A 144,179-nucleotide genomic window follows, 5' to 3' on the forward strand; every position below is an offset into this window, starting at 1 on the left:
AATAAGAGAGGTAAATAGGGAGCCTACACCCTGGGAACATATCTTTACTCCTCACACTTCAGATAGAGCCCTAATATCCAGAGTATACAAAGAACTCAAAAAATTAGACAATAAGAGAACAAACAATCCAATCAACAAATGGGCCAAGGACCTGAACAGACACTTCTCAGAGGAGGACATACAATCAATCAACAAGTACATGAAAAAATGCTCACCATCTCTAGCTGTCAGAGAAATGCAAATCAAAACCACCCTAAGATACCATCTCACTCCAGTAAGATTGGCAGCCATTATGAAGTCAAACAACAACAAGTGCTGGCGAGGATGTGGGGAAAAGGGTACACTTGTACATTGCTGGTGGGACTGCAGATTGGTGCAGCCAATTTGGAAAGCAGTATGGAGATTTCTTGGAAAGCTGGGAATGGAGCCACCATTTGACCCAGCTATTCCCCTTCTTGGTCTATTCCCTAAAGACCTAAAAAGAGCATGCTACAGGGACACTGCTACATCGATGTTCATAGCAGCACAGTTCACAATAGCAAGACTGTGGAACCAACCTAGATGCCCTTCAATAGACGAATGGATAAAAAAAAAATGTGGCATTTATACACAATGGAGTATTACTCTGCATTAAAAAATGACAAAATCATAGAATTTACAGGGAAATGGATGGCATTAGAGCAGATTATGCTAAGTGAAGCTAGCCAATCCCTAAAAAACAAATGCCAAATGTCTTCTTTGATATAAGGAGAGTAACTAAGAACAGAGTAGGGACCAAGAGCAGGAGAAGAAGATTAACATTTAACAGGGATGAGAGGTGGGAGGGAAAGGGAGACAGAAGGGAAATTGCATGATAATGGAAGGAGACCCTCAGGGTTATACAGTGGAGGAGGTAGAGAGAGAGGAGGGGAGGGGAGGGGAGAGGTGGGGAGGGGGGAGGGTGGAGGATGGGAAAGGCAGCGGAGCACAACAGACACTAGTATGGCAATTTGTAAATCAATGGATGTGTAACTGATGTGATTCTGCAATCTGTGTATGGGGTGAAGGTGGGAGTTCATAACCCACTTGAATCAAAGTGTGGAATATGATACATCAAGAAATTTGTAATGTTTTGAACAACCCACAATAAAAAATTTAAAAAAAAAATTTAAAAAAAAATTAAAAAAAAAATAAAACGTAGCTTCCTCAGGCCCCAGGAGGCATGGTTCTGTAGGCTTAGGCTGGGGCTCAGGAATGCACCTACGTTTGACAAGCATAAGCTTCTGATGCAGGGGCCAGCTACTTACAAATTACTTGAAAGGCTCAATTACACCAAGGGGCAGAGATTGAATTATTTTTTAATACCGTCTTTATAGAGGAAAGGAAAATCTAGGTCAGCCCATGAGCTAGAGAGTACCTAATGGCCTGCAGAGAATTTTGTGTGTGCAAAGCTCCTCAGGCTCTTTACCTGCTTCTAACGTTAAATATTTAAGTTACCTTTGTTTAAAAGCTAAATTTTTTAAGGAGCTGTAAATATGATATAGCAAGTCAATACTTACACATTTGTAAAGCTCTCACCTGGCCTTATGCCTAAATGCCCCATTGTGACGTGGTTGTTCCCAGATTCTCAGGAAAGGAAATCCCTTTGTAGTGTTGTCATTTTTGGTTCATTCTGTGCACCTGCTGAAAAAAAGTCAAATAGGCCTCAGCTCCTCCTTTTGGAAGGCAATGCTGTGGGTAAGGAGACAAATCTCAATTTCAAAGTAATTGCAGGAACAATCCTGTTGGTGAAGAATATATAAGATCTTTGAGCAGAAATGCTGCTAAATGTCCCCAGATAACAAGGGGCATCGTCTGATGCAAAGCAATTGGCTAAATCTGCCTCTATATTCCCCTGTAATATGATAAATGTAAGGAGAAGCAAATTTGTCTTGGTATTTCACAACGTGATAAATGATGGGAAATGTAATTGTGTAATGCCAATAGCACCAGAAAATTGCAAATCTCCAAATGAAATGTTCCTTTCAATCTCATAATCAAGTGACTGGCAGGGCATTTGAAATATTACGTAAATTGCAGCTAATTTTCTGTAGTGACTTGCTGCACCTTGTTCTGCTGTACCAGCAAAAGGTAGACAGAAACAAAAGTCATTAATTGCATGAAAAGGAGCCTCAGTAGCCTTGTTTCCTTTCCTGACACTTCCCCACACCATTAATTCAGCATACCACACATGTCTGTGGGCATGGATATTTTGTGGCCCTTGCCAGGCTGATACTATAGGGGAATCTTGATCACCATGGAGACAGCATTTGGGGTTTGGGATGCTTGTTACCTTGAGAGAGAATAAGAGGAGACAGTGGCATAGCTTAGAAATTCTGGGCTTTGGATCAAAACCGTCCAAAAAGGACCTCTACTCCTTATTAATTTTAAAATACAGAGATCTTCTGTGAGGTAAGAAGCTCCCGGGCTATACTTAAACCTATGGGGAAATTATTATATTAGAAGACGCATCACAAAAAAAATCTTTAATGCTTTGATTTAAAGAAGCAAAAATCAACTTGATTTGGCGTAGGCATGAGTGGGAATTTATTATAAGGATACAAGAATGTCTTAGAGCCCCCAAGAGCAAAGATGCAGCAGGGACTCAGGAACCCACAGAGCACTTTTTCATCACTTTTACTCTCTGATTCTTTTTACACATGTGTTTCTCATTTCTCGGAAGTCCTGTATTTTCAGCCACTCAGTGAGTAATGAGGCTGGGAGAGGATGCTGTCCTCAATTCCAAGTTAAAATTTCAGACAATAGAAACTCTCTCTCTCAGGACACCTCCAAATTCCCAAGGGAGGGTTCTAAGTGGTTCCGTTGGGTCCAGTGCTCATCACCAATCTGATCCGTTATTTTCAAGTAAGTGTTGGGTCACATTATATGAATGTTTGACCATGAGATCCTATTCCCAAGGATGGGGAGTTGGGACCAATAGTCAAAGTTGTCATTTTGAGCTGCGGACGCATGCTCCTAAGGCAATTTCTACACAGTTATTATGCTGTTTGGATCTTCCAATCATCCTCTGAGGGAAAAAACTCAGTTGATATGTTCGTTTGACAAATAAGGAAATTCAGGCTCAAAGGGGGCACATAGCTAGTAAATATTATTGCCATAGCTTGAATCTAGGTTGTCTGCCAGCAAATGCTGTGTGGGAAGAGACAAACAAAGCCAACTTTCTCCTCTCTTTTGCCTTTACATTTTATTTATTGTGCCTTTCCTGCTCAAAGAAGATCCAAATTCATTCACTTAACCAAAAGATAATAATCAACACATGCTTTGTGCAAACCATTATCCTAAGCCTATGGGGAATACGGTGCCTACCCTAGAAATGCTCAGATAGGAAATTGAACAATTTTACCTGCCAAAACTCCTAGGGTTGCCGTACAACTCCAGGCAGAACAGCACTGTTGAGTCTTGAGAACAGGACCTTCTAGAGTAGGATAGTGCCTACTGCATGCTACAGCTAAACTTACTTGTTCCTCCACACACCCCTTTGCAGATGGTTACTTTCTATAAGTCAGAACCTAACTGAAATGGGAATTCTAACTTTAGTATTTGCCAGAACCTAGGGCAAGGGGTGAGGATGTCTCTAACATTCAGAACTCCTTGTTGATAAAGCTGCATTTCAGGGAGGAAAAATAAAATGACTTGTAATTAATAGAGACAAGTCACAGCTGTGGTCTCTAAACTGCGACCTGGAAAGTCCCAAGGCTTGCCGGACATGTCCAGTCTTCCATAGATGCCTGGTCAATAATTACCCTATGGGGAGGAAATCATCCATGATATTGGAAGAGCTATCTAGGATTGTGGGAAAGGTGAGCTTGCATTGTCAGAGGATCATGTGCAGATGTGGGAGCCAAAGGAGCTAAATGCATGTTAGAGAAAGGGCTAGAGAGCAACCAAAGGGATGACGGCAGCAGAGGACTGCTCTGAGGACAGGCCTGGATGAGGGTGGGGCCTGCTCTCTGGGATGGTGAGAAAGAAAGCAGAAAAGGAGCTCTAACTTTTACTACTTCTCTGTGTTTCAGTCTAATATAAAACAAGTGGACCTTTGTGTTAACCCTGCTTTCTCCAATGCCTTTTCCTTCTTTTCTTAATAACCGTCATATCAATAAGCTACCTTAATAAAAATTGTCAAAAAAAAAGCATTGCTTTTGGATAATAAGCTTTGGAACCATTTGTTGCCATACCACACACACACACACACACACACACACACACAGATTTTCCAAAAAGACACTAATCAAATGTAACTATGTTCAAGGTTGCCAGGGATTAACTAGTCTTTTCCAACACATGTTAAAAACAAGACCACAGTTTTCACTTGCTTCAGGTATAGCCCCTACTACCAAGACCCTCACTGATAGATCAGCAAGGAAGAGTCTACTTTGGATAACATTTGAATTTGAAATCAAATGTGCCTATAGATCCTCACTTCATGAAGCATGACCCAACAACACATCTCTCATTTTATAGTTTTCCCATGAAAAAAGGAAAACTGCAGGCACTTAACTCAGACCCCAAAGTGCACAGCTAAGGAACACCTGGCACCATGAATAAGTTGCAAGTGTATCTGTTTTCTTAAAAAAAAAAAATATCCATTAGAGAGTGCACTTCTGAATGTACTGCTGGTAGTGACTGTCTTACTAAAGACCAACAGTGCTCATTACCAAGCAGTGCAAGAGCCCAAGGGAAGACAGGAATTGGTTTTATAAACCGTTGACAGTCTAGAAAGTCTGCAGTGTTTACTATTTTAAAATTAAACATCTGGTTGAAAGATCTGTTATTTTATGATTTTTATAACAATACAAAAGTCACGTTTAATTTCAGTCTTTCTCCATCAGAGTTTCAAGTAACTTTGCTTTTGGTCGTGATAGCTCCATAAGCCTTGGGCTCCGAGAGAAAGAAAAAAAAAATTCCCCTCGGATTAGTCCTGGTCAGTTCCACCCCTACCTTATAAAACTCCTTCTGGGAGGCAAAACAAACTAGTTATATGGTTTTCCTTCCAACAGTCTGTAGCAGTTGAGCGTGACTGTGGGTTTATAGTGCCTCCAAAGATTAAAAACAATCCCACTTAAAATGCTCAAATCAAATTCACAAGCAACCTAATGAGCTGTGAATGTAAATGTAAATGCTTTACTAAGTGAGCACCCATAAAAGAATTATGTGCCCTAAGTAATTACGTGCAGATGCCGACTCTCAGGAGTTCAGTTTGGGACATTTCTCAGCAATGGGGTGTCTTATGTTTATCCTTTAGTGTCACTTCAATATTAAGGAAAGGCACCTATTTTCTAGAGTAGAACACAAGCTGCAATTTGCCCCATGTGTGAACCCCTTCACACCCTGGGTTCCTGATGACACCTCTATCTTCACTTCTCCTCCTTAAGGACACTTCTATAGATAAAGCAGTTCGATTGCAAAATCTAACCTCAGAGCACAGTTCCCACAGATTTGGATAGAACTGAAAACAGAGAACACCCACTGTTTGATTACCACATGAAAAGATGGGAAATAGAGTCCACAATAGGAAAATTGTGATGCTCTCTGAGCTGGCACCTCCAGGCTTGTCAGTTCCCACAGATCCTCACTGGTGTCCCCTCTGCTCAACTGCCAGATATTTAGACCATTGCTTGCTTGCCAAACAGGCACAGATCTTCTATTTAAATTTCCAGGAAAACTCATACTCCTTAGTCATATCTCCTAGACACCTGTCATTGTCAAGTCTCTTAACTTTAATAAAATAATTAACGCTTATCTCAATCCAAGTAATTTGCATTCTGAAGGGAGATACCTTAGGGTAAAATGAAAGCAGGGCTTCTCTTATTCTTTGAGTCAGGCTATTCCTCACCTTGGTCCTAAGGTTCACCAGCTTTGGATCATTTAGGGACTGGATCAGAAAGTTATTGGTTTGCCATTTTTCAGGGAATCTTCTACTCTTCAAGTTTAATTGACTCTCAGCTACAACTGCAGATTATCTATTGCTTAGCTACTAAGTTGATCTGACTTGTCCACAAGTCACTGGTTTTATGGCATGGGTCTTATCAATGGACCTCCCAAATTCTGGTCATTACCTCTAATTTCTACTCACCAATCTCTTTGCTCCAAGCATTTCAGATCAGAATCACAGACATTCATTAGGCCAATCATCATCAAATTACTCAACTTAGCCGATTCCTTTTTGAAAAGAGTTTATACCTGTTCCTTGGATCCTGCTGCTCTGAAATCTTCAGATAATTTCTTCTCTCAGGAAACACACACACACACACGCACGCACGCACGCACGCACGCACACCTCGCATGACCACATGTCTTCCCTTTCAGCATCCCCCACCAGAACTGTGATTATAATGAGAGTGAAGAAATTCCCATCACACATCAGTACTAGCTTATTTCCTAAAAGGAAATCAGATTACTGATATTCTTCCTCCCTCGAGAAGTAAAAAGTATGCCAGTGAGCCTCCTAACTATCAGAATGGTAAGTTAACTCTACACACTAAAAATTGCTATTAAAATTTTTGAAGCATCTCTCTCTCTCTTTAAAAAATTGTTTTGATTACTGATATGAAGCTCCCCTCAAAAACCCCCAGAATCCCCTTTCTATGGCATTCCAAATTAAATCCAAATCCTTACATCTGTAGCATGCAATAAAATCTAACTCCTATCTAATCTACCTCTTCAAATTCCCTTCTTCCTTTTCTCCCCATCACGAATCCATTGATCCAATGATTGATTCACCTCCCACGGGGACATCTTTTTTATTCCTTCCTTCGTTGAACAAAAATTTATTCCTGCATCTGCACCATTGCTTATGTCCTTTTACCAAAATGCCTTCCCTGAGCCATTCTACTTTCATTCAAACTCAAATCTCACTTCCTTGGAGCTTTCTCAAATATACCAGTCTCTGATGTTCATTCTACTAGTGAAATCAGTGTACAATATTATACCAAGAGTTAGGGGGAAAAAAATGGGGTTAAGAGCCAAGGTCTGGCATTTGCCAGCTCTACAACCCGGACAACATGATCTCCTCCAAACCCAACTTCTCTTATCTGAGATAAGGAGTCTGTAATAATCTCAATGATTCATTTCAGTTCTTATCTCAATAAAATCATCGATCCTTATCATAAACTTCCAGTTACTCATTCATAATTAAAGCTGCCATATTTATCAAATAAATATAACAAGACCTCCATGCTATAGTTAAGAAATGCTTATACTGAAAAATTAGTCACGTTCATCTGAAATCCAAGCTTAACTGGGTATCTGCCTTTTATCTGGCAACCCTGTCCAAAGGCCCATGTTCTCTAGTCACTAATAAATTTAGCTAAATGGAGAAGGGGGCTTTGTTTTACCCATCCCCCTTCCAAAGATTCTGGCACAGTGCAAAATTTATATTATGCTCTGAAGTGTATGGGGATAAATTGGCACCAACTCCCTCAAACTAACTGACTCAGTAAGGAAAAAAAAAAGCTCATTTTTTTTTAAAAAAAGTAAGCAAGCTCTTTATGCAAACGAATTTTTAAAAGAGCCCAAACTAAACTGGATTTTTCCCCAACTTCCTCAGTCCCACCTGCTGCTACCTTACCTTCCACAGATGCCCCATAAAGGAACCTATAAAGAAGCTCAGTAACCAGTCCACATAAATCCCTTACTGGTTACCCTTCCCTCTGGCCATATATACAAGGGGAGCAAAAGCAGTTTCTTTATTACTTGTGCTCAGTTTGTTTATGAGACTCCATATATCTGGCTACTGTAAAAGACACCCCATCCCCACTCCCACACTCTTCCCTCCACTTAGTCAAATGGCATGTCCTATTTCTGCTTGCCATAAAAATGAGCACCGCTCTCTCTATATATGGAGGGAAGGATATCATCGTTTTATTCTCTTTGGAAGTAGACCCTCTTATATATTGAGACTAGGTCTTATAAGGTCATTGTCTACATTAAATTGGAAGATGAAATCAATACTCTGCCAGAGAATTGCAGGTACCGAAGTAGCAAACAGAATCAGGACCAGAAAGAATCCCAAAGTAGGAGTCAGGAGACAGGAGTTAGCTTTGAAGCAGCCACTACCTCAGTACCTCAGTTTCCTCTTGTGAAAATGAGAAAACCCATCCTGAGAATCTGTAAGATCTCTTCAGCTTTAAGGTTCTATGGTTTTAAGCAAGATTTACATGGAGGTCAACTGAGGATTTAAACTCAATAGAGGAAGTGAGATAAATGCACCATTTACAGCAAATGGGTCTGATGTATAATGAACACTGCTTCCTCTACAAGTGTAATGGAAAAATACCACAGAGGAATCCAAATCATCTATTTACCTCAGCAACAGCACTGCACAGAAGAGCAGAGACTGTGATTGTATATTTACTACTTTCTTGTTTTGATCCAAGGCTGAGGTGTTGCAATTAAAAAGAGACACATAGACATAAGAGAAACAGATTGAGTCAGAAATAAGAGTAAATTCAGTTGCCTGGTGGTAGCCATAGATAGTTTCCTCTTCACAGTATGTCAATTGGCTTCCTAGACAAGTCTTATCCCAAGACTTATTCCAACTTGCCCCACATCCAATGTGTATCTGCCACAGAAGAACAATCCCAGACCACACCAAAAACATCATTTGAAAGCTGTTCATTAAAAAAGTGCTCCTCAAAATTTTCTTTGGTCATAGTAACGGAGAGGTTTTAAAAGAAATAAATGGAGAATGATGTCCTGCATTCAAAGAGCAACAATGATTCATGTACATGCTTAGGGTGAGAACACATATAGACAAAGGGTGGAAGATTCAACCTATACCCACACCTCTAATCCAATTCACTCAAAACTTGGAAATATTGGGGGACATACAAATGTAAGACAAAATATTTTCTACTTTTTATTTGGGTTTCTCTGGGAGAAACCACATTAATAGAGCAGCACTTGGCAAAACTCTCACAGATATTAGAGTTCTCCAATAAGCATTTTATGAACTGAGAATCAATAGGTTCTCACAGCTCTCCAGAGGAGCTGTATGTCATCATCAGCTAAATATCTACTGTTATTGTTTTCCCCACTGAGCATTTGGTAAAATACATTCAATTCTCTTGCAACTATAATGGCATCAGTAAATGGCAGACAGGGACCTCTGGGAGACATACAATCTGTCCCCTTGCCCCCAGGCAAGTCCACACTTAAACTGTTGCAAAAACAGTGGCGTCAAATCCTAGTCTAAAAAAATCCCTTGGTAAACAACCACATGCTCTCAAAAATACCCACAGAAAACTACTACATGGACTCTAGGGTCATTTGCATGGCTAAATTTCTTAGTTAAAAGTGTTAAGTATATTATGGAGTTCCTGTATAGCCTCATATCCCTTAGACTTGCATTTTCAAAACTGTGTTCCCCATATGCAGGTAAACATCCAGCCTAAGAATGGTTTTATGGACAAATAGGTTAGGGAACGCTGGTTTAAGCCAAATCAGAAAGATTTCTTTTAATACAGGAACTTCTCCAAATCTATGTCACTGTAGATTCTTTTATTTGTAACACTATGAACATATTGGCATGATTCTTGCCCAGTAGGCTCTACCCTCATTATCCTCACCAACACTACTCCGCCCATACCCAGTTATCCTACTCAGATTCAGATCTCATGTCACACATCTCCCTTCCAGGAAAGCCCTTTGTTCACAGCCTAGAGCAAGGGCTAGCAAACTATAGTCCATGGGCCAAATTCATTCCACTGCCTGATTTGTATAGCCCTCAAGCTAAGAATGGATTTTACATTTTTAAGGATTTTTTTAAAAATATCAAATATAGAATGATTTCCTGCCATAAAGGTATACATGATTCACATCCCAGCATCCATGAGTAAAGTTTTATTGGAATGAAGCCATGATTGCTGTTTACACGTTGTCAATGAACTGCTTTCACATAATAGCAGAGTCACATAGGTGTAGCAAAGACCATTTAACCTGAAAAGCCAAAACTGCTTACTGTCTGGCCCCTAATGGAAAAAATTTGCCAACCCCTGTCCTTGACTATATGCTCTTATAGCATTTTACAAAACTTATCTCACATGTACATTTAATTGTCTGATTACCTTATTAATAGCTGTCCCCTCAGTAGACAATGTATTCATCAGGACAGAGTGCATGTCTGGTTTTTCTTACCTTTTTATCTCCAAATAGCACAGTACCTGACACAGAGTAGATATTAACTAAATTTGTATTGATGAGTAAATAAGTAAATACCTCTCGAAATCAGGGTTCCACAAAACATGCCTAGGGAAACGCCACTCTGTATACATGTCCTCCAGTTGGTAGGCGGAGGAAAAAGACAGTTAGTTGGCTTACAGAGTTGTTCACCAAAATTATGTTATGAAAGGAGTCCAAATCAGCAGAAGAGAGGTTTTTTGGTCTTGAGACTGCTTCACCCTGAGGAATCTGAAGGAACTACAGCCTCACTCATTAGAGGTCTACAAAGGTCCTCCAGAATCAAGAAAGGAAACATCCAGAATGTCAAGGGGGTTTTGCAAGCTATGCAGGAAAGCTATGTCTCTGTGGGGAAGCTGAGGAGTAGGAAGAATATATGAAGAGGAAAGAAAGATGAGTTATATGAAATTCCCAGAATGTGGAAGAACTAAAGGGACTCAGTGAGAAAGAGAGAGGCCTGCTTCTACTGGAGAGAGTAGGTAAATATTAGTGATTGTCCAACAGTGAGATTGTTCTCCTTGGTAATGGCTACCATGAAGGCCCATCTAGATGCAGCAGTCTTAAAGGAAGAACTACATGATTTTCTTCACGTTCTGGAACTGCCCTCTGACTCCTTTCCTGTTTTGATCTAAATCTCTGCTTTTCTCATCAGAAGCTGTTTATGAGGCTTGACGCATGGACTCAAGCATTACTGAATACTTGTGGACACGTGTCAGCAAGAAGTTGTTTCCCTGAGTTTTAGACCAGCTGTGACCAGGAGTTTCTGCCAGTCTGTCTTCCTGATTATCAATGAGAAGACAAGCTTTCCAAGGAAGCACAGAGTAAAACCAGCAGGCCTCTGCTGGTTTAAAAGGAAACAGGTTCTTTTCTGCTTCTTCACCAATAAAGAACATTTCTTTTCATTTATTTGCTATTGAACAAAACTTTCTTGAGTTGCTATGGACCATACACTGTTTTACAAAATCCTCCCTGACCTAAAGGAGTTCTCTGTTTTGTGGGGGAAATAGACATTAAAATGGATCATCACATAATCAATAACTATGTCCAAACTCCAATAAGAACTTTAAAGGAAAACCACGGGACACTGTGAGTGTGTATAACAAGGGAAATAACTTAATTGGGAGGCTAGGGAGGCCCATCAAAAGATGTGACGTTTTAGTAGAGATCTAATGAAATCATTTTCAAGAACCAGGTCAAAAAATAAAAAATAAAATAAGTATTTTTCCCTGAACCTCTTTGGGATTTCCACCTAGAAATCTCCAATCATTGATGTACTTCAAACTAACTATAAACCAGGCATGAAGAATTAAGCTCTCCCATATGTGATGCCACCACCAGAAAGGATTATTGGAAATTTTCCTACAAATTTACTAGGGATATTTATGATTTTGATTTTATGGATGGAAAAATCAAGTAAGAAAGATCCAGGTTTGAGGTAAGGTTGTAATAACATCCCCCCTTCTACAAAGATTGCAGAAATGAGCTGTTTACTCCAGAGCCACCTAGCAGGGTCCAGAATCTAGGAAGTCAATTGGTGGGTTAGGTACTTCCTCACGTAAGGTATCAGCAAGCAAAGAGACATTCATTTGGCTCATGTGGAGTCCCATCTGTGCACAGAGCCCATCTCTAAAGGTTGAGGGGAGAACAGGAGTGTGCTTTAAGAGTGATTCTTTTCTTAAAATGAACAAAGTAGAACAGAAAATAATAAGGGCTCAGGGAGAACAGGACTCCTAATTCCAATTACTCACTAAACAATAAGGGGACTCTGCAACTGGTGCTGGGCTGTGCCCTCAGAAGGTCAAAAGTAAATACCAGTTATCAAGGAACTTAATCAAGTTGATGAAATATCACACACAGATATAGATACACAGAAAAAGATAGATTAATACAACTAAAGTATGGATCAGATACAAATCATAAGTACCATATGAGATCACAGAAGGATACCAGAGTGGTCAGAAAAGAATTTAAATTTGTATTGAGAATTTATACCTATAGGCCAATAGCTGGTAACATTTATTAAACACTCATTCATGCTCTAGACCTTGTGCTAAGTGCTTAAACACATTATTTCACCAAGATAATAAAAGAGGCGCTGCTTGAAAGACGAAGAGACCAAGGCAAGAGAAGTCAAATAATTTAGCCAAAGTTTCCCAGCTTGCATGTGACAGAGCTGACAGCAGAATCCAAGGTCTGTTCTTAACCCTCAAGAGTCCCTTTTTATCTTTAGAATCTGGTGTTTGCACAGCTGTCAAAGTAAGTAAACCTTCTTCATCTCATCTATCATTGTAACTGTTATATCTCAATAAAGATATATTCAAGGCAAATCTGGGATTCAATCCACGCTATCGACACCAGAGCCTGCGCTTTTAATTTTCATACTATGCCATCTTTATAAGAACAAAGAGCAACCAGTACCTAAATAGATGAAAGAACACGGGAAAGACATTCTTTTATTCATTCATTCAACACATGCATGACTGGAGCTGTCCTCGGTGCTGGAGAGACAACAGGAACAAATCTACCATGTAGCTCCTTTTGTCATGGCCCTTCCAATTTGTGAAGGGAGATAGGATGCGAATATAAATAGATATCACTAAATTATATAAATAAATAGGTGATGTCTTGGTGCATAACATGTACTAAAATATGAATAAAGCTAGATAAGGGAATAATACCACATTTCAGGGGTGGGGACATGATTGTGCTATTTTAAATATTACAGTGACAAAAGGCCCTGATAACGATGAGGGACAACTACGCAGAGCACTACAGGAAGAGAAAGTCATGTGAGTACAGGGAGTTGTTCCAGGCAGAATGACTGCCAACTACAGGTGCTTTAACCCCATTATCCACCCAAATGAAATCTAAGGATGATATTTCTTCACCTCTTGAAACTGCCAGAGGGCCTTGGTTGAATGCTCTGGGAGTTTCCTTTTGCAGACACCATATCTTCATGATTCTTAGGTAACCGGGTGGTCACTATTCTCCTGACTTGCTAGAGGAAATTCCCTCTATGTTCTTGATTATCAAAGACAGACTTGAAGATTCTTTTTGCATGCCATGGACCTTAAGTCAGGAATTCCTATTACAGAACACCTTTTGATGGAGACTTAGTGATTCTCACTCCCAGGAAGAGACCCCTGAACTATTTTCAGTCATTTATTAGAAGCTCATAAGCCAAGGGAATTTTAAGTGGCATGGAACAAAGCAAAATGACTTCTAACTGATATTCCTTGTGGCCACATACTCAAAAACAGGTAACTCTGAAACTGTCACAAACTAGAAGATCAGAGTCCAGAAGAGGGAGAGAAGTTAAAACAGGGGCTTATTTGATAAACGCTCTCACTATTGGTTGTTTTCCTACTTTTCAACTTTCCTTTCTTAGGTCTGTCCCTGTGATATAAAAATATGGCCACAGAGAGGTTTGGCCTTATGTCCTTACAACCCTATATCCAGAGAGCTTTGCTTCTAGCTCCTGTTTGAAAAATGCTAAGGAAGGATTTTTCTTTGTCAAGTTTAAGCCAAATGTCCTTCTCTGGGCCGAGTTATATGGCTGAGGTGGTGGGGCTCTATGATTGGCTAGGTCCCCAAAAAAACACATAATTGGAAAAGGGAATATGTTTCCTTAAGATAGGGACATCATGATCAGAAGAGGAAAGATACTGGATGGATGCTCAGCAAACAAAAGGAATAGCTTTTGCAAAAAAGAATATGGATGAAACTTAATTCTTTTCTTTCATGTGCCAGATATAATACTTTAGCCTGTTTCACGGATTCTCTCTTGAATCAATCATTGTACAAGTAGCTGTTGATGAAGTAACATGAGGCCAGATTGGGAGCAGTCTTGAAACTCAGGATAAGGAATTTAAAAATATATGGTATAGGTGATATATAATACCAATAATGTATTGGTATTAGAGGGCCATTAGAGATTTTTGAGGGAGAGGGTTATCTTAAAAGTCTGCTTGTAGGTGGTTTGTCCCACAGTTTTCTGTCTCTGTCACTAGTTTCTGGTGGATTGAATGGCATGCAAAGACCTGAGTCTTCAGATTCCAGATGGGATCTGAGAGTTTTCTTATCAAACCTTTCTCTATCTCTTTATAATATATCAAGAGTCTTTTTTTCTCCTGGTCATTAATCCCTAGTAATGAAAAGGAATAATGATAGTGTTGAACTGAGCAGTATTTGGAGACACATCACCTGTTAATTCCAGGCCTCACCTACCAGCTCAGGGGGAAGCAAACATTTCCTTCTGGCAGCTAAATGCAGGCTTCAAAATAAATTTGAAAGCAGTGAGCACATTCTGTTATTTTCCCTCTTAACAAGGCTTGATGAAAGCAATCTCCACAGAGGCTGCCTAATTGGGCAGGGAGCTCATCTCTGAGCAGCCCTGGCAGAAGGAACTGAGAGCCGGTTAGCACATTTTGTCTGAAGGCTAACCCCTTCTCCAAGGGAAAGGGAGAGTTGTTTCACCTGCAGTGCCTCCATTCCACACATCACCAAGGTCCTCTGAGGGAGCCTCATCAAGTGGCTGTTTTGAGTGAATTCTGAACAACTGGCTCCCTACTTTATTTCCCAGTACAAACTCTTCGGTTTCCTAATTATCCTGCAGGGGAATGTACACTGTTTACTTACTGCTCCTGAAAATATGGAAGGTTTTGCTTCCTGCTGCTGAGATACCTTGAGAAACCAATATCGGTCATTGTACCCTCTCTGAGCCATGTGAGGAAGGGTCAGAGGACAGATACAGCTCCCTCTTCCCACCCACCCCAAACTCGGAAGAGCCTTTGAGGGTAGGGACATTGAGGAGTGTGGACCAAATGAATTGTCCTCAGTAACCGAGTTCTGGATTCAACCTCGGCCAGTCGACTGGCCCCCACCCATACCACTGCAACAACTTCACTTCACTCTCAGGTAACTGGGTGGTCACTATTCTCCTGACTTGCTAGAGGAAATTCCCTCTATGTTCTTGATTATCAAAGACAGACTTGAAAATTCTTTTTGCATTCTGTGGATCTTAAGTCAGGAATTCCTATTACAGAACACCTTTTGAGGGAGACTTAGTGCCCCTTTCCAAACTGCCTTGAGATACCCCAGTTCCTCCCCAAACTGACTGGCCACTACAGTCATCAACTAGGGCCTGCACTAGGGGAACAAACAATAATAATACTGGCTAATGTGTGTGTGTGACTTTTTTTTGTGTGCCAGATGCCTTATGTAAGTGTCTAATTTTAGATACAAAACAACTCTATAATTTTCTCCATTTAGAGATGAGAACCTGAGGTTTATAGAGTTTATATAACTTCACCCAATGTTAGATAATGAAGAAGGAGCAAAACCATTGCCACTTAGATGGATGGGGTGGGGAGTCAGTATACACTCTGAACCCTCCACTGCACTGCTTCCCAGGTTGGGCAACACCCCCTGTTCTTTCAGTCAATCAGTCAATCAATGTTTGCTGAGAGCTCTCATGGTACACACACTATGCCTCTACATTTGATATGTTCAAAGAAATTCCATTCCAGCTAGGAAACAAGATGCATGCCCTGACCATTTAATTAAAAATATGCCATTATGGTTTAGATACGGTGTCCTCCAAAAGTACATGTGTGAGAAAATGTAAGAATTTTCAGAGGTGAAATGATCAGATTATGAAACTAAGAATTTAGTCAATGGATTAATCCACTGATATGGATTAACTAAGTGTTTAAAAAAATGTAACTTTAGGCAGCAAGGGTATGGCTAGAAGAAGGAGAATGTATCTTTGGGGTTTATAGTTTGTCCTTGGTGATCAGAGTCCTCTTTCTGCTTCCCAGTTGCCATGTCCTTATTTGCTTTTCCCTGCCACCCCCTTCTGCCATGATATTCTGCCTCATGTTGGGCCCAGAGCTACAGAGTCAGCCATCTAAGGACTGAGACCTCTGAAACCATGAGTTTCCAAATAAGCTTTCCTCCTCTGTGTTGTTCTTGTCAGGTCTTTTGATCACAGTGCCACAAAGCTGACTAAAACATATACAAAGAACAATATAGAAAAGATCAAATACTAGAACAAGCACAGATTCTTATTCCGGCATCTATGAAGATGGTTTCAGAGAGGATTAAGAACAACCTTAAATCATACATAGATTTGTATGCTTTTTCTGGACTTCCTCAGATCTGTTTTTAAATAAGTGCTATTTTGCCCTCAGGAGGATTTGACAACGTCTGAATACATCTTTAGTTGTCCCATATGAGGGTATGCTACCAGTCTCTAGTAGCCAGAAGAGGCCAGGATGCTACTGAACATTCTGTAACACACAGGACAACCCCTCACAATAAAGTATTGTATCAAAATGTCAATGGGGTCAAGGTTGAGAAAATCTACATTAGATTCTTCAAGACATCTCAATCTACTCCAAAAACATAAAGAACTACTGTTTCTTATTTGTCCAATGAAGGGCCTAGACAAAAAGTGTCTTCACAGCCCTACAAACACTTTCCAGAATCTTCTGGCATACCCATGATGCCAGGATTTCCCTTCAAAGACTCCAGTATACCTTGACATCTTGTTAAATGGCTTTCTAGAAAATCTAAGCAATTGATTTTATTGCTTAGGCTCCAAGGATTGTAATTCTCCTGATATTATATTTGCATTTCCACCAGGTCATGCATCACTTTGCACAGAAGCCATTGACAATGGTGAACGTTATCTACCAAGCCATAACGAACATATTTGGAGACATGGAGCAAGGAGGCAGGAATTCTTCATGTTTTTAAATCTATGCTTTCATGTTCATATTGAGGACTGGATACTAGGCAATAGGAATGTGGTAATGTGAATAGTTTACAGGACTGGGAATTAGAGAACCTGACTCTCCCATTAATTAACTCTGCAGACCAAACCCTAGTTCTTTCTCTGTAGAATGCAGGGCTTAGTTCTGCATCACCAAGGTTCTATTAGAGAAGTAAAACTAGGAGCAGACAAGATATAAAGGAATATATTGCAAGGCATTAGCTTGTTCAATTGTAAGGCCTGGCTAGGCAATTCTGAAATCCTTAGGACAAGTGATCAGGGAGGGCAGTCTGGAATTCTTAGCAGCCACATGGAATTTCTTCTGTTTCTAGAAAATTTCAAATCGGCTGTTAAAGCTTTTCAACTGATTGAACCAGGCCCACTCACATTTTCCAGAATAATTTCCTTTACTTAAAGGCAACTTACTATGTACTTAATCACATCTACAAAACACCCGCATAGCAACACCTTGGTTAGTGTTTGAGTGACTGAGGACTGTAGACTAATCCAGCTGACACATAAAACTGCCTATCACAGACTTCATGATGCTTTGGTTTGCTTTCTAGTTTTAAGAACAGTGATTTTAATATTAATCATACTGAGCAAACGTGTTATTTTTAAGGTTGATATCCAGGCACAGCTATGACCAAAGAAGCACCCCTAAGCCAAGTCTATGTCACAAGGGCTCTGGCTTAAGAAATAAGTTGCAAAGAAGTGGATCTGGCCACAGGCAAAGCCTGTCTTGCTGCTAATCAAGGAAGATTTAGAGGAAATACTGCTAAATAGGTGCTTTTCTTCCAAAATACTACTGGCAAATTGTTCATTCACCATAATAAAAATTAGACAATGACTTTTAAGGAATCAGTGTCTTGCTGGATATTTTTTTAAATGAAGGAAAAACGTTAACATTAGTGCACAGACCACTGTGATTTGTAGCATTTATTCAGAAATTAGAATCATGGAATTCTCAAGCAAGAAAGAATTTTAGAGCTAATCTTGCCCAACTCATTCATGTTACAGATGAAGGGACTTGAAGACCACAGAGATTTGTGAATGGCAGTGTCAAGAAGCTCCTCAGCATTGCAGCCAGGATAAACGAATCACCGTGATTCCCAGGCCAAAGCTCTTTGGACCACATCTGCCTCCAGCAAGCCAAGGAAATGTTCACAGGCCTAAAATGCAAGAATTCTACTCCTCAGCTGAGCCTGCAGGCAAGCTCTTTACTGTTGGCATTTACTCTGACAGATATCAGTAACTACAAAAGGGTACACTGTTAACGCAAGATGACAAATTCTAAAATTGGCTTGTTTTCACAACTGTCACTTCTTATGAGGTGAAGGACCTTTCTCTGTTTTTTTTTTTTTTAAACCTCTGGGTTTCAGCCACTCAACATCCACACACTTCCTCCCACCATCACTTGCTATAAAAATGTCATTATTCTATTTTGAAGAAGCTGGAGCAATTGTGCTTCTTTTCTAATAATCATGTTTTCAGAAGGGTGGGGGGGATCACAAAAGCCAAGAGTGGAAAAACTTTCATGGATCACTCACACTCCCAATGCGCATAGAGGAATAAAAAGTGGAAATGCCATGCCGAACTCCATATGAAAGATGAAATCTCACTGCCCTCTGGAAAAAAATTTTCTATGGTTTTGTTTTGATTCAGAACTGAGAGAAATGTCTTGTGGCCCATTTTCAAGGACTGCTTCTGTACCCCACAGGCCCTTAACTGATAAGCCACCTGATCCGAGGCACAAAAATGCTTCCCCAGTACCCAGCTCCAAATTCTCTCTCCTGAATTCTATCAACTAGGAATCTCTGCTTAGCAAGATATGAACAAATAAAAAATGGCAGAAATATTAAGCAAACAAGGAGATAATATGTGAGTTTAAGTTTCAAAAATCCTAAATAAGGTATTTTTTATGTAAATTTTAACAAGGCCTACCCTCTAGGAGTAAGTTGGTTGCCTGAAAATTAACATGCTGAGGGAGTGAAGCCACTGACACAGGACACTAGTGTCCTGTGCCCCCGGTGTGGAGTCTCTTCTCTTGCTGGACTGTGGAGTCTCCCAGCAAATCTCTCTTAGAAGGAGAGGTCTGTAGAGCACTGGCTAAAATCATAGCATCCGGTAGCCACCGCCACACTACCTGAGTTTATGTCCAACTCTACAATGCTACCAGGTATGTGGCTTGTACAGATTACTTAACCACAGCCTCCTTTATTTTCTTATCTGTTAAATGAAAATGATAAGGTAATCTATCTCACAGAGCTCCTGTGAAATTTAATTAAGATAATGAACACAAAACACATAATAAGCACTCACTAAATATTAACCATTACTCTAGATCAGGGTTCCCTAATCTTCTTCATATCATAACATGCATTTTGGAAAACAGTCAATGTTTTCATGGGGAACTGAGACAGACTTGGCTGCTTCTAGAAAAAAAAATAGGGAACCTACCAGGAATGAAGGGGATCAACTTTTTACCACAACTGCACCCTACTCATTACTCCCAGATGAAAATCTCTCCTCTCCCCACACTGGATTTTACTTCATTTTGTGGACAACATCATTATTAGAACATGTTTTTAGACCCCAATTTTTATCCAACACAGTTCTCTCTCTTTCTCATAGGCAGTGATAAGCCATTATATTTCTAACCAATATAAACAGAATTAATTATTTCAAATATTTGCCCTCCCAGTATTTCCAGACAGAAAGACATTACCAGGTCTTATGATTGAAAATAGGAGGGTGAGGGGCAATTGTGAAGTCAAGGACTGCCATGACCCAAACCACTCCTCGCCATTTTCAAGTATATCTCAGTAGCCTGAGGGGAAGGCCAGACCCAGGAAGGCCTGAAGACCAGCTAAACCCACCAGGCCTCCATTGCTGTCTTCATTCTGCCCCTCTCTGCCCAGCCATTGTATCATCTCTTCTGACTAGATTTCTCAGCTCTTCAATCGCTAGGCAAACAACTGTCCCTCCACTTTCAAGGTCACACGATAAAGTTGCAAGTCTCTTTGAATTCCAAATCCAGATTGCTGGAGAGAAAATCTGATTGAACCAGACTTGGTTACTGTTATGGTTTGGCTATGAGGCGTACCCCAAAGCTCACATGTGAGACAATGCAAGAAGATCCAGAGGAGAAATGATTGGATTGTGAGAGTCTTAACCCAATCAGTGAATTAATCCATAATGGGATTAACTGAGTGGTCACTAGAGACAGGTGGGGTGTGGCTGGAGGAAGTGATTAATTGGGGGTGTGGCTATGGGGTATATATTTTGTATCTGGAGCCAAATCTGTCTCTCTGCTTCCTGATATAAGCTGCTTCCCTCTGCCATACTCTCCTGCCATGATGTTCAGCCTCACCTTGAGCCCTGAGGAATGGAGCTGGCCTTCTATGGACTAAGACCTCTGAAACTGTGAGCCCTCAAAAAGCTTTTCCTCCTTATGGTTGTTCTGGCCAGATCCTTTAGTCACAGCAGCAAAAAAAGCTGACTAAAACAGATTCCCACTCTGGTGTAAGCAACAAAACCATGGCAGCTGGTGAGCTCATTACAGACACCAGGGCACATCCCTAGGATTTAGTGCAGATATTTGGAAGAAAGATCAGCTCACAAAGGAAGAGGTCATAGGATAGACCTAAGACTGAGTTCACTATATTGACCATCCTATAATAAATCAGCCTGAAATTTCCTTGAGTCACTTCTTTAATTAACATTCTAAAGATCCTTGTTAAACCAGGTGTCAGGAATCATGCCCATAATCCCAGCTACTCAAAGGCTGAGGCAGGAAGATGGCGAATTCCAGGCCAACCAGTATAATTCAGTGGGATCTGTCAGAAAATAAAATTTCTAAAGCGACTGGAGGCATAGCTTATTGGTAGAGCCCTTGACTGGCATTCATGAGGCCCTGAGTTCAATCTCCAGTTCTGCAAAAGAAATCCTTTGTCAAAATACATAGGTTTTCTAGCACCATAATGTTCTAAGATATTTCAGTCACTAATATCTAAAAGTGAATGTGTGTATTTACCATGGAGCAAAAATGTTTTGATAGAGTCGGGGGCCTGTATGTTTGTGAAGTAAAAGGCTATGTGTAGGGTATAGATGTATCCTGGGGAGAAGGAAAGCTCTCTCCATGCATGTAGGAAGCCAATATTGAATAAATCAGAGAGGGAAGTGGCAAGGAGAACACTTTAAAAATGACAAGTAAACCTCCCTAACAATTTTGTGCACAGCTATGGCTCTTCAAGGGCCATGGCAGGAAAAGTTGGTTTAAACCAGCATTAACCAGTGACCCCAGTCCTCTTCAGAAAATGGGATGAAATGAAAAATCAGTACTCCGTAGAGGATAAAATTGTTCTGTCCTGCACAAAGAAGAATTTAGCTACAGGACTATAATTTTCAAATGAAAAACTAGAATACATAGTTTGACAAAGAACTCTCTGCTATTTCAGAGTGAATGGAGACAGACTGAAGGATGTACTTTAGATATGCAAATATAAAAAGTTACTAGATATTTCAGTGGCATATGGAAAAGGAGTAAATTAGAGCTACATAGAAGACGGCATCAATTTGAGACCTGTACAGGGAATATCGAACTTGTTTTCAATTTTAAGGAATAATATTACAAAAAGCAATACATTAAGCCAGAGAGATTTTCCCAGAGATTGATTGAGGTTATGGTCCTATGGAACTGGATTTCACCTCAGACTATTAGTCAATGAGCAGATATTAATTAAGAGGTCACAGAGTACTTTCCGGCAGGTTTTTTTCTTTACTCTGTAATCAGACAACATTAATTTGACTTATAACCGGTTAAATGAATTGTTCCCAAGGTTGCCTTAGTTTTTAACATCTCTCAACCCAACATCAAAAAAGGGATAATGCCCTCCAACTCCTACAACCCTTAAAAATAAACAAAGAGAATGGGAAAAAAAAGTTTGTTAAACTGTCATTGCTCATCTACCTTCTTGAAAGAGTCTCAATTAACCTTTGCTTAGAATTTATTATGCTCACCATATTGGTTAAGATTTGAATGCAAGTAACAGATACCAACTTCTGCTAATTTAAGTTTGAGACAGGAATGTGATAATAGCCCACTGAGCTGCTTCGAGGAAGCCATTGGAAGTTCCCTCCATTCATTCCCACAGGCCAGAGATCTATAAGAATAAGTTTCTTTTGTCATGTTTTTTGTGGTTTTCTTTCTGCAAATACTCCTCCCCCACTATATGTGGAAGAGAGCTACTTGATAGAACTTTTTTACATTCAAAAGAACTCCTATTAAATGAAAATATCTTAGTCTTACTTCAAAATTTCTAACCCACCTCACGTCAACTCCAGTTCAATCACATGTGTCCATCTCCCATTTTTCCTACCTCCATATCTCCATAGCAATCCTAGGTTCCCCTCATATTGGGGTTGGTGGTTCCTCTTATTTCCTTTTCCCATCTAGTTGAGCTTTTCTTTTTTTTTTAATTTGTTGTATATGACCGAAGAATGAATTACAATTCATATTACACATATAGAGCACAATTTTTCATTTTTCATATTTCTGGTTGTACACAAAGTAGAGTCAACCATACATGTACTTAGGGTAATAATGTCCATCTCATTCCACCATCTTTCCTACACCCATGCCCCTCCCTTCCCCTCCCGATCTTTTCTTTTTTTAATCTTTCAGAAATACCTCAAAAAGTTTGCTCCCTGAAAGTACACCTCTCTGTTTTCCAAGGAAATTACTTATGTGACAGTATCCCCTTTATATCATTTCAAATGAATTACCTTAGGAGGAAGTGGATGTGGGTAATCTGCCTACCTTCTCAACACAAACACCCTGATTTTTCTAGGTACCTCTTGTTCCTCTTCTTGGTAACCCTTCCTTTAGTCTACTGCTACATCAATTTGCAACCTCAGTGATGTTGCTCCCCAGATCAAAAGTCTTCAAAGATCACAATGGCTGAGAGTACAAATCCCTTATCCATTAAAATCTAGCTCAAGATCCATTATGATCTTCCTGGAAAACTCTGACCATTTGCCTTCTTGAATGTAATTCTTCACTTCATTTCCCTTTCTTCCCCAAGTAGTTACCACATCCAAACTTTTCTTCTTCTGTAGCTTTGCTATCTCTTCCCACTGCCTTCTTGCTCATACCAATTCCAAGCCCTACAAACATCATCCTGCTGACTCTGTAAGACTCGGAACAAAGTTGACTCCCTCTTCAAGCCTTGTTACCCATTCAGGTCACTGTCATACCTACTTTCTGCAAAACCCACATAACTCTGAATATGCTGGGAGCCATTAGCCAAGTAGGTATGACAATTTCCTTGCCAGCGTACCCCATGTTGCTGACATGTTGCAGTGACATTGAATGTAGGTGACCTTGCTCAAGGACCAAGGCAGATTAGGGTGTTCCCGGTTTTAAGATAATCGTGTTTAGGGCGTTCCCAGTTTAGGTTCCAGGTTTAAGGTTTAAGATTATTCCTGCTGACTGATGTGAATCTGCAATCTGTGTATGGGGTGAAGGTGGGAGTTCATAACCCACTTGAATCAAAGTGTGGAATATGATATGTCAAGAAATTTGTAATGTTTTGAACAACCCACAATAAAAAATTTAAAAAAAAAAAAAAAAAAAGATTATTCCTGCTGGGAATAGGGCGTATCCTGCTGCCTGAGTTCCCCTTGAGTTCTCACGGGATTCAGACAGTATATTTTGGGAGACAGAAGCCCAGTGGGAGTGGATTTGGGAAGAGAACGTGGATTTCCCCAGAACGTGATTGTAGACGGCTGGTGTGAGTTCGGGAATAAAGAGTTGCTGTTTGAATCTACAAGCTGTGTGGTGGCTCGTGATTGTGTGCCCAGCCAGACTGCGGCATTTGTGCCCAGCCAGACTGCGGCATGAATAAATATTTTTTTTAAAATTTATCTCTCATTCCTTGTTATTTTTTGTTGTTTAACACATTATCTCTCCTTTAAATAATAAGCAAAGTGACAGGAAAATTCTTATTATTCTTGCTGACCCTGTAGTGTTTATACATTACATTGTACACAGTATTTATTTTTTAAAAAAATTAAAGGTGGAAGAAAGAAATCAATTCTTTATTTTTACTTCATTCCTTCATTTCTTAATTCCTTCCTTACTTCTCTCATATTGCATTTCCAAAATAATTTTAATGTATACTATAGTTCACTAAATTATTTTTACATATTTGACACCCCTATTATAGCCCTAATAAAGCCAAGTTTCAAGTGTTTTGTTCTTAATATAGTTTCCTATCGAAAGAAACAATCCAGCAACCAAAACCAATTGCAATCCCAAATCCTTGGTTGCATTTCTCATAAGACACAAAGGGAATTCACATCACGCATACAGCACCATTTGTGAAAATTTCCTCTCTCTTCATTCCTTTTCCACCATACCTTGCACAACTCCAGAGCACCTCACTTTATAATCTGCACACTCTACCCAAGTTCTTTCACTGCCAAGTTCAACAAGGCTTTGCTTCCCTTTGCTGGACCAGAGTTGGGTCAAGATGAGTTAAGAAGATTCCCTCTCCTAAAAATTTAGAAATATGACCAAGACATTTTGGTTCAATATTAACAGATTATTTTAATGTGAACACATTCTGCTTGTCTTGGGGAAAGCCTCATTGACAAAAAGGAACTTTCCTCCAACAAGAAAGAATATCAGAAGAAAGGGGCAAAAGAATGAATTTTCAATTACAAAATTCTCTTAGCCAAGGTAGGCTAAAATCTGATAATGGCATGAATCTGACATTTAAATTAAGACAATGGTCTAAAAGGATTCTTCCTCTTTACCCTTTCATCTTTGAGAAAGAAGCTGAAATTACAGAAATAAAATAATCAGAGAATACCAAAACATAGAGTTGCCCCAATTTCCACAGCTCTTGGGGTGTGTCTATGCAAGCTGAAGGAGACGGAAAAGGCATCCTAGATGACATGCAACTTCTGATGGGTTTTTGCTATTTAAAAATTAATTGTTTAATATTCAAAAATATTTAAAACATTAAGAACTTTCAGAGGGTTTTAAGTATTTAAAAAATTTACGTGAAAGACAAGGATGTGTTTCAGGTACATTCAGAGGACTTACCTGAGGCATTCCCTTGATCCTCCATGGATGCTCCATTGCCTTGGTCCAAAAGCTCCTACACTAGGGACAATGGCTTGAGAGGCTGGTGACTGGGAAGAGGATGAAGTAGCTACACTGCTCTCATCCCCAAGCCAGAGCTGCCTCTGGACTTTCCACTGTAGGAGGCCAAATTCTCAGCCCTTTTCAGCTTTTGCACAAGTAGCTCCTTTTAGCTCATCAGGTTATCCCGTATTCATGTTTTAAATTTGGTATTGAGTTACTTTCCCCAAATCCTTTTCATCCTTATACTTTTTCACTTTTAGCATGCTAGTTATTTCCTGTGCTTAATTTTTAATTTCATCTACTTTTATACTTTTTTTCGTCCTATCCCATATATCTTCATATTTCATCTCTTCCACTTTCATGGCTTTAACCTTTTATCTCATTGGCCTCTAGCATTTTCTCATTTATTTTAAATCTCATCCATTTTAGATTTTTATTATTTTTTAATGTTTAGTCATTAACCTTTATTTGGAGTTTAATTCTCTTATTTTTAACTTCTGTTTCTTCTATATTCATTTTTTTCTCTGATTTTACTCTCAATGTCATAAGTTATACCTTCTTCTAAATATCTACTTTCTTCACACACACTCACACAAAAAAAAGTGTTCTCTTTTTTTCCCTCTTCCCTTGTATTTCTAGACTTAAACTTTTTATTTTACAGTTTGACTGGTAAGAAATAAGTCCAAAGGGGTACTGCCCTCACAGGCAGGAAGACTGTGGCATTCCTCGGCTAGATCTAGAGGCTGTCCTCCAGATCCTAGAGGTTTCCCACACTTCTGTCCTGGACCACCTGGTCCCTAGAGTCTCATCTCACCTGGAGAAATAAAAAAGAAAAAAGAAAAAGAAAAACCTATGATAAACCCTTCCTAGGGCTCTGATTTTCCACACAGTGGACTCAATTTTATGGAACTTTGCAGACTCCTGTTACTTTGATCAATTAAATTATATATGAAGCTCTACAACTATTGTTATGGAGAAGGGGACGTTCTTATTGTTTTCAAATTCATGGAGATGTAAGAAAGCTAAAAATAGAGATCTATAAAGAAAATGATAGGCAGGAAGGGTTAATGGGGCCAGAAAGTGGGAAACAAAGCCCAGCCTGGTGGCATATGCCTATAATCCCAGGTACTCCAGTGGCTAAGGCAGGAAAATCACAGGTTCAAGGCCAGCTTAGGTACCTTAGGGAGACCCTGTCTCAAAATAAAACTTTTTTTTTAAAAGGACTGGGAAAGCCCACAGGAAGAGAGCTTGCCTAGCAAGCACAAGGTCTTGGGTTCACTCCTCAGTACCAAAAAAAAAGAAAAAAGAAAAAAGGTGGAGAAGACATCTTCACTGGATTTATCAGAAGAATCCTATAAGTGAGCATGTAATGACCCACTATGATTATACACATCTCCTTAAGCCACATTGAATTTCCAAATAAACACAATAACAACATTATAATTCTACCTAACATAAAACAAATGTCCTGTGTACAACAGAAAAAATGCACTAATCCCTTTCCTAGAAGAGGAGATAAAGTCCTTGAGTGACATTACTCTTCTTGGTGTCCTTAACTTAAATATTTTAGGATAAAATTAGCAATACCTAAATATCATGATAAGTCATCATATCTTGTGTCACATGCTAAGGGAATAAGGAGAAAAACAAAAATATTTTATGTGGGTGTGGTGATATCAGTAACAAAATTGGATAGTTGTTCTGGGGAAGAGAAAATTAGTATAATACTGAGTTAGAGTTAGTATTTTCTCTGATGCTAAAGACATAAACTATAAAAGAAAATAGCAGAAACACACTAAATATTATCTCCTGCGTCCTACCCATTTCTCCCAGCATCTCCACCCATTTCATTTAGACCTAACCCTTGGACATGTTTCTCGTTTGCCTTGATTTAAAAGCTGCATAAAGTTCATTTCCACTGCTTTCTCTTTCAATTGAACCAGCCCACTTAGGTGCATCTGCCTGCTTTATTTACATACTGTTTTCTTTCTCTCTCTGATTATTAATGGAAATGTTAACTAAACCCATCCCCTGTGGCTATCCACCAGACACCTTTTCCCAAAAGGGGGTATGCCATAATTTGTCATGAACCTTTTATTTTTCTCCTCTCCAATCAGTTTCCAGACTCACAATTGGCTTTTTAAACAAAGCAATTGGAACTAATTCACAGAGTACATTATAATCACATCTGCCACATCTACAAATGGCAATTGATATGCAGTGGCTGTAAATCCCCAAATCAGAAAAACCAAGAGGGAATAAGATGGACTAAAAGGAATTTATAGATAAAAGTCTAGGATATTCTGTTCCTTTCAAGAGGTGGAATAAAATATATAGGGTCCAATTTATAAGTTCACATTTTATTAGATCATACCTGCCCTAAGGGATATTAGTGGCTTCAGATTTGCAAAGAAAGCTGAATAACTAAAAGTGAATCATGTGCCTAATCCCCAAGCCATGATGCAACTCTAAATCTTTATTTTAACATGTTGGATATGTATTTTTTTGTCTTTAGTTTAATTTTAAATTATTCAGGACTTTCTTAAGAAATTTTTATTTTTCTTACTTCCAATATTCCATGATAGTTAAAAGATGTTTGCTTAAATTAGAAATCATCAAGTAACACCCAGGATTTGTGGATCGGGGTATGTTCTCCTCTAAAGATAATATGTACAATCCCAGAGAGCTTCCCCAGCTTAGGAAGGAGGAAATGTAGAACCCATGTAGAATAGTACAAAGAGAAAGAGATCTTTAGGAAGAAAATATATGGAGTCCAATTACAAGCTCATATTTTACTAATTCTTAACTTCCTGTAAGAATAGCTGTGGCCCCAAAATTGCAGAGTTAGTTGAATAGTCAAGGTGAGAATAAATGCTCATTTTATTCCTCCATTAGAAATGGGGATCTGTGAACGTCTAGAGCGTTCGGGTCCCTGGGTAAGGGTCACGAAATAACCAGGACACAGGGGATGCAGAGCCAAGGCAGCAATCGCAACTGCATGCTGAAGTTTATTTGCAAGTTCCTTTTATACACTTCTTCTAACAAAGCAAGCAATTCTTCAATAACACTTTACCCACATTGTCCAAATATCATGCCTCAGCGGATACATAGAGCTAGATTCAAATTGTTCCTGTTTGTTTGATAAGTACCCTCCTAAAGTTCTTTGTAGACATTATCTACTCCTCTGAGGATGCATTTGTTTCTTCAGAATGTACTGTTCCCAGGATAAGTATGCAGGAAGCTTCTTCCTCTTGGCCAAACCATGCAGAACTTGTGCCTTGCGATAAGGGGAAGAGAACTTTTCCTCCTCCTAGCTGAGGTTTGCCTCAGCTGACCTAAATCACAGCCACAGCTCTTGCAAAAAGTCAGGCCTGAGGGAGCTAAACTCTGCACACTTAAACCCCAACAGGGATCCTTGATGGAAACCCCTTGTGGACACATGGGGTAAGCAAGCCTCACCTATTCTCAGGTTCACAGGGTCCATGGCTTTAACTTGATCATGTTCATCATTGGGCAATATAGGCTGGTGTCGAGAATAGGCTTCCATATATTGGGCTCCATTGCTTATTGGTGTCGAGCCTCAGCCTCCTCACATGTAAGATGGAATGCCTACTAGGCAAGACTATTAAAAGGATTTAGTAAGGCAACTGGGATAAAGCATATCCCATAAAGCATATAGAGAACATCAGATAGAGAAGAGGTTGGTTAGCTGCTGATACCAAAGATTATCTAATGAGGGGAGAATATCCTAGATTTTTATCTAAAATCTCTATCTAAAATTTTTAAGTCATGAATTTGGAGATCTAATATTCCAGAGTTTCAGGCTACCCCACCACATGAAAGACAGGAACTTAGGCAGAGAGCTAAAGAGAACTGGAAAATTTTAAAATGAGTTATGGATTCTATAACTGGTGTTATCTGCCTTCAGGATCATCTAATGATCACCTAATAATGCCCTTTAATTCAGCCAGGGGAGAAAGAAGGAGGATCATCAAACCTAGATTTTTAAGGTTGATATGAAAACTTCCAATGAAACAAATACATCTTCCCAGGACCAACGAGTAATCACTTGGTTCCATGTCCTTTCAGAGAAAGGAAGTTGAGTTGAACTTCCTTTAGGACTTTCTACTGCAGAAAAAAGACATCTTTGAAACTTCATGCAATGGGCTCTATCAGCTGACTTGAAAAGGGCTGGAGTTAGTAAATGCAGCTGCAAGAAACCAACCTCATTCAGAAATCAAGCTCTGTTTCTATGTATATTCACCTAAATCTTGGTCCTTCTCTCACTGTAGCCCCTGCTCTGGTTCCTGGGCAGCAGTCATTTGGAAGAGTCAGAAAACCAAACTGAGTTTATAAATCTTTCTACTTCAGATGAAGCTCATTGAAGTTTCTGAATCCCATCTGTTACATATTCAACACTTCCCTTAACTTCCCTTTTAGCATTTTGATGCTGTTGTATTGCAAAAGTGACCTTCCAGAAACAGGAAAATAGTGCTTCTGAGTTGGTAATCGCCTGTTACATTGCCTCTAAAATGGCCATGCAGGCTCCACAGATTTAGAAGAGATGTGCTCCCCAACTCCATTCAAATTGCTAATAGTCCCCTAAAAGTGGTTGTGCTCCCAGGGAAAGAGGTATTACAAAGACTTGACCCTTTCCTGACCACCCCATGGTAAGAAATTATGACTATTTCACAGAGGAGGTGAGAGGGGTATTTAAAATTGTCCCTTTTTTCCTCTTCTTTGTTCATGGACTATCCTGAAAGAAAAATATATCTGGGGAGGGGCCGTTCCTGCTGACAGCAAAGATTTCTGACATTCAAAGGAAGAATTCTCTTTACCCGATGGAGCTACAAAGTCGATCAAAAGCGTAGTCTCAATATAGCGCCAACAACATAAAACCATTACAATAAATCATTTCTCCATGGAAGATTCTCCCATATATATGAAGCTGTCAGAGTCTCCCTTCTACACATAAAGGGTACTACATTACATACCAAAAAGGACTACTATAAAACTGACCTGAGAATGGGAAAGATAAATGAACACCTACAACAGAGGTTGGGCAATTCCTAAATTAGCAAAGATCAGGAAAAATTCCTGGAGTAGGACTTTGATGCATCTCTACTCTTTTCCTGACTGACTGTGTCCTCATAACACCCATCAATAAATGTCCATCCATGTTTTATAACCAGCTCACCTTTGCTGATTCTAGACCCCATCAGTTTTTCAGATAGAATATCAACTTGTCACAGCTCCGTACAATGGAACCATGAAGCTCTTCTTGTTTCGGGGCTGGTAGCTTTTTATCTATTTATTTCCAGTGTTCCATGCTTGCCATGAGCGTCTGCTTCCTGATTGGTATATTCAATTTCTGTTCTGCTTGGGATGGTCTCACTTCATAAATCTGTAATTAAAGAAACCACTGGAGAATGTGGCAACCCCAAGGTTGAGGTGTTTTTTTGACATGGGTCATATTTCTGTTCCTTTTGCCAAATGATATTGAAATATTCATGGCAAATTAGCATAAGGCACATCCTGTTTTATGAGGAAATGTTGCAGAACAATATCTATAACTGATGCATAAAATATAAGTTTTCTATTTTCATACGCAAAAGCAGATTCACATATATCAAGAGTTTATTACTTGAGGTTCCTCAGTCCCTGAAATCTTCCCTATGGAATCCAGAACGTAACAAACTTAATTAAGTGTTCCATAGTCTAAATAATTTAGGTCTTTAAATTTGTATAGCATATTTTTTAAAGTTTCTTTTTCATTATGTAATTTTGAGAGATAGGATGTTCAAAAGGAGATGCTGAAGCAATGTTCATCTGTGAGTGGCTTCTCTTCCCTGGGTGTTGACCAGGGAAAGAGGATCACAGGTACCAGAGTTGTGCACTGCTTAAGGTTTAGTTTATTTTGGCTCAGCATATAATTTGAACATAAGTGGTGAGTAATGGTCAGAAAATGAAACCCAGGAATATATTTTTTTCATTAAACTTTCTTCCTAAGATATAGTCATTGAGCTAAAGAGAGTTAAACCCACACAGGTCCTTGACTGAGTATCCTGAGAGATAAATCAATGGGAGGGGATAGAAATCCCTATTTCTGGTGTAACTGTTTTGGGAAAGAGAGAGACCCATGAGAAGGGTATTCAGCTTTGTTGCAAGGGAATTTGGGGAGAAGTTAGATAGTGGTTCGTTGAGCACCTCTCTTTCCAATTCGAGTCTGATGATCATCTCATTGAGAACTTGTAATCAGCCTTGGCCAGAATATTTACACCATAGAAACCTGTAAATGCTGTAACTCAGGTCTTCCCTCCACCCCACTAGTTGTTAGACATTCTCCAACCTGCTATGGTTGGGGATAACTATGAAACGTCTCATCTCAGGTTCCAGGCTGGGGCTCCTGTGTAGGATAACTATCCTCCTAGTAGGATGTGCTGAGCAGAACTCTACCACCAGGTCCCAGGTCCATACTAAGGGACTTGCACAGCTCTATTAGGAGTCCATGACATTTTTGACTATATCTAGAGCAATCTTATACCTATTTTCCTGAGACATTTCCCAGTTTAAGTCTGTTTCTAGTCTGGTTTAGCCTTTGTCTCAGAGTTATCATTTATCACAAAAATATTTTCTTAATAGTTGCCTTTTTTTGAAAGGTAGAATACATCCCATAAATTTCTACTTGGTACTTCCCAGCTTACATCATAGCCTAGTGAGACACATGTTCAGTGAGCAGAGTTCTCGTGCTAATGCATGTGAAAATCTCAATAACAATTTAAAGCACAGATAAAACCAAACTTTATAACCACTTTCAGATTTGGTTAAATCTGAAAGATGACCAGTGATAACTTACCTCATTTTCTGACCCTTTGCAGACACATCATTTTCAGAGCACAAGAGAGGACCTACTGATAACAACAAGTGTGATCTGCTGCTAGTAACCAGGAACTGGTACCTCATTTCAGCCACAAATGTGAGGAAAGAGCATCCAGTGCTGCTGCTGGCACCTGTCTGCCAGTGGGTGGATAAGTTCTATGACCTATGTTGAAGTCTGCAAGCTACACAGAACTGCCAGACCTTGGGAGGGAAGGCTCAATGACAAATATGCAAAATTATAGCTTAGATGTATGAGAAATATGTATATGAAAAATTGAGCTTAAGCAGTCCTGCTGCAGAATATATAAAGTCTTTTCAAAAATTAGTAGTACTCTTAAGAGGACTGTACCCAAAGTCAATTTAACAAATGCAGCTGCAGAAGGTACATTTACATAACACTATGTAAAGCATGCCTTTCTAAAGTCAAAAGTCATTTAAATTAGGTTTTTTTCATTTTCTATTTTCTTGTGCATATATAGAAAAGGTAATGACTGTCAATGTGTGGCTCTTTTAGCAGTGAGGTCATGAACATTTTTGTTATCCATTCATCTAGCCCTGGACCCTTAGGTTGACTTCCTTAACTTGGCTTTTGTGAATAACACTACAACAAATGAAATAATAGTTTTCATTTCCTTTGACTATATAACCACAAGTGGGGTTGCTGTATCATGAAATAGTTCTGCTTTTTATTTTTTTTAGGAAGGTCCATACTGTTTTTCATAATGCTGGGCTAATTCACATTTCCACAAACAGTGTACAAGGGTCACATTTTCTCCACACTCTTATCAATGCTTATATTTGTCTCTTGTCTTTTAAACAGCAGCCATTGTTACAAGTATGAGATAACATGTTATTGGGGTTTTAATCTGAACTTCCCTGATAATTGAGCACTTTTTCATGTATCTGTTGTTCATTTGTATATCTTCTTTTGAAAAAATGTCTTACTCAGATTTACTATAGTTTCAATGTTGAATGTCCCCCAGAGGTCCATGTGTTGGAGGCTTCGTCCCACAAGTGTGCTAAATTGGAAGGTGGTGGACATATAACAGGTAGAGCCTAGTGGGAGGTCTTTAGGTCATTGGGGGTGTACCCTTGAAGGGACCCCAGGACCTCTTCTTGTTCTCTGCCTCCTGGCCACTAGGTGAGTGGTTTTGCTTTATGATGCCTCACCGCAGGTCCAAAACAATGAGGCCCATTGATCATGGATTCAAACCTTCAAAACCATAAGGCAGTTTAGGTATTTCATTATAATAATGTGAACCAACATGAGATTCTTTGCCCATTTTAAAAATCAAGTTGTTGTTCTTATCAAGTTGAGTTCCTTATATATTTTAGACATAGGTCACTTATCAGATGTGAGGCTTTAAAATATTTTTCTTTCATTCCATACGTTGTCTCTTCACTCTGTTGATCTATCCTTTGCTGTGCAAAAGCTATTAGTTTGATGTGATCCATTCTGTCCACTTTCACTTTTGTTGCCTGTATATTTGTGGTCATATAAAAATAAAATCACTGCCTAGATCAATATCATGAAGATTTTACCCTATATTTTCTTCTAGTCATTTTAAAGTTTTAAGAATTAAGTATTTAATCTATTTTTAATTCATGTTTTAGATATTGTGAGATAAGGGTCCAATTTCATTATTCTGCATGTGGATGTCCCACTATTCCAATACCATTTATTGAAAAACTGTCCTTCCCTCATTGTGTATTCATGGCACCGTTGTTGAAGATGACTTACTGTAAAGTTGTGGATTACTTCTGAGATGTCTGTACTTGTCCATTCGTCTGTATGTCTGTTTTTATGCCAGTACTATGCTGTTTTGATTTAAATAGCTTTGGAATGTGATTTGAGATCAGATAGAGTGATGCCTCTGGGGTTATTCGTTTTGCTCAAGATTACTGTAGGACCCTTTGTCATTCCATACAAATTTTAGGATTCTTTTTTTCTATTTTTGTGAAAAATTCCACAGGGATTTTGAAAGGGATTTCATTGAATTTGAGATCACTGTGAGTAGCATGAACATTTTAACAACATTCTTCCAGTCTTCTTCAAAGATGAACATGGTCTATCTTTCCATTTTTTTGTGGATTCTTTTATTAATTTTATAGTTTTCTGTGTAGATCTTTTACCACTTTGGTTAAATTTATTCCTGAGTGATTTTTATGCTATTTTCAGTAGGATTTTTAAAATATTTTTTTCAGATAGTTCATTTTTAGTGTATAGAAATATACTCCTGATTTTTGTATGTTCATTTTCTTATCTTTAAATGTACTAAAATTGTGTTTATTTCTAAAAAGATGTTTTTGTTACTTTGTTTGGTGAAGTCTTTAGAGTTGGGTTTTTTTTTTTTTTATTTAGAATTATGTCATCTGGGAATAGGGACGATTTAACTTTTCCTTTCTAACTTGGATATCTTTTTTTTGGTGTGTGTGGGGGGGGTACAGTTTACCAGGAATTGAACTCAGGGACACTCAACCACTGAGCCACATCTCCAGCCCTATTTTGCATTTTATTTATAGACAGGGTCTTACTGAGTTGCTTAGCAAAGCACCTCACTTTTGCTGAGGCTGGCTTTGAATTCACAATCCTCCTGCCTCAGCCTCCCGAATCACTGTGATTACAGGCATGCACCACTGCGCCCAGGCTTGGATATCTTTTTTATGTTATTTTTTGCTTAATTACCATAGCTAGGACTTTCAGTACTATGTTGAGAAGAAGTAACAAGAGTGGGAACTCTTGTTCCTAATCTCAGAGGAAAATATTTCAACCTCTCATCTTTCTGTTAACTGTGGGCTTGTCATATACGCCCTTTATTAGGTTGAGATACATTCTTGCTAAATCAAATTTTTTAGAGTTTTAGTATATAAAGATGATTTTTGTCAGATGCGCTTTTTGCTCTATTGAGATAATGATATGATTTTTTCTGTCCTTCATTCTTTTGATGTGACGTATCACATTTATTGATTCACGTCAACCATCCTTGCATCCCAGGTGTAAAACTCACTTCATCATGGTGTATTATCCTTCTAGTGCCCTGTTGAATTAGGTTTACTAATATTTTGTTTAGAGTTTTTGCTTTACGTTCATGAGGGATATTGGACCATAATTTTCTTTTCTTATACTGTCCTTTATAGTACCAATGTAATACTAGCCTTATAAAATGAGTTTGAAAGTATTCTCCCTCTTCAAATGTTTGGAAGAGTTTGGAAAGGATTAGTACTAGTTTTTTTAAAATTCTGTGTAGTAGAAATTATCTGTGAAGTCATAATTCTGGCTTTTCTCTGATGGAAGGTATTTTTCATTACTGATTCAGTCTCCTTTATTTGTATTGGACTATTTAGATTTTCTATTTCTTCATTATTCAGAATTAGCAGGTTGTATGTTTCTAGGAAATTATCCATTTCTTCTAGGTTATCCAATTTATCAGTATATGTTCATAGTAGCAGTCTCTCATGCTTTGTATTTCTGTGCTTTCTGTTGTAATCTTATGCCTTCTCTTTTATTTTTGATTTTGAGTCTTCTCTGTTTCTTAATCTACTTAAAGCTTTGTCAATCTTGTTTATCTTTTCAAAAGACCAAATCAGCTTTAGAGATCTTTTTTTTCTAGTTTCTCTTTCACTTATTTCTGCTCTGATCGTTAATATTTCCTTTATTCAACTAATACTTGGCCTATTTGATTTTCTTCTACTTCCTTGAGGCATAACATAAGGTTGTTTAAGATCTTTTTTTCTTTTTTAATGTATATGTTTATTGCTATAAACTTCCCTTTTCTATATTCCTTAAGTTTTAGTACTGTGTTTTCATATTTATTTGTCTCAAGATACTTTTTTATTTCCCTTTTGATTTCTTGTTTCACCCATTGATTTTTCTGGATTCTGTAATTTAATTTCCACACATTTGTGAATTTCCAATTTTCTTCCTAATATTGATATCTAGTTTCATATCATTGTCATCAGAAAAGTTACTTGGTATTATTTCAATCCTAATAATATTTGTTTTGTGTTTTAACATATGATCTATCCTGGAGATTGTCCCATGCATGCTTAAGAAAAAAAAAATTATTCTGTTGATGTCCTGAATGTGTCCTTTAGGTCCATTTGGCCTATAATTTTATTCAAGTCCATTATTTCCTTTTTGAATTCTGTCTCGATGATCTCTCTATTATTGAAAATAGAATTTGAAGTTCCCTTTATTGTGTTCGTATTTCTCTTCAGTTCTGCTAATATTTGTTTTGTATATGTAGGTGCTCAAAAGTTGGGTGGATATAGCCAGGCATGGTGGTGCACACCTATAATCCCAGCAGCTTGGGAAGCTGAGGCAGGAGGATTGCAACCTTGAAACCAACCTCAGCAATTTAGTGAGGCCCTAAGCAACTTAGCAAGACCCTGTCTCCAAATAAAATATAAAAAGGGTTGGGGATGTGGCCTAGTGGTAAATGTCCCTGAGTTCAATTCCTGGTACCAAAAAAAAAAAAAAGTTGGGTGGATATAATTTCACGGTCGCTGTTGAGCACTCTTTGGTAACAAGGGTTGTTGGAGTCCTCCTGATCTTTCTCTCTCCCACTAGGGAAGTCATAGCCAAGGGGCTCCCTCTTAGTGCCAGGTCTGGCTTTCAGTCATGCTTTCAGTGGCAGTGATACCAGTGTCTGATGCTTGGCACTGTGCAGCAACCACAGAGCCAAGGTCTGAAACACAGGCACATAGCAACGGACCAAGGCTCTGAGATCCAGGGCAGCAGTGGCACCAATAAGTGGGGAATAGATGTCCTCACTGTCACAATGGTAATGGTGTGTGAGATATAAGTGCTTGTGCAACAAGGAATAACTAAGGTCCAAAGCATGAATGTGTGCTAGAGCTATAGCAGTTCTTGTGTCCTAAGTACAGCCAAAAAATAAAAGACTGTGGCTTCAGAGACTGTGGTGTGCATCACCCTATGGCAGCAGTTGCATGCAAAATCAGGTTTGGAATAAGAGCACCAGAGGAGCTACCATGGCTCCAAAGTCCAGAGTGTAGGCTAGTTTACTGTGATGGTGGTTCTGCTGTCTGAGCTATAAGAACTCACATAGCAAGAATGCACAGTATGAGTGTATGGAGTGACAGAGGCATTCCAAGACTACCTGCTAGCAATAGTAGTTTTGGTATATGAGGCATAGATGCACACAATGCATCCCTAGAGCTAGGATCTAGAACATGGGCACACAGGGAGAAGCAATGACTCCAGGATCAGGGCAAGCACAGGGTTGGGAGGAGTGACTGCCCTGGACCCAAAGCTGTACTAGTGTGCCTACTTCTCATCAGAGAGATGTGGTACAACCATCTCTTCCTTTCTGAAGAGCCCAAAGTGAAGGTGGCTGTTGGTTTTCTCAGTGGTGAAATATGCTGATGTCCTCTGTAGAGCAGGCCACTGGACATCATGATGCCACCTGCCCCGGGGCAGAGACTAATGGTCCCCACACTTTTTCTCTGTTGCCAGCTGTCTTCTGACATCAGGAATGCCAATTTTCCCAGAAGTCCTTTCTGTGCAGTTATTCTCTTTTGGACTTGTTTTATTTTGGTTTGTTTTGGTGGTGGTATTGCTTCTCTCCATAGTATGCTGCAGGTTCTTAATGCATCTTTGAATCTTCCCAAGATTATTTTCATTCATGGATAACTGTCTGTTATTTTTGTAGGAAGAAGGAGGCTTGTATTCCCTTTCTGCTTTCTTACTGACACCCCTATGGAATATTCCATCTCATAGGAAGAATAGTTTGATGGTACTTTAATTTCTAGTTGGACAAATTTTAATTCTTTTTGTTTTTGTTTGTTTGTTTTGGTGCTGGGAATCGAACCCAGGGCCTTATGCATGCAAGGCAAGCACACTACCAACTGAGCTATATCCCCAGCCCAAATTTTTATTCTTAATATATTGAAGATAAATCGATGAGGCATACAGTTCTGTCACCTTTAAATTCAGTAAAACAATCAAAAGGGTTATTGAAATAAAGCTTATCCATAAGATTTTTTCTTTGTAAAACTAGTTGTTGAGAAAATTAGAAAAAATTAAAAAAAAAAAACATTCAGGCTGAACTTCTTATACATTTTTTTTAAAGGAGAGAGAGAGGGAGAGAGGGAGAGAGAGAGAGAGAGAGAGAGAATCTTTTTTGTAGATGGACACAACACAATGCCTTTATTTCTTTTTTTATTTTTTTAATTTTTTATGTGGTGCTGAGTATCGAACCTGGGTCCCGCCCATGCTAGGCAAGTGCTCTACTGCTGAGCCACAATCCCAGCCCAGAACTTCTTATACATTTTGATACCAAAAATTTAAAAGTAAAATATTTACCATCTTCCTGAGCTTTCTCTTGTTTTATCAAGTACTTCAGCATCTAAAGAGAAATTATTTTATTTTATGGATGAAATATACAGTATGCCAAAACATTAATTGAAAGTGGTAATAATTTCAAATTTATTAATCATAAAATACAATTTTGAAGAGGACTGCAGGTAATTTATAGAACAATTATAAATAATAATAAGACCACATTGAAAAAAGCCACATTCTTCAGAACAATTCCAGGGACACAGTACTAGAAGCAGATAAAGAAACTTTATCCAGATATGTTAACGTGTACAACCAGAGAAATGAAAAGTTGTGCTCCATTTGTGTATAATGAATTGAAATGCATTCTGCTGTCATGTATAACTAAATAGAACAAATAAAAAAATAATAAAAGGATATGTTAATATATACCAGGAATGATTAGACTGATTGTGTTATTTTTATATATTCAGATATTTGGCTTAAAGAATTTATTTTTATTTTATTATGTTATTTTATTTTTAAATTGATTTTTAATCAGCATTTGAATAGATCTATAGATTCACAAATAGAACAATAAAATTTATGTTCAGTAAATTTTTTTTTAATATAAACTTAATGATTTCAGCAACTTTTTCACTCTGCAGAGATTCTTTTTCATCTTAGAATAAAATGAATAAAATTTCCTAATCCAGGACCCAGGGTGGGAGAATAGAGAACTTAGCAACTGGTGTCATTTCCTTCTTTCTTTTTTATTTATTTATTTATTTTTCTGTTCATGCTCACAATCAGAGGATTTATTTCCCTTTTAAGTCCTCAGTGTTTTGAATGCTCATTGTTGTTGAGCCTGTGGGTGGGCTGGAGAACACTGAAATTAAACTCAAAGTAAATTATCAAGATACTCCATAGAAATCATTCAGCAATAGCATTTGGCATATTTACCATGTCAGTCCTCCTGAAAATGTTTACTTTTACTTTTATACTTGTATTTTTCTTAACGAGAGACAGAATGAACTATTTGGCCACCATTTTTCCCTTTGCAAACTCCTACCCTCACATCTTGTATAATTAAACATGATGAGTGACAAAGTAGCCAGCAGTTTTTGCACATTCCATTGCATAATTGCTTGATTCAATGACAAAGATAAAATTATCCACAATAGCTTTCTGCTTTAATATTAACAGAACAAACCAGTGAAAGAATGATTTCCATCCACAAGTCAGAAGTCTTGAGATTGAGTTCAAACTCTAGGCATGCTATCTGTTATGGGTAGGATTGTGCCCCCTAGGAAGTGTTGAAGTCCTAATCCCTAGTCCCTCAGATTGTGATCTCATTTGGAAATAGGACCTTTGTATCTAAGTTGTGAGGTCTTACTTGAGCAGGGTGGGCCCTTAATACAATACGACTGATGACCTTATAAGAAGAGAGAAATTTTGATACAGATGTACCAAGGAATAATGTCAGCCATGTGAAGATGGAGGCAGAGGATGAAGAGATGCAGCTGCAAGCCAAGGAGTATCAAGGACTGTCAGCTATCACCAGAAGCTGGGGAAAAGGCACATTGTCTCTCAGAGCTCTTAGAAGGAATCAACCCTACTGACACTCTAGTTCCAGGCTTCTAGCCTCCAGAACTGTGAGATCACTTCTGTTGTTTTAAGCCTCCCACTTTATGACACTTTGTTACACAGCCCTTGCAAACTAATCCACTGTCTAATCCCTCTGAACCTCAATTCTCTCCTATGTATAATGAAGGCACTAGTGATATCTACTCTCAGGCATGTTGCAAAAATGAAACTAATGTTGGGGGAAAGAGACAGCACTCTACTTACTGTAGAGCACTATAGCCAGGACTGAGACACCTTCAAAGTGAGAGACCAGCCCTAAATCCCACTTCTCTGAGACTTCACAGGAACATCTATAGCCACATGATCCCCCCAAACCAATCAGATTTTCTCTCCTGGGAATGCAGAGGTGATGTAGAAGTTCTCGCAGTTCTCTGCAGAACACCTGACCTGAGAGGCTTCCACCTTTTCCCCTGTGCACTAAAGGCAGGGAAAGAACATCTGCAGAAAGACAAGAATAGAGCAGAAGCCCGAGAGAAGCAGAGTTATAAGGCCATGAACCCCTGGAGGGAGAAACTGAGAAGACACCTGAGTGGTTCCTTAGGCTTTCTTATTTTTGCTTTACACCTGTTCCTCTGGGCTGTGAGCATCTCATCCTGCTGTTTGCTCTGCCCCTTCTTTGTTGCTGAGAAATCATATCAAGGTAAAATATGAACACACACATTGAAACTAAAATGACAGCTCAATGTAAATCAAATCTTGGGATTCACCACAACTGAAATGCTCCCAGAGTTATAATCACTACATATGAACGGCATCACTCTTGTTGGTTTTAAGAAGACATATATGACCTTTGATAACATCATTTAATATTTTTGAGGTCTCAGTGTTTGAATAATCTATAGCATTGGTTCATAAAACCAGGGACTCTGAAGACATAGGGTTCTTTAATATTTTCTGAATTTTGAGTAATTAATAAAACTTCCAAATTTATTTGTCACCAAATCTTACAAGCCAACTAGAACATATAGTTGTTTAATGTTGAGATATTCTTCATCTTACTAACAAGTTAAATAGGAAATTCTGCCTGCTTTTGTTAATTCTTATGACTTTTTAATAAAGTTTTTGAACCATAGAGTCTTAGGTAGCAATGGGAATCTCTGGTAAGGAAGAAACTGAAGGCCAAAGAAAGTTTTTTCTAAGCTTCCTTTATGTCTTTAATATCCTAAGAACTCTATATCATGTACAACTACAAGAATGGAGTCCTAATTAGAATAAGTTGTACTCTGTGTATGTATAATATGTCAAAATATATAATATAAATATAAAATATAAATATAAAAAGGACAAATTTAAAAATAAAGAAGAAGTCATTTTTATTTTTAAGAAGTCACTTTTAAAGAGAGAGAATAGAATTCAATCCTTCAACACTCAAAGATGGCAAAGGAAATGTCCTTTTACCTTCTAATTTCCTCTCATGTAGAAAGGTGACTATTTCAAGAACAAATAGGAAAAGAAAAAAGAACAAAGAAGGAAAGTCCTGTCTTCTTCAATCAAGAGTGTCTGGATGAATTCCAGTGTTCCAAACATAAAGCAACTTCATTTGATCAGTCAGTTCCAGATAACTAAAGCTCCTCTCAAGTCAGTCTTTCTTTACCAGTTTTCTTTTGTTTTTACCCTACAGTAACTAGTCAGTGAAACTCCATCCTTGTTGCCAAGGATGAACACCTGGATCTCAAGAAACCACTTTTCTGTGAACTCGTCATCAATCATCTTGCTCATCAGAGATGAGGAGGTGATGTTGTAAACACTGAGAAGTAAATTGTGGAAGGACACCATTTTCCCTTACTCAAGGACATCTACTACTTAGGCGATGCTGCTGGAGCAGCAGGAAGGGTCAATGGCAGGCATTACTGAAAGGAAGGTGGCCACCACAAAATGACAAATTGAGGAAGAATTCTAGGATCTCACAGCCAGTTCTGAAGGCAGAACATGTTCTTATGTCCAAAGCCTCCTTCTGCGAAAAGCAGTCATGGGAGATGAGTTTTGTCTAAGGGTCTGTGCTGTGCCCTAGGAGACTCACTATCATGGCCAAGGCTAGTTAGTCAAGAGGTCAGCGCCTAGTCAAGTCATTTGCCAAAGGCCAGCAGGACTGTAGAGCAGCCTGACAGAAGAACCTTGCCAGTAGGGATTCTCTAGTCTAGACAGTGAGTAACTAAAACAGTGAGAGTCCCAGGGAGTTTCAAAACTTCCCAAAGAGACAGAAAGCAAGAGAGTTAACATGGACCCCAAATACACACAGAGAGAAGTCAGTAAGTAGAGGCCATGAAACAGCAGAAACCACAAGTCATGGAGTAGAAAGAGAAATCTCTCTAAAACTGAGGGAGAAACTCAGGAACATGGCTGAGTCTGAGGGAATAAGAATGAGAGCACTATTGGACATGGACATGTCACCCAAATATTCATGTTAAAGTCCTAACCCTAGTACATTAGAATTTTTCAGAGACATAATCAAGTTAAAATGTGGGGGGCACTAACCCACCTATGTGACTGGTGATCATAGGAAAAGGGGGAATTCAGAGACAGATATGCACACAGAGAACATCCACTGGAGATGGAGGCAGTAGTCAGGGTGATACCTCTATAAGCTAAGGAACACCAAAGACAGCAGCAAACCACAGAAGCTGGTTGGGAGGCACACAAGGAATTCTCTCACAGGCCCAGAAGGAAAAGTCCCTGCCAACACCTTGATCTCAGTTTTCTAGGCTGCAAAACTGTGAGGCACGGAATTTCTGTTTTTAAGCGGCCCCCTCCCACCTACCCCCGTGGCCTTTATGGTGCTTGGTTAAGGCAATCCTTGCAAATCAGCTCAGATGCCAAGAGATACTGTTGAATGACACATTCACTCTTCCCTGAGGTTGTGTGGCTACTTGGGCTTTCTGTCTTCTCTTGTTCCTGTAATCCCCACAATAACCCCATCACCTTAGGTAACCTGGGCTTCTCTGTTCCCTGGAACCTGGAAGAACTTAGCTAACTCCGTGGGAGTTCAGCAATGTTTAGGAATGAGTCAATGAAGCAGTTGGAAGCAAAGAAACTGCTGCTTTGGGATCCTCAAATCAGAGGATCAGGAAATTTGAAACAACTTTCCTGACAGCTTCAGGGCGTGGCATCCAGCCAGCAGCTCAGCTGCTTGGCAGAGCAGAGGAGAATAGCAGGTGGTGCTGGGAAACCTGCATCCTCCGCAGGTTTGGGTCTCCCAGCCACTGGTTGTTCCCATCCAAGCCATTCTCTCTAGTAGAACCGTTCCTGAAGGAACTAATAGAGATCAATTATCTCTGATATCTGGGGTCTGCGATGCAGTCAATATTTAAGAAGCCAGCACACTCTCTTAAACAAAGTTCTTTGATTACCCCCAAACAGCTGCTTTTAATGGTGGACTAGAGACCATATCATGTAATTACTTTCTGGGTTCCCTTAGCCTTCTCTTCCCCTGAAGCTCATTTTCCCACAGCCTGGATTCACTGGAAACCTGGTGTGAAGAAAGAACTGGCACTTGTCCTGATTCAGCCATCTGTGCCTCCTCTCCTCACCAAAGTGAGAATGCATTCCAAATAAATTATTTTGAAAGCACATTCTCTCCATTCAAGTTCTACTTCAAAACCTCACAATAGAGGCACCTCCAGGATTCTCATTCCTCTCAGCATCTGAATGGGGGCTGATGAACAATACTCTCAAAACTTGTTCAGAAAGAAAGGAAGACTTTGGGCAAAAACAGGTGAAAACCCTTCTGAGCTTCAGAGAGAGAGGACCCTGTGCCGAAGTGTCTGCCAGGTGGTCAGACTGCACTGCTCATTACTTGGAGTGAATGGGCAATTCAACTAGACCTGGACAGGGCAGCAAGTGAACACCTGATGCTAATTGCTGCTGATTCAATGCTTAAATTACATGTTTTATAGTTAAGTCAATTTTCATTTAGTTTACCCTTTTTACACCTTTATATTAAATAAGCTTTCCAGAGGCATAAAGGGAAACAAATATTTTTGAGTATTTTCTTTCTGTCAGACATAGCTTGTTAAATTTTATCTTCAAAACATTCCTTTGAGATATATACTTTTATCTTCATTTTAAAAAGGCATAATCTAGCTTAGAAAGTTTAGCTAATTTATATAGGCATATACAGCTAATAGGCAGAAGGAGCAATATTTAAATGTGTGTCTTTATCATTGCATCCTCCTAGAAAAAGATAGAGGTGATTTTCAGTATCAGAGAACAGAGATTATTTGGATATAGTATAAAAAATAATCATCTACTGTTGACTCTTTATAGTTCTGAGATAAATCAATTAGCACCACTGTCAGAGTATAAGACTCAATCATTTCTTAGAATAATTCTCTGATTTTGATTCGTAATTGACCTATTATACCAAGGGGAATTGGAATGATCCTTTGGGAACTTCTAGTCTCTTGGAAATCACACTTCAGACTAAAACTTAAGCTAAAAGGACTCTTTTATAAAGTCTAAATAGTATGAACAATTTTTGTATTACTCAACTGACAATATAATTAATTATAATATAAATTAGCAGTGCTTTTAAATGAAGTAATCATATTGAACATAATAGCATCTATAAACATTTTAAAAACTTGTAATACTCGTGTAAAGACATTTATTGCACCCAAAGAAATAACTGGTTCATACACAGATTCAAGATGCCTTAGAAAAATTCCTCGGCTCATCTGAGGGACTTTGGTTAGGAAAGCCCCATCCAGACCAGCTCCACAGATGAAGACAGAGAAACTCAGAGGAAAAAATTACATGCCCAAGGTCAAATTGTAACAAAGCCAAGACTAAATCTCCCAACTTGCATTTTGATATTCTTTTTCCAGATGGTAAAAAGCCCAATCAATTATTTACCATTAGTGCCTTTTCCTAAAGCTTTACCAGTGGGAAGAACAAACACAGGTGTGCAAAAATATAACTTTACTTTTTCTAACCTGAATGTAATGCCTATCTTGGATCCTTCCTTTGTCAGGGATAAAGATGTTCATCTAGGCAAACCTGAGAAAACTTTCCTTCTTCAGTCAGTTGTATATGGTTCAGGGTAGGGGTGGAAGAAATTATAGAGGGTCCAGGCTGTTGAGGCATGTGGGTTTGAAGTGTCATCCATACACACAGGCATCCCTGACCTGTCATTCATGGCCTGAGTCCAGGACATCATCCTTCCAGGCTACATCCCCTGAGGCTGACATCTGTGTTTCTACCAGGTTCCTGGTCACATTTTCCTCGGTGAATTCCTCTCCTTCTCCCCTTTCTCACCCTTGAAGACTTCTATGTCTACTGGCTTTCCAACAGCTCTCCTATGCCCCTCTCAAGGGCAGCACAAATATTTGTAATGCCCTTTTTCTCTCTATTGCTTCTTCCCTGCATTCCAAAACTGTATTTTGAGACACAAGAGTAAAAAAAGGACTTTTCTTTGGTCTTTTTCTTCTATTCGTGTTTTTTCTGTAGCCTCCCTTCCCTAAAATGTAAGGAAGATGTGCAACTGTGAATGTACACTGAGTCATACTTCAAGACATCGGCATGCCACATTTTTCATTTGTGGTGGCTAAAGAGATTACAACTGGGTTGGTATCACTATTAAAATCTTTCATTAAAGTCATTAACATTTTTTATATGAATCACTCCCCATGACTTAACTGACATAAAATCTGACAAAAAAAAAAAAAAAAAAAAAAAAAACAATCATAGAAGATCTCCAAGAGAAATGTTCAAGCTCTGGAGTAAAAGATGGATGGAGAAATATGTATCCAGGTTCTCTCACAATAGAAGACAGTGACACTTATATAGCTATGAATCGAGGCTGCTATTCATCAGTTAAGGTGTGGAAATGCACAGAATAGCAAGTGCTCTCGGACTCATTTAAGTTGCAGCTTAAACTGCCTGGTTTAATTGCTCTCTAAAGTTCCATTTGCTGATACCCTTCCTTCTTTTGTCCAGCACAGCCTAAAATAGTCGCCATCAGTGACCTGGGAAATAAGGTTCAATTATTGCCTCCAGAAGACCCCCAATGAAATGAGATCAAATCCAAATGTCAGCAGACTTTTCTGGTCTAAGAATAAAAGCAGAATCAAACAACCTTAGCAACCTAAATTTCCTGTCCTAGCCCCACTGCACTCAATGAATTTCTAATATCTCTGGCCCAGCCTTCACCCCTACCCAAAAAGAACCTCTTGAGTGCCAAAATGTCTGTCTATTTCATCCACCACAATCCCCAGGCTCCCCCTAAGGATGGGGCACTGGTGAAAGATGTCTTTCTCTGCATCAGTTTAGAAGATTTTTACCATCATGCTGCTTTGGGCCAGACCACTGAATGCCACTATATTTTGAGCAGATACATTTTTCTCTTTCCACATTTTTTTTAACTGGTGCATTATACTTGTACATAATTTGGGGATTTTTTGTTACATATTTACACATGCACACAAAATAGCAATATAATTTGGACAATAGCTCTTCCCAACACTTCCCCTCCCTCCCCAGCTTACACCCCCTGGTTCCTTTCATCTACTGATCTTCCTTTGATTTTCATAAGATTCTTTTCTTTCTTCTTCTCTAGCCTCTACATATGAGAGAAAACATACAAGCCTTGACCTTCTGATTTTGCCTTATTTCCCTTTACATAATTCTCAAGTTCCATCCATTTTCCTGCAAATGACATAATTTCATTCTTTGTGGCTGAATAAAACTCCATTATTTTCTTTATGCATTCATCTGTTGATGAACACCTAGGCTATTTCCATAGTTTGGCTATTGTGAATCATGCTACTATAAATATGGGTATGCATATATCACTATAGTATGATGACTTTAATTCTTTTTTTAAAAAATTATTTTTTTATTCTAATTTGTTATATATGACAGCAGGATGCATTAAATTTCATATTACATATATAGAACACAATTTTTCATATTTCTGGTTGTACACAAAGTATAATCACACCATTTATATCTTTCATGTCTTCATACATATACTTAGGGAAATGTTGTCTATCTCATTCCACTGTATTTTATACCCTCATGCCCTTCCCTTCCCCTCCCACTCCTTTGCCCTATCTGGAGTTCATCTAATCCTCCAATGCTCCCCTACAACCCCATTAGAAATCAGAATTCAGCATTTGGTTTTTTGAGGAACCTCCATTCTGATTTCTGATTACTTAGCATTATATTCTCTAACTTTATCCATTTACCTACAAATGCCATGATTTTATTCTCTTTTATTGCTAAATAATATTCCATTGTGTATATTTACCACATTTTCTTTATCCATTCATCTACAGAAGGGCATCTAGGTTGGTTCCACAGTTTAGCTAGTGTGAATTGTGCTGCTATAAGTACTGATGTGGCTGTGTCCCTGTAGTATGCTCTTTTTAAGTCCTTTGAGTATAGACCAAGGAGAGGGATAGCTGGGTCAAATGGTGGTTCCATTTCCGGATTTCCAGGAATCTCCACACTGCTTTCCATATTGGCTGCACCAATTTGCAGTCCCACCAGCAATGTATGAGTGTGCCTTTTCTCCACATCTGCGCCAACACTTATTGTTGTTTGTCTTCATGATAGCTGCCATTCTGACTGGAGTGAGATAAAATTTTAGAGTAATTTTGATTTGCATTTCTCTAATTGCTAGAGATGTTGAACATTTATTTCATATATTTGTTGATTGATTGTATATCCTCTTCTTAGAAGTGTCTGTTCAGTTCCTTGGCCCATTTATGGATTGGGTTATTTATTTATTTTTTTGGTGTTAAGATAATTTAATGCTTTATGTAATCCTAGAGATCAATGCTCTATCTGATGTGCATGTGGTAAAAATTTGCTCCCAAAATATAGGCTGTCTATCACCTCACTGATTGTTTCTTTTGCCGAGAAGGTTTTTAGTTTGAATTCATCCTGTTTATTGATTCTTGATTTTAATTCTTGCACTATTGGAGTCTTATTAAGGAAGTCGGTGCCTAATCCAACATGATGGAGATTGGGGCCTACTTTTTCTTCTAATATGTGCAGTGTCTCTGTTTTAATTCCTAGGTCCTTGATCCACTTCTATTTAACAAAGTCCTTAAAACACTGGCCAGAGCAATTAGACAGACAAAAGAAATTAAAGGGATATGGATAGGAAAAGAAGAGCTCAAATTAGCACTATTTGCCAGTGATATGATTCTATACCTAGAAGACTCAAAGAATTCCACCAGAAAGCTTCTAGAACTAGTAAATGAATTCAGTAAAGTAGCAGTTTATAAATTCAATACCCATAAATCAAAGCCATTTCTGTAAATCAGTGACAAAGGGAAACAAGGAAAACTACCCCATTTACAATAGCCTCAAAAAAATAATAAAATTCTTGGGAAATCAACTTAACAAAAGAGGTGAAAGACCTCTACAATGAAAACTACAGAATGCTAGAGAAATAAATTAAAGAAGACCTTAGAAAGATGGAAAGATCTACCTTGTTCTTGGATAGGCAGAATTAATATTGTCAAAATGATCATACTACCAAAAGCACTATACAGATTTAATGCAATTTTGATCAAAATTCCAATGACATTCCTCACAGAAATAGAAAAAGCAGTCATGAAATTCATCAGGAAAAATAAGAGACCCAGAATAGCTAAAGCAATCCTTAGCAGGAAGAGTGAAGCAGGTGGCATCACTACACCAGACCTTAAACTATACTACAGAGTAATAGTAACAAAACAGCATGGTATTGGCACCAAAATAGACCTGTAGATCAATAGTACAGAATAGAGGACACAGAGACTAATCCACATCATTACAGTTATATTACATAAAGGCACCAAAAACAGGCATTGGTGAAAAGATATTCTCTTCAACAAATGGTGCTGAGAAAACTGGAAATCCATATGCAACAAAATGAGATTATACCCCTATCTCTCACCATGATGACTTAATTCTTCAGGATAAATACTGAGGAGTGGTATAGCTGAGTCATGTGGTGGTTCCATGCCTCATCTTTTGAGGAACCTCCATTCTGATTTCTGTAGTAGTTGCACCACTACAATTTACAATCCCACTTTTACACCAACAGTGTAAAAGTGTCCCCCTTCCTCCACATCCTCTCCAGAATTTATTATTGTTTGTATTCTTGATGACTGCCATCTGACTGGTGTGAGAGGAAATCTTAGTGTAGTTTTGATTAACATTTCCCTAATTGCTAATGATGCTGAGCATTTTTTTTCATATATTTGTTGGCCATTTATATTTCTTCTTCATAGAAGTATCTGTTTAATTCATTTTCCCATTTATTAATTGGGCTATTTGGTTTTTAGTGTTCAATTTTTTTAGTTGTTTATAGTCTAGATATTAATCTTCTGCCAGAAGAGTGGATCACAAAGATTCTCTCCCATTCTGTGGGTTCTGTCTTCACATTTCTAATTGTTTCTTTTGCTGTGCAGAAGCTTTTTCATTTGATTCTGTCCCATTTATTAACTCTTGGCACTATTTCCCAAGCATTAGGGAGTCTATTAAGAAAGTTGTTGTCTGTGCCTAAAAGCTGGAGTGTGAACCCTATGTTTTCTTCAAAGGGGTTGCCTGGTTTCTGGTCTATTTCAAGGTCTTTTATCCATTTTGAGTTGATTTTTGTGTGGGGTGAGAGATAAGGATCTAGTCTTGCTCTACATATAGATAACAGTTTTCCCAGCACGATTTGTTTAAAAGACTGTCTTTTCTTAATGTATGTTTTGGCACCTTTGTCAAGGATCAGACGACTGCAGAGGTGTGGGTTTGTCTCTGGATCTTCTATTCTTTACCATTGGTCTACATTGAACAGGTACATTTTGAAAGGTATTCTGGGTATTATACCAAGCCATTATGAAGCTATGAAAATCCCAGATGAAGTGGCTATCTAATTAGTTTCAGTAAATAAAAAATACCCAAGTAGGTGGGGTAGAGAAGATGGGGATCCCAAAGGCATCAAATTAAGAGCTACAGCAGGAAGCACAGTGGGGGGCATATAACAAGAGGAAGCACCAAAGAGAGAGAGAGGCAGTATTGACAGTGGAACAAGAAGGAGGGAGGGAGCCAAGGTAAGATCTCTCCTGAGAAAGGAATAAAGATGTTCCTCCTCAACTGCGATTTATCACCAGAGTCATCAGCTATAAAAGGACGGGCTGGGTTGAATGCTTTAACAGATTTCTTTTATCTATAGCTAAGAATGAATGTCAAACCTGTAATAAATGATAAAAAATATAAGTTCAAAGTATCTTTACCTAAACATGATATTTCCAGTGAGTTCATACCAGCAGAATAGACAGTAGGACAGTTACTTCCCTTTAAGTGACACTGTGCTCTGATTAAAGTGGCCTAAGATAGAATCTGCTAGGTAAAGCCTCATGCCAGCATCTCCAACAGCCTCTGTCAACAAAATCTTCAGGGCCTTTTTGTCACCTTCTATCCAGCCCTGTCTCTCCAGTGCTGTGGTGGTACAATTTCATTTTTGTCTGATCGACCTTTCTTTCTTTATTTTATTTTTATTTTTTATTATTATTATTATTATTATTATTATTATTATTATTTTGCAGTTCCAGATGGACCCATACCTTTATTTTATTTATTTATTTTTATGTGGTGCTGAGGATTGAACCCAGTACCTCACATGTTTTAGGCAAGTGCTCTGCCACTGAGCCACAACCCCAGCCCTATCTGATTGACATTTCTTAAAATTTATTTTAATTAGGTATATATGACAGCAGAATGCATTTTGATTCATTGTCCACAATTGCAGCACAACTTTTCATTTCTCTGATTGGCTTTTAATTTGAACACAGTGCTATACATTTGACTCTGCAAAATGCAACCTTACAGTTTAGCCCATCATTTCAAACTATAATTCTATCTGCTCTAGATATAGTGATCCTCCTACATCAGTGTCATCCTCAACTGGCTAATGTTGGCTTCTAAGTGTATCTAAACAGAATAAACCCAAGGACAGAGCCTTGTGACACAATGTTGAGAACTTCTTTCCCAGCCGAATATAATCAAAATAATTAATAAACTACAGATGTACCTAAATGCATGATTAACCACCCCCAAGGTTGAGGACAATGAAGATGATAAAATGATGAAGGTAAAACCGATTATACCTGGGGCCATTGTGCACACCTGTAATCCCAGTGGCTTGGGAGGCTGAGGCAGGATGATCGTGAGTTCAAAGCCAGTCTCAGCAACACAGTGAGGCCCTAAGTAACTCAACCAGACCCTAAATAAAATACAAAAAAGGGACTTGGGTTAAGTACCCCTGGGTTCAATTCCTTCTACCAAAAAAAAATAAAACTGATTATAATGATCCACCAATACTTATTGATCATCACATGCCAAGCCCTGTGGCAAATACTTTAAGTGCAATTTCTGCTTTAATTCCACAACCACCATATTGGGTAGTTTCGAATATCATCCCTATTTTACAATTGAGGAAACAGAAACTGGCTTCAAGTACTAATATAGCTTTGTCATGAATATGCAGATGGTAAGCAATGGAGACAAAATTTTTAAATTTTGTCTAAAGGCCATCTTCCTCTAGAATCAGATTCTTAACCACTCCATTCATCTGTTTCCATGCAAGGCAAGGTTCTATTCACGCCCTTCTAAAATAAAGATAGAAAGTGTGGAGGGGCCAGACATGGTATGTGGAAAACAAATGAACTAGAAGAAAGGTCCTTGCCCTCTCATAACTTAAAATCCTGCTGTAAGGATAAGACTTAGAAAATAGAGATAGTTGAAAACAGAAGTTTATCTTAGTGCTAAAAAATATGAACCAGACCTAAGCCTTCTTTTCCAGCTCAGTTCTCTAACTTTAAGGTCACAAACTGGAAATTTATAAACCTACACAGAAAAGGATAAAGGGAAAAAGTGCATAGACCTCCCCTGCAAGGAGTCTGAAGGAGGCTTCTTCCCTTTAGGATCTTAGCCACGGGCTGCTGCTGTGCTCTGGGGAATAATGGGAATAAATTGAAGTCCATTGAATTACTGCCCATACACTTAATGCTTAGGGATGGAGCTTCTCAAAAAACATCCTGCAGAGCCACAGTTACATCAGAGGTGCTAGGGAGTACAATGACTAGGCAATGAACCACCAAAGCTCCGGACAACCAGAAAAACATTTGCACTAAAGTTGGTGGCCTGAATTCTTCAAATCAGATGCAGTAATCCTAGAGTTAAATTTCATCAAGTTCAAAAGTCTCATTACCAACCAGATTATCAATTATAATCTCAATGCCCAAAGATAACATGTAATTCATGGTCCGTCACCCCAATTGTTTCCAGCAAGTAAATTAAAAAAAAAAATGTCTTCAGAGAGATCCATCCCAGTCTCTTGCTGTGTGACCAAGAACAGCCACTAGTTCACCTGGAAGCACTGTGATAATAGTGGGAGATATGAATGGGAAAATGCCTTGCACACTGAAAGGCACATCACAAAGTTATCACTCTCAGTAGGTGTTCAGGCACAAATTAATGCCCATGTGGGTTGGGGGGGGTCCCCTATAATATGCAAAGCACTCTGCAATCCAATCCATCTGTTTCATTGGACTCAGCTGTTCCATTCCACCTTCTCACCCCAACCTCACTTACACTCCCCCAACTCCACAGGACACATCACCCCAGCTTACTCAGAACTTTTTCATGCTCCTAACCCTTTGGGATGGCAAATACATAACACTAAAGAGGTCAAATATGACTCCTAAAAGAATTTAATATTAAAACATACAGGAAACTTGATTCTCATTCATTTCCCATTATCTGACATTATCCCCTCCAGGCAGTATATCTTAATAACCAAATATTTGCATAATGCCTTTCTTTTTATGTCCTTGAATCCAACCAATTGCTTTAGACTATTTCCCCATCCCTCTAATGGTATCAAATCCAATTAACTGATATGTTAATTTTAGGTAACTTGGGGTATTCAGAGCACTTTGATGAACGATTATAAATCATCAACTAGCAAAGAAGACAAGACCTGTGGGCAAGAAAATGTGAGAAACTTCTCCTCCTGTTCCTTTCATTAGAAGAGTTATTATAGTAATGGGAGGAGGCTGGATTGAGAAGATAATCTTATGAAGCTTTGGGAAGTGTTTGTGAAGGTTTTCTATTCTGAGTTGGTTTAGCAGTTCTATCTAAGCTCCTTGTTCTGGTGGATGTCTCATAATGAATTAAAACTCCCAGTTTTTTTTTTGTTTGATTTGGTTAGGTGTGTTTTGTTTTGTTTTGTTTTTGAGGCAAAGTTTCCTGATCTCTTTTAAGATGCCCCAGGACTACTAAAAAGTTGTGACAATTAAAAATGTACTTGTGCCATCACATTATGTCTCCACGCCATGCAAAGACTGCAATCCCCTTCTCCACCTGGGGACTCTCATTCTCCCTCGACAAAGAAGCTGAGCCATCCCAGAGCATCTCACCTGACACGAAGATGGGGCCAAGACTCAGGATGTCTTGGCAACATGACAACTAGAATATTTGTCTATTATGACAGTTATAAAATTACAAATATTTGCATAAATGAAGTTTTTATAAAACTTTGCATCCTTTTCACCCATCTTTGAGTCCATGGTTCCTACCACAGCGTCTGGCAACTAATAGCTAAGAAAATAATTGTTTATACACTGGGAAAAAATGTCTACTAACCTCTTAGATACAGATTATCCTTGGGGACATCACTTTAATTTCAAAGCTCAAACAAACTCAAAAATGTTCAAGTGGAAGTCTAATTAGTGTTTCATTGTGCCGTGCCCTTTTCATAGTAAAAAAATTCTTAGTAAAACTACCAGATGCCCAAGAGGCATGGGTAAACGCCCAAACTCTCCATTTTATCATCTCTCTGCATTTTCCTCTGCAAATTGTGATGACTGGGTGGAGATGAAATTGACAAAAAGAAAAAGAGGTAATTGACTTGAGTAAAATTACCACTAAAAAGTTAGCCTTGAGGATACACGGCAGCACCGCTCTCTCGTACACTGTTAGAGAAAATTAATCATCTGAAGCTGTTTACAAGACTCCAAATATTGCCCTTACATGATAAAACCTCCACTTTTAGCACTCATTGGTGCAAAGGCCAATTGACTTCCAGCAAAGTAGCCTGATTTATAAGCTTATCTGTTAGTTCACAGACTAAATAAATAAATAAATAAAAATAAAAATTAGAACTGTTTTTAAATTTAAAAATTAAAAAAAAACCACATGTATTTGTGTGTGTGCATGTGTGTGTGTGTGTATTCCAAGAAGATCCTTTTTATACCTCTATCTACTGATGCATATCTTTAGCATAGGAATATTTAATATGGTATAGTCATCAGATTTTAAAGCTGAGAGATTCACATACTGTAATTACTGATTTTTCCCCCAATCATCTTTCTAAACCAGGGGCTCTTTGAAGACGGAAATGGGTCCTGCTAATCATTATATCCTTCCCTAACTCCTTGTTCTGACATATTAAGCACTTAGACTATGGGCTTGAATAAATTAGAATGGATCCATGGTCATTTCTATAATAATAGCTCTCTTTATTAAGGTATTATCTGTCCTGAGATTTGATTTCATTCAATTCTCACAACAGTCCTTTGAGGTGGTATTACAGTTCAGATATGAGGTGTCCCCTGAAAGCTCATGTGTGAACCAATGCAGAACTGTTCACAGGTGAAGTGATGACATTACCACAGCTGTAACCGAATCAGTGGATTAATAATTTGGCTGGGTTACTGGGTGAGAACTGTGGGCAGGTAGACAATGGTTGGAGGAAGTTGGTCACTGGGTGTGTCCTTGGGGATTGTATTATCCCTGGCTCCTTGCACTCAAGTTCTCTCTGCTTCCTAGCTGTCAAGAACTGAGCAACTTTCCTCCTCCATGTCCCTCTGCCATGATGTTCTGCCTCACCTTGGGTCCAGAGCTATAGAGTTGACTGACCATGGACTAAACCTCTGAAACCATGATCCAAAATTAACATTTCCTCCCCTAAGTTGCTCTTGTCAGGTAGATTGGCCAATGACAAGAAGCTGACTAACCCAGCTGGGCACTATGATTAACTTCATTTTAGAGAAGAAAAAAAACTGAGCCCTGAGAAAGTTAAGTAACTGACCAAAAGCCATACCGCTACATAACAGTGATCATACCAGACTTTAGTAAATTCTTTGTTTTCAAAACTCATGCATGTGTTAAAACACTCTCCCAAGACCCACCTTTATTATTTCTCTCCATGTATTTGGAAACTATGTAAGCCAGGCTAAGATAAGTATTGGGACAAACAGCAGCAATGTTTTAGTGGTTTTTACATAAGAGCACAATCTATCATAAAATGTCTGAGGTTCTAGAAGATGGCAGGACCATAACATGGAAGAAGTCTTGGAGTCCCTTGATTAATCCTCTGCATCTAGCCTGCAGACTGAAGGAAAAAATGAGAGCTGTGTATGAGAAGTTATAATGGGTCAGGCCAAAGAGTAATGCACATCACTTCACTCACATCCTAATGGCCAGAACTCAGTCGGACGACCATGTCTTATGTCATGGCATGAAAGTGCAACATCTGAGAGGTCAGGTAGAAAAGGAGAAGGCAGGTGTTGGTAAGCACTAACAGCTTCTATACCAGAAAGCTAGCAGACTTGAGGCTGAAGCCCAGCATCAGATGACTTTATAAGCACAGTAACAGATCTTCCTCTTAATGACCTTGTAAGCATTATGTTTTTCATCCTTCACTCTAAACTACCCTGACCTATTAGCAACTGTAGGCTCTTCTACTGCCCTAGCCTGATGCTACCTGAAGAGTAGGTATTTACATTCCTAAAATACAAATACATATCCTTTAACTTTTAAGGGGAAAAAACAATATTCAAAATTTATTTCTTGTCGTACTGATATTTTAGGAAATGTCATTTCTATTCCATAAACCTGCTTACCTTTAGGAAAAATTTACTGCCAAGTAACTCAACAGTAAGTTCTCTGAACACAATTAAAATTTTAAATGATTTGCAAACATTGTATTTACAAAAACTGTATTTGTGATTATTAGGATCATAGGTTTGATAAAGCAGAGTTAACCTATGGTATACTGAATTTAAATACAAGTTATATTTAATTTATTCATTCAACAAATATGTATTAAATACTGTGCTTTGTTTTATCCCAAATTCAGGGCAAAAGGCCCAGCCTCAATAGATTCAATATAGCAATGAATTATGAAAAAAATAAATTGAGATTCCATAAAATAATCTTGGGTCAAAAATCTGGGCCTATATCCCTTTCTGGATACTGTTCTCAGACCTCAGCAAATGTGGAAAAACATGTTTAAGTTGTATTTAGTTTTGTCTACCAAATGTACCATTTTCTACAGTTACAGAGCCTCAGAACAATGTAACAAATTCATAGAAACTGACCTGTTGTCTGAGTTTCCTGAAGTTTACCATTGCCTCCCAGAGTTAAAAACCAGTTTTTACTTCCTAAAATTGTCAAGACTATCAAGATTCAAGGTCCTCAAGATTACCCACACAACTCCATTCTTAAAATTTCACTCTGAAAATGACATTCAGTTCATTCCAATGGCTTCTAAACATAGCTAACCATCAAACTCATCTGGAAATTCATGCTTATATAAATTCTATAAACTCCTGGTCCATACTCCAGATCTGTTGAATCAGAAATCTCTGAGACTGAGGTCTGAGAATTTATGGTCTTAATAAATCCCCCAGTTAATCCTGATACTGTGCCCAGAAAGAAGCCCAGCATCTTTTGCGCTTGCCCAATATTGTTGGGTTCTGCATTAGGTCTCCCTGTCCAAACTCTCTCCATCTTTGACAGTCACCCAGTTTCTACAGGTTGGACTGGGAGCCACGCTCTTTCCTCTGGGGATTGATCCTATGCTTCTTAGAAACAGTTTTATCTCACTGCAGTTCCCTAGTAATTCCAACCCAGAGGCAAGTGTTCTTGTTATCCCAATCGCCTTGTCAGCCTACATTTTAATGAAGGCATATTCTCAAACCCTCTCCAAAATCCAAATCAGAAAGTGGATTTTAAAACAAACAAGTTAACACTACTTTAAAACCCATTTCCAGTCATTCTCACATCCTTAGTACAAATCCTTTAAAACTCCAGAAGTCATTAAGGGGTGGCCCCAAAGGTTTTTGATTGTCGGGAAGTGTTATTGAGATGGATCTGTTGAAGAGCTGCATTATGCCATTTCACACTTCTGTCAAAGTTTTATTAGATTTCTAAACCGAAGATAAATACTTTATTTTTAACCATAACAGTCTGAAGCTCTAAGAGGGAAAACGAGAAAGTCAAATGATCCTAAACTCTAGTATTGAAGATGGAACTGCACACTTTCAAGTGGAACTGCTGTAATTCAAAGAAGGACCTCTGCAGTAATGAGAAACAACCACAACGAGAATCATGACAATTATATGTAGGAAGAGCTAACCTTCCCCACCGATGGCTTCATTTAATTTCCTTATTTAGTACAGCTCCATTGCATTCACACTGTCAAGAAAAAAAAAGAAAGAAAGAAAGAAAAAAACCTTCCCTTATTACTCCTTTAATATGATCAGAAACCTTGACAGGCAGGCTACTTGAGAAACAGCTCATAGACTCTCCAAGACAGAAAAGAGCCACAGGGATTATCTACCCCTACCTTCTTTTCAATACAAGAATCCTTTTCCTGATGTCATTGACAAAGAGAAACAACCAGACACTGCTTCAAAGCTTTCAAGGAAATAAGGAGGACTGACATTTATAGGGCACTTTGCAGATAACAAAGCACCTTCAATCATATTGTCTCACCTAAATTATATTGTAGATGATGACATGGAGATTTTGAGAGATTAAATGACTCGCTAGCATGACACAGCTAACAAATGGCTGAGGCAAGACTCGTATTAAGTCTTTGGACTACAAATCTGTGTTGTTTTCCTTGCTGCCTCCCTAGCCAGAATCAAGGTAGGTTCTGTTCTTGGCAAAACATTCTACTACTTTGTTGGATAATGCAATGATTTTAAAATTCTCAAAGAAGAAAATAATCTACCTTTCTGTAAGTTTTTTTTAAAAAAAATTAAAAATAAACTTAAATAGTGCTTACTCCATTAAAGGCACCAGTTGAAGTATTTTCCCAGTATGAACCCATGTAACTCCCATAGCAATAATATGAAATAAATGCTGTTATTATCCTCATTTTACAGATGTGAAAACCAAAGCTCAAATAAATGGCAGAACTGCAATTATAAACCCAACTAGTCTGACTCCAGAATCCAAATACCATCCTGCCTCTCACCTTTACCATGGGGACTTCATTCTAATCTTTGAATCAATACAGAAGAAAACTCCTTCTTTGGTCACTTAATACTCATGCAAATATTTGAAGGTCACTCTCAAACTACACCCCCCACTCCCCGCGCAAACTTATATCTCTCAAGGTCCTATCAGAGAAACTGAACCAGAAATGAAATATAGAACAATGGATTAATTATAAGGATTTGACTTTCCACAATTATGGGAATTAACATCTATAATTCTCATTTATGTATGTCTGATACTAAAAGTCCTATATTCAAGGTTGAAATTTGAACAAATTAAATTTTTTAATGTTTTATCAAGGATGTTCTTAAGTGAAACTAGTTTTTCTGAAAAAATGCAAGATCATGGCAGTGAAAACAATAAATACAGGAACTAGTATAGTTTGGTGCCCCTGCTTGGATTCCTGTAAAAAATTTGCCCACCACTATTTGTGAGTTATTGTGCAAATAACAACACAGGGAAAGGAAAATAACCTTTTCCTTTCCCATGAACATGGCATTGAAAATGCTGATCCCTGAAATGGAATCAGGGATGCCCAGGGGTTTTTTTAAGGATCAATGCACTCTTGTGTATCAAGGAAGTTCTGGCATTTTAACTCAGTTTAGGGTAGTTCACCTGTGAATTTACATTTAAGTCAGTTGACCAAAAATCATACACATTCTCTCTCTCTCTCTCTCTCTCTCTCTCTCTCTCTCTCTCTCTCTCTCTCTCTCCCTCATGCACACACATTGCATACTCAATCTTTCTTAAGGTTAATATTCCCTATGGCTTGCGTTTAATTCAATGAGGCTAGCCTGCAAAATCCCAATTCCAAAACAAAAGGAGCTTCAAGCACGGCACCTTATGAGTTACCTATCTTTCCTTAGTGTAGCTGTAAAGAAATGTTTTAGTGAACATCTTGTAAAGGAACAGTTATTATAAGATTAATTGCCTCAATTTCCACTAAGAGGTCTAATCATTCCATGCGTCCATTTGGTTTCCAATAGCACCCTGCCTTCTTGTTGACTTCATCCATCATTCCAGTTTTAAAGACCAGTCTTAATTTTGATTCGACTATTCATGCTTTGTGCCAAGACATTCTTGGAAATCCTGAGCTACAGACTGGGTACGGTTCTTAACCCTCTTCCACATGACATTCCTTTCTTTTTCTGAAGAGAAATGGATTCATTTTATCCACAAAATTAAACAAAACATTGGGAAACTGTGCCTAGTTGCTACTCTTAGTATTTTCTATTAGTTATTCTAGGAAGTTTGTCTCCCATTACCCACAATTAAGAGCAAAAAGTTGGTGTCCCCATAGTGAACCAGTTATAAAAGGGGATCTCTGATAATCTCATTCTTGAATGCAGTGACCATGCTGTGACCATGGATACTGGCTGTTGACAGACCTCTTCTACCATCTTCTAAGGTCGGGGAAAGGAGAGCCATGCATTCTCCACTGTACAAACTGAAAACACAAAGAAAAACCTCATCAATAGAGGATTAATAACCGGAATAAGTAATAGTTTATTGTTACTGAAAAGTATGTTGAGAGGCTGGGGATGTGGCTCAAGCGGTATCGCGCTCGCCTGGCATGCGTGTGGTCCGGGTTAGATCCTCGGCACCACATACAAACAAAAATGTTGTGTCCGCCGAAAACTAAAAAATAAATATTAAAACTCTCTCTATGTTGAGAAAAAATAAAGCAGATTTATATAAAAAAGACATTTAGTTGATTTTTCTTTTACAGATCTGAAAAAAAATCTCTACTCAGTACCTTATAAAGGATTGGTTATGTTATAGGGTTCTGACTCCATTCTATTGATGTTTGACAGACAGCTTTTAAGGGTGGCTCCTCCCTCACCCCCTTCTGACCACATCTGGCTCAATGGACTAAATGTTTGTCCAAACAAAAGCTATGTGTTGAACCCCAGTTTCTATGGTATGGCATTTGGAGTTGAGATCATTGTCTCTGGGAGACAATTAGATGAGAAGGATGAACCACTCATATGTGGAATTACTGCCCTTATTTTTTAAAAGAGGTTGCTAGCTGTCTTCCCAACCATGAAAAGATCCAACTAGAAGTCAGTTGTTTGCAACCCAGAAGAGAGCCCTCACCAGATCTGACACCTGGCACCCTGACCTCAGATTTCCACCTTTCAGAACTATGAAAAACATTTCTGTTGTTTATAAGCCATGTCACATACAGTATTTTGTTACATGGCAGCCCAAACAGCCTAGGACAAAGAAAGACCAGCTAGCCTGGAAAAGACTGAAGCCTCATAGGTTCCTCCTCCTGCACAGGAACCCTCCCACTGGCCTCACCCCAAGCTGTTAAAAAAAAAAAAAAACCTCTGGGCCAATCTCCTTCTCTTGCTTTCTCAAGCCATTTTAGACCTGCTTTGGAGACATTGGGATAATGTCTCCCAATGGACATTGGGCAACATTTGGGGACATTTTCTGTTGTCACACCTGTGGAGATACTGCTAGCATCCAGCACATACAGGCAAGAAATGCTGCTGAACATCATACAAGGTGCAAGACACTCCCCACCCCCGCAGAAAGAATTATATGGTGCAAACAATCAACAGTGCCAAGGTTGAAAAACTCTGCTCCCGGGCTGGGGATGTGGCTCAAGCGGTAGCGCGCTCGCCTGGCATGCCTTCGGCCCAGGTTCTATCCTCAGCACCACATACAAACAAAGATGTTGTGTCCGCCGAAAACTAAAAAATAAATATTAAAAAATTCTCTCTCTCTCTCTCTCTCTCTCTCTCTCTCTCTCTCTCTCAAAAAAAAAAAAAAAACTCTGCTCCCAGAATAAAGAGGAGAAAATTAATTTCAACTGAGATATTTGGGTCAGCTTCTTAGAGGTAGGGATATTTGAACTGGACCATGAAGGATAAGCAGCCTCTTGACAAATGAGGGTGCAAAGAGTAAGAACTACTCCTGGCATCCCTGTTTGGACTCCGCAGAAGAGCACATGCAGGCAGAACAGACCATTTTACGGGGTTAACACGTAGTAAATAACCACTGTCCCTACCCCCAACCCCAGTCCCACATCCTAACACGGTTTTCCTATGAGTAGTACCAACTCATAGTGGGAAGTGTCATAACTTCCCATTGTGTCATTTAGCAAAGATAAAATTAATTTAGTAAGGTGCATGACATGATGTTAGAAATGTATGAACAATACAGAAAATAATGAACCAGGATTCATATTTTCAACCTATGGGCAATCTAATAGAAGAGATAGATCTATGGGCAAAGAAGTCCAACAAACTTAATTTTATTGATACTGTAAAGCTAGAGTAACTGAAACAACATGGCATTGACATTAAAATATACACATAGTCCTCTAGAACAGAACAGAGAGTGTAGGAGCAAACCCATTCACCTACAGCCAGTTGACCTTTAACAAAGATGCTAAGAACACAAATTGGAGAAGGGACAGTCTTTCCAATAAATGATGCTGGGGAAATTGGATATTCACATGCAGAAAAATGAAACTAGAACCCTATCTCTTACCAGTTACAATCAACTTAAAATGGATAAAAGACCTAAATATGAGACCTGATAATATGACTTGATTACACCACAACTTAGGAGAAACTCTTCAAGCCACTTGAATGGGCAAGAATCTTATGGACAAGACCCCAAAACACAAGAAATAAAATAAACAAATTGGATTTCATGAGTAATAAGCTATTACTCATTCCAGTTATCAGTCCTCTATTGATGAGGTTTTTCTTTTTGTTTTCAGTTTGTACAGTGGAGAATGCACGGCTCTCCTTTCCCCCACCTTAGAAGATGGTAGAAGAGATCTGTCAACAGTCAGTATCCATGGTCACAGCATGGTCACTGCATCCAAGAATGAGATTATCAGAGATCCCCTTTTATAATGGTTCACTATGGGGGCACCAACTTTTTGCTCTTTCTTCTTTCTCAGCAGAGGAAGCAATCAACCTAGAGAAGAGACAACTGACAGAATGGGAGAAAGTGTTTACAAATTACACATTGACAAGGAATTAGCATCCAAAATACATAAAGAACTCCAAAAAGTCAATTGCAAAAGAAATGATCCAACTACTATGGGCAGTGGATCTAAATAGACTTTTTTTATATTGGTGCCAAGGATTGAACTCAGGGGTGCTTAACCACAGAGCCACATCCCCAACCCTTTTGTTATGTGTTATTTAGAGACAGGGTTGCTGAGTTGCTTAGGGCCTCACTAAATTGTTGAGGCTGGCTTTGAACTCGAGATCCTCCTGCCTCCTGAAATACAGGCATGCACCACGGTACCAGGCAAAATAGACATTTCTTGAAGGAAGACATACAAATAGACAAGAAAAGGAAAAAATATTCCATATCTCTATTCATCAGGGAGTACAAATCAAAACCACAACGAGCTATTACCTCACTTTGTAGTAAAAATGATTTCATAAAAATGATTACTATCAAAGTGACAAAATATAACAAGTACCAACAAGGATATGCAGAAAAATAATTCCTTGCACAGTGTTGTTGGGAATGTAAATCAGAAGAGCCATTGTGGAAAACAGTATGCAGGTTCCTCAAAAACTTAAAACTACCATATGATCCAGCAATCTCATCACTGGGTATTTGTAAAAGAAATTAAACCAGTCTATCAAAAAGACATCTGCACTCTTGTTTGTTATATAGCACTATTCACAATAGCCAAGAAATGGAAACAACTTAAATGCCCATCAACAGAAAAATCAATAAAGAAAATGTGGTGTCTATAGAAAATGGAATACTATCCAGCCATAAAAAAGGACAAAATCTTGTCATTTGCAGAAACATGGATGAAACTGGAGGTCATTTTGTCAAGTGAAATAAGACTAGCACAGCAAGACAAGTACCGCATGCTCTCCTCATATGTGAAATCTAAAACAGTTCATCTCACAGAAGCTGAGAGCAGGATGGTCTTTAACAGAGTCTAGGAGGAGTAAATGGAGAGGAGAAGTTATGGAAAGATCAATAATGGGTATAAGTTATAGTTAGATAGGGGAAATAATTTCTGGTGAGCTATGGCACAGCTGGGTAACTATAAATGACATTAATGTCCTTTACACTTAAAAAAACTAAAAGAAAGGATTTTGAATGTTTTTATCAAAAGAAGTGATAATTGATTGAAGAGAATTTGAACATTATAAAGTTTATACATGTATCAAAGTATCATCCTATTAATAGGTAAGATTTTATATATCAACTAAAAATAAAATGATACAGCTGGGTGTGGTGGTGCATGCCTGTAATCCCAGCAGCTCAGGAAGCTAAGGCAAGAGGATCACAAGTTCAAAGCCAGCCTTAGCAATTCAGCAAGTCCATGAGCAACTCAGTGAGACCGTCTCTAAATGAAATACAAAAACGGGCTGAGGATGTGGCTCAGTGGTTAAATGTCCCTGACTTCAATCCCTGGTACCAAAATATAAAATAATAAAATAAAATTTAAAAATACAAATAAGTTTTTTTAAATTTTATTGAAAGTAATTTTCAACTGCTCCTTACATTAGTGAGTGATATAAGGGAAATTCTCCAAGAGATCCCCAACATATATGAAATGCACAAATTTGTGTGTGAATTTTAATGTAATGAGTTAATTTGGCGTATACCCATGTCCGTAGTTCTCCAGTGGTGTCTGTCTTACATGGCAGTCACAGCAACTCAGCCCTCTGCAAATTGGGACCCTCTGTGTGCTCAATGCCAGTGTTCTCCAAGATTCCCCTCTCTGACTTCAAGTTTATCAGTCAAGAATGCAGGACTATTGAAAGATACAAGCAACTCATTCTCGTATGTGGCATTGAAAGTTTGTCAGAACCACTGGAGGGGGAGAAATGAATCTGTCGCTAACCACCGCGTTTTCATTCTGGATAGCCCTAAACACGAGCAGCTGGGCTGAGATTGCCTTCGCAGAGTTCGCAAGGGATTTTTACAGCTGTCACATCTAAGCAAGTCTTAAAAATCATTTCTCAAAGCCAGACTTATTGGAGACAGGCATCTGGTGACAAATGTTGAAAGAATAACAAAACCCTCTGTACTCTGGGTTTCTTGACCTTCTTGTTTATTAATGTTCAGCTTCCTCCCCCATCCCTAATTTCAAAACCACACCACTGGTCTCTACTTAATGCAAGCTGTTGGAGACAAGTGAAATAGAACAGATTTCTATGCTTCTCTGCTTGACAAAAATCAACCCATTAAAAAGTTAGCACATCAATTGACACAAGACTGCAGAGAGCAGATTTGCTCAACTCTCAGTTGGACAGTGAATACTTTTTAATTGAACCAAAACTCAAGTACTCTTCACTAAATCCCCTTATGATTAATTCTGTCAGCCAAGTAGATTATTTTCATAAATTTTTTAAAGTACAGAATTCCTTCATAGACAAGGAAGATTCCTTCTTTAATCCTAATTTGCTCACCAGAGTTGTCTGGAGAGAAAGCCAAAAGATTCCCAGAGTCTATGAAAATTTTCCTTTAGGGACCTGGATTAAACTGGACAGTGGATTCTACACCATTGCAATTATTGAATTCAACTTTGTTGGATAGGAGAAGGAAAACTGGCCTTGTGCTGAGAGAAGGAGGCAAAGAGAGCAGGAATAGAGGGGATACTCTGAAATTTGCCTTACTGAAAGAGAATTTTTTTTTAACTGGGGTTTGAACCCAGGGGACACTCTACTACTGAGCTACATCCCCAGCCCTTTTTGTTTTGTGTTTGGTTGGTTTTTGAGGTTGTTTGTTGTTGTTGTTGTTGTTGTTGTTGTTATTGTGTTTTTGAGACAAGGTCTCGCCTAAGTTGCTGAGGCTGGCCTCAAACTTGCAATCCTTCTGCCTTAGCCTCCCAAATCACTGGGATTACAGGCATGTGCCACTGGGCCCAGCTTGAAGCAGAATTCTAAGATCTCTAATTATTAAGTAGAATCTCATTATTCCAGGAACAATCCTTAATGTTTCCTGGATTAGGCAACAAAGGAGGGCAGGGTGAGATAGTTAATCCCTACCCTTCTTAAATATCCAAAAGGAAACAATCAATCAAACCCTGAAGGTAAGGCATATGCAGAGGAAAGGAAAGAAGTCATGGCACTAGTGCTGTCAACCCACTGGATAACCCTTCTTCCCAGGTCAATATCTGCTTTTGGACTATCTTGAGATAAATGTAACTAGCAATCAATGCCAGTGACTTTCTTTTGACCTCTGACTGCACTCCAGCTGGACTCCCTAGTAGCCTCTGCCAAAGAGAAGCCAAGGACTTGGACTGAGCCTCAAAGAAGTATCCAAAAGAGCAGAAGGCATGATTCTGCCATGTACCTCAGAATGTACTCCTCTGCCCTTGACTCACCCATTCTCTGTGTGCAGCCACGTCCTTCTCTTTCTTCCACTACACACACACACACACACACACACACACACACACACACACCACTGCTACTCATTGCTATTCATTTTCAGTGAAGGGAGTAGTGGGAGGTGGGAGGGTGAGGGGAACATAAGGTTTTTGGTATGTGTCACATTTGAAATGCCCATTGGACAGTGGAGTGAAGGATGCCCAGCCACATTGGTAGGACAATCATCTTACTCAGTGTAGCCATTTAAATGAGAATTTCTTCTGGTTATAAATAACCTGCCAGGCACACCCATAAATGAGGTTTTCCCAGCTACCTGGGCATCTCTTAACTCATACCCATAACACTTAATATTAAAATAAGTAACTTTTTAAGTAGGTGGGGGAAGGAAAGTGGAGAGGAAAGAGGAAGAAGAAAATAAAGAAGGCTGGGTGTGGTGGCCCACACAGGAAGCTGATGCCAGAGGATCATGAGTTCGAAGCCAGCCTCAGAAACTTAGCCGAGGCCCTAAGCAACTCAGCAAGACCCTGTCTCTAAATAAAATACAAAAAGGGCTGGGGATATGGCTCAGAAGTTAAGCACCCCTGGGTTCAACTCCCTGTACAAAAAAAAGAAAAGAAAAGAAAGAAGAACAAGGGGAAGAGGAAGAGGGGGATGAAAAAAAGGAGCAGAAAGAAGAGGAGGAGAAAAGAAAGAAGGAAGCCTTGCTGATAAGTACATTTTTTTCTGTTTTACTCAGTCTACCATTTTACTTTATTTTATTTTTATTTGTTCTTTTTAATTATACATGACAGTAGTTTCTATTTTGATATATGTACACGAACATGGAATATGTCTTATTCTAACTAGAATGAGATAAGTCCATTTTGTCTAATTCTATTATACATTGCTTTATTCACTCAACAATGAATAAAAAGCTCTTTCTATGTCAAGGCACCATGCAAGGCGCTGGAGATGGAGCTGACAAAATTTCATCCTTCATGGAGCTTTTACTCTAACAGGAGAAAGTGGCTAATATGTTTTTAACCAGTATACTATCAGAAAGGAAAAAATGTCTATAAGCAATACAAATGAGGTTAAGGATGGTGTCATTTACCCAGGATGAGGAAGAAGGGTTTCTCTAAAGAAAGAAAATTTCAGAAAAGACATAACTGAGGTTCAGGAACCAGCCAGGAAGCCACAGAGGAGAGGAAAGTTCTGGCCCAGCACCTGAGGCAGGCACCTTCTTGGGATGATGATAGAGATCAGCAGACTAAAGGGCAGTGATGGAGAGAGGCTGGAGAATGAGGCTGGAGAGGTGAGAGGGGCTGGATTATATTATATTATTATCATGTGCAGCACATGATAGATATATATTCCAAATTTTGTAAGAAGCCATCTGTGTAGCAGGAGCAGAGAGAAAGGTGAAATTTGATGTGATACAAGGATCATTCTGATTGCTGTATGAAGAAGTTCTATGGAGTAGCATGTTGGAATCAGAAAGATTAATTAGAAGGTCATTGCAATAGTCCTGGAATGGATGAGGAGTAAGATAGGCAAAGGTGGGTACATTAGTAATAATAAAATGTAGTCAAGTCTATATGGCACTTGGCCTCGTAAATGGCCCTGCCCTCTACAGTGGAGGAAGGAGACTGGGGAGAGAGTGAGGGAAACATAAGGAGGTTTTTGGTATGTGTCGGGTTTGAAATGCCCCTTGGACTTCCAAGAAGACATGCAAAGGTGGCTGTTGGGTACACCAGTATAGACTTGAAGAGAGACGTTGAGGGACTTAAAATACAAAATTTAAGCCATCTAATAAGAAACAGGATTTGGAACCATAGGTCTAAGATGGGAGGAAAGAAAAAAGGACAAAATCTCCAAGGATCCCATTCTGTATGTTCCACCATTAATAGCAAACAGGAGGGAGCCCAGAAAAGTAGACTGTAACGTGGCAGATAGTAACATGATGTTCTGGAAGCCAAGTGAAGAAGAGATTTCCTCAAGGAACATGAGGTGGGCTTGATCAAATGCTGTTAAAAAATGAAGTGTGGGTCTGGAATTGACCATTGAATTCAGCCATGTAGTACTCTTGTGTTGGACCTTGACTTGTGTTTTCTCAGTAGAGTGGTCATGTACAAGAAAGAATGAAAGAAAAGTGCAGGCAATTCCTAAAGACAACTCTTCTGAAATTTACTGTAAATGAGAGCAACGGAATTGGGTGATGGTTGGAGAGGAATGTAGAGTCAAGGAAGTGTGGGTTTTGTGGGGGTTTTTCGTTGTTGTTGTTTATTTGTTTGTGTGTTCCTTATAGAAGAGATTATACTATGTTTATGTGCTCACAGGAACGATCCAGTGAAGAGGGGGAAAGTGGTAATACAAAAGAGATGGGAATGTTTTTAGAATAAAGTCTTCAGGACTCCCAGTGAGACTTGCATTCAGGGTCTAAATAGTAGAGTTGACTTTAGCCAAAAGCCAAACTGGGCATCTAAGACATAGAGGGGAGGCCAGGTGCACAGGTGCAAATACAGGTTCACTCTGTGGGGGAAGATGTGGAACTTCTTATCAGATTGTTTTGCTTGTTTCTCTTGCTTGCTGTTTTTTCTCTTGCTTGCTTGCTTTTCTCAATGAAATAAAATGGGCCAGCTGAGGGAGGAGGGTTGGTCCTCTGAGGAAAGAGACCTGTGAAATGGAGAGTGAGTTCACTAGAAAATGGAGTGGGATTGCTGGGCAGCCTTCCAGACATTTGTGATCATAAAGGTGCCCAAGTAGTAAGTATTTTAACTCTGTTATCTCATGACCTTCATAGATCCTTTCTAAGTTGAAATACTATTTTTAAAGAAATCCTATTAAGAAAAAAAAATCCTGAAGTTTCTTTTTCTTGAACTTTCTGTAGATTTCTAAAGCATGTACTGATAATGATTAAAACCCAAACATGAAATAAACTGTTAGAAGAATGTGTATAGAAAAGGGATTTTCTTAAAAAAAGAAAATTTGTTCACCGTCTAAAACAATATCTGGCACAGAGCTAGTAAATGTCCAATAAATATTAAAAATATGTGCATTGAATGAATGTGCCCATTGTAGTCTGGGTACTATGTGAACACTACACATCTATCTAATGCTCTGTAATACCAGGGTGTCCTAACAGTCTTAGTGGAGTTTTAAGTTTTAATAACATTACAAGTATAAATGCTGCAAGCCAACAAGAAAAACATCCTTTGACAGTTAAATTATTTAAATTTCTTATATGTATATATAGTTTTGTGAATTTGAGAAATAAATTTTTAATTTTAATGTTTTATTTCAATGTTTGTTACCTTGAATCAAGCCTGAAAAATAAAATTAATAATTTATTATTTAAAACACAAATATCAATAAGAATATAAGAAATGTAAATAATTCAACATTCAAATTATGTTTTTATAATTTCTCAGCATTCACACTTTTGAAATTCTTAAAACTACATTAAGATTTTGTGGGACACCCTGAGCCACAGAGAGTGGGTTATCAGTCCCTGATTCTTCCCAGCAAATATGAGAGAAGAGCTTTTCTGGTCCAATCTGTACTTCCTTCCATGAGTCCTGTGCAGGACTTACCTCCTTTTACCTGTCAATACTTGGACTTGCAAGCAAAATATTTAAGACCTTTGTGGGCTGGGCTCCACTGGAGGCTCCACCCAGCTTCTCTGCAGAATGAATGTGAGGCTATTTGGTGACATCAATTTCCTTCTGTGACCTTAGAGATATGGGGCCCATCTGGTGACTGCATTCTTCCTTGCAGGATTAGAGTAGGCAAAAAAAAAAAAAAAGAGAGAGAGTTTCTCCCCACCACCACTTACCCCCCCCCCCACAATGGAGGGACCTCTCACTTGGTCAATGACACTTTGTTTTTAACAGCCAAAGCAACAGCAAATCAGGAGAGAAGTGCAAAGAAGTGTGTTTGCCCAGTGCCAGCATAGGTTTTGAAGGGAAGTCCAATTCTATAATTAAGTTACTCTGTTGTTAACAGTTTTGCCCATGGCTAGTTAGGAACAAAAGCTTGTAACTTAACATTTTCACTGGAGGACTTTATTGCTCCTTCTTCCACTTCCCACAATGAAAACCCAGAGAACAGAAGAGAGCAGAGCAAAGAGCAAGGAAAGATAAATGCCTAGACGCAGGAGACCATCCCAATCGGCTGAGTGTGCAGCTGGCTCTGAATCAGCAGCGAGGACAGCTCAGTGCTCGGCAGTCCTTCACTCGTGGGAGACTTGGCAGACCCAGTCAGACCTGGAGACCTCTCCTACTGCTCTTTTCCTGCATTCTAAGCCTCTTCTATATGTGGATGATTCTCACCTAATTCTACAGAGTTAATACACTCAAAACGCTTAGAACAATGGTCATCGCATAGGAAATACCAAAGGCAGACCTCTTTTGTTGTTCTGCAGTTTTATTAATCTCTACATGTGTCTCTTTTAAAATCAAGGATTTCATATGAAATCAGACCTCTCTAAAAAAATAGCAATTCAATAATACATGTCAGCTTAAAAGCAGCAGCCTGTTTGCCTGGTCGGGGCAGATTGCATATAGAACAGAAGACAGAAGAATCATTTTAAATTATATGTCTTGCCTTTGAAATAAACAATGACAACTGCAATGCAAATAAAAGTTTTTAAAACATTATCAGAAAATGAAAGTGTATTAGAAAATTCTGAGTAAATTGTCCAGAAATACACCAAACACATACACACACACATACACATACACACACACACACATACACATACACACACACGGTAAAAGAAAAAACTTACTATTTAAATAACTTACATAAAATCATGTTTTTAACATTTTATAATTGAAATTTTGAAGCATTTGAAACCAAAGAGAAAAATACCATGAAGAAATAAGAATCTATCATCAATTTTCAACACATAATTATCAAACGTGGACATCCTAGTTTCCTTTATTTCTCCACTCTTTTTAAACTTACTGATTGTTTTACATTTTTAAAAAATTTTAGAAATCTATTATTTCATCCAAAAATGCTTCATAATGTATTATTAAAGATTTAAATTATTTTGTAAAAACAATCAAAATATCTGTATCTTTTAACACACATAAAAATACCAATTATTAAGCACAAGCATACAGTCAGGCAAATGTTTCCAAATTGCCTCAGAAATAGTAGACTTTTCCCTAGCTTTTAGTCTAAATATGTCATACTTTTTTCAATTGTATTTTAATCATAACTTCTTCTTTACTCTTTTATTATTATTATTATTTATTTGTTGAAGAAACTAATTTATTCATTTATCCATAGAATTCCCCACATCCTATATGTGATGTCTTGCAATCAGTTGACATCGCTTAGCACATTCCTCTTTCCCCAAACTTATAAAAGCAAAATAAATTAAGAATATTTACAAGAATCAGGTTCAGATTTGGCAAGGATAATTCACAGGTTGCTATGTAACTTGTTTTATCGCTTTAAGGAAGCACATAAGGCCTTGCCCCCCTGTGCTCTTAAGATTGATCCTTGAATTCAAATACTGCAGCCTTATCCATCCATTAAACCTTTCTCACCAGTATTTCACCAGATCATCTTACTAGCTTTTGATTATCATTAAATAGATATAACATTTTCTCAAAGGTAGTAAAAAAAATATTCATTTCTAACTGCAGTGTTCTTTCTGCACTTATTAGCTGGAATTCAATAAAAACATTTTTCCCTTGTTAATCCTTTGGTTTCTCTAAAGTCTATTCTATTTAGGAAGGACCAGAGAAATATTTGATACTTGCTCTTTATATGACTGTTTTTCAATACCATATTTGATGCTGCTAATACACTGTGATTATTAATATTTTGAGGCTTTCATTTATACCATATGAGAAATGAAAGCATCTTCAAGTTAACTCCTTTGCCCTTTGGATATGACACAAACATCATAATAGGTTTTTTTAAGTTATAACAAGATTTTTCAATCTTATCTTATTTATTTCCTGCCCCAGACCTAACTCAGCCATTCTCCAAGAATTCCTAGTTACTTTTAGTGAGATATTGTTATAGTTTAGATATGAGGTGTCCCCCAAAAGCTCATATGTGAGACAATGCAAGAATTTTTAGAGGTGAAATAATTAGATGATGAGAGGTATAACCTAATCAGTGGATTAATCCACCAATATGGATTAGCTGGGTGGTAACTGTAGATCAGTTATGGTGTGGCTGGAGGAAGTAGGTCACTGGGAATGGGCCTTTGAGGTTTATGTTTTGTCCTTGTGCGCGCTCTCGCTCTCTCTCTCTCTCTCTCTCTCTCTCTCTCTCTCTCTCTTCCTCCTTCCTCTTTCTCCCTCTCTCCCTCCCTCCCTCTCTCTCTGCTTCCTGGCTGACATGTTCTAAGCTGCTTTCCTCTGCCACACCCTTCCACCACGATATCCTGCCTCATCTCAGGTCTATGAATTGATACCTCTGAAAACATGAGTCAAAATAAACTTTTCCTCTTCCAATTGTTCTTGTCAGATCTTTTGATCACAGCAATGAAAAAAACTGACTAAAATGGACATTATACTTGGAATTCACCATCTGAGTGAAAGGCACACTTGTTTTTGATGTATTGAGCAATGTATCTTTATCAGAGCTATACAATATGATCTTCTGCAATGATGGAAATATTCCAAAGCTGTGCTGTCCAGTATGGTAGCCATGAGCCACGTGTAGCTATTGAGCTCTGAAAATATTGCTACTGAGACTGAAGATCTGAATTTTTTATTTTATTTCATTTTAACTATTTTAATGTAAATAGCTATATGTGGTTAGTGGATACCTTATTAGACAGTTCAGATCTATACCATGATAATGGGTTTTTTTTATTTAAAAAAATGCTATGAACTAAATTTCTCTCATACTTTTCCCATGGGGAGTTGAGGTCTTCTCTTCCTCTCCCATTAGTCTGGGTAGGTTTGTGATGGCTTATACAATTGCAGAAAGGCAAAAGGGATGCTATGCAATTTCCAAGTTTAGGTCATAAAAGTCCTTTCATGTTCGGGATCGTGAGTGAATTCTGGGTTTGTTTGAGCCATCTCAAGGCAGGAGCATTGCTCTTCTGAAAACCCTTGGTGAAATCCCATGGATTCAATTTGAGACTGTTTAGTTTATGCTGACACCCAGCCCATTGGCTCAGACAGTCCTAGATTCAAACACAGCAGCCTGGAAATGGAGGAGGTGGGCGTAACCTGCTAAACCCCAGCCAAGTTGTTTTGGCCATCTTCATCCTGCTCCTCAGGAAGTTCTTCACACTGAATCCCATGGGTGTTCCTACCCATATAAATAAAGCCCACGGGCTCCATTTTGTTGTTAGACCCAGTCTCCAATCAGAACTGGATCGTCCCACTGTGCCTCAGCTTTTCACTTATTTCCATGTCTTGTCTTTGTTTCTTAAATTTCTCATACCTTTAATATGTCTACTCTGACTCACCTTCCTTGTTCAGAGAAACTGAGTAAACGCACACAGGTCGTGATACTTTCATCTGTAAGACTGGAACCTGCATTCTCCAGGTACCCTCTGAGGATGCTCACTCTGGGGAAATCTAATTGCCAAATTGGAATTCCAGACACACAGAGCATGCCATGCAGGGAAGCCACATGATGACACTTCAGTCGATACTTCTACTTCATCGTCAACATGTCACTAGATTTATGAATAAAGCCTGCTGTGATCCTCCAGACTAGCCCTTCATCCAGATGAGTGCACCCGCATATGACAGGAGGAAAAAAAGATTCCCCAAGCCATGTTCTGTCCAGATTTCTGATGAAGAGAATTCATGAGCATAACAAAATGGCCTTTCTTTGACACCACTGAATCTTGGTATGGTTGGATACACACCACTGACAGGGCAGATTTTGATACCTGGAAATTAGATGCTATAATATTGCAAAAAACATAAAATGTGACTTTGATCTTAAAAATGAGTTTTGGGGGGAAGCTGGGAGAACCTTAAAGATCTTGGAAAAAGGCTGATAAACCCTTTCCATACCTACCTGGTTACGTAAATATCCTGGTGGTACTTGTTAAAAACACACTTTCATTCCTGAAGATTTAAATTCAAAAAATCTGAGGTGAGGCCTGGGAGTAAAATAAACTGCCAAAATTAGGGAAGGTTGGCAAACATTGCACTAAATCCGAGTCAGCTGTAAACCTTTAATGAAATAATTAAAATGCAATATTAAATGCAGAAAAATATTACATGCACAAAAATATTCAAAACAACATAAGTTATAATGAAAATAATAGTAAAAGATCTAAATGCTCAATAACAGACACTTGGTTAAATATATTATGGTGTAAACTTGTTAGAAGGGCAGACAACGAATAAAATAATCTTTATAAAAAGTAATTACATAGAAAAATATTGTTAATAGAGACGGAACTGTAACTACCAACAGAACAGGCCCAGCGGCCTGCTGAGGAGCAGAGCCGCCCCCCACCCCCCGCGCCTGCCAGGTAGGCGGAACTGTGACCACCGACAGAACAGGCCCAGCGGCCTGCTGAGGGGCAGAGCCACCCCCTACCCCACCCCACCCCCGCGCCTGCCAGGTAGGCGGAACTGTGACCACCGACAGAAAAGGCCCAATGGCCCGTGGAGGGGCAGAGCTGCCAACCACTCCTGCAAGGTAGGCGGGCCTGCGACCCACCGGCAGAACAGGAGCAGCGGCCTGCTGAGAGGCAGAGCCGCCCCCCCCCCCCGCGCCTGCAAGGTAGGCGGAAATGTGACCACCAACAGAACAGGCCAGACCTGCAACCGACAGACAGAACAGGCCCAGTGGCCTGCGGAAGGGTAGAGCCCCCCCCCCCACGCTTGCAAGGTAGGCGGACCTGCGACCCACCGGCAGAGCAGCCCCAGAGGCCTGCAGAGGGGCAGTGCCACTGCCTGTGCCTGCAAAGTAGGCAGAACTGCGACCACCGACAGAACAAGCCCAGCGGCCCGCAGAGGGACAGAGCCGCCGCCCACAACTGCAAGGTAGGCGGACCTGCTACCGACCAGCAGAACAGGCCCAGCGGCCTGCCGGCGTGGTAGGCACATTGCCCCAATTGGAGGAGGGGCAGAGCCGCCGCCCGCGCCTACGAGGGAGACTTTGCAACTATACAAGACCAATATAAATATATAGGGGGAAAATTCAATAGCACAAAGTTTCACCAAGCAGAAAGAAACGCGAACAGTATGAAGAGACAAGGAAAGAAAGGACCACAAGCAATGCAGGTCAACTCAACGTTAGAAGAGGTAATAGCTGCAGCAGATGGAATGTCAGATAAAGAATTCAGGATATACATGCTTCAGATGATCTGGAGACTCAAGGAAGACATCAGACAGCAAAATCAGACAATGAAAGATCACTTCAACAATGAATTACATAAACAAATCCAAGAAGCAAAAGATCAACTATACAGGGAGATAGAGGTTATAAAAAAAAACAAACAGAAATCCTAGAAATGCAGGAAGCAATAAACCAACTTAAAAACTCAATTGAGAATACTACCAGCAGAGTAGAACACTTAGAAGATAGAACATCAGACAATGAAGATAAAGTATTTCAACTGGAAAAGAACATAGACAGCTCAGCAAGACTGTTAAGAAACCATGAGCAGAACATCCAAGAAATATGGGAAAACATCAAGAGACCAAATTTAAGAGTCATTGGGATACAGGAAGGGACAGAGTTTCAAACGAAAGGAATGAGCAATCTATTCAATGAAATAATACGAGAAAACTTCCCAGACTTGAAGAATGAGACAGAATCCCAAATCCTAGACGCCTACAGAACGCCGAATGTGCAAAATCATAAGAGATCCACACCTAGACACATTATAATGAAGATGCCCAACATACAGAATAAGGAGAGAATTTTAAAAGCTACAAGAGAAAGGAAGCAGATTACATTTAGGGGTAAGCCAATCAGGATAACAGCTGATCTTTCAACACAGACTCTGAAAGCTAGAAGATCCTGGAATAACATATTTCAAACACTGAAAGAAAATGGGTTCCAACCAAGAATTGTGTTTCCAGCGAAATTAAGCTTCAGGATGGAAGATGAAATTAAAACCTTGCACGATAAACAAAAGTTAAAAGAATTTGCAGCTAGAAAACCATCTCTTCAAAACATCCTCGGCAAAACATTACAGGAAGAGGAAATGGAAAATAACAATGAAAACCAACAGTGGGAGGTAGGACAGTAAAGGGGGGAAAAATAATCAAAGAGGAAAACAAACCATGTTTAGTAACAGAAATAAACAAATATGGCTGGAAGAACAACCCATATCTCAATAATAACCCTAAATGTTAATGGCTTAAACTCACCAATTAAGAGACACAGGCTAGTAGAATGGATCACAAAACAAGACCCAACAATATGCTGCCTACAGGAGACGCATTTGATAGGAAAAGACATACATAGGCTGAAGGTGAAAGGTTGGGAAAAATCATATCACTCATATGGACTTCGGAAACAAGCAGGTGTGTCCATACTCATATCAAATAAAATAGATTTCAAGCTGAAGTTAATCAAAAGGGATAAAGAGGGACACTACATACTGCTCAAGGGAACCATACACCAACAAGACATAACAATCATAAATATATATGCCCCAAACAATGGTGCAGCTATGTTCATCAAACAAACTCTTCTCAAGTTCAAGAGTCTAATAGACCACCATACAATAATCATGGGAGACTTCAACACACCTCTCTCACCAATAGACAGATCTTCCAAACAAAAGTTGAATAAGGAAACTATAGAACTCAATAACACAATTAATAACCTAGACTTAATTGACATATATAGAATATACTACCCAACATCAAGCAGTTACACTTTTTTCTCAGCAGCACATGGATCCTTCTCAAAAATAGATCACATATTATGTCACAGGGCAACTCTTAGACAATATAAAGGAGTAGAGATAATACCATGCATTTTATCTGATCATAATGGAATGAAACTGAAAATCAACGATAAAAGAAGGAAGGAAAAAGCATACATCAATTGGAGAATGAACAATAGGTTACTGAATGATCAATGGGTTATAGAAGACATCAAGGAGGAAATTAAAAATTCTTAGAGATAAATGAAAACACAGACACAACATATCGGAATCTATGGGACACATTGAAAGCAGTTCTAAGAGGAAAATTCATTGCTTGGAGTTCATTCCTTAAAAAAAGAAAAAACCAACAAATAAATGATCTCATACTTCATCTCAAAATCCTAGAAAAAGAAGAGCAAAACAACAGCAAAAGAAGTAGAAGGCAAGAAATAATTAAAATCAGAGCTGAAATTAATGAAATTGAAACAAAAGAAACAATTGAAAAAATTGACAAAACTAAAAGTTGGTTCTTTGAAAAAATAAACAAAATCGACAGACCCTTAGCCATGCTAGCAAAGAGAAGAAGAGAGAGAACTCAAATTACTAGCATATGGGATGAAAAAGGCAATATCACAACAGACACTTCAGAAATACAGAAGATAATCAAAAATTATTTTGAATCCTTATACTCCAATACATTAGAAGATAGTGAAGGCATCGATAAATTTCTTAAGTCATATGATCTGCCCAGATTGAGTCAGGAAGATATAGACAACCTAAACAGACCAATATCAATTGAGGAAATAGAAGAAACCATCAAAAGACTACCAACTAAGAAAAGCCCAGGACCGGATGGGTATACAGCAGAGTTTTACAAAACCTTTAAAGAGGAACTAATACCAATACTTTTCAAGCTACTTCAGGAAATAGAAAAAGAGGGAGAACTTCCAAATTCATTCTACGAGGCCAACATCACCCTGATACCTAAACCAGACAAAGACACTTCAAAGAAAGAAAACTACAGACCAATATCTCTAATGAACCTAGATGCAAAAATCCTCAATAAAATTCTGGCGAATCGGATACAAAAGCATATCAAAAAAATTGTGCACCATGATCAAGTAAGATTCATCCCTGGGATGCAAGGTTGGTTCAATATACGGAAATCAATAAATGTTATTCACCACATCAATAGACTTAAAAATAAGAACCATATGATCATCTCGATAGATGTGGAAAAAGCATTTGACAAAGTACAGCATCCCTTTATGTTCAAAACTCTAGAAAAACTAGGGATAACAGGAACATACCTCAATATTGTAAAAGCAATCTATGCTAAGCCTCAGGCTAGCATCATTCTGAATGGAGAAAACCTGAAGGCATTCCCTCTAAAATCTGGAACAAGACAGGGATGCCCTCTCTCACCACTTCTGTTCAACATAGTTCTCGAAACACTGGCCAGAGCAATTAGACAGACGAAAGAAATTAAAGGCATCAAAATAGGAAAAGAAGAACTTAAATTATCACTGTTTGCAGATGACATGATTCTATACCTAGCAGACCCAAAAGGGTCTACAAAGAAACTATTAGAGCTAATAAATGAATTCAGCAAAGTGGCAGGATATAAAATCAACACGCATAAATCAAAGGCATTCCTGTATATCATCGACAAATCCTCTGAAATGGAAATGAGGACAACCACTCCATTCACAATATCTTCAAAAAAAATAAAATACTTGGGAATCAACCTAACAAAATTTGTGAAAGACTTATACAATGAAAACTACAGAACCCTAAAGAGAGAAATAGAAGAAGATCTTAGAAGATGGAAAAATATACCCTGTTCATGGATAGGCAGAACTAACATCATCAAAATGGCGATATTACCAAAAGTTCTCTATAGGTTTAATACAATGCCAATCAAAATCCCAAGGGCATTTCTTGTAGAAATAGAGAAAGCAATCATGAAATTCATATGGAAAAATAAAGGACCCAGAATAGCAAAAAGAATGCTAAACAGGAAGTGTGAATCAGGCGGTATAGTGATACCAGACTTCAAACTATAATACAGAGCAATAGTAACAAAAACAGCATGGTACTGGTACCAAAACAGGCGGGTGGACCAATGGTACAGAATAGAGGACACAGAAACCAATCCACAAAACTACAACTACCTTATATTTGATAAAGGGGCTAAAAGCATGCAATGGAGGAAGGATAGCATCTTCAACAAATGGTGCTGGGAAAACTGGAAATCCATATGCAACAAAATGAAACTGAATCCCTTTCTCTCGCCATGCACAAAAGTGAATTCAAAATGGATCAAGGAGCTTGATATCAAATCAGAGACACGCCGTCTGATAGAAGAAAAAGTTGGCTACGATCTACATACTGTGGGGTCGGGCTCCAAATTCCTCAATAGGACACCCATAGCACAAAAGTTAATAACTAGAATCAACAAATGGGACTTACTCAAACTAAAAAGTTTTTTCTCAGCTAAAGAAACAATAAGAGAGGTAAATAGAGAGCCTACATCCTGGGAACAAATCTTTACTCCTCACACTTCAGATAGAGCCCTAATATCCAGAGTATACAAAGAACTCCAAAAATTAGACAATAAGAGAACAAACAACCCAATCAACAGATGGGCCAAGGACCTGAACAGACACTTCTCAGAGGAGGACATACAATCAATCAACAAGTACATGAAAAAATGCTCACCATCTCTAGCAGTCAGAGAAATGCAAATCAAAACCACCCTAAGATACCATCTCACTCCAGTTAGATTGGCAGCCATTATGAAGTCAAACAACAACAAGTGCTGGCGAGGATGTGGGGAAAAGGGTACACTTGTACATTGCTGGTGGGACTGCAAATTGGTGCAGCCAATTTGGAAAGCAGTATGGAGATTTCTTGGAAAGCTGGGAATGGAGCCACCATTTGACCCAGCTATTCCCCTTCTCGGTCTATTCCCTAAAGACCTAAAAAGAGCATGCTACAGGGACACTGCTACATCGATGTTCATAGCAGCACAATTCACAATAGCAAGACTGTAGAACCAACCTAGATGCCCTTCAATAGATGAATGGATAAAAAAAATGTGGCATTGATACACAATGGAGTATTACTCTGCATTAAAAAATGACAAAATCATAGAATTTACAGGGAAATGGATGGCATTAGAGCAGATTATGCTAAGTGAAGCTAGCCAATCCCTAAAAAACAAATGCCAAATGTCTTCTTTGATATAAGGAGAGTAACTAAGAACAGAGTAGGGTCGAAGAGCATGAGAAGAAGATTAACATTAAACAGGGATGAGAGGTGGGAGGGAAAGGGAGAGAGAAGGGAAATTGCATGGAAATGGAAGGAGACCCTCAGAGTTATACAAAAGTACATACAAGAGGAAGTGAGGGGAAAGGGAAAAATAATACAAGGGGGACAAATGAATGTCAGTAGAGGGGGCAGAGAGAGAAGAGGGGAGGGGAGGGGAGGGGAGGGGGGATAGTAGAGGATAGGAAAGGCAGCAGAACACAACAGACACTAGAATGGCAATATGTAAATCAATGGATGTGTAACTGATGTGATTCTGCAATCTGTATATGGGGTAAAAATGGGAGCTCATAACCCACTTGAATCAAAGTGTGAAATATGATATATCAAGAACTATGTAATGTTTTGAACAACCAACAATAAAAAATTTTTTTAAAAAAAGAAAAATATTGTTAATAATAATATTAAGTATTGAGAAACTTATGTGAATTGAGGATAATATTAAAAGCATACAGAAGAAAAGACAACTGAAGAAAATGCAAAAATATTAATATATATTATGTGCAAGTGTAAGAGTAATATTTTTTTCTTTCATTATTTTCCAATTTTCTAAACTTGGCACATGCTTTACAATTAAAAAATAAATAGATTATCGTACAACTTCTTTACTCAGGAGAAAGGAAACCCCTTGGTTGCCAGCTGCCTGAGGAACTTCCTACCCCCTCCTCCATCAGGAGGGAAGGTGGTGGTCCAAGCTTTACTGGTCCATCTTTCACCATCTCCTGTCTGGCCCTAGAGACTCCACCTCCCTCTGGTTCTCTACCCTCCCTAATGTTCGATAAAAAGAGTTCCAGGCTCCCTTGAAAGGTAGATGCAGGGATTTCTAAAGGGCAACTTCTTATCTGACCCTATTTCTCTCTCCTGGGATTTCAGGCAGCCCCAGAATTCCCACAGTAGTACTAATTACCCAGAAAATCTAACCTATACAACCAGTAACCAAAAACCAGGGTGACTGTGGGTTTCACAGGACCTGAAGCTGTTAGAATTTGTAAAGGAGCCTCTTTCATAAATTAGAAGAATATGTTTACCCACTGACACCCAAAAGGCATCGACTCCTGGGAAGTGGAGACAGAAGTATTCTAACCTCCCAGCACAGCTGGGCTCCTTGCATGTTCCAGAACAGATGCCAGGTCCGGGGTGGCCTTGTTTCCCTCAATTCCTCTCAATATGGCCTCACCCCACTAGACTCTCCAAGGGGAGGCCTGGGGAAAGACTGCAGAGCCCCAGGCAGAGAAAGTGGATGTGAGAGCAGTGCTGTGGAGTCCACTGGGCCACACTCTCCTGTTTGCAGGGAGCACAGGGCTGAGGGCTCTGAGACCTCAGGGAAAGACTCTGCTGGCTCCATGCATATACTTTGCTTTAGATCATCTGATGAAAATTGCATTTCTGCTCATTAGCAAGAACATGTTAGGGCTAAACTCACAATAATAAATATTAAACCACATTCCAAAAAGAAGGTGAAAATACAGTTTTTTGTTCAAGCATGCTGTTTGTGTCTCTCCCCAAATCCGTGTGCCTCATCACTTAATCACCATGAAGGCAAAGCCTTTTGTGCCTTATAAAAGAGGCCCTAGGGAGCTGTCATGTCCCTTCCAACCATGTGAGGACACAATGCAGAGATGCCATGGATGAACCAGGAAATGGGTCTCCACAGATGCAGAATCTGATACCGTGGTCTGTGACTTCCCAGCTTCCAGAACTATAAGAAATAAATCTCTGTTGTTTATCAGCTGTCCAGCCTGGGTTTTGTTATAGCCTCCCAGCAGATTAAGACACATACATCTTCCTGTTTCATTTGATCATTGGTCTACAAATTAGTTTTTCTTAATCAACAGACCAAGAGAAGAAACTTCCAAAAGACTGCAAGGGAATTCTATCCCATCATTCTACAAGAGAGTGTTTTCCTTTAATTTGGGTCTTCTCCAGCATATTTACAAAGAAACAGTGTCAGGAATACAACCTACCAAGGTCCCCGCCTTAGCAGCTAGCACTGTGGTGGCCAGAGGGAGGGGGCCTCCACGAAGCCCCCCCAGAAAGAAGCCTTCCATTTGGTATAAGTGAAGAAAAGAAGGAGTACAAATCGCATAGTACTTGGAATTCCCTGGAAGCTATTAATTCATACTTAATGCATAATCACATGTCCTTTTATTAATCGTTTGAATGCCATTTCTCCAACTGAATTTTAAGCCCTGATGGTGAGGGAATAGAGTCTTGCCATTTATTTTTATACTCCCGAATCCTTGCAAAGTTCCAATGTATAACAGAGAGCTCACGTAAAGCTAACCACGGTGGTGCATGCCTGTAATCCCAGCAGCTCAGGAGACCAAGGCAGGTGGATCAAGAGTTCAAAGCCAGCCTCAGCAAAAGCAAGGTGCTAAGCAACTCAGTGAGACTCTGTCTCTAAATAAAATACAAAATAGGGCTGGGTATGTGGCTCAGTGGTCAAGGGCCACTGAGTTCAATCCCTGGTACCAAAAAAAAAAAAAAAAAAAAAAATCTCACTAAAGTTTTTAAGACTATTTGAATTAACTAATTTAGCTGATTTAATAATTCACCCCAAAACCATACTAATCAACTAAATGAGGAGAAGTGGCACTGAGCCACATTGAGGGCTAGTTTACACGGAGCACATGCTGTATGATGTGGTTTCTGTGATGTTCCAAGGAGGCAGCTGGGAGCATGAAACTGGTTTCAGAGGCAGAATAATTGAAGGAGGGAAATAATTCACTTGTGCGAAGTATCCTGTCTGAAAAGCTCTGTTCTCAACCACTTAGGCTGCTGGGGAGTGGAAGGAGAGCCTCACAAAGCCAGGGCTGCCCCTTTGGGAAGGAGGCTATGCTGGAGGTGTCCTGAGTCCCGAGGAGCATCTTCTAAGGATGTGTCCAAGTGGCCTGCCATTCAAGGCAGACGAGCTCAGCATGCTCTCCCCTCATCTTCTCCTCCGAATAAACACTGATCAGGCCACAAAGAAAGTATGCAGGACAGTGTCAAGTGTGAATTGTGCTTATCTTGATACAACCACTCTCACCAGGGACAGAACAGCTTCTGTCCTCCGGTAAGATTTCTTTTACTTCACTAAGAACATGGATCACCGCGGCGTTGAGGACGTGTGGTCCATGACTCTTTCACACACACCAGCTCACTCCTAAGAACAAGCCCCACCTCCCACTTAGCCCAGGGAATGTTCCTCCCAGGCTCCTTCCTGCTGTCCACCCGCCTGGCTGGAGCACTGCCCTCCCCCCCCCCACCAGCTAGCTTCCAGCCTCACTTCTAGTAACACTCCCTGAATTGAAAAGCTCCCCCCATGTCTACCCAAGGCACTGGGTATGTAAATAGATTTTCAATTTTCAATTGCCGCATAACAAACTAAATGGCTTAAAATATGTATTTATTATCTGTTTCCTGGGGTCAGAAGGTCAAGCAAATAGATCTGAGCTCTCTGCTCAGAGTTCCACAAAGCTGAAATCTGTGGTCAGCTGGGGCTTCCATCTCTTCTGGTCCTCCCAGGGGTCATTCAGCTTAAAGACCACATTCTATTCCTTGTGGTTGTAGGACTGAAGTCTTGTTTGCTGACTGGGTATTGGCTGAGGGCTGCTTTCAGCCTCAGGCCACACGGCCCCTCCACAGGCAGTTCACAAGGTGGCCATTTGCTGGTTCCAGGCCAGCAGGAGAATGGAAGCTGCTGCCTCCTTTCCCTTTAAAGGACTCACCTGATTGGGCCAGGCCCACCCAGGATGGTAGGATAATCTCCTTCTTGCCTAAAGGGTAGGACAATCACTGAGAGTGATATGTATCATATTCACCTGTTTCCCCCACACACACTCAAGAGGAGGGGATAACACAGGGTATCTGTACCAAGGAGCATGAATCTTGAAAACCACCTTAGAATTCTACCTACCACAAAATGCACTTTGTTTTACCTACCTTAAATACTTTCCCATTTATCTGCTCATTTTAAAAATTTAAGTAAGAAGACAGCAATGAAATTAAAAAGTCACTTAAAGGAGAAGGAAAAGGGCAATATTTTAGTCAGCTTTTTCATTCCTGTGACCCGACCAGCACAATTGTAGAGGAGGAAAATTTATTTGAGGGCTCACGGTTTCAGAGGTCTTAGTCCGTAGAAGGCCCGGCTCCATTCCTCAGCGCTCAAGATGAAGCAGGACATCATGGCAGAAGAGTGTGGTGGAGGGAAGCAGCTCACATGATGATCAGGTAGCAGAGACAGAGAGAGAGACTCCACTCTCCAGATACAAAGTGTATACCCCAAAGGCACACCCCCATTGAACCACTTCCTCCAGCCACACCCCATCTGCCTCCAGTCACCAAGCAGTTAATCCCATCATTCACTGATTGGGTTAGGGCTATGATCCAATCATTTCTCCTCCAAGCCCTCTTGCATTGTCTCACATGTGAACTTTTGGGGGATACCACATCTAAACCATAACAGGCAGAGATCCAGAACTTCCAGTTTGCCCTTTGATCCCTCCTTCCCACAGAGGCCAATGGCAGCTTGTTCAGTGGATCTCACAGAGGTGCCTCAGATTCCACTGATCAATGTCACCCAGCATTTCCATCTGCTATATAATTGCTCTTGGAGAGCTAAACTGGCCATTTTACCTATGAAACAATACACTAACCCTGGAAGAGATAGATAACACAGAGAGAACCATAAAGCCCTCTGGGGACAATCCCAAAAGAGTAGAGAGAGGACTGAGCTGGCCCCAGCTGCCAGTTCCCCAGGCAGCTCACTGCTGAGCCCCAGAGGCACCTCTGGGTTCAGACCATCTTCACACCTGTCCTCCCTCCCAATCTGTAAAGGTGATTCCTGCTTCAGGTTGGTTTGGGTTATTCCAGCACTTCCCATGCATAGAACACACGGTGCTCCTCTATAAAAACCTGCTTCCACTCTCTGAAAAGCTTTTGATTCCTTCACATCATTGCCATCATCTGGATTTGATCCTTCCGATGGCTGAGCAGTGTGGATGCACCATAATTGTTTGTTTTTCCATTCTCTCAAGGATGAAAATATTCTAACCTTTGCCTATTATGAATCTGCTTGCTATGAGCATTCTGGTACAAGATATTATGAATGCAAAAGTTTTCATTCTCCTGGGTAAATGTGGGAATAAAACTTCTGAGTCAGGAAGGTCTGTCTAGGTATACCAGCACCTGTGTGAACCTTTCTCACAGTGGCTGTAGCATTGTATGTTGCTGATTAGAAGAATCCCGGGGGCTCCACATCCCTGATGACAGACTTGTCCAACCTGATCCATCTGTGAGGTCTGCAATGGCATCTCACTATGGTTTTAATTTTTATTTCTCTGATGACTACTGATGTTGAGCGCTTTTGTATGCGCCTACTGGATATGTGTGAATCTCCCTTGTAAAGGATTGTTCAAAAGTACCCATATTTTATTGAGTATCATGGCATTTTATTGTCGAGGTGTAAGATTTCATATTTTCTGCACTCCAGTACTTTGTTAGATGAATGTTTTGCAAATACTTTTCCCAGTATCTGCCTCATCAATTCATTTTCTGAATCATGTTCTTTTGATGAGAAGTTTGAAGGCTGTCTTCTGTCTTTTCATTATTTTTTGATGTTTAAATTAAAGGTTCTTGATATCAAGTGTCTTATTTCTCAGAATACATTTCATGACTTTTAAATGATAAGGAGTTTTTCATATCCAAAGATTACAAACAACACCCATTATACTCTTTTCTAAGTCTCATAATTTTTTAATACTGGGCCTTAGATCCTTCTGAAGTCCATCTCTAAGCTGATTTGAGGTAAGGATCTTAGCATTTCCTCCAGATGCACAGTCAAGGGAATCAGTTATCCTCCCACGTTCCCATTCTTTTTTTTTCTGTCCTTTTAAGAATTTTCTATCAACTTTCCATTTCCATGGTTCCAATAAGCAAGGAAACACTGATGAGACCAAAACTCTTTTTCTAGGTTAGGATGGTAAAACTCCACAGCCTTCTCTCTCACATCCACACACTCCTGTTGTTCAATTGAAAGACAAATATTTCTAAATATGTACAAAATCTGTCTGCTTCTTATTACCTCCATGTCCATGCCCAATCCACCAACAGGCTTGACTTGGACTCCAGCCTTACCCTTCGGACTAGTCTCCCTGCTTCTGCTATCACTCAGGTCATGTCATTTTTTGCTCTAAATCTTCCAAATAGTCTCATCTCCAAATAAAAGACAACTGTCTTCCACCAACCTACACGGCCTATGTTCCTGTGCTCCCTCCTACCCGCTGACCCCATTCCAGACCCATTAGCTCAGCATCTGCTCCTGAGAACACCAGGTATCCTTCCTCTGGGCTTTGCAGTGCTTTGTACCACTATCTGAAACACTTTTCCCCTAGATATCTGCTGGGCTTACTCGATTTCTTCTCTGTGGACTTGGCTCAAGTCTCACCAGTGAGGCTAACTGTGTTCCCCCTGTTTCATCTGACACCTGTGCTTCTCTCCAGCCCCAGTCTTAATCCCCACACACTGCTTTATTCTCCATGGTATCTGCTACTGGCTAATCTACTAGATAAATTTTTTTTTCTACAGTACTGAGGATTGAACCCAGGGGCACTATACCACAGAGCTATGCCCACAGCCCTTTTTATTTATTTTTATTTTGAGTCAGGGTCTCACTGAGTTGCCCAGACTGGCCTCAAACTTGCAAATCCTCCTGCCTCAGCATCCTGAGTTGCTGAGATTACAGGCATGCACCACCATTCTAGGCTATAATTTACTTATTATGTTATTTCCTCCCCTCCAACCTGAATGTCGGCTCTACCAAGGCAGGAATTTTGCCTTTTTATGGTACCCTTCCTAGATTTTCACAAACTATCTCCTTAACCTGGAAAGAGCCCTTTTCCACATGGCTCTTCCTCTTCCTTAAGATGCAACTCAGGTTTCTTCTACCCCAGAACTTGTTTTTATGTCCTTTCTAATGGCTCCCATTACCCTAACACTGGCCCCTAGGCTGAAACCTTCGTTCTTTTCATCTGTCTTCCCCACCACACTGTAAATTATTCTAAGAGATAACCTTCAACTTTACATCATGAGGTCCTAGCCCAGAGGCATAACTGAATAAATCTCCAATAAAACATGAGGGAAATACTTGTACTCTTTTTTCTCTCCATCTGAAGAAGGTTCTCCTGTGGTGAAAAGCCTTAGAAAGATTGCAATGTCAGAAATTAAATCTAGTAAAGACACAACGGGACACTAAGGTCAGCCAGATCTGAGTGAAACACTAACTCTCCTGATTTGATATTTACGGTTGAGTAGCACCAAACTGATTTTTTTTTCCCCAAATAGGCCCTATCTAGATATTTCCCTGAAAAGAGGGCATTTTATGATTTTTTTAAAGCAGCATGAAAACAGCTATAATGTATAATATTGTGTGTTAGTTTTTCATTGCTGTTACCAAAATACCTGACAGGAACAACTCAGAGAAGTAAAGATTTATTTTAGTTCAGGATTTCAGAGGTTCAGTCTGTGGTCAGCCAACTCTCTGGACCCAAAGTTAAGCAGAATAATGTGACAGAAGGGCACAGAAGAGGAAAGCCACTCAGTACCCAGCAGCCAGGAAGCAGAGAAAGAACAAGGAGCCACGTACAAGATATAGTCCCCACTGGGAAGCCCCCAGTGACCTACTTCCTCCAGCTATACCCCACCTGCCTACTGATTCCAATCAATAGTCTACTCAAATTATTTGATGAGTTTACAGCTCTCATCTTTGCCTGAAAGCCACACCTTTGGCCCTTGCTACACTGGAGACGATACTTCCAAATATGAGCTTTCGGGGGTACATTTCAGATCTAAACCATAAGAAATTTGGTAACCGTAAGAAAATATCAGCAATTGGCCTTCAACAGATACCAAGCTTCATTTTGGACTTCTCAGCCTCTAGAACTGTAAGAAATAGCTCTACATTGTTTACAAGTTTCCCAGTCTTAGTTATTTTGTAACAGAAATACAAACAACAAAGGCATGGACCTAAGTCTCAAATTTTTAAGTCCCCAAAAAAGAGACAGGTTTAAATGATGAAAAATCATCAAGTGTGGTTTCTAAACACACATCAAAGATGACCTCACCTGCAGGGAGGTCAAAGTGGTGGGAAAGAAGCCAAGAGGAAAGAAGCAAGGGCAAGTTCCCTGGTCTCTCCATTCTCCAGACCTCATGGCTGCCCGCGTTGCCATCCCTTACACTCAAAACTCACGGACTTCAGAAGTCAGCATGGGAAGTCAGGAAGTGCAGATACTTCCACTTGTTATTCACCAAGCCACAGAAGACTGCAGAGTTAAGTCTAGTTCAACACATCACCATTCATACAGTCAGTACTTCTTAAGTGGAGTCAAAAAGCAGAGACCCATGGAGCAGCGGATATCCTGGCAGATCCAAGACAAGAAGAAAACTGGCCCACACCTTAGGTCTGCCAGGCAGTCAGTCAAGGTCAAGGACAGCTCTATACAAAACTCTCTTCCAGCTTGGTGTAGGAAGACAGAGCAAGTTATGTTTGCTTAACATAAGGGACTGAGACTTTTCCTAGCAAGGGAAGGTGCAGTCGTGGGGGATAGTGATTCACTCCCCATTTCTAAATGAAGCTTTCACTTTAAATTGCTGAGGTCATATATCTAGGATCAGTAAAAACTGAAGGGCTGGTTGATGTCCTATACTTCCATCTCCCACAATCCCTTCCTGGTGGTGACAAAGATACCTCTCAGGCAAAGCTGATGCTTCCATCCCAGAACTGGAATATTTTAACCAAAGGTAAGAGCAAAAGCACCTCCAAGCACAGGTAATTTCTCAGCAGTGCTGCCTCCTCAAACCTCAAAGGAGGTGCCATGGCTGGGTGGCCAGGTATCCTGACTGAGGCAAAAGTAGAAATGCCTCCCTGAACATGTATGGCCTTGTCCCCTCTGATTATAACTGACCTGCTGTGACCATAAACACCCCATGAGCTCAGAAGAATGGTAGGAAGAGAAGTCTCTCTAACCACAAGCCCTGTGATGTTCCCTCCCATTGTACTACCTGGACTTTAGCCACAAGGGCCCCAGTGCTCTGACTGTAAGCCAGAATATAAGGGCCTAAAAGCACAAATGCGACTCTGGCTGCATGACTTCTACAGACGAATTTAGTTATGTATGCCCCAGGGGTTAAGACTGCAGGCATAAAGAGAAGTATCTCCAGGCATGGGAGGGTGCTGACCCTTCCACTTCAACCAGTGTGCTCTGGCCAGGGAGACAACAGCTGGCATAAGATAGGTAAGAGAAGTACAGCCTAACACTGGTGTGTTGTTGGCCCCTGAGACTGCAACAGATGTGCTCTGGCACAATGAGCTCCAGCTAATGTGACCACACACACACACACAAAAAAAGTTGTCACCTAGCACTCATCTCAGTGGTGCTGACTTCTTTGATAGTAACAGATGTGCCTTTATTAAGCTGGATGTCACTATAAGCAAGAAGAAAGAAAGAGTCTCATAGGTTAGATGGGCTCTTCATAGAGGTGAACTCTCTAATTGCAACCAGAGTGCTATAAACCAGCAGGACCCTGGTACTGAGGTCTAAGTGTCTCTAACTTAGGAGACAAGTGTCCACTTGGTACTGCACCAAAGCTGAGTGTTCCAGACAAAGCTCATGTGTGGGGCAGGAACATATACCCTAACCCTACTGCTACCCCTACGCGCTACAAACCCCATGAATACCATTTTACTTAGTTTTTCATTGCTGTAACCAAAATACTACACTAGAACAACTTGGAGGAGGAAAACTTTTATTTGTGGCTTATCGTTGCAGAGGTTTTGGTCCAGAGATGACCAACTCCATTGCTCTGGGCCCAAAGTAAGACAGCACATCATGGGGGAAGGGCCCAGCAGAGGGAGGAAAGCCGCTCAGTTTATGGTGGGGTTAGGAAACTCAGAGTGAAAATGGGAAGGGGCCACAGGGAAGTTGTACCCTTTTAGGGCACATCCCCAGTGACCTACTTCCTCAGGCCATGCCCTGCCTGCCTACAGTTACCACCCACTCAGTCCATTCAAATTAGCATACAACGATTACAGCTCTCATAATCTAATAATTTTGCCTCTGAATATTCCTTCATTAACAGGAGCTTTGAGGGGACACCTCATATTCCAAACCAAAACAAATACCAATGTGTTTATAGTAGTGTTGCCAAATAATGAGCTGCTGTCCCCAGTGCTGGGAATCCTGGTGTGGATCTAAAGCCACATGGGGAAAATGGCTGAAGTGTGTCCAAAGACCAGCTGATTATGGACAATGATGCCAAAGGTACAAAAATGGTGATGTCGCCGAGCATGGTGATGCACACCAATAGTCCCAGAGACTCAGGAAGCTGAGGCAAGAAGATCACAAGTTTGAGACCAACCTCAGAAACATATTGAAGCCCTAAGCAATGTAGCAAGACTGTATCTCAAAATCAAAAATAAAAAGGACTGGAGATGTAGTTCAGTATAGCATGTCCCTGGGTTTAATCCTCAGCACCAAAAGAAGAAAAGAAAAGAAAAAGAAAACGGGATGTCAAATCCACACGTTGACTGAATTGTGCTACCACTGAGTAGCTGAGATGTGGCAAAGGTTAAATTAGGAGCTCATGCTGAGGCTGCCCGGTTTCCAAAAGGGAGAGAACAGCAGAAGCTCTGGGATGTAGCACAGCAGGGGCCCCTGAGTACTGCCTTCTTGGTTGAAGGAAGTTTGAAAGTTATATTTGGATCACTGAGCACCTGTTCAGGCAAGTTGGTGAAAATGGGCTCAAAAAAATGCTACCTCTGGGTGATTTGTTCTTAGAACCCAGCAGTTCCATGGAAAATGGAAGAAGCTTTCATTGGAGTCCAGGGAGACCAGAGAGAATAGCCTGAGGAGGGAAAGTGATACCCACATCAATTTCATCAGTCAAAGGCAGGCTGAGATATGCAGTCTGCAGAGGTGCTGACTACAACAGTGGAGATGACTGTGGGGACAGTAATGGCCAGAAAAGACAGAAGTACTGGGGGAAGTAGCTTCTGCCACTGTCCCTTTACATGGGCTTTTCAAATATGAATATTTGAAAATGTTTTTTAATTGGTGCCCAATAGTTGTACACAGTTATGGGATTTGTTGTTACATATTTGTACATGCACACAATATAACAATATAATTTGACCAATATCATTCCCCAATATTTCCCCTTGCCTCCCTCCTCTCTCATCCTGATCCCTTTACTCTACATCTCCCTTCAATTTTCATGAGTTCACCCCCATACTTTCTTTTCCTTTTCTCCTCTCTAGCTTTCACACAAATATGAAGATTTTCAAAATATTGTTATTAATGTCTAATTTAATTCCATTATGGTCAGGAAAATGCTATAATGTTTCTGCAGTGATGTTTCCAATTCTTTCAAATTTTTAGGCATTTTTTTCACTAAGCACATGTCTATTTTCATTAACATTCCATGTGTACTTGAAAAAAAATGTGTATTCATTTATTGTGAGTATAGTATTTCCAAATGTCAATTAGATCAAGTTAAACCTTAAGTACCCTTAATTGTTTTTTATCTACTTGTTTTAGTAATTGCTGAGAAAGGGGAATTCAAATTCCCAACTATGATTATAATTTACTTTAGTTTGGTCAGTTTTGGTCTCACGTATTTTGAAGTTCTGCTAAGTACTTGTACATTTTGAAAATTTTCTATCTTCCAAATTAATTGACCCTTTGGTTTTAAGGCCATGTCTTTCTGAACAACCCATCATAATCCTTGTCTTCAAGTATAATTTGTCTGATACTAATTTAGCTGCACCATCTTTACTTTGCAGAGAGTGATCAACATCCTGGTTTATCCAGAAACCAACCCGTGTTTAGCACTAAAAACCTCATCTCCTAGAATACTTTTCACTTCTGGGAAAATTGGGTAGTTGGCCTCCACGTATCTAGTATTTGCATATTATATCCTTTTCTATCATTTTACTTTGAACAAATGTGTCTCATATTTAAAGAATGCCTCATTCAGACTGTATAGTTAGGGTAGTTTTGCCTTTTTTTTTTCCCCCAGCTAGTTAATTAGTCTCTGCCTTTTACATAGAGTTTTCCATGTGGCATCAACGCCTTCCAATTTAGCGGATGGGCAACATGTTAGTCAGCTTTCTGTTATTGTTACAAATACCTGTGATGAAAAACATATAAAAAAGAAAACGTTTATGTTTGTTTACAGTTCTAGAAGGTCCAGGCTATGACAAATTTGGCCCTGTTGCTTTTGGGCCTGTAGGGAGGCAGTACATCATGGAGAGAATGCATGGCAGAGCAAAACCACTCACCTTATAGTCAGACATCAAAAGAAAGGAAGAAGAAGGAGCCAGAGGCCCATTCTCCCCTTTAAAGTGATGACTTAAAGACCTCCCACAAGGCGCCACATTTAAAGATTCCACCACCTCCAAATTGCATTAACTCCTGGGCTTTGCAGGGACCTTTAAGATCCAAACTATAGCAATAGAATACTCTTCAGTCTTAAAAAAAAAATGAAATCCTGACATTTGGAATAAGAGATCATGTTAAATGAAATCAAACAAGCATGGAAAGACATACCACATGATCTCGTTCATATGTGGAATCTGAAAAAAAAAAAAAAAGAAAGAAATTGTTCTCAGAGAAATTGAGAGTTGAATGGTGATTACCAGAGACTGGAGCCTGGGGCTGCAGGGAAATTGATCTATGGGTGCTGAGTTATAGGAGTAAGGAGTTCTGGTGTATTATTGCATGGTAGGGTGAATATAGATAACAATAGTACATATTTTTTAAAGCTAGAAGAAAGGATTTTGAACATTCTCTCCATAAAGAAATGGCAAATGTTTAAGGATATGGGTGTGTTTAACCTAATTAAATATTATATAGCATATATCTATATCAAACCATCAGAGTGTCCCATAAATATGTACAATTTTTATGTTTCCATGTATTAGTTTAAAAATTAATTTACTCTAAAAAATGAATAAATGAGTAAACAAACCAGCCAATAGCAACAAATTAATAAATGAATGAATAGTTTGATTTCTTATTGGTAAATAACTCAGGTTCTTTTGGACTCTTTTCCCTTCTGTTCTCTGCTGTTAGCTCCATGGTCAGTCACCATCAGTCAGGAAAAGTACTCAAAAAGCCTAAAGATCTGTGAAAGGAAAAGGGTTTAAAATCTTAGTATGCTGTTCCTAAAAAGAGTCCCAAGGACAAAATATATAGTTAAAGAAGTTTATATCATTGGCTACAATAAGGTTTGGAGATTCTTGATTGGTTTCCATCTCCAGGTTATTGGCACTACATCAAGGCAGAAGTTGACTTAATAGGCCTACTTCCAAAAGCAGTGTAGGCATCAATTCCATAGGTTGCTGAGAAGAGTTCTGAGTCATCTCATCCTGCCTCCTATTCCAGGTGTCTCATACTTGTTTACTAGTTTGTAAATATAGCTGTTCACCACCGTTAGCATAGGAAAAGTCATCAAATGTATATTCAACAACAAGAAAGACAGAAAGTCAAAACAATGTTTATATTTTACATGAGGTTCAGAATCCAGATGAAGAACATATGGGGTTTCAATTTATATTCTAACCTTCATCTCAAACCTGGAAGATAAGTTGGGCAGATTTATTAATCCCATTGTATAGATTGAAAAGCATAGGCCAGAAAGATGTCATCCTACCTTTTAACTGGTGACAAAGTAGAGACTGGAACTACTGTCTCCGGACCCCTTTACATAATAGCAAGTTGGAACTTGCAAACATATACAGTGTGGTGAGCACTGAGATGTTTTATGAACTTACAGATGCACTTGCAATGGCCTACCCACACTTTTGCTTGATTAATGATCAAGGAACAAAAAAAAATTACTTTGTAAAATCCCATCAGAATTCCTATGTGCAATGCTAGGCATTTGTTAACCACTGACAGATTCATGCAGTGATTGTAAGGCTATAAAACAGGAAAAGCCAACTAATTCTCTACCACCATTCAAACTCTTGCCCTGAACCCTTTAGCCCTTACTCAAGCCACCTGAGCTAATCCTTGGTCTTTGCAATAAAATGATACTGAAACATTTATAAATCTAAGGGCACATTTTGAGTGAATATCAAACATGGTGTTTGATAGATTTTTTTTTCTTCAAGTACTGAGCAAACTTTGTGCTTTAAAAAATTCACTGTGTTACTGATAATTGAAAATGGATTTACTTAGCTGGGTAGCTTTAATTAGTTTGCTGGTACTCCAAAGACTTTTGGGTGAATGGGTTTTTTTTTAATACCTGTAATGCATACAAGCATTAAATCAAAGCTGACTCCAGCAAAATCTAATTCTAAAAGCCCTAGAGTGAAATCAAGATAAAATAATTTACACCACAACCACTGCATCAAAATAGAATGAAGTCTGTGAATAGTCCAATAGCTATCACCACTGTGATTGTCCAAACCCAAGAATTTTCTAACAAATCCCACATTCATTACATTGCTGCTGCTGTTTGCTTGTCCAAAAGGGTTATCATTTCTAAAACACATCAATTTAACAAGGGTACAATAAAGACCAGAAGGAAACATACAAAAATGAAAAGAGAGGCAACTCTTTGATGGAGGAACTATGGATTTTTCCTTTTTCTTTTTAAATACACATTTAATGCTGCTACAAGATTGTTATTTAAAACTATAAAGCAAGCTGACCTGGGACACCATCTCAGCATTTAGAGTAGTAGTAGATGGGGAGTTAGGGCTCTTACTTTGCATTCCCAGCCTTGAACTCACCTCTTCTTTCCATTGGGCTAAGCCTGAATATCTCTACCAATTAAATGATAATACATAAAATGACCTGTTCAACCTCACATATTAAAAGATCATTAAAAGGATTAATAAAAATATGTAATTATCAAATTCAAGCAAAGAAAAATTGTGCAATAAATTGTGACCAAAAGAACAACCTAGAGGAAGAAAATGTTGAGTTTGAGCACGGGGTTTCAGAGGTTCAGTCTATGAATGAATGACTCTATTGCTCTGTGCCCAAGATGAGGCAGAACACTGTGGCTGAAGGGCACAACAGAGGAAAGCTGCTCACCTCATGGTAAGCAGGAAGCAGAGAGAGAAGGCGGAGCCAGGGGCACAAAATATAATCCCCAAGGGCATGTCCCCAGTGACCGACTTCCTCCAGCCATGTCCCACATGCCTACACCACCCAACACAATATTCCTTTCAAATGGATTAATCCACTGATTACATTATAGCTCTTATAATCTAATCATTTCATCTCCTCCTTTGGGGAGCTCTGGGGGAACACCTCATATTCAAACCATAATAGCAAGTTGGAACTTGCAAACATGAGTAGGAAGAAGTAAAGGAGGAAAAGGGATTGAATAAATTCCAACAGACAGGCTGAATATACTCCTGTGTACAAAGGGCAGACAACATCTGGAGATACAAATATTGATGCTCTCTCATTCTCTCACCAAAAGAAAAGAAACAGCAAACACTGAAGCTTGTCAAAGGCTGAATGGTGTTCATAATATAGAAATGACCATTATGTAAGACTCAAAATGTCAATCTAAAATTTTAGAGACTGGAATCAGAAGACCTTGACTCTGGTCACACCACCAATGTCAACTCTTAACTGTGCAAACAATCAAGTTTTCTTTTTATAGTTCCTTATCTGAAAATTAAGGGTAACGGTTAATGTTAGTAAAGTCTCCTAGCTCCATAGTCTGCATGGCCCTCAGGATCCAGGATGACCTACAGAGGTTGAGAATATTCTGGTTCACAGAACATCAGGGCATGTGGCTGAATGTCATGGAAATATGCCAAATTCTGTTCCAAGAGTGACTCAGAAGGGAAAACTGTCACACAGATTTCAGATATTCCAAAGTTCTCATATCTGCTCAAGTCTTCACTTTAATATGTCTCTCCTATAATCATACCCAACCCACAGAGATGAGAACAAAAGGGCAAGGGTGTGTTAAGCTTTCCAGGGCCCCATCTCTTTGACAATCCATAGACTTGAAAAATAATAATTAGCGATTGTATCTGTGATGGTTGATTTGGAATGTCAACCTGACTTACAAATAAAGCATTGTCTATTCCAAGTCATTGCATTAATTATTCTCAATGCCTCCATAGACACTGAGCCTGTCCCTCTTCTGCTGAAAGGGAAACCCAGGCAGTTTGACTTTTGATTGGGATGATTAGGATGTACCAGTTGTGTCAGTGAGGGTGTTTCTGGAGGAGGTCAGCCTGTGAATAGTGAACTTTATGGGAAAGATCTGCTCTCAATGCTAGCAGGTGCCATTCAACCATCTGGGGACCAAATAGAAAAAAAGAAAAAAGAATAATTAAAAAGATAGAACAAGGGTAAGTTCTTGATCTCTTTCCTCTGGAACTTATACCCTCTTCTCCTGTCTTTGGATGTCATAACTCCAAGCTTTCTGGCTGTTGGGCCACAGGACACCCCCTGGTGGCACTCCCCACCTCCCAAGGCCCTCGGGCCTTCAGCCTCAGACTGAGTTACACCATCAGCTTCCCTGTGTTCTGAGACTTTCCTGGCTTCCCTGCTTCTCCAGTTTACAGACAACCTATTGTGGGATTAAGCCACCATAATTGAGTGAGCCAATCCACCTAGTAAATCCCTCCTGAAATAGCTCTGTGTGGTGTGTGTGTGTGTGTGTGTGTGTGTGTGTGTGTCCCCTTGGTTCTGTCCCTCTGTAGAATCCTAACTAAACCAGTATCTAAACATTCTCCTTGTTCCTATGTGCCACAGCCTCAAAATATTTAAAAATCTCATGTATTCTCCCAGAATCTACCACCAAGGATTCTAAATTGCAGATCCGGGAAGCTAGAGTCCCCCTTAAAAGGGATTTCATAATAAAGAATGTAGAAGATATTCTAAAGTACCCAAGGGCTTGCATCAAGGACCTTCAGGCCAACTTTCATGTTGAGCCTTGATTAGAAAAAGAAAGAAGAAGAGAGAAGTAATTTTTAAACCATCAATCCTCCAGTTTGATTATAAAACCTCCTTACATTGTTTAGGTTTTCTTTTTCTGTGATTTTTAATTGACAAGTCATGGTTGTATAGGTTTATGAGGTACAATGTGATATTTTGATAGATGTAAATAATGTAGAATTATTAAATCAAGTCAAGTAATCTATCACCTTTTTTACTTAACATTTTTTGCATGAGACATTTGATATTTACTCTTAGCTATACTGAAATATATATTACTATTGACTATAATCAATTTGTTGTACAATAAATCTCAAACTGTATTCTTCCTGTGTATATGAAACTTTGTATTTTGACCAGCCATTCCCTATTCCCTCCCTCTCGCCCCACCTTGGTCTTTGGCAATTATTATTCTGCTCTCTACTTCTATGAGAGCAGTTTTTATATTCCACATGAAAGTGAGATTATGCAGTATTTGGGTTTCTGCGCCTGGCTAATTTTTTTTTAAATAATGTCCTCCAGGTTCATCTATATTGTTGAAAATGACAGAATTTCCTTTCTTTTTAAGACTGAATAGCATTCACTTTGTATATGTACCACATTTTATTCATCTATTCATCAGCTGGTGGACATTTGAGTTGATTTTGCATCTGGGCTATTGTGAATGATGCTGCAATGAACATGGGAATGCAGATATTCCTTCAACATACTGATTTTAGTTCCTTTGGATCTATACTCAGGAGTGGGATTACTAGCTCATATAATAGTTCTTAATAGTTCTGGTTTCGTGTGTGTGTGTGTGTGTGTGTGTGTGTGTGTGAAATTTACATCCTATTTTCCATAATGACTATATTAACCTTCATTTCTACCAACGGTGTAAAAGGAGTTCATTTTCTCTGTATTCTCAGTAACACTCACCTTTTATCTTTTCTATAAAAGCCACTCTAACAGATATAAGTTGACACTTATTGTGGTTTTAATTTGCATTGCCCTAATGATTAGTGATGCTATTATGGTTAGGATATGAGGTGTCCCCCAAAAGCTCATGTGTTATAAAATGCAAGAGAGTTTAGAGGTGAAATGATTGAGTTGTGAGAGTATTAACCTAACCATTGCATTAATTCAGTTAAGTGGATTAACTTGGCAGTAATCTAGGCAGGAAGGGTATATCTAGAGGAGGTAGGTCATTGGGGGCTTACCTTCGGGGTTTATATTTTGTCTGTGGTGAGCATGAGTCTCTCTCTACTTCCTGATTATCATGTCCTGAGCGGATTTTCCTCCTCCAACCACTTCCACCATGATATTCTGCCTTACTTCAAGCCTAGCGCAATGGATTCAGCCACTTGTGGATGTAGACCTCAGATACTGTGAGCCCTAAATAAAATTTTCCTCTGGTACGTCATTCTTTTTGGATCTTTTGATCACAGCAACAAAAAAGCTGACTGACACAAATGCTGAACATGTTTTCATGTACCTGTTGGCCTTTTGTAGGTCTTCTGAGAAATGTGTGCTCGTGTCCTTTGCCCATTTGTTAATTCAATTATTTGTTTTCTTGCTATTGTTTTGAGTTCCTTACATATTTTGTATACTACAGTTTGCAAATATTTTCTCCAGTCCTGTAGGTATCCCTTCATTTGTTAATTGTTTCCTCTGTTATGCAAAGCTTTTTAGGTTAATGAAATCCCATTTATCTATTTTTGCATTTGTTTCTTGTGCTTTCAGGGTCTTACCAATAAAGCCTCCTTATTAAGCTTTCTTATTAATAATAACAACATTAATCTTACATATTGCATAAGATTATGAGGATCAAATTAGGTAATTTGGTAAAAAGCACCCTTAAAACTGTTAAAATTTTAAAACTATTAATTTAATAGTCAGAGGACATTAAAAAAAAAAAAGAACAAAAGTCAGTGAGTTACATTCCCAGTTAATAAAGTACAAAGTAATTCTTCTGTCATTTCTAGCCAGGCACAAATATATATGAATCCTACTTTCTGGCTCTTGTAGGAAATAGTTTCTCCAGAGAAACTAAGTTGCAAATTAGTGCAATCTTCATCCACACAAGAGAGTATATTAATTATATTCAAATGCAATAATATCTGACCAATTTTCAGTATAAATATAACTACAAAGAAAATATTTAATCTGCCTAAAAAGAAGAAGGAAAAAAACAGGGTTTCCAAGCCTACCCAGCAGCTCACATAAAGTATAAAAATTATTTTGCAAAGATGTTTTATCAATTTATTAGTGTGAATCATTGATGTATCCAAATCAAAACCAATGAAATACAGGAAGAATACATTATGACCAAGCTGGATTTATCCCAGAAATGCAATGTAACTCATTCACCATATTAACAGAATAAGGCAGAAAAAAATCAATGATCGTCTCAATAAAAACACAGAAAACATATTTGATAAAATTCAATAATATTCATAATAAAAGGTGAAAAAACACATTTACTAGTGAAATGTTGAAGTCTTTACCTCTAACATTGAGAACGAGGCCAGGCATGGTGGTGCACAATTATAATCCCACCAACTCGGGAGGCTAAAGCAAGATCTTAAGTTTGAGGCCAAACTCAGCAATTTAGCAAGACCTTGTCTCAAAATGAAATAAAAGCGCTGAGTATGTAGCTCAGGGGTAGAGGGCCTTTAGGTTCAATCCTCAGTATTATCATCAAAAAAAAACAGATTGGGAATGAGAAAAGAAAAGCTTTCTATCACTACTTACATTTATTTCTGTACTGAGGATACTAGCAAAACAGAGGGAGGAAGAGCAAAAAAAAAAAAAAAGTGTGGTGGGGGAGACTGAAAATAAAAAAGAAATAAAACTGCTGTTGCTATTTGCAGCTGTTACAATGTTTAGGTAGAAAATCCAAAAGAATCTACATATAATTTACTGGAATTAATAAGTGAATTTAATGCAGGAGTCAAAATAAAAATTAATTGTAATCATTCCAAGTAAATCATTCCAAGTAAAATAATATTTTAGGATATATCATTATGCCTGCATTTATAAAACTTAAACACCTAGGAATACACCTAATAAAAGATATACAAGACCTCTATGTAGTAACCTATAAGACATAGATTAGAAAAGTTAATAGTATATGAAGTCAGTTGCCTCCAAATTCCAACAAGTTTTTTTTAATTGTAGAAATTTAAAATTGATTCAGATTTTTATGTGACAATGCTAAAGGTCAAGGATAGTCAGGAAATCTGAAGAAAATCAAAATGAGAGGATTCACCCTATCAGATGTTAAAATTTATAAAGCTGTAGACATTAAGACAGACAAATACATCACTGGAACAAAAGAGAAAGTCTACAAATAAGCCCAAAGAGTTTTTTTATTTTGTTTTTGTTTTGATTTTTTTTTTAGTTGTTGATGGACCTTTATTTTATTCATGTATTTATATATGGTGCTGAGAATCAAACCCAGTGCTTCACACATGCTAGGCAAGCGCTCTACCACTGAGCCACAACCCAGCTCAAGCCCAGAGTTTTATGGAGAATTGATTTATGTTGAGGGTGGCCCTACACCATAGAAGATGGAAATTTATTTTCATTTATGGTGCTGAGTAGATTGGATGCTCTTGTGAAAGGAAAATTTAAAGGAAAAAAAAAAACAAATCTTAACCCTATCTCATATCATAGATGAAAATTAATTTAATTCTCAAACAGTATACAAAAAAGCACTTAAAGGGAATAACTGGATCCAATAAAATTAAGAAAAACATCTAAAAAACAAAAAAGAACTTCCTTTCACTAATCAACCATCAAGAAAGAGAAATGAAAAGCACATAGTAGAAATATATTTGCAAAATATATAAGCAACAAAGCACTCACAATTAACATGCAGATGATCCCATAAAAAATTGAGCAAAAGACATGAACAGGTACTTTAAAAAAAAAATGAAGATATCTCCAAAAGTTCATATGGAAGAATAAAAGATCCAGAGTAGCCATACCAATCCTGATCAATTGTGATGCTGGAGTCATCACAATAGCTGATCTCAAATTTTTTTGTCATTTTTTAATTAATGTTTTATTCTAATTTGTTATATATGACAGCAAAATAATTCACATTGCCCATATAGAGCACAATTTTTTATATCTCTGGTGGTATACAAAGTATATTTACACCATTTGTGTCTTTATACATGTACTTAGGGAAATGATGTCCATATCATTCCACCATCTTTTCTACCCCCATGCTTCCACCCTTTCCCTCCTCCCTCCTACTCGGTACCTAGAGTTCATCTATTCCTCCTATGATCCCCCTCCCAACTGCACTATGAATCAGTCTCCTTATATCAGAGAAAACGTTCCTCATTTGGTGTTTGGGGATTGACTAACTTCACTTAGCATTATATTCTCCAAATCCATTCATTTATCTGCAAATTCCATAATTTTATTTTACTTTTTTTTATTGCTGAGTAATATTTCATTGTGTATATATACCACATTTTTTTCATTTTTTATTTTTTATTTTACATTTTTACATGTTTGAGCATATTGTCACTGTATTTTGCAAACACATCCAATCTCATATCTCATCCACAACTGAGACAGATGTGATCTTTTCCTAGGTGAAATGGCATTTCACCTGGTAAAGTGAACCTTTTGTCTCTTATGATAAAGTCTCAGAAGACACATTTAATCCTCAAATTACAATATAGAACTACAAAAACAGCATGGTATTGGCATAACAACAGAGAAGAAGACCAGTGGAATAAAAGAGAAAACACAGAGACAAATCCATATAGATACAGTCATCTGATCCTTGACAAACTTCCCAAAAACATACAGTGGAGAAGCAATAGCTTTTTAATAAGTGGAATTTGAAAACTGAATATTCACATGTAGAAGAATGACACTAGATTCCTATCTCTCACACTGCACAAAAATCAACTCAAAGTGGATCAATGACCTAGGAATTAGACCAGGGACACTGCAATTGCTAGAAGAAAACATAGGACAACACTTCAACATATTTGCACAGGCACCAACTCCCCAATAAGACTCCTAAAGCTCAAGAAACAAAACCAATAATCAATAAATGGGATATCATCAAATTAAAAAGCTTCTGCACAGCAAATGAAATAAGAACATGAAGAGACAACCTATAGAATGAGAGACTATACTTGCCAACTACTCCTCTGACAGAAAATTAATATCCAGAATATACAAAGAACTGAAAGAAACACCAAAAAAAATAATTCAATCAATAAATGGGAAAACTATCTAAACAGACATTTCTCAAAAGAAGAAATGTAAATGGTCAACAAATATAAGAAAAAGAATATTCAACATCCTTCGCAATCCGGGAAATGCAAATCAAAACTACATATATTCCATCTCACTCCAGTTAGAATGGCAAATCAGCATACTACAGTGCAGCCACATCAATGTTTATAGAAGCTCAATTCACAATAACTAAGCTATGGAACCAACCTAGGTGCTCTTCAACAGATGAATGGATAAAGAAAATGTGGTACAATAGAACATTATTTAGCTATAAAGAATAATGAAATTATGGCACTTCCTGGTAAATGGAGGGAATTGGAGAATATCATGTTAAGTAAAATAAGTCAACACTCCCCCCCAAAAAAAGGCTGAATGTTCTGTCTGATATGTGAATGCTAACACACAATAAGAGGGGAGGAGGGAGAAGAATAGAAGTTCATTGGATTGGACAAAGGGGAATGAAGGGAAGGGAGGAAAGATGGGAATAAGACAGTAGAATGAATCTGCGTAACTTTCCCATGCTTGTATATGAATACACAAGTGTAACTCCACATCATGTACAACCACAAGAATGGGATAAAAATTGCACTCCATGTATATATAATATGTCAAAATATACCCTGTCATGTATATATAATAAATAAATAAAAGAATGGCAAGCATCAAGAATACAAATAGCAATAATTGCTGGTAAGGATATGGAGGAAAGGGTACACATGTTGTTGGTAGAACTGCAAGTTAGTACAACTGCTTTGGAAAGCAGTATGGGAACTCTTCAAAAAACTAGAAATAGATCCATCAGATGACCCAGATGACCCACTCCTTAGTATTTATCCAAAAGGTCTAAAATCAGCATACTATAGAGATGCATGCATACCAAAGTTTAAAGTAATGCAACTCATAATAGCCAAACTATGGAACCAGCCTAGGTGCCCATCAACAAATGAATGTATAAAGAAAATGTGATATATATACACAATGAAGTTTCACTCAGCCATAAAGAAGAATGAAATTATGTCTTTTGCTGGTAAACGAATAGAACTAGAAAACATCATGCTAAGTGATATGAGCCAGATACTTAGAAATAAACCAGCTTCAGAAAGTCAAGGGTAAAATGTTTCTTTCATATATGGAAACTAGAGAGAGAAAAGGAGGGTATCTCTATTAGAGTAGAAAAAAGGGATCAAGAGGGAGGGAAGAAGGGAGGGCATCAGGAAGTACTGGGGAATGAAATCCACCAAATTATGCTATATCCATGTACAAATGTACAAATACTACAATGAATCTCGCTTATATACACAATTATTATGCACTAATTAAAATAATAGTAGTAATAATAATAGAAGGAAATCAGTAGGATAAAACAAGCAGATTTCAGCAAGGAAAGAGGTGAAGGAAAGGGAAAGTACTAAGTAATGAGATTAATCAAAGTATGTTTGTGCACTTTTGAATATGGCATAATGAATTCCACTATTATGTATGATTATAATGCACCAATAAAAATAAAGATATCTGAATTGCTAATACACATTGATAAAGATATTTATTCACTTCATTAATCATCAAGGAAACACAAATTTTAAAACTGGTGCAATTAAACCCACCAAAATGGCTAAAGTAAAAAGACCTGGTAAAAAGGTTAAAAAAAAAAAACTATATTTCTGTAAAGAATGTAATACTGTAAAGAATAGAGAGAGACCAGAGTGATTTGCTGGTGTGAACTTACAAATCTCAAAAACAGGCAAAATTTGTCTATAATGTTAGAAATCAGGATATGATTGTCTTTGGGGAGAAGATGGAAGGAAAGAAATTGAGTGGGAAGAGGGAAGACTTCGAGGGTGTAGTTCTATTCCTGGGCCCTATCTTTTTTATCAGGATAGTGATTATACATCTGTGCTCACTTTGTGACATTCTTCAAGCTGTACAATTAACACTTGTGCAGCTCCCTAAATATATACTTCAAATATTAGAAGTTTACTTAAAAACTGAGCTAGAGGACTTTGCCATCAAAACCAGTCAGACTCAGATGCAGGCTGTGATTTTCTGTAGATATTGCAATCACAAGTATTCTTTGCAAATTAGGACAATATCTTTTGGTTCACCAGTTTCTTTATAAGATTTTTCTGACATAGCCAAGGCTACTGGAGTTGTTTTGCTTTTAGCAAAGCATGAAGTAGAGAAGAGAAAGGTGGTTACCAGTGTTGGAGACTCAGGTCAGTGGATACAAAGTACAACTAACACAGGAGGAATGGGTTCTGGTGGTCTATGGCACAGCAGGGTGAATATGGCTACTTAAAATGCACTGTATATTTCAAAAGGGCTAAAAGAAACATTTTCAAATGTTTTCACCACAAAAAAAAATGATTAACTTTTAAGGTCATAGATGTGCTAATTAGCCCGATTTGATCATTTCACAATGTACGTGTATTAAGACATCATGTTGTAACTCATAAATACGTAGGCTTATTTGTCAATTAAAAAATAAAACAACTTCTGAAAAAAAAATTAAAAAGAAATCTGATAGAAGTCTGAAGCTTTACTGGTTTTCTTCAAATGCCCCCCCCCCCACAAGAACTTGAGCAGTAGAAACAGCAAGTAGAAAAGAGAGGATTCTGAAGGGCCATGAAATCCCAGCATGGGATTACTCCACACACAGGAGGCATCCTGCAGCCCTGCAGTGAGCAGTCACTTAGTTTTTGCTTAAACATCTTTAAGGTCAAGGAGCGAAGGCAGCCTATTCCCTGGGTGAAGAGCTTTCCATGTCGGCAAATCAGCCTATGAAAAGCTCCCAATCTGCCTCTCTTTAAACTTGTACCCTTTGGATATGAAAGAAAAACCCCTCTCCAAACAAGAGCTTTCAAATATAAGAAGCAGATATCACGTCCTCTAGATAAGTTTCTCCCCTTTATGCAAAATATCCTTCAGTCCTTCTCACAATAAATTAAATGCTGTCATATCAAGAGAATCAGCATTCTTCTTGCTCCTCAAAGGACTCAAGAATCAATTTGATTCGTTTTTTCAGGAGACCAGGTAGGGATACAGTCTAGCTATGGGAGATGAGCACGACCAGGCCAATTCTGTGTGTAGGCAGAGCAGGCTGCCGCGTGCATAATTTGAGGAGCAGAGAGATGTTCTGTGAATAAAATATTTTCCATACTTGCCTACCTTGAAAACCGAAATTCCCATGTAAACCACAACTCTGTATTAGGGCAAAGATGACTGTAGGAAAATAAATGTTATGCCATAATCAAACACAAACAACAGAAAAGAAATTAGTTCTTGACATTCAATAGAAGGCTGAGGAAAAGGATCATGAGGCAGGTATGCTAGAGGAGAGAGGTCAGAGAGTAGCCAGAAAATGAGACGACCTAGGAGGACAAATCCAGTTTGGGATGCCAGAGTGTGGGGCACACAGAAACATGGACTAACCAAAGGTATAAACATCTAGAAGGAAACTACACAGAATGGACAGCTTGTCAAGAGCCAGCTCTTCCCTAAGTCATGGACAAGCAATCTCCCTTTCATTGGAAACTCTGTGAGCTGGTGGGTGGTTAGATGCAGGAGCCTCTCTGTCTTTCCTCTCCTTCAGTCCACTGCTCTCCTTTTTGTCACTATGCAGCTGGCCCATGTCAGGCTGAGGCTGAGGCTTAGGCCCAGGGAGCAAAGTTTGGGACTCTAGCAATTGCAAGAAGATGGGAGGCACAGTTGGGATGTTAGTCATCTGTTATGCAGAGGCAGCTAAACCCCCTAGCCAGCCCCCATAAGCCTTTTCATACGCAGGCCAAACAGAGAGGGCACACTGCCAGAGGTTACATCAGTGGGCGCAGCTCACAAGCAAATGTTTATGACCTTGAGTACATATGCTGAATCAGGGTGTTTATGACCTTGTCTACACACCAACCATAGCATTGCTGATTCATGACCTTGGCTACATACTAAAAACATAACATAACCTGCCAGAAGCCCTGGTAAGGGACCCTAACTATAGTCATTTGGGGCCTGCCCCAATAGCCCACCAAGAGCTGTCCTTACCACTAAAGTCCACTTGCCATAATGTCCCCCTCCAAAGGTCCAAATGTGAAAATCTTGGTTTCCAGGGTGGCACTATTAGGGAGCAGTGGCTTAGTCAGAGACCCTAAGGTCATTGAGGACATGTCTTTGAAGGGGATCATGGGACCCAGCCTCCTCCTCTTTCTCTTTGCTCCCTGACTCATGAAGTAAGCAGTATTCCTCTGCCTCATGCTCCCTGCCATTCGCCTTTCAGCACACACACTACAGGCTCAAAGCAGTGAATCTGACCGAACTTAGACTAGAACCTACAGAGCTGTGAGCCAAAATAAGCCTTGCCTCTTTATAAGTTAATCATCTTCAGTATTTTGTTAGAGTGAAGGAAAGCTGCCACTCCCCAGCTCCCACGCCCATGACTGAATAAGTGGGTGGACCACGCCAGCCCTAATCAGCACCCCGTTGCCCCGAATTCAGCAAGGATAACAGAATTAAAAAGCCCTGATTTGGTTTTCTGGTCTGTTACACCTTTGACAGAGTTAAGTCAACTACACCAGGACTGTAAGTGGAGGAGAAAGTGTTGTGCAACTAATAAAAGCTGTGTTCAAACTCACATGGCTCAGATGGTCTGTTGTGTTTGGGTTTTTTTTTTTTTTTTTTTTTAGTGGTTGATGGACCTTCATTTTATTTATTTATATGTGGTGCTGAGTATTGAATTCAGTGCCTCACCCATGTCAGGCAAGCACTCTACCACTGAGCTACAACCCCAGCCCCAGATAGTCTGTTTTTAACTGGCAATAACTCAAAGTAGTAGCAAAGGAGGATGATTGACACCCTTCACTTCCAACTATAGCACATTGACAAGTGAGATTAGTTCTTTTACAAGCTCTTCCCTCCATAAACATTTAAGCAAAGTTCTTCTGAGGATAATGCTTTGAAACCAGAGAAGAGGCTTTATAAGGTAGAGTTTTCAGCTTCTGTGAAGTTAATTTAGATAACATCTATAGATAGAGAACGCCTAAAATATTTGCAAGGGGGTAAGGATAGGGGATGCACAAAATAAGAAGCAGCAGTAGAGTACACAGGGTCTGTCTCTTGGTCTAGAGTTCTTCCACCATGCACTCTTGTCTGGCAGACCACTGGGACCAGGCATTTTAGCCCTGCCATCGGCAAGGGTAATGTGTGCCTGGGGCCCAAAATCACCCAGTATAAGAAACCATGCATTCTAATCTGCTCATATGGAAATACAAAGAATAGGAAATCTGACTATTCATCACACAAATGCTTTGATTTGTGGTACCCACACCTGGGACCATAAGTAATGAATTAAATTAAGAACAACTGTTGATGTAATGGTTGATTTAGATTTTTTTTTTTTAAATCATCCAAGCTTTCTTTAGCCAGCTCTGTTCTTAAAAAGATAATTACACATCAGGATGGGAGACATTAACCATATCCCTAGGTAATGGATTTTGAACTTTGCAAGATTCATGGCTGCTTCTTCATATTTAAAGATACTCAACTCAGAAGATTGCCAAGTGAAGTAGAAATGACAATTACCCATTTTATACTTCAGAGAAAGCCTTTGGAACCTGGAAAATACTCAAAAAAATGGGGTGTTGTATGTTTTTGTTTCATCCTTTTTATTAAAAAAAATACAATTGGACCACAAAAATCAGAAATTTTGAACTAAGACTGGCATTCAGAATTTTGTCACAACCCAAAGAACAATGATCAGAAGATATTATAGTAAGGACTTAATATTTATATCAGCCTCCCATTGTACAGAAAAAAAAATGAGACTCAGAGAGGTGACATAACTGTTTAGGACGCGCAGAGGGTAAGCGGAAGAGATTGAGGTTCACATTCAACACTGTCCTTATCTCCAAGCCTGAATTCCTAACTCAGGCAATATTAGCCCTTTCTTCTCTATACTAAAAATCTTTCTTAGTAATTCTCCACTATATTCCTCCTCCCTCAGGGGACTTCTGATCAATTATAATCATGTTGCTTATTATGTTCTTTATAGACTGTATTCTCCACTAAAATAAAAGCTCTCTGAGGAAATGGATTTTGTCTATCAGGTTCACTGTTATTCCCAGGTCGTAGCACATAATAATCACTCAATCAAATGTTTGATTTAATGAGTACTCTTGCTCAACAAATTAGTCGGAAATAGAAATGAACCAGAACCCAGATACCTACTTGCTCCTAGATCAAAGCTTGTTTCACAGCATAGCTCTCCATTTACAGAGACTGGAGAGGTTTTTCCATACATTTTGACAGGGGAAGGGAGGTACCAGGGATTGAACTTGGGGGCACTTGCTCTACCACTGAGCTTCATCCCCAGCCCTATTTTGTATTTTATTTAGAAACAGGGTCTCACTGAGTTGCTTAGTGCTTCGCTTTTGCTGAGGCTGGCTTTGAACTCGTGATCTTCCTGTCTCAGCCTCCTGAACTGCAAGATTACAGGTGTGAGCCACCGCACCTGGCTTCCATACATTTTTTAAAGCCAGTGGTGACAATGTCCCACCATTTAGCCTGCCTTCATAATAACCCTTCTACCCTGGCTAGACACCTGTGTGTACACAAGCCTGCTCTAGAAGTGTAGAAATATAAAGAAACATGAACTCTGATCCCTGTTCCCAAAGGGTTCACAACAGACTGCAAAGACAGGAAATATGCCTTTAAAAAGTAACTCCCTCTGCAAAGCCCCCTATACTAAGTATCCAGTGAGCAGCTGTCTGTGACAAAAGTTTACCTTTCTGCAGAAATTTCAATTCCAAGGAAATCTAAGGCATCTCTAAGGTAAGGAGAAAGGAAGACTCCAATTTGCCAGCTCTGACATCTCCAGCACCTGCTGTTAATCACACACCTGCATGCGGGCATGATTTAGTGTCTCCTGTGATTGGCCATTTCAATTGCTGTCTCTGTAGATCACTGTCCCAGCTGAATATCCAGGGACCACATTCATCAGAAGCATAATTTGGGCAGAACGTGACTGGTTTTCCAAAGCTGAAGGGAGGGCATCAGCAAGAAAAAAAAAAATGGCAATATCTTTAAAGGAAAGTTGGTTGTCTCTAAGATTAATGGATAATGGCTTTTATTTTTACTATTAAAAAGAGACAATTGGTTCTTTGGATGTGGTTTCAAATGTATTGGGGGATTTCTTTTTTACCCCCCATAAAAACAAGCATGATATTAAAGCAAGAATTCAGCAACGATCACTATAGTATACAGAAGACATCCAAATTCTCAATAACCTAAATATAAGCCAGCCAACTAAAGTGATGCCAAAAGGCAGTAGGTGTCATAGCAGAGCTCTGAGGTTGTGGCTTCCTTTGGCCTCCTCACCCACCCTCCACATCTGGGGGTCAGAGGACCTGGCAGGTGGCAGGGGCTGAGCCAGTGAAAGGACACCACTCCTACAGTCTACACCAGGTTTATGAGAGCCTCCTTCAGTATTCTTTGCCTGTATTCTTTGCCAGTATGCTTTGCAGGAAGGCAAGAATCCCTCTTTTTGCTTTGGTTTTAAGGTATAATGATGTAACCCAGAGCTTCCTACAGCCACGTGAAAGAATCTGAGCAAATGAGAGGAGCTGGGATAGGAGATAAAGTCAGTTCCCCAGGCCCCACCATAGTTTCCAGGGCTCCTCTCCCTGTAGCTCTTACGTAACCTACCCAGAATCCTTCTAATAATTCCTTCTTCCCCCCTTTTTTCTTAAGCTAGTTGAAGTAGTCACTAGCAGTACAAAGACGACTGACTAATGCAGAAATTAGTATTCAGAAGTGGAGAGATACCTGACACACCTTCAAACACAGAACAAGACATAGATACGACACGAGTAGCAAAGATCACTCCATTTACAGCTGGGAAGGCAGAAATCCTCCTCATAAAAACAAAGCAGGTGTTCTATCCCAACAGACAGACCATGATAACAATTTGATGATTCAATATAAAAATATTAAAAATGATAAGCATGGTGGATACTTCCCATAGCCTGCAGTAAGGTCCTGTAAGAGGAAAATAAACCTCCATCCGAGTGGGCATTTCTTAAACTGGATAGGAAAAAGCAAGATAGATATATAGTGTTGTTAAAACAGAGGCCCTTTCTATCTGATCCGAAGCTACTGGGGGTCAGATACCACTGAAGATGAATCCTCTCTCTGGACCACGGGAAAGTTATTTCCCTGACGAGGAGAGGAGATACCCAGGAGTAACCTAGAAATGAGGAAAGACAGACCACCCAGGCTACACAGCTCCTGCTGTCTACTTCTCCCTGAGAGGAGATAGCGATTTTTCCCATCACGAAGTGCAAATAATTGGGATGTAGCCAGGGGCCAGAGGGCAGTTGAGTTCCATTTTACCAATTCAGCCTATTGCTTCAGTTGCCCTAGGCAGGCGCCAAGGAAGAAGTTATTAAGCAGAGGCCACGGAAAACAGGCAAAGCCCTGTAGATTTGTTTCTAGAGCACACGAAACTTCAAAGGCAGGATCCAGAGTCAAATATTATGACTCAGAATTTCTGGCTTTTTATAAGTCAACAGAACCCATCAAAATGAACTCAATGTTAACATCCAACTAGCTCTTTGAAAGAGGTGTTGTGATGGATGTGGTGGTAATCCCAGTGATTCTGGAAGCTGGGGCAAGAGGATCACAAGTTCAAGGCCAGCCTCAAGCAACTTAGTGATATTCCGTCTCAAAATGAAAAATGAAAAGAACTGGGGATGTAGCTCAGCACCCCTGAGTTCAATTCCCAGTACCATTTAAAAAGGAAGAAAGAAAGAAGAAAAAGAAGTGTTTTACTGAAAAACTCCTAAACTAGAAGCCCTTCATTGCTCAATCTCTAGGGTAATCCCCTAGGTCATTGCGACCACAAAGATGGCAAGGGAGAATTTCAAAGAACATAGCCTTCCATGGGCTGTCCCTCTATTGTGGCCATAGAGGGAATGATTAAAAAAGAATGTCAAAGACCTAATAGCCAGGACAAAGTAAAAACTTACTAGTTCTACAAGTAAGGCAGTCTATATCTTGCTTATCCTTTTCACCATTTCCATTCTGTTTTCCTTATATTGTATTTTGGATGAGTTGAAAATGGGTAAATAAGTACCCACAGATGCCAGTCTCAAGGTGCCATATCTAACCTGACTGAAAGAAAGGCATTGTTCATTTGTGATGCTATAACAAAATACCAGAGACTAGGTAATTTACAAAGAACAAAAATTTTTCTTATAGTTCTAGAGACCGGGAAGTCAACCATCAAGGGCCTGGCTGGTGATTGTCTAGTGTTATTCCAAGGTAGCAGCTCATTGCTGTGTTCTCTGGAGTAGAGGGTTGCTGCATGGCAGAGGGCAGAAAAGCAAGCTTGCCGAAATGCTTTCTGAAGCCTATTTCTCAAGGACATTAATCCCATTCATGAGAAAAGAAGTCCTCATGACCTCATTAGCTTTTAAAAGACCCGAATCAAGCCATAGCAGGCCTACTACCCAAGACCCTGTACTTGGTGAAAGATGCACAGTTAGGTGACAGATGGGAATACCTCTCGTGAAGGAAGGGGAGTATATTGGTGATTGCAATGGACACACAGCATTCTTCAGGCACAAGTTGGAATTTTATAAATGAAAAGAAAAGTTTGTGTGGATCGTGATGTCTGAATCATCATCATGGTACCTCGCCCCAACCATCAAAATCTGTCCACATTGTGACCCAAATCAGGTCCATCAAAGATGTTGTCTGTGTTATTTTTGCTGGAACTTCTAGAAAAGGTTGCTCTTTCTTCTTTGGTTCTAGTCATGAAGAATATAACCTTAAAGCTACTGGAAAACGGGAGTCCCCAGTACTCCCTAAGAAGTCTTTGTGCAAAATAGAAAAATGCGTCTGTTCCTCAAATTAAATGACGGATTTTTGTTAGACAAGTCACTTGAGTGCCATCTGCTGGAAGTTGTTCATAATAGACACAAATCTCAGATATCTGTGGTATGATTTGTGACCCTTAGATGAAACAATTAATACACAATACATAGCAGACCTGCAGACCTGTCCCTCAGGGCTAGGGAAGTCTGATCCATTGATGTCTATACCCCCTAAAACACGCAGATATGAGAAACATTAAGAAATTTCCATAGCTTCAGATTTGGGCTTGAAGTTGACCGAAAGTCTCCAAAGTTGACCCAGCTCCCATAACTCTCTCTTCTACTTTTTAAATAACTCCAAACTTTGCAATATATTATTTTTCTCTTAAACTAGTATCTAGTTCAAATTGGACTTCTGTGCCTTATAATCAGAAGAGGCCTGCAAATAGGCCCAGTTTTAACCACCATCTAGCCATAGAATGTTAGCTAAGTCATTTCACCTTCATGACCCCAAGATTCCTGAGCTGTCAATTAAGCAACAATTAGAAAAGGGAAGCATATGAGCCAAACATATTTTAAAGGACTTTGAAAATACAATATGCTACATGATGGGAGGGATCCCTGGGTGGCCATGAAAATGAGCGTGAGGCTGATGGTAATTCAGACAGAGCAAAAGAAGATGCAAAATCTGTTCCCACTATTTTTCTGCTTTCCTGCCTTTCTTCCATGAGTGGGGAATGTTAATGCAGAAGGAAAGAAAAAGAAGATAAAGACTTCATAAATTTAAGCTGGAATCAATAGACAAAGGAGGATTGATTGAGTCCCTCTGAACTCAGGGCTCAGGATTCAGCCCTGCCCTCTTCCAATAGAAGAATTGGAGATGGTTAACAGCAGATAACAAATACAGTCCATACCCACAAAAATCAGTTTCCATCCAAAATCAATAAATTAAAAGATAAAAACTGAGATGTCTTACCTTCACCATCGCAATGTGTTTAATCAGTACCTATGACAGGTGGTCAGTCATTGGCATATGCTATGGTTTGTTCCCAACAGAATTTAGAATGAAGCTTATTCCTCAAAGAGGCAGTGTCAGGAGACAGGACCTTTGGGCACTGCTCTCATGAATGAATCAATGTTTTCCTAGAGAGACTGGGTTAATTCTCTTAAGACTGAATTAGGTGATCTAGACAGTGGGTGGTGATAAATAGCAAGCCTGGCATCTCCCCTTTGTCTCTCTTACACAGATGCTCCTTCTGTAGATGCCTGCTTCCATTGCCATTTCTCTGATGTACTGTGATGCATCAAGAAGACCTTGCCAGAACCTAATTAGATATGGCCACCTGAACTTAAACTTCCCAGCTTCTAGAATAATGAGTCAAACAAACCTCTTTGTTTTATAAATTTCTAAGCCTTGAGTATTTTGTTATTACAACAGAACTTGAACTAAGACAACATATCAACCAAGGAAAGGGAGGAGAAGAGGGAAAGAGGAGATACTAGGGAATGAAACTAACCACATTATATTGTAATATTAGTGGGCAAGTACAAATGTGTAACAATGAATCCCACTTCTATGTATAATTATAATGCACCAATTAAAATAAAAAAATTAGTGGGCTCAATATAGGACACAATCAAGTAATTTGTTGATGATCATTGGGCTTAAGCAGAGATCAGTACATTACTGCACTTGGAAATTCATTTGTCAAATCAATGACCCAATATATTTCATACTGGACTTTTCCTTATTTTTCCATGTCTCAACTAACTCATTGGAGCTTGGCAGATAATTAATTAATCAGCAAATCGAAGACTCACCATCGGCAAAGCCCTGTGCTAGACAGTTTAGAGCCTAAGAAAATTCATAAAAACATGAATCCGGCCTTCAAGAAATCTGAAATCTAGGTGGGAAAATAGTTACTTGTTTAGTTCATGCATTAATTCATTCACTCATTATTCTTCAACAAATATTTATTCAACATTTATTAGGGAAAGAAAGAAAGGAAGGAAGGAAGGAAGGAAGAAAGAAAGAAAGAAAGAAAGAAAGAAAGAAAGAAAGAAAGAAAGAAAGAAAGAAAGAAAGAAAGAAAGAAAGAAAGAAAATAAGTAAGGCTAACATGGCCTCTACCAAATTCAGGCTACAGAATTGGTAGACTATCTGGGAAGAGAGACATTAAATACATTTAATTTTAACTTGCAATCAGTGTTTAAAAAAGAAAGCTACAAGATGCCTTTGGGACAATATATTTTTTTCCAGAAAAAGTCACATTTAAGCTGAAGAACTGAAGGATAGATGGCAGTTAGCCAGGTGAGGAGAAAGAAATAGAACATTTCAGGAAAATGGACTATCACACATGAAAAAACTACAATGGGAGAGAGCTTAGAACATGAGAACTAACAGAAAAGGAGACTAAAGTGGCTAAAGCACAGAGACATGGAGGAGATGGGTGGAGTCAAAGCAGAAGCAACAGGTGGCTGGGCAACTGCTGGTCACCTGGGTGGCCACGTTAAGGGTCTTGCTCTAATAGCAGAAACCATTTGAGTGTTGTAAGAAGAGGAGTGTCATAACCATACCCACATTTTATATAAAGATCAGTCTGGCTGTCTGTGTCATGAATGAATGGGAAGAGGCAAAAACAGGTTTAGGAGGCCAGTCAGAAAACATGAACCCACCTGTGAATATCTGGCTGCAAATGGCCACGTCCCATCAACAAGCCACCACCTCATTGTTAGTACCACAACCCTCTCCCAGCTCCTACGGGCATTCTCAATCCTTTAGAGGAAAACATTCTCCCTAAATCAAAACTCAGAACACACTTTCCCATACAAATTAGAATAAATAAGCATACTTTTCCATAGTAACAAAACCAGAAAAGGCAGCTGAGTTTCACCGTTTAATTATTAACCTTAGTTTAACTTTCAGAGTGATTCTTCTTTTCAATCTTGAGCAATTTTATAATTAAGAGAGACCTAACACATTTCAAAAGATTCCCAGAAAAGGGTTACAAAGATGTTGTAGGGATTTAAACATTAGTTCCATGGTACAGGCAGAAAAGCTAAAGTGACTTTCAACTACAGCAAAGTCTCTGACACAGATAATGAGGAGATTTCAAGAAACAGAGTCTCATGTTATTCATCAGGTCAAATTCTTGCTTGTGCTTGTGAAATCAATGAAACTATCAGGTGAAGGAGGAGACAGGGCTCTGGTACACGGGTGGAGGAGTAAGCCCAGGAGCTGCTGTCCCCACACATCCGCTGTATGCACATTGGGCAAAGACTGCTCCTCTCTGGGTGGCAGCAGCACATCAGAGCAGAGTGCTGCAAACTGAGGACAGGTTCGACCGCAGTTCCCAAACCCCCTTAGCAAGTGAACCACCTGTGGGATATGCTTTGAAGAGGAGGCAAGGTAGAGAAGCAAGGTGGAAAGCACTCCAAGATGAGGGAGGCAAACCCAAGCAGCATACAGAATCAACTCTGGAGCCACAGAGTTCGGTCGTGAGCCCTGGCTTAAGAACTGTGTGACTAGGGTAAGCTACTTAATCTGTCTCTTGGTTTTTCCACCTATAATATGGAGAAAATAATAGTACCTCCCTCAAATGTTTGTTATAAGAATTCAGTTAATGTTTGGTACACAGTAATCATCATTTATGTAAAGGTTAATTAAATAAACTAAGAGAGTGGAGCCAGGCATGGTGGCACATGCCTGTGATCTCAGTGGCTTGGGAGGCTGAGAAAGGAGGATCTCGAGTTCAAAGCCAGCCTCAGCAACTAAGCAGCTCAGTGAGACCCTGTCTCTAAATAAAATGCAAAATAGGGCTGGGGATGTGGCTCAGTGTTCGAGTGTCCCTAAGTTCAATCCCCAGTACCAAATAGGTAAATAAAAATAAGAGAGTGGGGATGTTTTCTCCACGTGGGGCAAAGCCATGGGCCGTAAAGCAACCAAACATTTAAGAAGCAATTTCTACAGAAAGTTTTTAAAAATACTATAAGGGCCATCTTATCAAGAGTGGTACCTCTAGTACAAAAACTGCTGCCACCTGTGACTCTCCATGTCCAAAAGACCTCAGAGGTGTCTCCCACTTTTCACAACATTCTCCCTTTAGGCTGGTGTTTGGCCAGGAGAATCCTCAACACCGGCTGCTACAGAGAAAGCTGGATTCAGTGGGCAGCCAGGATAAAGAGAGGCATCACCGCCTCCCCTCTTCCTAAAGTCACCTGAATTCATGCTGAACACGGAAGAATAATTCCAGCCTCCCCAGATGGTGAACAGATTCATGCTCCTTTTAAAAATGCTCATCTCACTCAAATATGTTTCTCAGCAGGAAGTGTCTACCTGCTGCTTGAATGCTCAGAGGATTAAGGAAGATTGTATGCATACGCTAATGGTTACATTTACTCAACAGTTATGGGAGAAATGAATATTTCGACACAAAACAACACTTCCACCTTCCCATTACCAATTCAATTATTCCCACACCAAAATGCATTCCCCTCTAGGAAAGATGACTATGTTACCCTCAGTAATCTATCTTAACAATTTTAAAAGGTCAGGGCAACAGGAAAACACACAGACCAGTCACCTATTTAAGCTACCCTTACCTGTTTTTTCAAAAAAGTTTATTTCTAGCGGTGTCTAGCCATGAGAAACTTTAAAAAAAAAAAAAAGTTCATTGCCAGTAAAATATGGAGTGACCTAAACCTTCAACAAGACATTAGTGACACTCATGGCGGGGAACACTTAGTCCAGTAAATACTCTTTACTGAGCCCCACTCAAGTCAACACCAGAGTATAGTTCCCAACACCTGTGTGGCCTTCTCTTCCAAAAGTGCTAAAATATATGGAAATCTACTACCAGAGAGAATTCCGTTGTGTTAAGCCTTAACCTTTTCATGAACCATAGGGACAACTCCCAGAACAAGCACCGCTTTAAGCCATTAGCTCTTTAGTAGGGATTCGCGTGATTAATCACTTACTGGCACCCAGAAGGTACCAAAGCAGCAGACTTTACATAAGGGAAAAGGAGAGACTCAGAACTAAAGAAAGTAAGTGTAGGGACAGAGAGGGGACAGGGACTGAGCACTCAAAATATAGTTCTCTTTCTTTGCCACTAAAGATTAGGCCAAGGTGGCAGGAAAGGCACTGCCTCACACAGGCATTTGGGATTTCCCAGAACCAGAAATGCTGAAGAGAATCTGTTTGCCCTCATCTGGGTACACTCCACACCCACACATGGGCCACAGAGACCCCACCCACACTCTCACCCGAGGACCCACCAGGCCCAAGCAACAACCCCATCAAAACACAGGGTGGGAACCAAGAATGGCAGTCGATGGCAGGACTTCCACAGGGTAGACTAACAGGGTAAATCTACCCTCTGATGTGTTTTCCCGGCCCAGGCCAGAGATTGAGAGACTTCAGTTTGATTATGCTCAGGCAGGTCACACACCCTCCATTTCCAAGCCTGTTCTCACCTTACTTATTTTTGTACCCAGCTACATTGACATTCCTAACCTGACAGCCTCTGGCCTGTTCTTTTTCCTCCTTAAGGGAGAACTGAAGAGTCGAGAGCCAATGAACATAAATGAAATCAACAAGCCCTATAGGTACATATAGGATCATAAACGGGAGACGCAGCTCGTAGTGAGAAATAGTAAGGAGAAGATAGGGCAGAAGACTTCACTCCCATTATTACAAATGCCATGCAGCATTCCCAGAAGACAGATGCCCTTTGTTATCGTGGACAAGAGGAACACTGTGCCTGGGTATATCATTTTGACTTAAAGGCACAGAATCCAAATGAGCACCTGGGATCTGGGTGAGACCATTCCACACATCAGGAAAGTGACTCTTGGAGGTCCTGGGCTATTGCCAAGCAAGACTGTCCCACTTCCAATAAAAGAAGGGAAGAGCCCACTTTGGCAGTTGACCAGGGACCTGGGAATTGTCCTTCCTGATGGGTAGAGCATCACAGGCCTGTTCACCCACCTGCTGGATCCTAAATTGTCTGCCAGGCTAGAGCAAACCCCCAAGGCAAGCCATGGTAATTATCCAAGCTGGCTGTTCTCTGTCTGGGCTCCTCTCAGAGGCTTGCCCTAGTCCCAGGGAACTATAAACTAGTTAACAACTCAACTCTAATTAATAAACTCCTTAATGAAGATATAAATGCCCACATTTTATCCTTTACGATGTACTTTGGGCTCTTTTTCCCTTAAAGAGCTTAACTGATAGCTCGGCTTCCTCCTTTTTCAATTCCCACTTTCACGTTTGTGTCTGGTCTCTAAATAACAGCCACTGTCTGCCTTGGCTCTTTAAATCCATCTCATTCAATGCCCCCCTGCTATCTGCTCCTAATCTTTTAGGGTGTTTTCTATGGTCCTTAGAAGCTCCGTTGCCTGACTGTGAAGAACAGAAAAACCTGCTGAGGTTTTCAAGTAGAAAGGGCAGAGGCTGTGTGACTATCTACATATATGGAAACCAGAGAAAATGCCACGATATTTGAAAAAGGCAAGTATGGTCACTGTCTTTAAGAGAAAATAGAAGAAAGGTGACTGGCAACACCATGGTACCTCACTGTTCTCTGCTGAGAGCCTGATTCCCGCTGCAGCCATTAGACTAAAGGCACAGGGTGCTGGAAAGGTCACACATGAATATCTGGAATTCCTCTTTATTTGTCAAACCATACGAGCTTAAAACATGCAGCCACACCGTCTATTCGCCAGTCTTTTTACAGTATGTAATACTTCAAATGTATACAAAAATATACATAGAGAATAATACCATGACCTCCGTGAACCCATCTCCCAGTGTCACTGAGAATCATGTGCCCAAGCCCACATATCCATTCACCCACTCAATGGCCCCAGCCACCTTGGGTTAACATCAAGCAAATTCTGAACATTTTGTCCTTTAATGACTTCTTAACCAGAATTCATGTAAGATATCTAAGTCTTCACATTGATCACTTCTAAGCCTTTATCTTAGCGTGTGGGCTCTTGAGGTGGCCACAACTGGGTCTGTATGTCAGCTGTTCCACTTACTAGCTGTGCGACTTTGGTGACTTGGGCAACTTCCTTAACTTCTCTAAGTCTTGATAAAGTAAGGATAATAATGCCTACCTCTCTGAGTTATTGTGAAGACAAATGAGAAACTGCAGGGGAAATGCCCAGCCCAGAGTAAGCACTAAATGAATATTTGCTGTATTATTACTATTCCAGGGGAATTTGAGGAGAAAGAATTACTTCATCTTCCAGGAAAGATGCAAGTTGCAGCCAATGACTTGTAACCAGGTCATAAAGCCTCCTGCTCCTTAATGCTCCAGTGCCTACCAGATAAAGAGTGCACCCCCTTTCCTTAGAAATTTTGGGTCCCTGATCTCTGGGTACTTTGTCCCCAGCCTCTGGACACAGCTCAAATTCACATTGTCAATTTCTCATTTCATTGAATATCAACAATGAAATGAGAAAGGCTGAAATTAGATGTGACTGAGACCTGTGTGGTATTTTTTCCCCCATTCTGGGTTTTTTCCCCCCACTGAGAAATGGGAATAACAACAGTTCCAGGCAGAACTTTATTTCCTGTAGCTAAAGCTCTTGGCCTTTCACTAATTAGTTTTGTGACATTTGTTTGAATCTAGTGTTAGCAGATAGTTAGAAGGTTTGTCTCATCTATTCAAGGGTGGATTCCATTGTTCTTTCCAAACTGTGACCTCTCTTGGCCCAACAAGCCTGCTTTTCTTTCCTGGTATACTAGTGGGGGCACTGAATTTCCCAGCCCCCTCCCTTGCACTTATGAGGAACCATGAGACAAGTAGTCAACAATGACACATCTAAGGACAACGAGCATTGCCAAGTAGGCAGAACACTAAGATGTTTGTAATGGTTAATTCTTAGTGTCAGTTCAATGGTTCAAGAAGTGCCCAATTAAAATTACTTCTGAGTCTTCCTATGAAGACATTTCTAGATGAGATTAATATTTTGAATGGATGAACTCAATAAAGTAGACCTCTCTTCCCAATGCAGGTCTGTATCATCCACCCTTTTGAGGGTCTAACTGGAACAAAGTTGGAAGGAAGAATTCACCCCTGTATACTTCCCCTCTACTTGAGCTGGGACACCCTTTTATGAGGATTTACACTACCAGATCCCCTGTTCTCAGCCTTTTGGATGCAGACTAAATTAGTCCACTGGCTTTCCTGGGTCTCCAGCTTGCAGACAACAGATCATAGGACATCTCATAGGATATCTCCACAATCACATGAGCCAATTCCTAATGACAAATATTCACATACACATGAAACATGTATCCTATTGGGTTTGTTTATTGGAGAATTCTGATTAATACAATTTCGTAATAGATCTGCTGAAATGTATGTCCTATAACCAGCTTTGTGTCCTCAGATATTCTGTGAGCTCAATCACTAACCTACTCCCAGATTTGAAAAATGAGAACCCACTAATACCCAGTGGTTTCTAAATTTCCAGGGATGTTATGGGGGTTGTGTTAGTCAGCTTTTCATCACTGTGACAAATGCCTGCAAAAAATAACTTAGAGGAATAAAGATTTATTTTGGTTTGTGGTTTTAGAGTTTTCAGTCCATAGCCAGCTGGCTCCTTTGCTTTGGAACTGAGATGAAGCAGAACATCCTGACGGAAGAGCAAGGCAGAGGAAAACTGCTCAGGTCATGACAGCCAGGAAGTTGAGCAAGAAAGGGGGCAGGGACAGTCCCCAAGGGCATGTCCCCAGTGACCTATTTCCTTCAACCAACTCCCACTTCCTACCATTCCCAATAATGTCTTCAAATTATTAATTCATTGATGACATCAGAGCCCTCGTGATCCAGTCACTTCCCAAAAGTACCCCCTCTGAACACAGCTGCCTTGGGGACCAAACCTTCTACATATGAGTCTTTGGGAGACATTTAATATCCAAACCATAATATTGGAATGCAGTAGCATCTACAAAAAAAAAGGGGCAGGATGAAGTCTCACTGTTAGAGGATTTGCATTATTTTGAAAGCCAGATTTTGTTTATTAAAAAAAATGCTTCTAGTTTGCTGGCTTGACACAACTAATAAGTAATGCCCATAGCCTGTCTTTTTCTGGGGAAAGCTGGATTTGAGAATTAGGAAAGATTTGCAGTGACTGTGCAGCCTACAGGTGGTGGGAGGACACTCGTATTCCGTAAGGCTGTCACTGTAGGTAGGCAAAGAAAGTTCTAGCACAAAGAGAGCATTCTGCTGATCTTAGTAAGAAAGGGAATGGTGTAAAACAATTCTGCAGGTAGAAATGCACCTGGAGAACTTTGCAGGACATAAATAAGACTCTGATGGGAAAATATATATATATATATATATAAATAAATATATATATATATATATATACACATACATATATATGTATATATATACATATATTTTTTTTCCTTTCACTAATTAGTTTTGTGACATTTGTTTGAAAAAAATATTTTTTTCATATATATATATACATATATATATATATATACATATATATATATATATATATATGAACTTGTCCATCAACCTATGTCATAACATTATCTCTGAGTCCTAATTTTTTTAACTTACACAAAGATCCATAACTAAAATGTATCCATTGTCTCTGTGCTGAAGAATAAACAGCAGAAGAAAACAGGTGTGGAGAGGGACAGGACTTAGCTCTGTTTAGATGTAACAGGTAAAGGTGACTTCGTGGTGTTGAAGATGAGGTAGGTGCCCAAGGTCCAAACAGGAAATGGGTTGATTTTAGAGACAAAGACAAATATCCATGAATTGGCTAGATCTTAAAGTCAAAACCAGAATTAGGAAGGTCATAGAATTTAAATGACCTGGTAAGTGGAAATCCTGCTTTGTCACAGTGGCCGGCAAGTGAACTGAATGGCCAGTCCTGGCCTCGTGAGACCCCACTGAGACAGTGGCACACTCTGCAGTCCGGTCCTCCAGTGTCCAGTCTCCTGCAGTCACTAGGTGATTCTAACATCTAAGTAAACCTCTTTTCTTAGGAGAGTTCTGTCCTCTTTTGATCATGGGTCTAGGAGATCACACCGCATGTGCGTTTAACTGTCCTTTTCTTGATTCTGCACATGAGTGAATAAGCACAGCAATTAGGTGGTTTGGTCCCCAGATACCTTGATCAGACAGAGCTCAGTGCTGGGAACAAGCCTTGCATACCTCTATACCTGCCGTCCAGGAGCTGCAGCCCAGTCAGGGTCTGACCAGTGGCCCAGCCAGTGCTGTCGATGACCTCCTGCAGCCCGCCTCCTGGGGCAGAAGGGCACTGGTTGTAGGCCGTGACCTTTGGTCCCTGGGTCAAGGACAAGTGATGCTGCTGCCTTGGTTTCCTCACCTTCTGCCCTGTGGCGCCAAGGTACCCATGGCCACTGTGGGGATAGGCCATGCTGGCCACTAATGCCCTCCAGTCACCCCAAGTTCTACGACTCGGGTTCAGCTGTGAGGCAGTCTACCGTTAGCCGGTGTTGTTGGTATTCTAACGTGGATGTGAGTCTTCTACACCTCCTGTACCCCTGGGTGTAAATAGGAACCCACTTCTGTGCCCAGGTGCAGACACCACCCAGGGTGAGCGTCTGCTGGGCGAAGCTGCGGTCCTGAGCATTCCGATGTGCATGTGATAGCTTCCTGTGGTGTGTTCGTTCACTTAAGTGCTTATGAGAAAAACAGCTCCATGTAATCCATGTCCTGACTTTTATTTAATTTTTTAAAGAGTGCTTTTAACTCCAGGAAACAAACATCAGCTCATTTTGTACATAAGAACTTTTTTTTAATGAATAAATCAAGCATCACCAACAAGTCAAAAAAAAAAGAAAAGAAAGAAAAGAAAAGAAATCCTGCTTTGTTCCTTACTCATGGCAATAGGGTTCAAAAGAAGTATCAGAAACCTACAGAAAGTTGTTCTGTTCAATTACATTATTTATTTATGGTAGAGAGAATGTGTAATCTCCTCGCCCTTGATTTATATAATGGAATTTTATTCCCATTATTAGGTTCTAGTATATAGAAATTTTTTCTACCCAAATGTAGGTAGGAAATTGTAAGGTTTTCTATATTTAATTTTTATCCCTGCACCTTCTGATCTAAATTCACATGCCTCTTTGGGCATTTCATGGTCAACTGACCTACATGATAGTTGATGCCTATGTATCTTCTAAGCATCCTCCTCCAGGAAGCCTTCTCTGACTGCTTTTCCCTGAGATTGGAGCAAGCACTCAGCTGTAGAAATTGCACAGAATATATTCATTTATTTACTTAGGCTTCACCCAATCCAAAAGGGGCAAGGCATAACTTTTTAAAACATGACATTTTAGTGAACAAGAAAATTTGAATGTGAGAGACATAAGTTGAGGGAAAATAAACTCAGGATAAAGAGTAAGACACAAAATGTCTATCACAAAATCTTGTTAGAAATGAGCCACAAGGTCTTGTTCTCAGCATTCCAGCCACCAAAGCAAAGAAGACACGATCACTTAAGTAATCCATAATGTCCCTATGTTTGCTTGCTTGTTTGTTTTTCAGAATATCTATTTCTGTTACTGTCATCAGAGGAATTTTTTTCTTTGGTCTTCATTTAAAGAAGTCCTGTAGAATCTAATAAACAACTCGGAAGAAGTTGTACCTCTGCAGAACACCCTCTGCCCCCTTTGACTAATACAACAGAAGCACTGTTTAGAGTCATTGAACCCCCAAAATGGGAAAGTAAAAGCCACTGCAGAATTTGGGGAGGGGAAAGCAAGAAATAGGGACCAGGGAAAAAAATTCACTCTGATTCAAGAAGCGGTCAGTGAGTGCCACATAATGCAATCCAAAAAAGATGGGGAAAAAAGCAGGCATCTACTATCAGAAAGGGCCCCAGCCTGGAGGGACAAAAGGCTGTGAGAAAGGCAGAGAAGTTTCTCAGGCCATTAAGAGAAAAGGCGCAGGGCCAAGGAAACAAAACAGAACCACTTGGAAATGTACCACCAGAGGAGCCTGAGGGGGTCAAATCCCCTATGATTTCATCCTTCCTTTAAAGATAAGGGAACCAGAGTTCTGAAAGCACAAGCTTCAGGCCCCAAAGTCACACAGCCAGTGCAGAGCTGACATCCTGATTTACACCTCTGGTAATAAGAAACAGAAGACAACAGGCCCCCCTTAAACTCACTAATGGCTGACTTGAGTCTAGAATCCAGAAATGGGAGGTGGATCTAAAGGAAGATTTACTAGTGTTGTGACATCTGTTATGCAAATACCTTTATTAGTAACCTAGGAGAATTACTGGAATTACTAGAGCACTGAATTTTTGGAGTTCTTACTAGGCACTTCACTAAACATCCTCTTTGCAGGGTCACATTGAATCCCTGCAACAATCCTAGAAGCTAGAATCTACCATACTCTCCATCTCACAGTCAAGAAAAAAGGCTTAGCAAGGTTAAGTGATTTCCTCAATCACAGGTCTGTTTGAATCCAAAATGTGTGCTCATTCTCCATCCCAAGAAAATAGTTAACCTTTAATTCCAGTGAACCAGTACAGAGGAGATGTGTGCATATCTCCCGCCAGGTCAGATTCATTCAGCTTTAGGACCACGCCAAAGAACAGAAAGACAAACGAGGCTGTGAGCTACAAATGGCCCAAGAGCAAAAACAGCAAATACCCTCAGGGTCTTGCCTATATTTCTAGTTCTTGGCGCTCACTCTATATAAGATACATCCATTCACATATATTCAATATAATAAAGATAGCATACACAAGGAATCTGACACCTTCCCAGTCAGTCTGCAGAAAGGTCATTTGTGAAGCTGCCCAGAGCCCTGACCCACGTCTCCCTGCACTGAATAAGAGCTGCTGAATGGTGAACGTGCTTCCCTTGAGCCAGTGCCCACTGCAGTTTCTCTGCTGGATGGCAGTTCTTACTGGATCCTGGTGCAGTTCCTATTTCACAAATCAGAGCTTAAACCTTCACAGGAGGATATTGATTGGTGCTATCAAAGCAGCGAGATTCCAGAGCTGGGCAGCTGAAGAAGTCGGGTGCTTTTAATCAATATTTCCTTACTTATTAAAGCAGGTACCTGATTCAACTGTTGATTTCAGCCAAACTCAGAGACTGAGAATCAGTGTTCTGATGGCATAATCTTTGCTGGCCAACAAAACCTGCCCATTGCTTCATTGTTGACTTTTTTTCTCTCTCTCCTGCTCCCGCCACCTCTTTTTCTTAATTGTTCTGTATTTTCCAGACTGATATTTAAATCTGGGTTCAGTAGATACCTACTTTCTGCAAAAAGTGGGTTGGCAAAAAGTGGGTTGGAGGTTGCCAAAGCCAAAGCTACCCGATCCCCAGGATTCTATTGTTCTGGGCTTGGTTACAGCATCCCAATTGATCATTTATGCCTAAATGCACTACTTAAATCATCCTATTCAGACTGGCACCTCTTAAGATTTAAAGATTTGCACAGGTTAAAAAAATAGCAAAGATCAATACACTTGTCCAAGGATAACTCATAAGAGAAATAGCTGAAATGCCATCCTGGGAGTGATCTCAATCTCACATTCCCTTCAAATCTCCTGCCCGCTCGGCAGGCAGCGCTACATGGTGCAAAGAAGGTGGGACTGCAGATGTGCAGACCCTGTCTGGAACTCCAGCTCAGGCTCTGGCTAGAAGTGTGACAGTGGGTGAATAATAGTACTCTGGGCTCATTTTCCTCTTCTGTAAAATACAGAAAATAATCACTGTCTCATGAGGTTGGTATGGAAATTAAATTAGAGAGCATGAATAAATAAACGAAGTGCTTCTCCTAATCACATAATCATAATCTCATAATCGCTCATAATCTCATAATCACTGGAACATAGGAGGTTCTTGATAAATGTTATGGGATTGTTTCCCCTTTGTCTTTTTATCAACTCCATCTCTCTTTCCCAGCACCTCCATTCAGTCTTTGTCTTCCTGTTTCTCCCTTTTTTGTCCCCTTTCAGTTGATTTACCTTGTACTCTTCTTACCACCCCCTAACTGGACTTAAAACCATAAACTGTCAGCAGCAGAAAGCTTTAGAAGAGTGTCATTACTTCCAGATAAATGACATGTCCCAGTTCACAGCTACCCACCAGCAGAGCTGTGGACAGTGTGCAGTGCTCCTGAGTCCAAGTCCTCAGCCTCATCTCTCTCTTTCAGAGTTGAAATTCTTGCAAGTGACAGCTCCCTTACAGTCTCCGTGTGTTTCCCAGATAACAACCCCAAAGTACAACACAGAAGGAATTACTGGAATGGGACCAAGAGAAAAACTGTTGCACTGATTTTTAAACAAAAATAATTAATGCATGTACTTGTCCAAATACAATGGCAGATTCATTTCAGTGTAGCTGTTTCCAATCTGATCCACTTTTTTCTTCTTTTTTTTTTCTTTTGTAACTATGAGGTGTGGAATATCCTTTTTCTCCCATCTGATGTCACTGGCATGCTGAAACCAGCCGATACTGCCTCATGAGAGCCAATTCTTAGCAACTCTTTCCTACTCTGCATCCAGTGATAAAATTACAGCAAATACCCTCAGGGTCTTGCCTGTAGTCCTAGTTCATGGTGCTCACTCTATATAAGATATATCCACACATGTATGTATAATGTAAAAGGCAGCATACACAAGTAATCTGACACATTCCCATTACTAACTTGAAATTAACATGATGGGAATATTTACACTACAGAAGCTGGCAGCAACTATAAATATAATTATTTTTCCCAGAGAACCAGGAACCAGTCCTTGGATACTTACCAGCACATCATTGGATAAATTCCTCACATGTTTTTATCCCATCATGTGTCCTTTAACAATGGGATGCATCTCATGAAATATATTGTTAGGCAATTTCATCATTTTGCAAACACCAAAATACACTTACATGAACCTAGGTGGCATAGCTTCCTACATACCCAGGCTATAATCTTATGAGACCACCATCATAAATCCTGTCCATCATGGACCAAAACATCATTATGTGGCACATGACTGAGAGAGAGAAAGGGATTTCACATGGTTGTATCATTGATTCCTGGGCAGCCATGTTTTGCTTTAAGGAACTTTTAAGCAATAATAATTTCCTACAGAAGCCTTTAAGATCTTCCCTGTGTGAACATTGTAATGAGCTTAAGTCTTTAGAAATCCGTCATCTGCTGCTCATGACAAAGGCTATTAACACTCAATCATGCAAATTCACTCCTCCTCGCTCTGCAGAAGATGAAGCTTCCTGCTGGGCCATTGGTCCTTCTGCATCCATTTTATCCTATTGATTTAAATCAAGAGTGTAAGACTGTGAGGAGTTTAGCACTTGAGCATCTCAGTGAGTTGCTATTGGCATCATTGAGCATTTCATTGTTCATATCTGCATTTAAATCAAATTCACTTTCTCCAAATATAATAATGTGCTGGTAGCCAAGAGACCCACAGTGGGCTCTGAAGTCAGTTTCTCTAGGATGGAGTCCAGCTCCCCTACTCAGTAGAAGTTTCCTTAACTTCTCTGTCTCTCCTTCTCTCTCTGCCCGAGTTGTAAAATGGAGATAGTGACAGTACCCATCTCCCTGCATTGTTATGCGTATTAACTGAGTAATACAAAGCAAATGTTTGAAACAGTGGACGGCACATAATAACCACTCAATAAATATGAACTATTAAGAAAGAGTGGGAAGCCAGACATAGTGGGGCAGGCTTGTAATCAAAGTGGATCAAGAGGCTGAAACAGGAGGATCGCAAGTTCAAAGCCAGCCTCAGCAATTTAGAGAGGCCTTAAGCAATTTAGCAAGAACCTGTCTCAAAATTAAAAAAAAAAAAAATTAAAAAGACAGGGGATGTGTTTCAGTGGTCAAAACACCCCAGATTAAAGCCTAACCAAAAACTAAATAAAAATAAATAAATAAAAAGTGAGGAAAATCATACAGAGATCAGTAAATAGTGGAAAAGGACTAGGAGATGGGAAAGGGGAGGGAGGAAGGAAGTGCTGGGGAGTAATGTTGGCCAAATTATATTATTATATTGTGTGCATGTACAAATATGTAACAACAAACCCACCATTATGTACGTCTACAATGCACCAAGACAAAAATTAGAATGAAGAAAATATGCAAAAATAAGTGTGGGAAAATAAATTAATAGAAAAAATTAGAAAGTTTGTCACAAGGTTATATGTTCAAGCACCAGATTTTAGATGGGTGGTTAGGGATGAAGCTTGGAAATTCCCTTAAAGGAAAGGTTTAGAGTAGAAGTCTATAAAAGTTCTTGAAGAGTTTCCAGAAGCTTTGTATTGGGAAGTCCTCCTAATACCACTCTAGTCCTCAGTTCACTCTTTCCGAGTGAGCAAGTCGGGAATCTTTCAAAAAGTTGGCAAGTACAGCTGAGCCCCTCCTTGTCTGAGACAGGAGTTCACAACCCTAGTCCCCAGGGCAGACAGACCCCATCATGGAACAGTGGAGGGCCTGTAGGTCAGGTGTAATTCGTGCATAGGAACCGCACCTCCACCTTCTTACAGCCCTTGCAGAAGGCAAAGGAATGAGGACCACCAAAGTACAAGGATTAACCTCTATCATAGCCAGCAGGCTATTCCTCGAAATTCTAATTTTTCTCCTTCTAAGCACATGGTAGGATGGCACCTTCTACATCTCTTCTTGTTCATTCTTATTTTGGCCAATGAAATGTGAATAAAAGTGATGTGTGTCTCCCCCAACCTTCAAGGATCAAGGAGTGATTTGGATGCTTCCTCTGCCTGCCACAAGAGATATTCCTCCAGAAATATTCCACATGGTAAGGTTCCATCAACTTTCATCCTGGAGAAGAGTCCCCAGAGTACCCCTGAAAGTCCCTTCGCCTTTGAGTTACTCTGATTTCTATCATCTAATACCACTCTAGTCCTCAGCAATTCAGTGCCTCCCCAATAGGGTTCTCATTGAGTCTGAACATTTTTTTTTCCTCTCAGAGCTGTTATAAACTGACACTTTCAAAAATAATTTTTCTTGAAGGAAGAAAGATAGAGAAGAAAGTGAAAATAAACAAGATATAAATGTAGAAAATGCAAACAGAATATTATTAGTACAGCTAAAGGAAAACTACTCAGAGAATCTCCACCACAAAAAACTAGCCTTTGGGGATTCCACCTCTTGGGTCCCCTTCTTCCTCCGGGAGAAGTCTTTTCTGCTGTCCTTTAATAAACTTCTAATTTCTACTCTGACCTTGCCTCGGCGTGCTTCTTTGGTGTTATTCTTCAACATTGGGGAAGCAAGGACTCGTCACCGGTCAACAGCGGTATCATATTGGAGGTCCCAGAGATTCTACACCGAGGTAAGTGCACGCACCCCATGTCTGTTTGAGGTGCATCTTTCTCTCTCTTTCTTTCTGGAGGGTAAGGTGGGCACCCGACGGCTCCACGGATTCCACCTCTTGGGTCCCCTTCTTCCTCCGGGAGAAGTCTTTTCTGCTGTCCTTTAATAAACTTCTAATTTCTACTCTGAAAAAAAAAAAAAACTAGCCTTTGATTCCAATTCAGTTAGCAGTGTTCACAGACACCTAGCTTAAGCATCTTCCCTTCTAGTCTCTGGGCCCCACACAGTGAGAGGCATCATGTCTCTTACTATATGACCACAGTGTAACTAAATGTCTTGTTATCATCAAAGACAAAAGTCAGAACCACTTTCCTTGAACCAAATGTCTTCGGCCCTCTAACATTCTCCTCTGGACTTGACGTTTCTGGTTCAGGGACGCCACACTTAGAACTCACTCTCAGGATAGTGAGGAGAGGCATCCTCAATCCCTAATGGATGGAGCTTGCCTTCCCAAGCTCAGATTAATATCTCTGTCCATGCCTATAACTTATGTGTTACCAGGCTGGGGATGTGGCTCAAGCGGTAGCGCTCAGCACCACATACAAACAAAGACGTTGTGTCTGCTGAAAACTAAAAAATAAATATTAAAATTCTCTCTCTCACTCTCCTCTCTCTCACTCTCTCTCTCTCACTCTCTCTTAAAAAAAAAAAACTTATGTGTTACCAGCACAGTACACACAAACACATATGCATGCCACATATGCTTATAAGGCTAAGGAAAATTATCTCACCTAATCAATGTAATTTCCAACATCAAATCAACATATGCATTTACAGATTTACAGTGATTATATTATATTAGCATACCAATTAATAAAATGAGCTGTGAGCATATAAACAGATATAAATCTTAGCTCTAGTATATCATGGCTGGAGATCCTAAGCAAATTAACTGACCTCTCTAAGCATCTGCTTCTCAAGTATAGAAAAATAGTAGTTCCTACTTTGTAACATTGCTGTGGACTAATATACATAAAGTAAGGAGACTCATGAGAAGCTGCTCACATAGTCCCTGGAGCATAGGAAGCACCCAATAATTTGCAGCTAGCAGTGGCAATCGTGGTGGGGGTGAAAGTAGCCATATTACTACCTTAAATAAAATGAGGAGAACCATTGCCTCATATCTCCTTATATCCCCACATTTCTATTGTAACTTCCATAATTCTTCAGCTCTTTTTCTAATGAATGTCCAACAGAGTGATTTTTCACTTTTCAGAAATTCAAAACACTTTAGTAATTATCCCTTCTTCTGTAATATTACCCACATCACCAGCAAGACATTGCCTATTTTCCAGTGCTCCAGAACTATTCAAATGTGCTGATCTGACAGTGATCCAGCCTGGCACCTTTAAAGAATAAAAAGCCTCCCTTATTCCCTGCCAAGCCACATCATGCACTTGCTTGAAACTCATCCAGATTCAGTCCTGCATTAGGAAACCCATAAGTGCCCCCAAGAGAATTCTCACACTTAGCAAGGCACTGAGCAATTAAACCTTGGTGGACTACTTTAGAAACAGAGAAAGGAAAGGAGAGGAGTCATAGAGAGGGAAAGAGAGAACAGAAAAGCAAATTTAAGTGGCTCAGCTGGATATGGAGGGAGAGAGGAGTGTGTCTACTCATTATGTGCTTCTGTTTGGAAGGAATTCAAATGTTTTCATTGAAAAGCAAGTAGAAAGCTGTCATAACTTAGTATATAGGCAAACTCATAAATTAAGGCAAAGAAGCCCCTGATGCAAACAGGTGCAATCACATCTTATGTATCTCAGCTGTCATTAATCTAGTCTGGTTTGCAAAAGGATAACAACTTTGGGTCTTCCTGGCCTAACAGCATTGATTGGAAGAACATGTCTTCTCTTTGGTCCTTCTCTACTACCCTTTTGTGGAATAACTCTTATTCTACTATTATTATAATGGGAAAACCTTCGAGCAAGGAATTAGAATGAGCTTCCTCTTCGATGATTGGTTCATCTCTTTGATGATTGGTATTCGCAGTGGGTCAAACATCCAGACAAAGCTCAGAACTTAAACAACACGTATCTATTGGTCTTTATCAAATTCAGGAACCTATGTGAGACACTGGAAATACAAAGACTTCAAGTCTCTGCCTTCCAGAGGTTCACAGTCCAGCCCCTCAAGGGGAGAAAATTCTCCATCTCCTGCTCCCAGGCAGGGCCTGGGACTTTTCTCCAGTCCCAGTCCATTCCTGCCCACACTGATTTGCATCTCCTTCTCAGGAACCAGAAAGGAACTTTCCAATTTTATTACACATTAAGATGAAAAAGAACAAAACTAATCAAGTCCTACAGATGAACCAACCAATCAAATCTGACTTCAAGAGAGGTGGGCCAAGTGTTAAGACACAAAAGCCCAAGTTCAATATCATGAAACAGCAATTTGCAAGGAGGAAATGAGTGTCAATCATGGTGGTCCCTTCTCTCATCAACGTGTCTAGTACTTAGAAGAAAGAAAAGTTTACCTAAAGCCCAGCTGAGAACCAGGCAGGACACAGAGAAGAAAGATGTGCTTAATTAACTACAAAACTCCCATTTCCACCATTTAGAAAGATCCCTGGGTTAATGCTCAATATTAATGGACAACAAAATCCAATCCCATTAGCTCAGGGGACCCTGCAGATTAAAGGACATGAAAGAGGTCTCCGATGGGCCCCAGCAGTTCACTCTGATGCTTCTGTCTAATGCTTAAGAAATGCTTATGTCTAATGTGCCTCTGAATTTTGGGACCATTCAAAACTGATTTTTATGTTTCCTTTATTGCACTGGCATTAAAACCCAGACTTCCAGGAAAATTCACAGAAGGGATTTGAACTGTCCTCAGAGCCAGTTGGAAGTTTTTGGCTAATTATCATCTATCGTTAGCCTAACTAATTAGAAATCTAATCAGAGGTGACCCAAACAAGCATTATCATAATCTTTGGGATTGAACAGAAAGTCTTCAGGGTCACTGATAATAAGAGCTAACTTTAATTGAATATTTACCAAGTGCCAAGAACTAACTGTGGCAAAGTCAACCTAAGCAACTTACAATTGGTCACACAGCTATTGAGGCTGAACAAGAGCTTATGGCTGGAAAACAGAATCAAGAAGATACAGTTGAAGAGTTCTCACACTTACAGACATACTCTAGCCTGTACCCTCCAAAAATCACATGACCAGCATCAAACTCCACCTTGTAATTCTGTCAAACATTTTCTTTTATTCTGGTTAAGGATTAAAAGCTTATTTGTCAAGCCTGGAGAGATGATATTTTTCCCTCATAAATCTTTGTGAAGATAAACAAAACATGAGAATCTGACTCACTTTTTCTATTGCTGGATAGCAGTGATTCCCACTCTGCCTACATAGCAGAATCTCCTGTGGGGTATTTGAAAGAATACTCAATGATGTCCAGGAAATGAGCTCAGAGGTTCTGATTAAATGAGTCAGGGATGGATGCTAAGAATCAGTATTTAAAAAAAAAAAAAGAACATGTTCCAGGGAAGTCTAATGTGCAGAAAGGACTGAGAACTGATTCACAGTGTAGGGTGAGAAACCCACGTTCCTCTGAATAGAGAGGGGGCTGTGTTAGTTGACTAAGGCTGGCATTTTTAAAAGACCACAGATTGAGTTGCTCAAACAACAAAAATTCATTTTCTCCTGATTCTGGAAACTGAAAATCCAAAATCACAGTACAGGTAGGGTTGGTTTCCTATTGGGTATATCTCCTTGTCTTGCAGGTGGCCACCCTCTGGCTTCCTCTTCACCTGGACATCCCTAGTGTCTCTCCCTTGTTATAAGGATACCAGCCATTTTGGATTAGGACCCCACCTAACCCCCTTATTTTAACTTGATCACCTTTTTCAAGACCTTCTCTCCAAATGCAGTCATCTTCAGAGATACTAGAAATGGAAACTTCAGTATGTGAAGTGGATGGAGAACTCGGTCCATGACAAAGAGAATTATCAATTCCTCCTTCTTTCAACAGAATCTCTTCACTTCTTCCCCACTCCAGTCGATTCAATGCCCTGGTGTCAGATGAATCAGTTCTATTCTAAAACTATCTATAATCCCCCACTGCATAAAAAATTATATCCTCAGTCCCTAGCCTAGTAAAATAGGCTCTCAGCTCTGTGGCCCAAGCCCACCATTCAGTTTCATATCTGTTCTCTCCCATGGGTGACCTGCCACTCCTGCTAAACTGGTCTGCCCCTGAAACTCAGGTTTCTTCTTATTTTCTGATAAAGCAGTTCATCTCTGGCTATCCCTACCCCTTCAAATTATCATCAGGAGGCTTTGACTACCCACTTCTCTTTTTCTCTTTTTAATTTAATTAAGGTCAACAGATAAACATTGCATAGAAATAAGGTGTGCAGCTAGATGTTCTCCCTGGCTCCAAGCACAGTCATCTTGAGCAGGAGGGGCTATAGCCCTGCTCTTCCCCCAACAGGGAAGTCTTCATGTGAGCAGGGGTCTTTGCTTACTGAGGTGTCCCAAAAGCCTAGAACAGTGCCTAACACATCATAGCCCTACAGCAAATACTTGTAATATGAATAAATGAGTGAATGCGCACATCCATCATGACCTGACCAGAGGATGATGAATCATTTCCACTTTGTAAAGCAAATCCACTGGAATTGAGAGGGAAGATCCCTCATGTTGTCTTAAAACCATCTGTCAAGTGATGGGTTATTTAAAACAGTCATAATAACCAGGACCCTGATTAATATTACACAGCATTTATATTATCCTTTGTGTTTCTTGATGTATTGTTCCATTTATTATCTCAGCCCCTCCTCATGATAATCTTGTTTCCCTATTACAGATGAGAAATGAAGCAGAAAGGTGGCAGGACTTGAGCAAAGTCCTAGAGTTAGTTGACAAGAGTCTAGATCAGAGCTGTGGTCCCATCTGCAGTCCCAGGCCCTCCAGGAGCTGCTGGGTGCTGGCCCTACACCTAGTCAGATGCCAGAATGCACAAGTCACCTTCAACCTTTACAGACCTACTCACTGGACCCGAAAGGATTGGGCAGGATGTTAACGAGTTTCATTCAAGTTGCAGGTGCTTTCTCCCTCTGTGCTGGGGTATCCACCAATTCCTACCAATTCAGGTTAAGAGGGGAAAACTATTTAAAACCACCACTGGTAAAAGAAAGAAAATGAGAAGTAAGTATTCAATGCTACTTAATATACAAATGTGGACCTGATGATGAGACAAGAAGTGCTTAAGAGCCAAGTGCAAGGTTGGGGCTGTGGCTCAGCGGTAGAGCGCTCGCCTAACACCTGTGAGGCTCTGGGTTCCATCCTCAACACCCCATAAAAATTAATAAATAAAATAAAGTCATTGTGTCCATCTATAACTAAAGAAAAATATTTTCTTTTAAAAAAAGAGCCAGGTTCTATGTCAGGAATCCGAAAGCAGCTTAGCTAGAGTGTTCGGACTCAGAGGGTCTCATGGGGCTGAAGTCATCTGAGGACCAATTGCAGCTGCCAAATCCACCTCATTCAGATAGCTTTTGCCAGACCTCAGTTCCTCCCTGGCTGTTGACCAGGGACCTCAGTTCCTAGCCATACAGTCCTATTCATAGGTCTGTTCACAACATGCCAATGAATTTCCTCAGACTGAGGGATCTAAGAGAGATAAGGGTGAAGTGGGGACCAGGGTAAAGCAAGGAAGGTGTCTCAATAAAAAGTAAGGAGGCACTCATGAGTTCTTCCTCCCATCTGGGCCTCAAGAGGAAGTGCCCAAGGCAAAAGCTGTCGTCTTTTTTTTATAACCTTATTTCAGAGAGGATGTAAACATCACCTTTGCCATATGCTATTGATCACACAGAGCAGCCCAGGTATAATATGCAAGGGGACTGCAGGATGCTTGTCTCAGGGCCATCCAGGATGCTGACTACCACAGAACTTATTAAGCTTTCCAGACACACACATGCAATTTTTTTCCAAAGGATTATGTTCATTTCTAAAATCCCAACTGGATTTGATCAGACAGGTGTGAATAACCAGGAACAGAGCCAAGTGGCATCTACCTTTGCAACAGCATTATTTACTTAGTAAAATCATTTTAGCAAATGTCTGTGAGACCTTAACTAACATAGGAAGTGAAGGTGGGGCAGGATGCCAAGAAGTTGAGGCTTTGAAATCAAACATCCATATTGGAATCCTGATTCTGTAGACACCTAGATGAAAAACCTTGAGCAGGTCACTTCCCTCCCTTGAGCTTTGCTTTCATATCTAGAGAGATACCTCCTTCTATGGAACTCATGAAAATGATGGGGCAGAATTCATCTACCCCCTTGAGAAGCATTTTTAAGTACCTGACTTGTCGTCAGCTCTGAATTGATATCTGTTAAATCTGTATCTGAATCTAATCTGGTGGTCAGTGGTCTCTCTTAAAGATCACAGGAAGACATTTGAGGATCATACGCAAAAAGATTTCATATGCTTTGTACAATGTATATTGTTATCTCAATTCCTCCTTTTACTCAAAGCACTGAATTGTCTTAGGAATCAGTTTCCTCATCTATGCAATGCAAATATTAACTATGACTAAAATTAAGCACTGGGAAACAAGCAGAGTTATAGGAAAGATTAGAAGGAGAAATTAAAATGATGAGTATTATAGGACATGTTTTCTTTTGTATTTTCTCCTATGTTCTGTATAGTTAAAACTATGATTTTATCTGTCACCTAAGCTTGTTGTGAATGAGCTCAAATTTTTTAAAGAAAGAAATATTCTTCACCTCTCCCAAAATATCTGATAGTGTAAGAGGAAAAAGTAACAGAAGTAATGAAGTAAAACTTATGAAGTAAAACTTTTCAATATTGTTCTCTTGCCACTAAAAACCAAAAGGGTCTATAAGACTCCTTTGAGCCCTGCCTCATAGTCCTGCAGTGGTGGCTAAACTACACCTTGAGAAATACTTTGCACTCCCCAGCTCCCCTCCTCCATATCCAGAGTTTTCATGCTAGACTCCTGTAGCAAAAGAATCTAGAAGGAAAAAACAGAAATACAGGGAATGAAGATGCTATATTTTAAAGTTTGGTATCAAGCAATCAAAAGAGAGCAAACCATCATGGTTTACAATTAGGATATGAGCTCTGGTAGGAAAAACAAACCAGTTCAGGGTGCTCTGTGTGTACCTGCCAGAGACAGGCACTGATAATAGAATGTTCAGGCCATTGCATGATTTATGGGTTGGGGCTGGTAAGTGGGAAAAAAAAATGGTGGAGAAAGAAGGGCCAGGAATATGGTAGACACCTGTGAGTGAAGACAAAGGCAGTATGCAAGAACTGAAAGAAGATGGAAGCAGTAAATACCAGAAAGCTCTCTGTCCTCCATTTGCCTAAAAGCAGGTCATAGTAAAGACAAAAGTTTCCCTGCCGTCCTGTTTCAACCAGGGAGAACAAAGGTTAACCAGTGTGAACAACATTGGGACCATTCTCATCTAAAGATGGTAACAGAGGAATCCACACTAGCTTTACTAACAAACCTTTCATAAATAAAGGGTGCTAAAACAGAAGCTATAGTCTTTTTTTATACCCTCATTTTAGAAAGAACATACCATCACTTCTGCCGTATGTCAGTTATTTGCTTTCCCCAAGATGCTGCCCCTAGAGACTCAAAGTCCTTCTCCTCCTTCATGTCAATTCTCTAAAAATTTGCTGTTCTTTGTTGAAGATACCATATACGCTGGAATTCAAAGCCATCTTTTTGAAAACTATTCATCCTCAGTGTTTCATGTCTTTATGAAATGCACGTTAATGAATTTCTTTTGTTTTTCTTTTGTTAATCTGTCTTTCATCACAAGAGTCCCAACTAAGAACCTGTGGGTGTTGTTTTTTCCCTACAGCAGCCAACAAGAAAATTCTCAGCCAAAGGAATGCCCAAGGGATATGACAAATCAGTGATGTTTAATATTGAATTTTAAATTGTTCTTTAATCTGCCCTAGGCTGTGTTTCATTTCTGTTATCGTCAAACCTTCAAAAAACATCTATTATCCAAAAAGGATATGATTTGTGTTGATTATACTTTCAGAAACTAAGAGAACAAAGGTTGGGGGTGTAACATCTAGCCTGGAGCAAAGCAGAGGGGACAGACTGTCCTGAACGCAGGAACCAGGAACCAGGTTGGCGCAGGTGACCTCAGAGAACAGGCCACAGGGGACTGACTGGGAAATGGAAACCCCACCTCAGCAATCCTCAGAGATACCAGGAAGAGTACAAAGGGCCCCATGGTGTACATTAAGCCACTTAACATGAGTCCATTATGAGGCCAGAGGATGTGAGAACAGTTAGCTTAACCTGTTTGTTTATGTGTATATATAAATATACGCATGCATGTATAATGCATATAGTTAAGAATATATGGCTGGGGATGTAGCTCAGTTGGGAGAGCGCTTGTCTCACATGCACAAAGCCCTGGGTTCAATCCCCAGCACCACACACACACACACACACACACACACAAAAGAATTCTTGGGGCTGGGGATGTGGCTCAAGCAGTAGGCGCTTGCCTGGCATGCGTGCGGCCCGGGTTCGATCCTCAGCACCACATACAAAACAAAGATGTTATGTCCGCCAAAAACTAGAAAATAAATATTAAAAAAAAAATTCTCTCTCTCTCTCTTTAAAAAAAAAAGAATATATGTGTGTATGTATGTTTGAAATAATATTTGATAATTGTGTGTAGATAGATGATAAAATATCTATAAGATGCATAGCTCAGTTTTGGCAGGCAGTTGTCATAGATAAGTCTTACTTAAGCAGGAGTGGGGATGGGAAGTATCTTATCAGCTGGTCCTAAAATTCCTTTCAGGGCAGGAAGTGTTTCTGTTTATAACAATGCACTGAGGTGCAAGTTAAAACCCTAAGAGCAGGAACTTTAGTTTGTGAAGAATTTGTCTTCTTACTTCTTCCCCAGGACATTTGCTGATGTCTGGAAACAATTTGGGGGTTGCAGGGTCCAGGGAGTGGGTACTACTGGCACCTCATGGGTAGAAGCCAGGGATGCTGCAAACACCCCACAATGCAAGAGACAGCTCCCACAACAGAGAGTTATCCAGCCCAATATGGCAATAGTGCCTGGGCCAGCCAGAGAGATAAAGCAACAAGTGGAATCAATAAGCTATTCTGCAGCAAAAACAAACAAGAATTAGTAAACAGAGAAGAGAGCCGAGGAAGCAAGACAAGAAAAAGAAGATGGGTGAATAACATGATGAAGAGGTCAGAGAACTTTTGAGTGAATAATGTGTACTTTGCAACTTAAAGTTGTTCTTGTGCTTCTCATTCAAACCTTGCCCCTTGACTCCCCAGACCTTCCAAAAAAAGCTGCTATTGCACAAGAAAAGACCTTAGGGCAATGGGTTGTATAGGTAATGGGTGTGTGTGTGTGTGGGTGTGTGTGGGTGTGTGTGTGTGTGTTCAATAAGGAATTCATCTGAGTCTCACCTCTGAGTCAAAGGAAAAAGGCCAGCATTAGATCCAAATAAGAGAATAAGAGACTTGAAGGGACCGAAAGGCAGAACCAAAGATTCCTGTAATAATGTAAGGATCTACGAATCTAAAAACTCTTAGAGAAGGGACAGAATTTTCCAGAAGGCATGGAATATGGTTTTGAACCACACTTTATGTAGACTTTAAGAGGCCAGGAGTTCTTAGCGCCCATGTAGATTATAGCCCTAATAATCATACTTGTTAATAGTAATTTATAAATAAATAAAACCAAAACCAAAAGAATCCCTCATATATTTGTATCTTTGTGGTGCTGAGAACCAAACCCAGGGCCTTGCCCAGGCTAGTCAAGTGTTTTACCACTGAGCTATGCTCCCAACTTCTCACCTCATGTATTTTTAAGGAGAGGTACGTAACCTGGGAGGTCTCACTTGCACACATTGGCAAGACTGAGCCCAGGGCTGGCTGACCAGACAGACAGCACTTCTCTCAAACTGGGGTCTGGCCCCACGGTAAGTCCCTGTGGAAATGTCACCCATTATAGAAGGATCAATTATGATGAAAATACATATCTGAAGCAATTTGAAAACATGGGAGGATTAAATTAAAATGAGAATATTTTATTAATAGATGAAAAGATTAAATCTTTGTCATGATGCTATACATTCAAATATGGTATATGGTAAGCATTAAGAATTTTTTAAAGAATTTGAAACAATAAGTGAAGTAGAAGCACTTAGAAAACATCATTTAAAAATTACAGAACATCTCAGAAATGACATACACTAACTTGTGAGGAACAAGAAGGCTAGGGACCAAAGGTCAGTTGGCTAACAATGAAGAAACACAGCAAAACCTTGAAATTCTCTGCCCTGAGAGTTGTTACCAATGTGTAATGGAATTCAGTGACGAGAAGTAAAGAAAACCATAAGAGCTTTCCATTTTCTGCTGGCATGAAATTTCTGACAGCTCATCTAACCCCTTGGTGTCCAGATCTCAGAAGTCACTTAATGAAACAGTGGTTGTCCAATGCCAGAAAAACTCTGCAATAATAGTTTCCCTGTGAACCATGAGTCAAAAGAAATAGCTATTGCCTGACACTCAGTCTCTCCTCCAAAGAGATTTTCAAAAAAAAAAAAAATGTAGTGAAGTCTAACTCTTCCTCCATACAGGCCATATCCATTATCTGAAAAAGATCAAGGCATATTCTGCTTGTTGAGTGAACAGAGCTCCAATCAAGAGAGAAGCCGCCTTTAAGCTCCTGACACTTTAATTTAGCTCAGAAATTACATCTGCAATTTGATCATACAACCTCTCCATCTTGATGGCCAATAAAGGTAACGCTTCCCCTGAGACATGGAATCCTAACATGATTAAGAAGAAGAGGAAAAAGAGAGCTTAAATTATTTGAAACAACCCAACTTTGCTGTGGACATTCACATCAGTTATCCATCCCATTTTCCAACAATCCTCTTTGTTGTGGCAGGCTGACTGCCTATTGATTAAAAGCAGTGTGAGTTCTCTGTGAACCAATACCCCAGGCAGTGGAAGGACAGTCTTCCAAGTGCCCCCTCCCTTTGGTACCATGGTAGAGTTCAGACACAGTAAGACAGCACCTAGTGACAGCCACCAGGTTGCATTTCTGTAAGGACTCAGTGGGTCTTCTCTTAAGAACAATGGGCAGTTGAAGGGATGCACAGGAGCCATGGGAGGTGGGGAAACAACAAGAGCAGAGATTCTCCTGGAGCATTGTTCTGTGCTGTATTTGTTCTCTACTGCTATTCTAACAAATTGCCACAAATGGGGAGACTTTCAAAACACCCATTTACTATAGTTTTGCAGGTCAAAAATCCAGGCACAGGATGCACAATTGTTTTGTTTTGTTTTGTTTTGTTTTTTTGCTTTTGTAAAGCCAAAGCCAAGGTTTCAACTAGGCCATGTTCCTTTCTTGAGGACGTGGTGATAAATCTACTTCCAAGTTGAATCAGGTTGATAACTGAGTTTAGCTCCTTGCAGCTGTAGGAGGGAGGTCCCTGTTCCTTTGCTGACTGTGGACTAGAGGTCATTCACAGGTTCTAGAAGCCACCCACATTCCTTGGCTCATGGCCCCTACCTCCAGCAACAAAGCCAGAAACAATGGGTCAAATCTTTCTTCACACCTCTGACCCTTCTGCCTCATCTTCCCAAATGCCTCCATCTTCTGCCACATCTCTAACTCCAGCCAGAGACATTTTTCTACTTTTAGGAGTTTGTGGCATTATACTGGGTCCTTCTGGGTAATCAAGGATAATCTCCCTATTATAACCTTAATTACTTCTGCAAAAGCCCTTCACAACAGTACCAGGATGAGCATCTGACTGAATAACCAGGCACAAGAGTCTTGAGGAGATGCTTTTAGAATTCTGTTGACAGCCGTGGTTCAACAACACAAACTCTGCTGGAGTCTGTCTCCTTGAGGACAGAAAAGGGGTCCCTTTTGCTAAGAATCTCTTATTCTAACACATATACATAGCCAAAAATCCACTTATGATGCCCAAAAGGGAAACAGCTTCACATTGCATAAATCACATTATTATGAAAGATGTAATTGAAGCCAAGAACAGTGACACACACCTGTAATACCAGATACTCAGGAGTCCAAGGCAGGAGTATTATAATTTTGAGGCCAGCCTGGGCAACTTAGTGAGACCTGTCTTAAAATAAAAATACCAGGGATATAGCTTGGTGGTAGAGCACTTGCTTACCATAAGTGAGGCCTTGGTTCGATCTCCAGTACCACCAGAAAAAAAAAAAAAAAAAAAAGGTTAAGCATCACTGATCAAACCAAGATGAAACAGGCACACCATTCTGTTTTTCTCTCTTCACATTTTCTCTTTCACTATCCCATCTCTTTCACTTCTTAGCAAATACTCATTCATTGACCAAGTGAAGTCTCCCTGAATTTTTGCCCTACCGGCAGACCCTAACCTTGCAGGAGCTCCATTTATCACCACAAATTCATTTAACACCTCTGTACCAGTCACTAGGCTATTGTCTCCACTCTAAATTCATCTTTCTGTGCTGTCTTCCGATACTAGAGGAGAGATTCTGAAAACCTCATTTATGTTTTGCCACTTGGTTTCATGGTAGGTTCTGCTAATACAGACCCTAGAGGGAGGCTGAAGGGCAGGAGGAGAGCAGAGCTTGTTATTGCTGCACTGTCACCCCATCAATGACCCTCCACCCCTCAGCAGCAGCAGTTCATCCCAACCTACTCCTATGTGGGCACTTGGAAAAAACCTCATCACACCCCTTCAAAGGTGTCCCCTTCCCTCAGAAGTGAAAGTCCCCGCTCTGCAAGACTCCTTCTCTGAGCTTCTAAAATAATAGCATTAGCAACATAGAGCACCTTCCTCAGATACCCGAGCCTCAGAACTGAAGGGCTTCACCTGCCTGTTTCTGGGTTCTGGTAATTACCAAATCTTCCCTTTGTTACAACATAAGTAGTAGCTAGCTGTTCCTGCAGTTATCAGTTTTGAGTGAGGGCAGTATTCTCAGTCTATGATTCCAGCTCACCACCAACTGTGTAACCAGTTCCCTGTATTAAAATCCCTCTGTTGAAATACCTAATGTGGTTTCTGTTTACCAACTGGATCCTGCCTGATGCAAGCTATGTTAGATATATAAGATTCAGAGGAATAAGAATGAGACCTAAAATTATAGAATATTCAAATGAAAGGGTGTTATGGATCACCTGGTTCAACTCCAACATTTTAACAGTGGAGAAACTGACTCCCTTGAGATCCCACTGGTACAGACTGACACAGGACTGGAGTGTGAACTTCTCGACTCCTGGCCCAGGGCTTTTCATGCTTCATCAAAGTGCCACATGCTTGTACTTGAACTCAAAGGCAAGAGAAAATGATGTTCTGAGAAAATTCCTTGTTCCATGTCATTTATCTGTTCTGCATGACATGCCTCCCTTATAGAGCTATTTGCCTACTCACGAAGAAAGAATGCTGGGTTAATTAAAAATACAGTGTGCTCTCCTTTGATATCCTTGTTGGAGGATTCAAGAGAGCCAGTTGGGTAAAGCAAAAATTGACAAAGGGAGAATCTCTCAGTTCCAAATGCCTCTATTGAAAAGAAAAAAAATATATATTTACCCAACATGTAGTCCTCATATCCTTTGCAGTCCCTTGGGAATATTATTTAGCCCTAGACATATTGGGGAAGAGAAACAGAGATCAGCAAAGAAGGCAGAAAGATGAATTTCCCCTGTAGTGTCAGAATATGAAACTTGCCTAGAATATTTTAGTTCAATCATCTACTGTGTGTCTAACGCTGTGCTGGGTGCTGTGGCCAAATCTCTGGAAATAGGTTCCTTATACTGAACAAGTTAACTGTTTAGCTGTAGAGATATCATGACGCAGAAAACACTATGAGATGGCACCCAAGCAAATAATAAATTGTGCAGTACCAACAGAAAGTTGAACAAGAAGGTACAGAGCAAAGTGTACAGAGAAGAAGCCAAGCTCAAAGGGAAGAATGGCTCAGATCTGCAGAATCAGGAGAGCAAAGGCCTGAAGGAGCCTTTGGGAAATGAGGAGAGGAGGTTGGGTCTATAGAGAGGAACTTGGTTTTCTGAATGAAGCATTTATCTTTGGTGTGCAAACCGGGAGGGAAAGTTCCAAGGAGTGCTATCATGAAAGCAGTTTGGGGAGGTGTAACCATTCGCTGTCTATTCTTTCCTAGGGTGGCCATAAACTTGGTTGTTTAAAACAATAGAAATTCAACTCTCTCAGTGTGGGGCCAGAAGTCCTAAATCAAGGTGGCAGCCCAGCTGTGCTCTCAACAAAGCCTCTAGGCTGGCAAGCTTCTTGCCTCTTCCAGCTCCTGGAAGTTCCCAGGTTTGAAGGGAAAAGCTCCAACCTTTGCCTCTGTCTTCACACAACTTTTCCTCCATGCCTAGAAACTTCCTCTGCCTTTCTTCTGAAAGCCATCTGCCATTGGATTTAGGGCCCTGTGGGTTTATTCAGAACGATCTCATCTCAGGTTCCTTAACTACCTATGCAAAGACCATTTTTACAAATAAGGTCAGCTTCACAGATGAGGGGAGCGAGAACATGCCCTATCTTTTGGTTACCACTATTCAGACCACTGTACTGGTATCACCTAAAGCTCGTTGGTAACATGTTTACTTCCCCATGTCAAGATTAAATAATGAAAAATAAATAAATAAACGTCAGCAGATTCTTTCCCTTTCTCCTCCACTATTAAATTCCTGTCCTATAAGAGTATCATAGCAGCTAACATTTATTAGCAGCTTTCCATGTGTAGAGCACATTGTAAGCATTTTGATATTTTCTATATAAGGATTAAATTAAATCTGCATAAAAATCCCATGAGGCAAACACCATCTTTATCCTCATTTTGAAGATGAGAAAATAAGCAGAGACGTGTAAAGAAAACTTGCTTTGGGTTCCACAGCCAATAAGTGAAATGACCAGGATTTTAATCCAGGCAGCCTGCACTTTTTTTTCACAGCTTGATCGACATATGATTCACATGCAACACAATTCACGCATTGGTCTTAGTAC

The sequence above is a fragment of the Marmota monax genome, unplaced genomic scaffold, assembly GCF_021218885.2.
Source record: "Marmota monax isolate L192 unplaced genomic scaffold, Marmota_monax_Labrador192_F-V1.1 WCK01_AAM20220418_F8-fsc00019, whole genome shotgun sequence".
NCBI classification, from domain to species: domain Eukaryota; kingdom Metazoa; phylum Chordata; class Mammalia; order Rodentia; family Sciuridae; genus Marmota; species Marmota monax.